General features: G+C 44.5%; 2 protein-coding genes across 2 annotated transcripts; both read right to left on the bottom strand.

Annotated features, from left to right (window-relative positions):
- Positions 1–34,326: 34,326 nt before the first annotated feature.
- On the bottom strand, positions 34,327–108,704 carry cdk12 (cyclin dependent kinase 12). Its single transcript, XM_048560600.2, has 14 exons — positions 107,096–108,704; positions 84,386–85,360; positions 78,095–78,271; positions 74,015–74,154; positions 72,718–72,888; positions 67,607–67,796; positions 67,292–67,348; positions 58,250–58,351; positions 55,157–55,234; positions 53,361–53,477; positions 47,452–47,583; positions 43,204–43,406; positions 38,901–39,446; positions 34,327–36,370 (listed from the first exon to the last, which is right to left on the bottom strand). The coding sequence occupies exons 1-14, from the start codon at positions 108,154–108,156 to the stop codon at positions 35,616–35,618; spliced, it is 4,704 nt and encodes a 1,567-aa protein (XP_048416557.1). The 5' UTR covers positions 108,157–108,704; the 3' UTR covers positions 34,327–35,615.
- A 5,357-nt stretch (positions 108,705–114,061) lies between these two features.
- Positions 114,062–132,708, bottom strand: ramp2 (receptor (G protein-coupled) activity modifying protein 2). The gene is made up of 4 exons (XM_048560801.2): positions 132,572–132,708; positions 129,951–130,106; positions 127,696–127,816; positions 114,062–120,086 (listed from the first exon to the last, which is right to left on the bottom strand). The coding sequence occupies exons 1-4, from the start codon at positions 132,633–132,635 to the stop codon at positions 119,822–119,824; spliced, it is 606 nt and encodes a 201-aa protein (XP_048416758.1). The 5' UTR covers positions 132,636–132,708; the 3' UTR covers positions 114,062–119,821.
- Between the last annotated feature and the right edge of the window lie 11,471 nt (positions 132,709–144,179).

Below are 144,179 nucleotides of genomic sequence, written 5' to 3'. Positions count from 1 at the left end.
AAGAGCAGGTCAGAAGCTGGGAATACTGAGGCGAACGACTCACTTCTTAATTCCCCAAAGCCTGTCCACCATCTACCAGACACAATTCAGGAATGTTATGGAATACTCCACACTTGCATGGATGGATACAACTCCAACAACACTCAAGAAGCTTAACACCATCCAGGACAAAGCAGCCCAATATATTCACACCACATTCACCACCTTCAACATTCACTCTCACTACCACCAATGCTCAGTAGCACCAATGTGTGCCATTTGCAAGATGCACCGCAGTAACTCACTAAGAGTCCTTCAACAGCACCTTCCAAATCTACCAACCTCAATCATCTAGAAGGACAAGGGTAGCAGTTATACAGGACTGCTCCCTCCAAGTTCCCCTGTGCGCCATTCAATGACTGGAAAATATGTTGCTGTCCTTCAGGATTGCTGGTTCCAGCTCTGGGACTCTGTCCTTCACATCATTCTCCACCAGGTAGACTGCAGTGGTTCAAGAAGGCAGCTCACCACCACCTTCTCAAAGGCAATTAGGTTTGGGCAAGAAATGTTGGCCGAGATACAACGTCCATGTCTCATGAATGAACAGAAAAAAGTATTCAGATATATTAATATGTGAAGAAAGCATTTTGAAAACTCAGCAACAGCCAATTAATTATGAACTATGCCTCTATGACTTTTGACTTAAAAGGTTTAAGGGCAAATCACTTTGTTTTGGAGAAAATGCCTTCTCAATCAGAAGCTGACAGCAAATGGGCACTTTCTGGCAGGTCACTGAGAAGATCTGCCTTCTGACGCAGTCAAGATCAGAGAGACAATACAGCTAAAGGCTGGAGATGCCATCCTTTCATTCAAGAACCTCTTCCCTCCCTGTTATAAATCATCACAGAACAAAAATATTAACCTACATTTTTCATGGCTAATATTTGAGAGTCAAATGGAAGGTGTAAGGACCCCTGGTCTCAGAACACATTACTGGGGCAATGGGGGCTTGGTAAATAGTTTGAGGGAATGAGCAGGAGATTGGGGGGGATAAGCAACAAGCTTGAGGATTGGGTGGGATGAAACTCCAGCTGTTTGAAATATTGTCGGAATGGTAAGCTTAAGTAGGGAAAATGCAGAATATTTTATTCGTGCCTGTTACAGGAGCATCCATCATTGGTTTTGTTGGATGGTGTGGTACTTAGGTTTTCCAACATCCTGTATGAAGCTTCAAAGCATGAGTTCATTAGTGATATTCCCAAAAGACTGTGAAAAATTAATTACATATTGTTAAAGATGAAGTGAGCATTCCCCTTCATTGCTAACATCACACTTAATTGATTCAAGATCCAAAATCAAACTCAAATCGTATTCAAATAATCAATAAACATGCAGTTACAAACCATTATTTGTCAATATTGAGCTATCATCCTTCTCACTGATCTGCTTCTTGAACATAATTATTCCCAGAAATAACTACAGGAATTCAGATCTGTACGTTAAAGATTTGATTTTCTAAGCTAATGGGTTTGCCTAAATTCAAGAAACTGGATGTTGTCCTGGATTATGAGTGAGGTTTTGATTTGGTTGGGTCCTATTAGAGGTCGACTGATTGACAGTGGACCCATATCTTCACAATCTGGTTATCTGAATATCTTCAGGTCCATATAATCCACATGATATAAAGAACCAGCTGAAGTCACTGGATCCAGCTAAGGCTATTGGGTCTGACAACCTTCCAACAATAGTCCTGACACTTGTGCTTGAGAACTTGCCGCTCCCCTAGCTAAGCTGTCCAGTATCACTACAATACTGATATCTACCGACAATATGGAATATTGCCCAGGTTATGTCCTGCACACAAAAAGTGAGACAAGCCCACCCCATCAGTCTCCTCTCAATCATCAGTAAAGTGGTGGAAGGTGTCAGTAACAGAGCTGTCAAGCAGCACCTGCTCAGCAATAACCTGCTCAGTGACACCCAGTTTGGGTTCTGCCAGGGTCACTCAGCTCCTGACCGCATCACAGCCTTGGTTCTTGGACAAATGAGCTGAATTCCGGAGGTGAGTGTGATAGGCCTTGATAACAAGGCTGCTTTCAACCGAGTGTGGTGTCAAGGAGCCCTGGCGAAACTGAAGCTAATGGGAATCAAGTGGAAAACTCTCCCGTGCTTGGAGTCATACTACCACAAAGGAAGATGGTTGTGGTTGATGGAGGTCAGTCATTCAGCTCCAGAACATCTCTGCAGGAGCTCCTCAGGGTATTGTTCTGGGTTCAACTATCTTCAGCTGCTTCATCAATGGCCTTCCTTCCATCATAAAGTCAGAGGTGGGGATGTTTACTGATGATTACACAATGTTCAGCACCATTTACGACTCCTCAGACACTGAAGCAGTCCGTGTTTAAATGAAGAGCAGCATCTTATGACCACAAAAACTGACGTCTAGACCCTAGGCCCGAAATGTCAGCTTTTGTGCTCCTAAGGTGCTGCTTGGCCTGCTGTATTCATCCAGCTCCACACTTTGTTGTCTCGGATTCTCTAGCATCTGCAGTTCCCACTATCTCTGATCACACGTTTTAATGAAACAAGGTTTGGACAACATCCAGGTATGAACCAACAAGTGGCAAGTAACATTCACACCTCACAAATGCCATCACCGATAAGTGACAATCTAACCACAACTCCTTGACATTCAATGGTGTTACCATCACTGGACTGGACTCACCATGTAAATACAGTGGCTACAAGAGCAGGTCAGAGGCTCGGAATGCTGCAGCAAATAACTCACATCCATAATCCCAAAATCTGTTCACAATCTACAAGGTACAAACCAGAGGTATGTTGGAATACTCCCCACTTATCCGGATGAGCTTGACACTATCCAGAACAAAGCAGCCTAGTACATTTGCACCCTACTCCACCTTTAAACTTTCACTCCCTCTACAACAAATGCTCACTAGCAGCAGTGTGTAACATCTACAAGATGCAATGCAGTAACTCACAAAGGCTTTTCTGAAAGCACCTTCAAAACCCGTGGCACTATTGTCCAAAAGGACATGGGCAGCAGATACATGGGAACACGATCCCTGCAAGTTCCCCTCCATGGTACTCACCATCCTGACTTGGAAATACATCACCGTCCTTCAGTGTAACTAGGTCAAAATCCTCAAACTCCCTCCCTGAGAGCATTGTCGATGCCCCTAAAATTCACACTGTGGCTGTTCAAGTGGCAGCTAACCATCACCTGCTCTAGGGGCAATTATGGAGGACCATAAATGCTGGTCCAGTCAGCGACACCCACATCCCATGAAAGAGTCAAAAAAATGTAATCACAGACTCTCCATCCATTGATTTCAGAAACATTTCCCACTGCCTTGGGAAAGCAACCAACATAGTCAAAGATCCTTTTTACCCCAGTTATACTGTCTTCAATCCTCTTCTGTTGGGTAGAAGATACAAACGTTTGAATACATGTATGAACAGATTCAAGAACAGCTTCTTCCCCACTATTATTAGACTTCTGCAGGGACCTCTCAAATGTTAATTCTGATCTCGCTCTCTGTACCTTCTCTGCAGCCATACCACTGTATCCTGCACTCTGTTCTGCAAGCCTGATGTACTTTGTATGGTACTAAAAGCCTGTCGGGCATACAAAACAACACATTTCACTGTAATTCTGTGACAACAACAAATCTATCAATCAATGTACATGAGCTATGAAAACCTTACGTGATGTGTTTCTCGTTTTTTTGCTGTGTATTGTATGTGTAGAGGAATTAACACTGAGACGCACACAGAGTATTTGATTCCATATGGGAGTGAATTGCTCCTTTTAATCGCTGGAATCTGTCGGCTGCACTGGGATTTGGAGTAACAGTGAGTGGCAGATAGAGTCATCGAAGATACTGCAGCATTGCAGCCAGTAGTGGTCCATCCTGGTCTATGGGAGAGACTAGGGTGTACATTTACTCACTGAGTTCAATGTTACTCTGCCAGAACTGGTCCAAAGCACATTTCCATGTTCCAGCCAGTCTGCCTGGTATGTTTTACGTGCAATCAAATTAAATTGATGCAACTGGCCAATAGGTGTAGGCTGTAAACCAGCTGTTCTATTTAGCAGTCTATTCATTGCCAGCAGGAAAAGCCCAGGTACTGAGAGATGGCAGGAGTTTTACTGCTCAGCAATGATTAGCCCTGGCGTTGAGGTCAAAGAAGTCTGACTTCAGTCAGGTCACATGGCAGTGGACTGGACTGAAAGGTTTTTGCAATTTTGGAACATTTCCTCAGCGTGTGATTCGGTTAAATTAGTTTGGAATTTAAAACATTTTCAAGATGCCTCATATCCCCAGATTCTGTCTCTTTAAGGCTGCAACACTTACAGCCATTTCCCACCAGAGCTTAGGAAGCACAGAACTGTGGGAAAAGCTGGGCGAGAGCCAGCTCCTGTCTCTAGGTAACAATAAACCGAGAGAGAAAAAGCAGCTGTTAACCAGCATTCCCCCCCAACCCCCAACCCTGTACCATCTGAGCCAGAGAACACACTCACATTCACACACTTACTCACACTCTCACATTTACACTTACATCACATTCACAGACACACACACACACACACTCTCACAGAAATGCGTACACACACACATACACATTCCAGATACCAGACGAGAAGGACTGATCTTGAGATTGAAGTCACATCTGACCAAGTGTGGCATTGAGGGGCCCGAGCAGTCACTGGGAATCTGGGGAGAACTCACTGCTATTTGGTGTCATACCTGGCACAAAGATACAGTTGTGGCCATTGGAGGTCAGTCATTTCAGCTCCAGGACATCTCTGCAGGACTTCCTCAGCATGATGTCTCTGGCCCAACCATTGTTAACTGCTTCATCAACAACCTTTCCCCCATCATAAGCTCAGAAGTGGGTTGTTCACTGATGAACCTTTTTTATTTGCTTATAATATGTATACATTGCTGGCTAGGCTTGCATTTATTGCCCAGTTCTAATTGATCAGGAGCACTTAATCATCATAAGAACATGAGACATAGGAGGAGGACATATATAGAGGAAGCAATGGTTTGTGGTATTATCGCTAGACTATTAATACAGAGACACCAGCTAATGTTCTGGGGGCCTGGGTTTGAATCCTGCCATGGCAGATTGTGGAATTTGAATTCAATGAAAATCTGGAATTAAGAGTCTAATGATGATCATGAAATTCATCTGGTTCACTAATGTACTTCAGGGAACAAAATCTGCTGTCCTTACCTGGTCGGGCCTACATGTGACTCCAGATCCACAACAATGTGATTGACACCTAACTGCCCTCTGAGCAACTAGGGATGGGCGATTAATTCTGGCCTAGCCAGCAATGACCACATCCTGTGAATGAGTGAAGAAAAGGATGAAGCTGCTCAACTATTCAAGTCCATCCCATGCTTCAGTAACACCATGGTTGATCTGCCCCACGCCTCAATTCTTCTTTCATTCCAGGCCCTCTAGACCTCAACTCCCTGATATTTTAAGAATCTATGTCCTTTTTAAACACTTCCAGTGATCTAGCCTCAAGACCAGTCTAGGAGTAAAGAATTCCAGACATTTGCTACCCTCGGGGAGAAGAAATTCATTTGAACCTTAAATGAGCGTTCCTTTATTCTGTAACTATATTCCCGAGTTTGAGATTCCACCACTAACAGAAACATTATCTAAACATCTACCCTATGAAGCCCACTGAGAATCTTTTATTTTTAATAAGATCACCCCTCTAAACTTATAAATAAAGGCCTAAATTGCTTAGCTTTACTTCATAAATTAACCCCTTCATCCCAGGTTTAGCCAAGGGAATGTCTTTTGAACTGTGCCCAATGCCAGTAAATCCTTTCTTAAATATGGCGACCAAACTGTTTACAGTACTCCAGGTGCAGCCTCATCAACACCCTGTATAGCTCTAAAAAAACTTACTTATTTTTCAAATTCAACCTCCGATAATAAAATCAAAAATTCTATTTGCCTTCTGAATGACTTGCTGCAGCTGCATGTTGCCTTTCTGCATTTGATGTACACAAACACCTAATCTCCTCTGTACTGCATATTTTTGTAGTCTCTCACCATTTAAATAATAACTTGCCATACCAAAGTTCATGACCTCATACTTTCCAACAGTAAGCTCCATCTACCAAGGTTTTACCCACTCACTCAACTCATTTACGTCTTCTTACATCTACCTCATATCCACGTCACAACATGTCCTCTCATCAATTTTTGTATCATCAGCAAATTTGAATGCATTACATTCTGCCCTGTCCTCCAGGTCAGTAAAATAAATAATAAATAATTGGCTGATCCTGTGGTGCTCCACTAATTATATCTTTTCAACCTGAAAAGTATCCATTAATTCCAAATCTGTCTCCTTTGTAATAACCAATTCACAATCAATATGAAGAGTTAACTCCCAATAATGTATGTCCCTATCTTGTGCCATAAAGTTTCACCTTACTGAATACCTTCTGAAAATCCAAGCGCACTCCATTTACTGATTCCCCTTTATCAACTCTGCTTTGTTATACCTTCAAAGAACTCTAGCAAATTTGTCAAATGTGATTTACCTTTCACAATCCCATGTTAACTCTGTTTGACCATGTTAATACTTTCTAAATATCCTGCCATTTCTTTCTTAATATTCATCCCTAGCATTTTCTCAATGACAAATGTTCAGCTAACTGGCCGATAGTTTCCAGGTTTCCATCTCCTTCCCTCTTGAACAGTTTTCTAATACACTGGAATTCTCATGGAATTCAGTGAATTCTGGAATATTTCAACTAATGCTTCTACTCCTTCTGCAGCCATTTTCTTTAAAACCCTTGGATGGAGACAATCAGGTCCTGGTGAACCATTTGCCTTTAATCCCATTAGTTTGTCAAATCCTTTGTCCCTTGCAATCCAGATTGTTATAAAATTTCTCCTCCCATCAGAAACTTGGTTGTCTGATATCTTTGACATTATTCTCATGTCTTCTTCCATGAAGCCTGATGAAAACTGTTGTTTTAAGCTGTGCCACTTTCCTGTTCTCCATTATTAATTCCTGAGTTGCATCCTTCAAGGAACTCACACTTACTTTAGTTTTTTTTTATAATCTTAGAATCTCTTAAAGTCACATGACATGGAAACTGATCCTTTGGTACAATTAGTCCATGCTGACATAATCCCAAACTAAACCAGTCCCACTGGTCTGCTCCTGGCCCATATGCTTCCAAACCTTTCCTATTCATGTATTTATCCAAATGACTTTTAAACGCTGTAATTGTACCCACATGCACCACTCCCTCAGGAAGCTCATTTCACACATGTACCACCCTCTGGTTTTTGTTTTTATTTTTCTCAATCCGTCCTTTTTATGACCAGAATAAAGCTTCCTGATTGTCTTGAAATATCTGCTTAAATATCTGCTACTATGGATCCAAAGACATTCCCTTAGTCTATTTTCCCACTTTCTCACTTTAGACAACACTTTCATCATATCTCTGTCATTGCCCTTATTTAAGCTGAGGTCATTGGTGTGACAGTCAAGCAGCTGTCCCTGAAACTGAATTTGAAATTCTACCATGTTATGATTGCTACTCCCTAGAGGATCCTCACTACAAGATCTCTCATTGTTCACAGTGTGGGATTATGTAATGTACTTTTCTAAGAGAAAATCCCTGATGCACTCTACAAACATATCTCCCATGTCACCCTTGCTCATGTAGTTTTGTCCGGTTACTCTGTAGTATAAAATCACCCATATGATTATAGTGGCTTTCTTACTTACATGCCTCCATTATTTGCTGATTTATACTTTGACCCAGAGTGAGGCAGCTCTTTGGGGACCTACAGATGACTCCCATCGACAACATCATTCACTTGCTATTCCTTATTTCCACCCAAAGTGATTTCATATCGTGATTGACTTTACCTACATTACTGCTCACTGCTGTATCGATTCTATCCTTTACTTGCAAAGTTACCCCACCCCCCCCCATTCCTTTTTACTTATTCATCTGGAACATCAAATACCCTTGAATATTAAGTTCTCTATAATAGCTATCAAGCCATATTCATTTGTTTCTATTTGTGGTGTCAAATAATCTATCCTGCTACAAATGCTGCCTGCATTCAGTAAAGAGCCCTAAATACTGGTGTTTTACAAGCATGACTTATTTGGGTTCTCATTTCTGCGACTCTCTTCTGCATATATTTTCTACCATTTTCTCTCCCATTTTGACTATCATTCTTCTCCTCACTAGCCTGCACCTCTTCTCTCTCATTTCTTTTACATTTATTGAAACTTTCCACACTAATTAGGTTAAAGCCTATTGGTTTAGCTCAGTTGGCTGGGCAGCTGGCTTGTAATGGAGAGTAGGGACTAACAGTGTCGGCTCAATTCCTGTATCTGGTGAGTTTACCTCCTTCTCCTCTTCACCTGAGGTTGGGTGTCCCGCAGGTTGAACCACCATCAGTTCTTTCTTTCTCTCACACATAAGAGGGCAGTTCTACATGTGGTAAGATTTTTGGAGTGGCACGGTGGCTCAGTGGTTAGCACTGCTGCCTCACGGCAATAGGGACCCAGGTTTGATTCTAGCCTCAAGCGACCGTCTGTGCAGAGCTTGCACATTCTCCCTGTGTCTGCATGGGTTTCCTCCTGCAGCCCGAAGATGTGCAGGTTAGGTGGATTAATGGATTTTATTGCCTTGTGTACCGAAGTACAGTGAAAAGCTTTGTTTACAAGTGGTACCGGCAGATCACAGCAAGCAAAGGACATACAGATCAAAAAGACTTAAAGGTGTACAGGTTGCATTACAGTTTACATTATTTGAGGCTGGAGTCTATTCAACAGTCTAATAATAGCATGAAAGAAGCTGCTCCTGAACCTGCTTGTGTATGTGTTCAGGCTTCTGTAGCTTCTGCCTGGTGAAAGAGCATGTAGGAGATCATTACTGGGGTGCAATGGGTCTTTGATGATGTTGGTCGCTTTCCCACAGCAGTGAGCCGTGTAAATAGAGTCCATGGGTGGAAGGTTGGCTTCCATGATGGTCTGGGCAGTGCACACCACCTTGTGTAATTTTTTCACTGTCCTGGGCAGAGCCATACCAGGCTGTTATGCACAAGAACATTATGCTTTCAATGGTGCATCTGTAGAAGTTGGTGAGGGATGTTATGGACATTTCCTGAGCTGCCTGAGGAAGAAGAGGCTTTGTTGCGCTTTCTTCACGGTTGCATTTATGTGGAAAGTCAGGACAGGCCATCGGTTATCATCACTCCAAGGACCTTGATTCCCTTCACCCGCTCAACCGCAGCTTCGTTGATGCAGATGGACCGTGTTCTCTTCCTTTCTTTCTGAAGTCAATGATCATTTCTTTAGTGTTGCCGACATTGACCATGCTAAATTGCCTGTGGTGTCCAAGGATGTGTAGGTTAGATGAATTAGCAATGGGAAATGCAGGGTTACAGAAATAAGTCAGAGGGATGTGAGAGGTCTGGGTGGGTTGATCTTCAGAAAGTTAGTTGGGCCAAATGACCTGTTTCCACACTGTAGGGAATCAATTCTGTTCTATTTACAACCCTAGTTACAGGATTTACCAGGACCTTGGTCCCAGAAAGGTTCAAATGAAGCTCAACCCAGCAGAAAACGCTGCTCTCCCCAATGGTGGTATCAGCACCTCATGAACCAGGACCCATTGCTCGCCACCAATCTTTAGGCCACGTATTTACCTCTCTATTTTAATTAACCTTCTGCCAATTTGAAGGAAATGGGGTTACCTTTCCTTTCAACAAAAACTCTTTAAATCTCTCATCTTCCCAACTCACCTCTCCTGCATTCACAGCAGTATTTATCTTCAGTGTCGCATTTGTCAAACCATAATTTGAACTTTAACCTTTTGTTTTTGAGTCCCTTTGTTGGACTCATTCTTACAAACAATACAAACCATGGACTTCCATCTCAATTTTCAGAATTTTGGATGAAAGTGCCTCAGTTATCTGAGCCATGACTCCCTCATCCACCCTCAGCACCTTCCTTTTTAGGTTAGATAGAACATAGAACATAGAACAGTACAGCACAGAACAGGCCCTTCAGCCCACAATGTTGTGCCAACCATTGATCTTCATGTATGCACCCTCAAATTTCTGTGACCATATATATGTCCAGCAGTCTCTTAAATGACCCCAATGACCTTGCTTCCACAACTGCTGCTGGCAACGCATTCCATGCTCTCACAACTCTCTGTGTAAAGAACTGGCCTCTGACATCCCCTCTATACTTTCCTCCAACCAGCTTAAAACTATGACCCCTCGTGCTAGACATTTCTGCCCTGGGAAATAGTCTCTGGCTATCAACTCTATCTATGCCTCTCATTATCTTGTATACCTCAAATAGGTCCCCTCTCCTCCTCCTTTTCTCCAATGAAAAGAGACCGAGCTCAGTCAACCTCTCTTCATAAGATAAGCCCTCCAGTCCAGGCAGCATCCTGGTAAACCTCCTCTGAACCCTCTCCAAAGCATCCACTTCTTTCCTATAATAGGGTGACCAGAACTGGATGCAGTATTCCAAGGGCGGTCTAACCAAAGTTTTATAGAGCTGCAACAAGATCTCACGACTCTTAAACTCAATCCCCCTGTTAATGAAAGCCAAAACACCATATGCTTTCTTAACAACCCTGTCCACTTGGGTGGCCATTTTAAGGGATCTATGTATCTGTACACCAAGATCCCTCTGTTCCTCCACGCTGCCAAGAATCCTATCCTTAATCCTGTACTCAGCTTTCAAATTCGACCTTCCAAAATGCATCACCTCGCATTTATCCAGGTTGAACTCCATCTGCCACCTCTCAGCCCATCTCTGCATCCTGTCAATGTCCCGCTGCAGCCTACAACAGCCCTCTATACTGTCAATGACACCTCCGACCTTTGTGTCGTCTGCAAACTTGCTGACCCATCCTTCAATCCCCTCATCCAAGTAATTGATAAAAATTACAAACAGTAGAGGCCCAAGGACAGAGCCCTGTGGAACACCACTCACCACTGACTTCCAGGCAGAATATTTTCCTTCTACTACCACTCGCTGTCTTCTGTTGGCCAGCCAATTCTGTATCCAAGCAGCTAAGTTCCCCTGTATCCCATTCCTCCTGACCTTCTGAATGAGCCTACCATGGGGAACCTTATCAAATGCCTTACTGAAGTCCATATACACCACATCCACAGCTCGACCCTCATCAACTTTTCTAGTCACATCCTCAAAAAACTCGATAAGGTTTGTGAGGCATGACCTGCCCCTCACAAAGCCGTGTTGACTGTATTTGATCAAGCCATGCTCTTCCAGATGGTCATAAATCCTATCCCTCAGAATCCTTTCTAACACCTTGCAGATGACAGACGTGAGACTTACTGGTCTGTAATTGCCGGAGATTTCCCGATTTCCTTTCTTGAAGAGAGGAATTACATTTGCCTCTCTCCAGTCCTCAGGTACGACTCCAGTGGAGAGCGAGGATGCAAAGATCTTCGCAAGTGACGAAGCAATTGCATTTCTCACTTCCCAAAGCAGCCGAGGACAAATCTGGTCCAGGCCTGGCGACTTGTCAATCTTAATGTTTGACAAAATTTTCAGCACATCAGCAGGTTGGAAAAGAATCCCGGTGCACGCTCAGCTGTCCCTTCTTTACCTTGGCTACTTGCCCCCCTTTTACTCTGTCACTTTCTATTCTTCCCAGGTTTATGGGGAAGATGGGAAAGACTGTTTAGTCTTTTTATGAATCAGCTCATAATCATGAGCCATTTCTGCTGCCTGTCTAGCTATTGTAACCCTCTGGTTTTCAACATGAGTCTGGAGCAATGTGTACAGTTGAGTCACAAAAATATTAGTATGCCGGCACAGCAAGTAATAAAAATGACAAATGAAAGGGGGGTGGCATACAATAGTGGGGAAGATTTTTTACAACTGGTTAAACTGTGCAGTGTACAGTGATCTTCTTTTTAGTTATGAAGGGATATATTTGCATCAGAAGCAGTTCAGACGGCTCGCTCAATTGATTTTTGGGATGAAGTTTGTCTCATACAGAAGGGTTAAGCAAGTAGGGTTTACACTCATTGGAGATTAGACGAATGAGAGATCTTCTTGAAACATAAGATTCTGAGGTTGATGGACGGGGTGGGCACTGACAGGATGTTTGCCCTCATGGAGGAATGTAGAATATTAGGCACAGTTTAAAAATGGAGGTTTCTCATTTGAGAGGGAAATGAAGAGAAGGACGTTCTCTCTCAGGAGGTTGACACTCCATAGAATTCTCTTCTCTGGAAAGCAAGTTGGCCGGTGAATACGTTCAAAACTGAGTTTGACACACATTGAGCCTTAAGGCTTAACAAGTGGCAGGTAATATTTGCAACACACAAGTGTTAGATGGTGACCATTTCCAATAATAGATCATTGGATACAACCATTGCCCCTTGACGTTGCCCCATCACTGAATTTCCCACTATCAATATCCTGGAGACCACTGATCAGAAACTGAACTGGACCCAGCCACATAGAAGCTATGGCTACAAGAGAAGGTTAAAGGCTAGGAATCTCGCAGCAAGTAACTCATCTTCTGACTCCCAAAGACCATACCCCATCTACAAGGCACAGGCCAGGACTATGACGGAATACTCCCCACTTGCCTGGATGGGTGCATCTCTAACAACACTCAGTAAGCGTAGCACCACTCAGCACAAAGCAGCCTATTTGATTTACATTACATTCCCAGCATCCACTTTCCCACTACCGACCAGCAGTAGCAGTGTACAGCATCTTCCAGATTTGCTGCAGAAACTTGCCAAAGATCCTCCAACGGCACCTTCCAAATCTAGCATCTCCAGCACGTGGAAGGCAGTAAATGTAACCGAACACCGTCACCTGCATGACCCCTTCCTTAACGCAGAATATTCTGATTTGAAAATAAGTCACTGTTTGTTCAGTGTCATTGAGTCAAAATCCAGGAGCAGCCTCTGTAACAGTATTGTGGGTGGCAGCCCCAAGGCTGCAGCAGCTCATCACTACGCTCTCAGGGGCAGTCAGGGATAGACAATAGATACTGGCCCAACCAGTGATGCCTGCATCTTTCAATGAATAAAAATTAACTCAATTATAAAATTGGTAGAAAGTGTACAAAGCAGCAAGATAAATAAAATGGTACAACTTTCAAAGGCATGGTAACAAGGCAAAACGGGTCTTTAGTTTCATTAATTGAGGTATAAAGACAGAATGAAGGAGGATATGTTTAGCCTTTGTAAAATCTGGTTTGGCCTCAGCTGGAATGTCCGATGTGGGGCACTGCACTTTCGAAAGGGATGTGAAGGCCTTGGAGAGGGTTGAGAGGAGGCTAACACGGATAAATCCAGGGATGAGAGAAATCATTTACATCGAGAAGTAGTGAGGCTGAAATTGTTCTCCTGAAAAGAGAGAAGGTGGAGGGAATATTTAATAGAATTGTTCAAAATTTTGTAGGATTTTGACAGAGTAAGCAAGGTGAACTGATTATCTGCGGTAAAACGGCCAGTAACCGGGGAACGCAGATTAAAGGCGATTGGCAAAGGAATGAGCGGAGGCCTGAGGAAACATTCTTTCATACCAGTTACTGACATCTGGAAGCTGCTTGAATGGCCGGTGAAAACAGGTTCACTAATAACTTTCAAAATGGGATTTGCATCAATATTTGCAGGTCACGAGTGTGGAGAAGGGACGAATCAGAAAATTATTTTGAACGGTCATAGTGGGCCACGAGGCCTTTTTATGTGCTGTAAGATTGCATGATTTATAAACCAGTGTTAACAGTCAGCTCTATCCCAACTCCTTCTGCACGAAACGTGTGAAGCCAAACATCTCTTAACAATTAAAATGGAGCACAAAACTGAATCGTCGTAAAAATAAATTACTAATCTCTTTTAGGGAAGAGATTTCCCTGACCCTGATTCAAATGTTACACTACTGGGCTTGGGTGTGATACTGGAATGTGAACCAATGTCAGTAAGGATAGAAGAGAGACAGAATGCTCAGTAGGTGAAGGGTTTATTTCTCATCACTCTGTATTCTTATTGGAGCAGACATTTCATCCTTTGCTGAAGAAAACTGAGAGATTCATCTCACCGTCACTGAATTCCAACCAAGCTGGTCTCAATCTGCAAAACTGAACAGGTTCCTCACACTGCACTGATCTGCACTAGTAAACACACAGAGACTGCAATGGGAATGAAGCCTTGGCTTTTCATCTTTGTGACACCCCATACCATCTCAGCACTGTGCCAATTGGCATGGACAACAAGCTACAACTCAAGTGTATGAGCCTACAGTTCTCAGTTTACAAGCCAGGAAGTGTGAGAGATCCAAAAATACAATGAGAATGTGTTAACCCATTCACAGGCGGGGAGCATTCCAGCTTTCTCTCACACAGTAGCAGGACATGAGCTGTCCAGGCTACACATGACACTTCTGATCATCTCTAATCTAGCATAAGATTCTGATTTATCACAGTGAGTAACTTACCTCCTGACTCCCCAAAGCCACTCCATCATCTACAAGGCACAAGTCAGGAGTGTGATGGAATACTCCCCACTTGCCTGGAGGGGTGCAGCTCCAACAACACTCAAGGAGCTGGACACCATCCAGGACAAAGCAGCCGCTTGATTGCTATTACATTCACAAACATTCATTCCCTCCACCACTGACGCTCAGTAACAACAGTACTATCTAAAAGATACACTTCAGACATTCACCAAGGTTCCTTTGACAGCACCTTCCAAACCCTTGACCACTTCTATCTAAAGGGATAAGGGCAGCAGTTACCACCCTCCTGCAAGCTCCCCTCCAAGTCACTCACCATTTATTCTAATCAATCATGGGATGAGGGCATTGGTACCCATCCTTAATTGCTCAGAGGGCAGTTATGAGTCAACTGCATTGCAGTGGGTCTGGAGTCACATGTAGGCCAGACCAGGTAACGATGGCAGTTTCCTTCCCTAAAGGACATTAGTGAACCAGATGGGTTTTTCCTGACAATCGACAATGGATTCATGGTCATCATTAGACTCTTAATTCAGATACTTATTGAATTCAATTACCACCATCTGCCGTGGCAGGATTCGAATCCATCCCCAGAACATTATGTAGGTCTCTGGATTAATAGCCTAGCGATAATTCCGCTAGGCCATCGCCTCCCCTTTCCTGATTTGGAAATATATTGCCATTTCTTCACTGCTGCTGGGTGAAAATCCTGGACCTCCCTCCCTAAAGGGCATTGAGGGTCACCATACAACACATGAACTGCAGTGGTTCAAGAAGGCAGCTCAACACTTCTTTCCCAAGAGCAGCTAGGGACAGGTAATAAATGCCGGTCCAGCCAGAGAGACCAACATTCCAAGTATGAATAAAATATAGCAATTTACATATTTACTAATTGGATACTCAATAAATAATTTTATTTGATACGTTTCAGTAATGATTCCCAAAGTAGTATTCAGACTGCTCCAAAGTTGAAGGGCTTAATCCATTCAGTTCTTTGGAATTGGGAGTCAATGAGTCTGATGAAAGAGCTAATGATGTTAACAGTTAAAGTTGGCAGTTTCAAAAGAATGAACCTAATGCAAAAGAAAAACCTTTCTGGGAGAATGTGACAGCAGACAGATAGCAGCATCAGCCATGATTAATGCATTTATTCAATCATGGGATGTGGGAGCTATTTGCTGGCTGCTATTTATTGCCCGTCCTTAACTGCCCTTGAGAAGGTGCGGGTGAGCTGCCTTCTTAAACTGCTGCAGTCTATGTGCTGTAGGTGGATCAGCAATGTCTGTTAGGGAGGGAATTCCAGGATATTGACATGGTGACACTGAAGAATGACGATATGTTTCCAGGTCAGGACGGTGAGTAGCTTGGAGGGAAACTTGCAGGGGGTGGTGTTCCCATCTACCTGCTGTCCTTGTCCTTCTCAATGGGTGGTTTGGAAGGTGCTGTTTTGACAGATCCTCGGGCACTTACAAAAAGATTCTTAACAGAGTTGAGAAGTACTCGTTGGTGCTGGTAATCCAGCGTTGTCATTTGTCCACTCTGACACAACCCTGTGGTGGTATCCATTTGTGAATTGTGAGCTGTAGCAAGTTCCATAAAAATGAACAGAGTTTATCCTGTGTGGCAAGCACCTAAACCATAATATTTTCCTTATTTGTTCACAGGAAGTAGATATCATTGGCTAAGCCAATATTTATTGCTGATGCCTTATTGGACCTGGAGAACATGATGTCCAAAGGGCATCATTGCAATATCCTTCCATTTCCAGGACAGACCCACCTGACATTTACCTACACTCCCACTATAACACTTGTGAGGCAGGGTAGAACCAGGATCAAACTGACAGTAAGATAATAAAACGTGAGGCTGGATGAACACAGCAGGCCCAGCAGCATCTCAGGAGCACAAAAGCTGACGTTTCCGGCCTAGACCCTTCATCAGAGAGGGGGATGGGGAGAGGGAACTGGAATAAATAGGGAGAGAGGGGGAGGCGGACCGAAGATGGAGAGAAAAGAAGATAGGTGGAGAGAGTATAGGTAGGGAGGTAGGGAGGGGATAGGTCAGTCCAGGGAAGACGGACAGGTCAAGGAGGTGGGATGAGGTTAGTAGGTAGATGGGGGTGCGGCTTGGGGTGGGAGGAAGGGATGGGTGAGAGGAAGAACAGGTTGGGGAGGCAGAGACAGGTTGGACTGGTTTTGAGATGCAGTGGGTGGAGGGGAAGAGCTGGGCTGGTTGTGTGGTGCAGTGGGGGGAGGGGACGAGCTGGGCTGGTTTTGGGATGCAGTGGGGGAAGGGGAGATTTTGAAACTGGTGAAGTCCACATTGATACCATTGGGCTGCAAGCGGAATATGAGTTGCTGTTCCTACAACCTTCGGGTGGCATCATTGTGGCACTGCAGGAGGCCCATGATGGACATGTCATCTAAAGAATGGGAGGGGGAGTGGAAATGGTTTGTGACTGGGAGGTGCAGTTGCTTATTGCGAACCAAGCGGAGGTGTTCTACAAAGCGGTCCCCAAGCCTCCGCTTGGTTTCCCCAATGTAGAGGAAGCCACACCAGGTACAATGGATGCAGTATACCACATTGTCAGATGTGCAGGTGAACCTCTGCTTAATATGGAAAGTCATCTTGGGGCCTGGGATAGGGGTGAGGGAGCAGGTGTGGGGGCAAGTGTAACATTTCCTGCCGTTGCAGGGGAAGGTGCCGGGTGTGGTGGGGTTGGAGTGGAGTGTGGAGCACACAAGGGAGTCGCGGAGAGAGTGGTCTCTCCGGAAAGCAGACAAGGGTGGGGATGGAAAAATATCTTGGGTGGTGGGGTCGGATTGTAGATGGCGGAAGTGTCGGAGGATGATGCGTTGTATCCGGAGGTTGGTGGGGTGGTGTGTGAGAACAAGGGGGATCCTCTTTGGGCGGTTGTGGCGGGGGCGGGGTGTGAGGGATGAGTTGCGGGAAATGTGGGAGACGCAGTCAAGGGTGTTCTTGACCACTGTGGGGGGAAAGTTGCGGTCCTTGAAGAACTTGGACATCTGGGATGTGCGGGAGTGGAATGCCTCATCCTGGGAGCAGATGCGGCGGAGACAGTGGAATTGGGAATGGGGATGGAATTTTTGCAGGAGGGTGGGTGGGAGGAGGTGTACTCTAGGTAGCTGTGGGAGTCGGTGGGCTTGAAATGGACATCAGTTACAAGCTGGTTGCCTGAGATGGAGACTGAGAGGTCCAGGAAGATGAGGCATGTGCTGGAGATGGCCCAGGTGAACTGAAGGTTGGGGTGGAAGGTGTTGGTGAAGTGGATGAACTGTTCAAGCTCCTCTGGGGAGCAAGAGGCGGTGCCGATACAGTCATCAATGTAACGGAGGAAGAGGTGGGGTTTGGGGCCTGTGTAGGTGCGGAAGAGGGACTGTTCCATGTAACCTACAAAGAGGCAGGCATAGCTGCGGCCCATGCGGGTGCCCATGGCCACCCCCTTTGTCTGTAGGAAGTGGAAAAGTTTGGGAATGTCAGTCTGAGAAGAGAAGATTTTGAAAGGAAAATTAGGAAGTCAGTTTAGTGCATCCATCCGTAGCATCTAACTGAACAAAACTCATCAGTGGCTTTCAGGTTCCTTCTCATCTGGATGATAGTGAGAGCTGTGGGGTGTATGAGCTAACTGACCACGGCACCCTGGTACATGGAGCATCTCAAGAAGGTGAAATAAGGAGGAATGTAATTCTAGTAAGGGACTGTATAATGAAGAAGAGCTAAATAAGAAACGGAATCTCCAAGGTCGTAATCTCTGCATTATTTCCTGGGCCATGTGTAATTTGGCATAGAGCAAATTAGGTTACAGAGATGAATGTAAGGCTCAAAGACTAGTGTTGGGGATTGAGGTCTGGTCATGGGGAAGTGGAATCAATCCCAGAGAAAGGGGAATCTGAATTCAAGGAACAATCTCCACCTGAACTGTTCTGGGGCCAGGATTCCTGCCAACTGGATATTTAGGGAAGTAGAGAGGTCATTAAACTAAATAGTGGGGCAAGGGATCAAATTCGGAAAGCTGTGGTAAATCAAAGCGTAGAGTCAAGGTCAAAATTAAAGTTATTAATATGGGAAATGATAAACAGGCTGTGACAGGAAGGCGTTGAGAATAGGAATCGAAGACTCAACCAAAAGAAAAGACTAGAATTTACAAAACAGTTAAAAAGATAAAACGAAAGTCCCTGTATCTGAATACAGACAGCATTTGAAACAAAATAGATAAAATGAGAGCACAATGCTGACAAATGAGGACAATACGACAGCTCTTACAAAGACAAGGCTACAGGATGATTTTGATTGGGACTTCAATTTTACAGGTTACATGGCATTTAGGAATAACTGGAAACCAGCAAAAGGTGGAGGTGTGACTTTGTTGGTTAATGATTGTGTTAATCACAATACAGGGTTGGGATGACATAATTTGGGAAACTAAGAGAAGGAAACAGTTTAGGTAGAAATTAGAAATGACAAAGGTGAGAAGTCACATGTGGGGATTATGAGCAGACCCCCTAACAGTAACCACATGGTCGGATGGGGCATAAAATAAAAAATAACAAGAGCTTTTCTAAAAGACACAGAGATAATTGTGAAAGATTTTAATCGGCATATCGACTCAGTAAGGTAAGGGTAGCCCAGATGACGAATTTGTAGAATGTTTCTTAGTACAGTGTATTCTAGAGATGAGGGAACAGGCTATACCAGAGCTAGAATTGTACAATGAGATAGATTTAATTAATGAACTCATAATGAAGGTGTCCTATGGTAGCGGTAACCATAATACAATTGAATTTGCGGGAGACAGAGATGGGACCAAGTTTGTATGTTTAAAATTATATTTTGGTAGTTATGTGGGTAGGAAAGGAGAGCTTGCTAAGGTGAACTGGCAGAATAGGTTAAGGATAAATCAATGGAAAAGCAGTGACAGACATTTAAGAGATATTTCAGAAAATGCAGCAAAGATACATTCCAACAAGAAAGAATAATTTAGGGTAAAGACCCACCCACCCATGGTTAACTATACATGTTTACAATAATACTAACCTGAAAGATAAAGGATGAAATTGTGCAAAGGCAGGAGGTAGATCAGGAGATTGGATAGAATATTTTAAAAAGGCAAAGAATGATCTACAAATTGATAAAGAGGGGAAAATTACAGCCTGAGGGAAAGCTATTCAGAAATGTAGAAACAGTGAGAGTTTTCTAAATACTTAGGGATGAGATAAGTTAACAGAATGAATGTTAAGAAAGAATATATAAAAAATTATTAAGCATTTATGGAAAACAAGATTGGAGAATTAATAATGGAAAATAAGGAAATGGCAGATGAATTGAACAAGTATTTTGTATCACTGCAAATGAAATATAAGTAACATTCCAGAGGCAGTGATAAATCAGGAAATTGAATGGAGGGAGGAGCTCAGGAGAACCACATACACCAGAGAAGTGATACTGAGTAGAACAGTTGGAGCGGTGGCTGTCAGATGCCCAGATTGTAATGTATGTCATCCTACTGTCACAAAAGAAATGGTTAGAGAGAAAGTTGTTGCATTGATTTTGATTTTCCAAGGCTCTGGACAAAGTTGACCTGCTGTTTTCCTCCTTTTCCTCAGATGGCTAACTAATGCAGGATGCCTCTCCAAATGAGACTCAGCACCTCAAGCATTGTTTCAGATTGCAAGTGATTTATTGGGTCGCCGTTGGGCTCAGCTGGTGACCTTCCATGATTAGAGGCAAGGTGTGATGAGCAGCGTCAGCCAAATTTGATGTTGGAATCCCTTTGATCTGAGATTTACTGTAAATCTGAAAAATCAATAACAGCTACAGAAATCATGGTGCCTGACTGAGAATTACTGAAACATTGATTCAGGGGATGTGTGAGTCTCTGGCTGGACCAGCATGATTTTCCTGTTTCCAGGTGCCCTTGAGAAGGTGGAAATGAACTGCCTTCTTTAATGTAGCAGCACATTTCATACAGGGACACCTTAGTGAGGGTGTTCCTGGATTATGACTGAGCTGCTCACTGAGAGAAAGATGTTTTTATGGCAGACCTCTAACTTAATGGAAGTCCTTGGAGTTGACAAATGCGCTGGAGTGATCTATGCCCTCTGGATTCAGGGAAAATGGGATTGCGTTCCAAGATGTCAGCTGATACCAGAACTCAACAGGAAAAGCAGACTGGGAAATCATTGGCTAACAAGCAATCCAGAGTAGACTTCACCTTTCATACAATCAGAAATATACGAGGAAGAACCTTTTAAATATCTAGTGCGAAAGGAGACTGAGGGGGAGGATGATGATATTGGACACCAGGCATCAGGAAGCTGGGATTGTTAGCAGCTGATATGCCAATTCCTGGAGCTTATAAAATAGCCTTTCCATTGGCTCCTGGAGCCTGTGCCTCACTGCAGGCTAACAGGACAGGAAGGGAGCGGATGAGGGAAGGAGAGAGATTGAGGGGGGTGGTGGATTCAAGAGGATTCATGGTCAGGATTTGGGGAGGTGACAACAGGAGCTGACAGATTTCTCTCTCAATTCTTTCTTACGTTGGCTGAAACAATACTTTGATTGATGGAAAACTCATGAAGGAACTGGACCCCACGGCCCAATCCCAACTCCAAATTCATCCCCTGTTCCTATTCTGCAAGCTCATTGTCTGTTACTCATCCCCAAAGGCCATTAATTAAAACCAGATCCAATTAAACGGCAGGTGAAGATGTGCTATTTCCGCTCCTTTCCTTGGCTCAGCTGTGAGAGTTTAGGCCTGAATCTGAGCCAAACCTCCTTCTCCAATCTGCTGCACCACACACTCTGGGTTTAGTTATTAAATTTCGTCAGCTGGGCCCCTCTTACTTGGAATCTGAGTGTCTCAGATACAGGAAGAATCAAAATCAAACAGTAAAGCAAACAGGAGAAAACTGGCTATCCATCTGGGTGAAGGGGAGCTGCCAACCTGGACAATGAATCCAGGCAGTGGATTTGGCCACTGAGCTTACAAACCAGAGCATGGTTAGATATTCAAAGAAATATTTTCAATCCATAGGAATTTGAATCTGAGAGAGCATGGACTTTCAGGGTCAGAGAAAGGGTGTCAGCATGATGCATAGCAGCTACACACCTCACTAAGGCACCAGCACAGAAATGAAGATTTAAAACAAACAATGGGAGAAAGATGGGAAAGGGCAAACTGGGGAGGTGAGGAAAGGAGAGGGAGGGGGAGAGGGACTGAAGAAACAGGAGGGAGAGGGAGAAAGGGAGATGAGATAGGAAGTGGAGAAAATGCTTTGAGCTGCTTCCATGGGTTTCCCTAACGCCATTGTTACAAGGGCAAGCTCCCCCAGTCTGTACAGTTACAGACAGGATACCTGAAACCATTCAGCTCCTGTGTGAAAAGGCATGAACTAGTTCCCTTCCTTTATTCAGCCCCTCCCTCAGTTGGTTAAAACTAAATTAATTTTAAATGGATCTCTTTCCCTGTCATATCTTTCTTCCAGACCCAAGTGAACTTATTCTTTCAAGGAGCCCAATTTATTGAATTAGCAGAAAGAGAGAGTTTATTAATTATGAAACATGAGAAGTGGTATCACACAGAGTACAAAAAAGAGGTGGGTCCATAAGGTAAACAGATCTGTCCCTGCACTGTCTGTGAAGAACAGGCAGCTAAACCATGCAGCTGCGTTGATGCTGGTATCGTTGACATTGGCCAGAGGCAGCAGTTTGTTATTCACTTTCTTCACTTGCTGTGCAGGGGTGTTTAAATGACTATTCCAAGCTCTGTGACACTCTCGGCACACTAGTCCACACACTAAGATATCAGGCCATGAACACACACTGACTTAAGTCACAGTCTGTTTTTCAACTCTTGTTGTATATTCCTGAAAAACACAAATAATCTACAAGATGTGTATGAGAAGTGAGACAGTCCTCCTTACCGACTCATAGGGGACATGGTGACATGCAGCGATGCCACTGGGCTAGTAATCCAGAATCCTAGGCTAGTATTCTGGAGACATGAACTGAATCCAACTACAGCAGATGGTGAAATTTGAATTCAATAAAAAATCTTGTAATGTAAGGGGTGTGATGAGAAATACCAAAGCCAGTTGTTGGAAGTTAAATGAGAGACTGATTTCAGTCACAGGAATGTCTAAAGAATATTCAGAAAAGGAACCATCAAGAAAGCAATAGGTATTAAAATTGTATTGGGAGCACATTCTCTTAGAATGATAATTCTTGTCTGAATAGCGACAAAAAGAATCAGATCAATGGATGTTCCGAATATTTTATCTCGAAAAGGAGGGATTCTCTTATGCTTCCCTTATAAATCAAGGAAACAAACTGATAAGGATATTAAGAGTCACTGGAGTATGTATGTCACTGATGCTGATTGATGATATTATCAGGGTTAATAAAGAAGAAAATATTAATTGCAGGAATTCATGGACATTATAAACCAGTTGCATGATACAAAGCTGTATTGAAGAGTGACTCGGTAAATGAAGAAGTTAAAATAGGAGCAGTGAAACAAATTCCTCTTGAAGGCATTGATATTATTTTAGGAAATTATCTGATAGGTTCAAGAATATTGGCTTCACCAAGGCTGGCGGAGCAATCAGGGCTCATAAAATAACCTGAAAGGTTACAGCAGGGACGTCCTGAATTGTTTCCTGACTCGGTTGTGACTAGATCTCAGGACCACAAAATTAGACATGAAAGGAATCTTTCTCTGGAGAACCACTAACAGTACTGCAGACAGAGTAAAAAATCAGTGAGTGCATCATGTTAACGTATTAAGGAGATAATATGACAGGAACAATGGCTAGGAGGAAAAGGTACTTACAGCATTAAAAGAAGAAGGGAGTGAAATATCAGAACAATTGGAAAATGACTCAAAAATTTAGAATTCTAAAGTTAACTGTCCACAATAATACAGGGATGCTTAAAATGTTAGAAGCATCATGTTTTACCTTCCATGATACAAGTTGACTTATGAAGGCTATTACAGAATTATAAGCCAATCTACAAAATCAGGCCAGGAGGACCATCTGTTCACAATGTTAATGAAGGGGATACGTCACCTATAAGACAGCATTCTTACAGACCTAATCCAGAGAGATTAGTTCAGGTGACGGAAGAGATTAAGTTCATGACAGACAATTATATTGATATTATTGAACTGAATCAAAGTAGCTGGAGCTCACCTTCTGTAATGGTGCCAAACTGAAAAGATCACAAATGTTCTGTATTGACTGTCACAAAGTCAATGTCATAGCAAACACAAACTCATATCCTATTCTAATGTTGGAGGATTGCATTGAATGAATTGGATACACACTATTTGTCATAAAATTGACTTTCTAAAAGGATATGGGCAAGTTGTGTTAGAACATAAGAACATAAGAACTAGGAGCAGGAGTAGGCCATTTGGCCTTCCAAGCCTGCACCACCATTCAATAAGATCCTGGCTGATCTCTTTGTGGACTCAGATCCACTTACCTGTGCTCTCACCGTGTCCCTTAATTCCTTTATTGTTCAAAAAATATCTACCTTAGCTTTAAAAACGTTTACTGAAGTAGCATCAATTACTTCACTGGGCAAGGAATTCCATAGATTAACAACCCTCTGGGTGAAGAAGTTCCTTCTCAATTCAGTCCTAAATCTGCTTCCTCTAATCTTGAGGCTATGCCTTTTTGTCCTAGCTTCACCTGCCAGAGGAAACATCCTCTCTACATCTATCTTATCTATTTCCTTCATAATTTTATATGTTTCTAGAAGATACTCCCTCAATCTTCTGAATTCTGATGAATATAGTCCCAATCTACTCAGTCTCTCCTCATAAGCCAACCCCCTCAACTCCGGAATCAACCTGGTGAACCTCTTTTGCACCGCACACCACCCCCCCACCCAGTGCCAGTACATCCTTCCTCAAGTAAGGAGACCAAAGCTGCACACAATACTCAAGGCGTGGCCTTACCAGCGCCTTGTACAGCTGCAACATAACCTCTCTGCTTTTAAACTCAATCCTTTTAACAAGGAAGGACAAAATTCCATTTGCCTTCCTAATTACTTGTTGTACCTACAGACCAACCTTCTGTGATTCATGCACAAGGACACCCGGGTCCCTCTGCATAGCAGCATGCTGCAACTTTTTACCATTCAAGTAATAACCCATACCAAAATGTATGACTTTATATTTATTTACATTGTATTCCATCTGCCAGACCTTTGCCCACCCACTCAATGTATCTATGTTCCTCTGCAAAGTTTCACAGACCTCTGCACACTTTGCTCTGCCACTCATGTTAGTGTCATCTGCAAACTTTGACACCCTACACATGGTCCCCAACTTCAAATCATTGAGATAAATTATAAATAATTGCAGTCCCAACACCGATCCCGGAGGCACACCACTAGCCACTGATTGCCAGTCAGAATAGCACTCATTTATCCCCACTCTTTGCTTTCTGTTAGTCAATCAATCCTCTATCCATGCTAATACTTTACCCCTAATGCCATGCATCCTTACCTTATGCAGCAGCCTCTTGTGCAGCACCTTGTCAAAGGCTTTTTGGAAATCTAGGTACACCACATCCACTGGGTCCCCATTGTCCACCTGGCTCGTAATGTCTTCATAGAATTCTAAAAGATTTGTCAAGCATGACCTGCTCTTCATGAACCCATGCTGTGTCTGCCTGAGGGACAATTTCTATCGAGATCCCTTGCTATTTCTTCCTTGACTCAAGCATCTTGCCCACCACAGATGTTAAGCTAACCAGTCTATAATTCCCCATGCTTTGTCTCCCTCCCCTTTTAAACAGTGGCGTCACATTTGCTGTTTTCCAATCTGCTGGGACTGCCCCAGAGTCCAGCAAATTTTGGAAAATTACCGCCAGTGCACCTGCTTTTCCTTCTGCCATCTCTTTTAGTACCCTGGGATACATTTCATCAGGGCTAACAGACTTATCAATCCTTAGCTCTATTAACTTGCCCAACACTGCCTCTTCCATAATAATGATTGTTTCCAGGTCCTCACCTACTTTTGTCTCTTTGTCAATTACTGGCATGTTATTAGAGTCCTCCACTGTGAAGACCAATGCAAAATACCTGTTCAATGCCTCAGCCATTTCATTATATCCCATAAAAAAATTCCCCTTCTGATCCTCTAAAGGGCCAATGTTTACTTTAGCCACTCTTTTTCATTTTATATATTTATAGAAACCTTTGCTAACTGTCTTTCTATTTTGTGCTAGGTTTTTCTCATGTTCTATCTTGCTTTTCTTTATAGCTCTTTTTGTGGCTTTCTGTTGACCTTTAAAGTTTTCCCAATCTTCTAATTTCTTGCTGTTTTTGGCCACTTTGTATGCCTTCTCTTTCAATTTGATAGACTCCCTTATTTCCTTAGAGACCCATGTCAGATTACCCCTTTTCTTACAGTCCTTCCTTTTCATTGGAATATACTTTTGCTGAGCTCTTTGAAAAATTGTTTTAAAAGCCCTCCACTGCTCGTCAACTGTCCCACCATAAAATCTGTTCCAGTCAACGTTAACAAAGTCCTCCCTCATTCTATTGTAGTCCCCCTTGTTCAAGCACAGGGCCCTGGTATTGGATTTTATCTTCACACTCCATCTGTATGCTAAATTCAACCATACTGTGATCACTCCTTCCAAGAGGTTCCCTAACTATGAGGTCATTAATTATTCCTGTCTCATTACACAGGACCAGATCTAGGATAGCTTGCTCCCTCATCGGTTCCATTATATACTGTTCCAGAAAACTATCACAGATACACTCAATGAATTCCTCCTCAAGGCTACCCTGACCGAGCTGGTTTGATCAATCTACATGTAGATTAAAATCCCCCATGATAATTGCCGTACCATTTTTACAGGCATTAGTTATTTCTTTGTTTCTTGCCCGCCCCAATGTGATGTTATTATTTGGTGGCCTGTAGACTACACGTATCAGTGACTTTTTCCTCTTAAAATTTCTAATTTCCACCCAAATGGATTCAACATCATTCTCCATAGAACCTATATCATCTCTCACAACCGCCCTGATGTCGTCCTTGAATATCAGAGCTACACCACCTCCCTTACCTTCCTGTCTGTCCTTCTGAATAGTCTGGTACCCCTGGATATTTAACGTCCAGTTGTGACCATCCTGTAACCATGTCTCCAAATGGCTACCAAATCATATTCATTCGCAATGATTTGTGCCGTTAACTCATCAACCTTATTTCGAATGCTATGAGCATTCAGGTAATGAGGAGCATTAGTTTGCTTTCTATTTAAAAAGATTAAGCACTTTCTTTTCTGTTTAAGAGGGAGAAAAGCTCATAGCTTGGAAGAGTTTAGTTTTTTTATCAATTCACAGAGGTTCTGGTAGAAGTTAGATATGTGAAACCATCTGTCCTGAAAAAAAAACACACACAAACAGTTGAGAACTGTTAGGAAAAATGCTACCTTAGTGTAAGGATTTCATTTTGAAAGAACCAGACCAGAAGTGTTTGGTTAGAATCCTGAAGAGTTATTTAAAATGGAGAAAGTCTCTGCTCAGTTGTGTGACAAATCACAGAAGAGGCCAACAAACACACAAGACTACGAAAAGTGGATAGGTTAAACCCATAGAAACAAAACAGAAGTGAATCTTCTCTGAGTTTCAATACTACAAGGAGAAATCAGATTGCATTTTTATTGTGTGTTTCAAAATCTTTCATGTTGTGTTATATGTAAATAGATTGGTTTATTCTATTTTATCTTTTCTTGTAATAAAAAAAACTGCTGTTTTATTGTTAGTACTGAAGCCTAAGTTGTGTTTTACTTAAAGACCACCTTAAAAGATATGTTATCTCTGGAAGGCAGATTTCAGTCTGGCATGACTTTTCCAGTCATTATATCAGCTGGGATCATAATAATTGGAATTTTAAAGAAGCTAGGCTAATGCTGACAATGTATCCATTGTTGATTATCATAAAAATCTATCTGGTTCACTGCCGTCTTCTACAGAATGAAATCTGCCATCCCTTCCTGGTCTGGCCTACATGAGACTCCAGACCCACAGCAATATGGTTGGTTGTTAGCTGCATCCTGGGTAAATAGGGATGGGCAATAAATGCCAGTCCAGCCAGCAACACTCGCAGCCCATGAATGAATGTATAATAAAAGGCCATTGTTATCTTTTCCTGTCACATTCCTCACTCTGTTTGAGGCTTCCCTGACACTATACAGGGGTGACATTCCATGGGCCTCACATGGAGCTTTACCAGGCAGCAACTGAATTTACATCTGCAGTCACGTTTTGGTTAATTCCTTTTTAAATGAACACATTTTGGTGTTGAATGGTGACAAAGTTTGGAACCAAAATTGTCTTCGTGATAGGGCACTGTGGGTGGTGACAGAGTTTGTTGTTTGGCAGGAGGCCAGAGCCCAGTAGTGTAGGACAGGGATCAGCGCTCGGACCCTTATTGTTCATGATATTGATGAATGATGTAGATCAGAATGTAGGGAGGAGGATGATAAGCAGGTTTCTAGATGACACAAAGACAGATCAGATGGTTGACCTAAGGAAGGTCTTAGGTTCCAGGATGGTATAGATGGGTTGATCAAATGGGCAGAGTAGTGGTATATGGAATTTAACTCTGATAAGTGTGAGGTGATGCATTTTGGAAGAAGTATCAAGACAAGGGAGCACTCAATGAAAGGCAGGACACTAAGAAGCTTACAGGAACAGAAAGATCTTAAGAGTTTTTGCCCACGAATTCCTGAAGTTTGCAAGACAGTCAATAAGGTAATTATGAAGGAATACCAGATGTCTGGATTTATCAGTCACAGCATAAAGTATATGAGCAGGAAGGTTATGTTGCAATGTTACAGGACTTTGTCTAGGCCACAGCTGGAGCGTGTGTGCAGTTCTGGTTATTTCACTGTAGGAAGGATGTGATTGCACTGGAGAAGATGCTGAGGAGATTCACCAGGATGTTGCCTGGGATGGAGCAGTTTATCTATGAACAGAGGCTGGGTTAGCTTGGGTTATTTTCCTTAGGGCACAAACTGAGAGGGGACTTGATTGAGGTACCAGATGATGGGGGCAGGGACAGAGTGGATAGAAAGCAGCTGCTACCCTTAGTTGAATGGTCAATAACAAGGGGCAAAATTTTAAGGTGAAAGGCAGAAGGTTTGGAAGGGATTCAAGGAAAAGAATTTTCACTCAGATTGTGTTGGGGGTCTAAAATGCACTGCCTGAGAACCCTCTGAAGCTTTAAAAAGTATGTGAACGAACACTTTAAATGTCACAACATACGAGGCTATGGCTTTACTGTGGGCAAGTGGGACTACTGTAGATTTGGAGTAGTTTGGTTGGTGCAGACCTAATGGGCCTCTCCTGTACTGCATAATTCTATGAAAGGAAATCTGCCTTCCTTACCCAATCTGGGCTGCATGTAACTCCCGTCTTGCACCAACCTGGATGACTCTGAGCTGCCCACTGAGATCCTCAGTTATATCAAACCTGTTACCAACAATTCATTAACAAGGAGGAAATGAGACCAGGTCATGGGCAATAAGTCCCATCGCCAGTGACACTCAGAGACCAAGACTGAATTAAAACAGATGCTGACTCAGGCTGGGGACAGTCACGTGGAATTGGGGTCACGACATGAAAGGCTTCCTGGGTACATGAATATGTTCTTCAGAGAATCTACACGCACACACACAGAGACTCAGATTCACAGACACACACAGTGACAAACAGACACACAAACACACTGTCCCTCACACATACAGGTAAGTCACAGACACACACATACTCATGAGTCACACAGATACAAACACATAACACAGACACTCTGTCAGGCAGTCACTCACCCTCTTTCTCTCACAGTCAGACTCTCAGATCTTTCACAGCCGCCACCAACTCTCAAACAGGTATTCACTCTCACACAGTCTCTCACCTGGGGAGGTGATGATGTGGGTATGTGGTTACTGGTACAATAATCCAGAGACTGGGTAATGGCCTGGGAATCCAGGTTCAAATCCTATAAATTTAATTTTAAAATTCTGGAATTAAAAGTTTAATGATGACAACTGAACTATCTTTTGTCATAAAAGCCCATCAAGGTCACTAATATCCTTAGAGATGTATAATGCCAGCCTCATTTGGTCTGACCTATGTGTAACTCCTTAACCACAACAATGTGGTCAACTCAACCTCCCTCAGAAATAAGTGACAAAGCGCTCAGTTGTATCAAAGCCATAACAAAGTTAGATGGAAGTCATGAAACTGGTCAAACCACCTGCTATCAACCCACGCACTGGGAACGACAGTAGCAAACACAAGCCTATCAACCCTGCAAAGCATTCCTATGAACATTTGAGGCTTAGTGCCAAATCTAGGAGAGCTATCTCACAGACTAGTCAAGTGTCAAGATGACTGAGTCATACTGTCAAAATCATACTTTACAGACAATGTCTCAGACACCATCATTGCCATCCCTGGAGACATCCGGTCACCGCAGCAGCGTAGATCCACCATCGGCGGTAACCTTGGCTAATGGATTAGTGCTCCTCCACTTTGATCACTACTGGGAGGAAGCAATGAGTGTGAAATGGGCACAGCATATATTCTGATGGGGAGACCGAAATGACCACCATCAAGTTTGGCTCAGACACAGATAGTTGAGTTCTAAAGGACATAGTTGCTATTCTAGGTCTGTTGCAGATGGTGAGGGAACCAACAAGAGGGAAAAAAAAACATACTTAACCTAATCTGCCTGCCACAGGTGCAACTGTCCATGACAATTTTGCTTGGAATGGCCACCGCATAGTCCTTGTGGAGGCAATGTTCTGTTTTAATATGACAAACATCTTCCATTGTATTATGTGGCACCATCACCATGCTAAGTGGTATACATTTTGAACAGATGGTCCATTAATGGCAACAGAATCATCCTCCAACATAAACGATGACGGTTGCAGTTGTTGGAGGTCAGTCACCTCAGCTCTAGGACGTCTGTGCAGGAGTTCCTCCAGGTAATGTCTTCTGCGCGACCTTGTTGAGCTGCCTCATCAATAATCTTCCCTCCATCATAAAATCAGAAGTGGGATGTTCACTGATGATCGCACAATATTCAGCACCATTCATGACTCCTCAGATACTGAAGCAGTCAAGTGTCCAAATGCGGCAAGATCTGGGCAATAGCCAGGCTTTGGCTAAAAAGTGGCAAGTAACAAGTGTCAGGTAATGGCCATCTCCAACCGGATAATCTAACCATCACACAATGACATCAGTGCTATTACAATCACTGTCCTAACAATCAACATCGTTGGGCTACCATTGACCAGAAACTAGCCCTATAAATACTGTGGTTGCAGTAATAGATCAGAAGCCAGGAATCCTGCAGTTATCAACTGAACCTCCTCACTTCCCAAAGTCTGTCCACCATCTAGAAGGACAAGGACAGCAGATACATGGGAGCACCACAACCTTCAAGTTCCCTCCAAGCCACTCACTATCTTGATTTGAAAATGTGTGATCATTTCTTCAGCATTGCTGGGTCAAAATCCTGAAACTAGGCAGGGTCTACCTACAGGATATGGACCGCAGCGGTTCAAGAAGGCAGCTCACACCTCCTCCTCACAGGCAAATTCACATCTCATGAAAGAATTATAAAATAACACCGATTCACACAGAGAAGAACACATACATACCCAATTTCTCACTCGCTGTAAATAACACACAGACTCTCTACATCATCAGGCTCCCGTCCATGCAAATTTCTGCACCAGTGAATCCCCTCGACCAACAATCCAATGAAGCATAGAATCTTGCAGAAAACTGATTTGTGAAACCTTCAGGATCTAATGGTCCTGTTTGCACATTACCAAGGGAGTTAAACTCCAAATTACTACCTGTGCAACGCTTCCCATCTGACACATTTCATATCTTAACAAGCCTTTGTGAAAACATAATAAAATGTGAGGCTGGATGAACACAGCAGGCCAAGCAGCATCTCAGGAGCACAAAAGCTGACGTTTCGGGCCTAGACCCTTCATCAGAGAGGGGGATGGGGGGAGGGAACTGGAATAAATAGGGAGAGAGGGGGAGGCGGACCGAAGATGGAGAGTAAAGAAGATAGGTGGAGAGGGTGTAGGTGGGGAGGTAGGGAGGGGATAGGTCCCCTCCCTACCTCCCCACCTACACCCTCTCCACCTATCTTCTTTACTCTCCATCTTCGGTCCGCCTCCCCCTCTCTCCCTATTTATTCCAGTTCCCTCCCCCCATCCCCCTCTCTGATGAAGGGTCTAGGCCCGAAACGTCAGCTTTTGTGCTCCTGAGATGCTGCTTGGCCTGCTGTGTTCATCCAGCCTCACATTTTATTATCTTGGAATCTCCAGCATCTGCAGTTCCCATTATCTTTGTGAAAACATAAATCTGTTTGTCATGTTTCACTGTTTGCGCCTCTAGTTACTTATTACCCAACAAATGCTCATTTTATTTTCATAAGTTTAACATTTAATTTCATACACTCTATTTTATGCTGAGCCTTTACTGGGAACGTTCTCATATTGGTGCAAGTGGAAAAGGTAAATTCCCAGGAAAGGTACGTTGAGGAACTTGCGCCATTTAGCTGATTGCAGCCAACACTGCCCTCTGCTGTTCACACACTGTTGAGTTCTTCTTTAACCAGCTGTTAACGAAATTTTATACTGATGCCTGGATCTGGACTAAGGGAGTTCCTGCTTCAGGTTAGTGTCATCCTGCAAATTGCTCACTCAATGTTCACTCTCACTCCTAACTGTCTGTGCAAGCTTGTCTCAGATGAAAAGCAAAACTATCCTGTAACTTTATACGAGGTTCAACAGTACCTGTCACAGAAAGAAAGATTAAAGTTTAGACTGACGGACCCTAACAAAATCATAGAACCTTAAAATCCCATTGCCCACTCTCCCATGGCCGTGTTAATGCAAAACTAATTTGCCCGCATCTTTTCTGTACTGTCCTTGTCACTTTGTGTCCCACAGCAGAGCTTTATGTACAGGTGATTGGTTATCCATAGCTTTGTGCAAATAGCATAGTGACACAACTCGGAAACAGCCCCTTTGTGTCAACTCGTCTATGCCAAACAAGTATCCCAAACTTAACCAGTTCCATTTGCCTGTCCTTGGTCCATATCCCTCCACAGCTTTCCCATTCTTGCACCCATCCTGTTAAATGGTGTAATTGGAACCACCTCTATCACTTCCTGTGGGAGCTCATTTCATAGATGCACCACCCTCTGTGTGAAAATGTTGCCCTGCTACAAAAGAACATATTCTGAAATGCAATATTCACCGCACCCCCACTCTCCCAGGCAACCTCCACACACTGATATATCCGCTGCCCATCAACTTCTCTTTCACCTGGCATTTGGGCACCCACTCCTCCCTATTCCAGTCTTTCAGATTCAAATTGGTCTCAATGTCAACCCTTTTTCTCTTTCCACAGATGATGCCAGACCTGCTGAACTTTTCCAGTGTATGCTGTTTAATGCCCCCTTCTCTTACTGGCTGCCCCACAAGCTGATGAAAGGCATTCAAAACATTTTGAGTGCTGACAGTTCAGGAAAACAACCAAAATTAGTGCATGGTCAGAATGTGAGGTGCGGCTGTTGGTAGCAGCTGATATTGATTGCATTGCTGGATGTAGGCAAGGCCAGTGATAAAACATCAAATCACCAGAAGGTTACAAAAAGATAATTAAACAGACATATCTTTCTTTTACTGATTCCTAAGAAATTTGAAACAAGTCATTATTTCCAGGTCCAACACTGTCTCCCTGCCAGAAAACATAATCGGTTGTTGCAAAAACCCATCTGATTCAGTACTGTCCCTTAAAGAGAGAAATCAGCTGTCCCTAATTGGTCATGCGAACCCAGACCCACAGCTACAAACTATTACTGATGGGTAACAAATACCAGCTCAGCTAGTGACACCCACATGACATAAAAAATAAACCCAGCGACCACCTACACCCAACCCAAACCCAAGCAGGGCCAGGGCGACACTGTTCCTCATGGGAAAGATAAATAATTGTGATGGCACAGTGGCTCAGAGATCAGCACTGCTGACTCACGGCACCAGAGACTCAGGTTTGATTCCACTCTCAGGCAACCGTCTGTGTGGAGTTTGCACGTTCTCCCTGTGTCTGCGTGAGTTTCCTCCAGTTTCCTCCCACAGTCCAAAGATGTGCAGTTTAGGTGGATTGGCCATGTTAAATTGCCCATAGGGTGTGCAGGCTAGGCGGAATAGCCATGGGAAATGCAGGGATTGAGGTATGGGGTGGGAGGTGATGTGCATGGGTCTGAGTGGGATGCCCTTTGGAGAGTGGGTGTGGACTTGACAGGCTGAATGGTCTGCTTCAACACTGTGGAGGATTCTATAATGAACAGCCATTTTTCCAGTTAGAGCCAGGAAGCAAACAGCCTTGTAATGGCCCAACTGTTCAGATCTTAGATTGATCATCCCAGTCCCACAGACTGACCAATCCAGACCACAGACTGTCACAGATTAACAATTCCTGATCACAGTGACCAGGTCAGACCATAGACTGACCGCAAAGATCCCATTCAAGAGTCAAGAGTGTGATTCATGCTTTTTCCTCAGTCTGATTTTTATCAATGCCAAAGGTTCACTGCTCAATATTTCCAAGAGTTGAGTTGATGTCAACTTAGGAATTGAAAATAGGCGAAGCAGAGTTTGCTCTTAATGACAGAAGCAGACAACAGGTACCCCAAGAGAATCAGTCAGCAGCTGGATTTATTATTTTTTTATTAAAGTAAAATTTACTAAAAGCTGAAAAAAATTCAGTAACCTCATCCTCAGAACAATAATTTGTTACTATAGCAACTAAACCATGTCTTGATGTGAAGCTCACCCAGACAGATGATGTTAAAGGGTAGCTACTACACGGAAATGCCACATCACTCTAAATGTGCAAGTCCCAGGGAGATCCCCACAAGCTTCCCATTGCTGTCACCACAAGGCCAGTGACATTCTGTGCAGAGGCTACCCACAGGGAGCTGGTGGCGAAGGGCTATGGACAGCTCATGCAATTCAAGTCACACAAGAGATGGTCCAACACAAAATCCACAGCTTGAAAGCACAGAGAGATTGGAAATGAAAGATAATTCTCACTACATTTAGGATTATGTGGCAATTTAGCAGAAAGTGAAATGGTAAAATATTTTTTAAAAAGTGAATAAAGAACTTAGGAAAAACAATGATGGGACCAGGAGCTGAATCCATGAGAAGAATGGAGATCAATCAGAAAGAACGGAAGGATTACTGAGTGACACCGATTGGGAAGTGCAGCAACACCTGGGTCATTGACTGAATCTGCTCAAAGGTAAAGGAATTCACACCTTAAGCCAGGTGAGAACATTGTTCAGGTTTAATTGCAGCTTTGCTGAGATGCTTGTAACTTAGAAAATAACACAACATAAAGTGGCTTCACTGAGGCTCAGGTACAGAGAAATGAGGAGGAAATGGTCCGGGCTTTGAAACCTTTATAATAAACAGATGATACAAGCCAGCCTGCCAAGCAGATTCCAGTGTACTTCTCTGACAGTAGGCTTGTCAATAATCTTTCCACTTTAGGGATTACTCTACATATTATACTTTGGGCTTTATTTTAAGCCCATTGCAATTCCACAGACTTCCCACAACCCGTTTTGTTGCATCGTGACATGCCAACATGGCTAGAGAATTGTTCCCTCTTATAGTTTCCTTTCAATATTGTCCTATAGTCTTCAAAGACTTCAAATGTTTGCAAATTGATTATATAGATCATGGGGAACCTCCCCAACAGTGTAATGTTACAGTGAAAGATTCCTCACCCTAACATAAAGGGCCTCCAGTTCACACACTGCAGATGGCTTCTTATGAGCCAAATCATCCCCTGTGGTCAGTCCTCACCCTGCCAGCAATGGATGTGGGCGAGTGGATTTCTTCAACCCTGTCAAAGGTGATCACAGTCGCTTCTCTTCACGGATATGATAGTAACACAGCATTAAAGGTGAGCCCCAACGTTAGTATGGTACACCCCTTCCTCTGCCACCTCTGGTAGGTATTCTGCCATGTACCCTGTTATACCCTGAGCCCCGTGATGGTGCATTCCAGCTCAGTCCAGTCATGGTGCTGCTGGGCACAGCACTTCCCGGCATTGGGCTGCTGTAGCTGTAGTTTGGTGGTTTGGCGTCTGCAGACATACTTGTGCTATTGTTACCTTCTGTACCAGTTACCAGAGCTGGTAGAGTAACCCTGGTAAAGTTAAACCGGTGATCCTGATCTGCTGTAAACTGCATCGCACCCATGTCCTGGTACGTAGTGGACTCTCCAAATTCACTCAGTGAACTGGACAATGTCCTGGATTGGGTCAGCTGTTTGGAAGTGCTGGCACACATGGCAGATTTGCTGTCCAGTAGTGTGTGCCCAGTCATCTCTGAGTCTCTCCTCTCACTTGTACTGACGTTATTCCTGAACCCGTCTGTACCATAGCTGTTAGTTAAATGTGAGCTGCCATATTCCGGCACTCTGTTAAGTCTGTCGTTCTCCTGTGAGTCCTCTTTGTTCAGCAACTGCAGCAAAGCAGCTTTCACTCCTGCATTCGGGTCCTTGGTAGAGGGGCTTCCTCGAAGATTAATTCGACAATCGGTATCACCCAAGGTGGGTGGGGGGCCAGGAGGCTCTGGTGGTCGCTGGTCTGGAGGAAGAATTCGAGTTTGACTTACTGCAGGAGGTGGCGCAGGAACTTTTAAATCCAGCTTAGTGAGGGCAGCACCATCTAGATAAAAAATACAAGGTAGCAATTACTGCCATATTAATGCTCCTCATTGGCCTTTTATTTTAAACCATCTCTCACTACAAATATATAAAAAGGAGGAACAGTAATAGCATTTGGCCTCTCAAGCCTGCTCTTCCTTTCAATAAGATCATGGCTAAACTGTTTGTGTTCTGAATTCCATTCTCCCAACCACCCCAACTAACCCTAGACTTGCTAATAAGATTCTATCTACTTCTGTCTTAAAAATATTCAATGACCTCCAGCCATTTTCTGAGCTCTAAAGTCATAACATCAGAGAAAAATGTTCCCCTCATCTCCGTCCTGAAAGGACAGCCACTAAATTTAAACTGTGATCGACTTCCATGGTCACTGGACCAATACACCAGCCAATACCCGTCATTCACACCTCAATTCATGGGTAAAGACAGGTTAATTAACTGCAGGAATCATCACAGTTTAGCAAAAGCCTCTCCTGACTTGCCCATTCTGACTTGCCCATCTTCAGAGTGAAGGGACAGCGATAAGATGTGACGGGCACGGACAGCTCAGATTTAGTGTTAAAAACACTGAAATGGAACCTTTTATGCTTAAAAACAGATTACACTGGCCAGGAAGCAGCAAGGCTGAAGGTTCCCCTACAGAGGACATTAAAAGCACCACCTCAAGTGAAGATGGGCATAAAGAAATAATGGAAATTATTTCTATATGGCAACAGCAAGGCATCTACAACCTGAAATATAACAGAAAATGTATATAACTCAGTAGGGAATACAGTTTGAGACGTGGTCCAGTTTGGGATGCATGCTGCAGGAAGGATGATTAGTGTAGATTAAAGAGGATGCTGTCAGGTTCAGGAGTTCTAAATTGAAGACAGACTTGTGAAAATGGGACTTGGTCATTAGGACATAGGATTAGAACATGACTTGATAGAGACATTTAATCAAATGACATTATGGGATAGAGGAAGTTAAAAAGAGTGTTTCACTGGTTGAAAATTAGGGAAAGGAGTAGAAATACAAAGTTAGAGTGAGGGACTTGGGATGGACAAGAGACAAAGGTATGAGACTGTGAAACATGCAACTGAAGTGACTAATGAAAAAGTGTCAACAGAATAAATGGGTGGCTGAAGGAATGGAAATGAATGCATGTTGTATCAGGGTAGAAAAATGGGATTAGGATGCTGCTTGTGGAAGAGACTGAGTTGGATAGACTTAATGCTTCCATATGCAAACCTCTGCACATTTCTCCCCTGCATTAAACTTGATCCCATGAAATCTACTGAGAGCTTGTTCTCACTGTGGTTGAAATTATTAAAGACAGCCCAAAGATTGAAGCAGGAACATTCTATCATTTAGCTCAAGTACACTGGAACTGCCACAGCTTCTTTATTACTGATTGCTAGTGCCTAGTAATCGAAATTCTGGATCCCCTCCCTAATATCATTCTGGGGGTACCTAGACTAAATGGACTGCAGCAATTCAAGAACTCCCACCTTCTTGAAGCAACTAGCGATTGACAATAAATACTGGCCCAGCCAACAAAGCTCATGCCCCTTGAACAAATATAAAAGTTAAATTCGAATCTTGTGGCACTACTACAAACCATAGCAGCAACTTTACAGACTCTAATCCGTTGATAAGGAATTATGACAAACATGGAACAAGCAGGCGTTAGGAAAAGGTGCAGGGTATGCTGTTGTTTACTGTTATAACGGGCTGATACATTAGGCTGTTTACCAGTAGAGTGTGCCATCAATCAGAACGGTAACCCAGAGGCTGCATGGCCTCCTGTGTCTGTGCCGCCCCTCGAAAGGCAACATCCACCTTCCTGCCTTCACCCTCCAGTCCACCAGCTTTCTTCCTTTTCAAATAATCATTCCATTCCCTCTTGGCTGCCTTGAATAAACTTACCTCCAACACTCCTGGTAGTGCATTTCAAATTCCAACAGTTGCTGCATGAAAAAAGTTGTTGCCATCGCCTCTGTTACCAATTACCTAAAATCTAAGCCCTCTGGTTCTTCATCCTTCCACCAATGCAAACAGTTTCTCTCTTGTTACTTTGTCTAGACCTCTCATGATTTTGAATATCTCTATTCCAGGCAGGATTTTCATAACTTGTCCAGTTTGTCTGTGCAACTGAAGTTCCTTGTCCCTGGCACTATACTCATGAAGCTTTCTGCATTCTCAAAAGCCTTCACATCCTTTGTAAAGTCTGGTAACCTCTATTAATAAAGTGTAGGAGGGTACTGTCTGCTTTATTAAACACTCTCAACTTATCCTGCCCACCTTCGATAAATTATGCACAAATACATACAGGTCCTCTGTTCCAACACCCCCTTTAAAACCACACCCTTTGTATTCTACTCAGTCTCAACATTCCTTCTACCAAAATTAATCACATCTCTGTATTAAACTTCATCTGCCATTTATCTGCCCATTCCACAAGCAAGATTCACCAGTGGAGAAAGATGAGCTACATAATTTGTGAAGTAACAAAGCGATGAGAAACACTGATAGAGAATGATAATTACCTGCAGCGTCAGTACTGATAGTGGGAGTTTGCAGCTGCTGTGGTCCATCACTTGCTTTGATGCCATTGGTTTCTTCAGGCACTGTAGCGGGTTCCTGAGATTTAACCAGCTGACTAAGTAAAACAGTCAACAAGTTCTGTGTGTCACTCTGGGTGTCAGCCTCCTGAGATACGGACTGAGATGGCTGGGTGGATGTCACCTGTGGTAGGGCAGCAAGGACCTGTGGAAGGGGAGCTGATATCGGTGTTAAGGGTGTTGCTGCAGATGGAGCTGGTGCTGCTGTTGGAGGAGGCTGGGTGGATGGTATAGAGGGAGAAGTATGTTGGGGTACTACGGGAAGCTGAGCATCCTGCTGCTGACTGGTAGCTTCAGCCAGAGCCACCAGTGATTGACTAAGGACGTTCCACTGCTGCTGTGTCTCTGGGTTAGTACTGACGTTCAATGCTTGTGCCAGCTGGGTGAGGCTGAGGTTAGTCTGTGTCTGCAGCAGGTTCAGCAGCACTGCTAACTCATTCTGGTTTAATTGTTGTGCTGCGTCTCTGATGCCTACAGAAAACAAAGTGAAAGGTTCAAAACTCTCACTGATCACAAGTTACATTTGTCAGACTTTACCATCACTACCAACACTTTTAAAACAAGCTGTATTCTGTTTAGTGACGTGCAATAGATATTGCAGTTAATCCTATTTTGATGGAGTAATTAATAACTGATAAACAGGCTTTATTAATGAGTCATGGAATCTCAATGCTCATTTTCACAAAGCTTATGCTATTTTGTGAAATGGTAAGGTAAATGATTATTAAGAGAGTTTTAGTTCCTTGGTTGCTGAATCATAATCAATGCTTGTGAAATGAATACAGGTTTGGGAATTAACTGTGTGAAAATCATTTCAACTTAGGTGAGTGCATGAACTAAAATTCATCCGTCAATAATTTTCAAATGGATTTCGCTGATTTGCCATTTCTATCCCTATCAATACGAACAGTCGCTATCAAAGAAAATAAAAACATAAATCAGCTTACGATTTTCTCACTTGAACGGCCCATAACTCTAAGCCTCTTTAGGCATACCCAACAGCTAACATTCCCACTCAGCTCTGTATCTTCAGCAAATTTAGATACATTATCTTTGTTCTCTTCACATAATTTCCAATTTATTAATATAGATGGCCAATAGCTGAGATCCAAAACATTGATGCCTGTACCACCCCATCAGTTACAGCTGGCTAACTTGAACTGCCCTATTCACCCTTACTCTCAATGGCTATCATTTAATCAATCTTCTTTCCATATTAATATATTAAACAGTAACCTCAACTAAATCAGCCCTTATTTTAGGTATTATCTTTTTATGAGGCACCTTACAAAATTCTTTTTGGAAATCTAAACTTAGTACAACCACTGCCTCCCCTTTATATATTATAGTCTACACATGTTATAATTCGCCAAGCCCAAATTTAGGATGGAAACTGTCTATGGAAACACCACAGAAATGCTGCTGGACATCAAGACATGTATTCACATTCAGGTAAAAATATTGGCTTATGAGTTTACATTGTTAGAAAATAATTTAATGATTAATCAGTTAGAAACACAGAAATGTAGAAGAATTTGGAGCAGCTTAAAAATCACATGACACCAGGTTATAGTCCAACAGGTTTATTTAAAAACACTAGCTTGCAGAGTGTTGCTCCTTCCTTAGGTATGGTGAGAGCGGTGGTATCAGGACACAGAATTTATAAGTAAAAGATCAAAGGATCATACAACTGATGCGAATGTACGGAATAAACCTAAAATGGCTGGCTGACTCCCTCCTGCTAAATCTTTAATCAGTTAGAAAGGAAAAGCAGGTTTCAACTGATTAAAATGCAATTCCCAAAATTTCCTTACCTCGAAATAACCAAAGGTTTTCCACAAGGCCTCATACCTAAAATGCATTATCTGATCCAAGATGTCACATCCTATATACACTGATAAAACCTTTCACTTATTCTGTGTCCTGATACCCCTTTCTCACTACGCCTGAGGAAGGAGCGACCCTCTGAAAGCTAGCGTTTTCAAATAAACGTTTTGGACTATAACTTGGTGTCATGTGATTTTTGACCTTGTCCAACCCAGTCCAACACTAGCACTTCCACAACACAATTAGGAGCAGAAGCAGGCCATTAGCCTTGGAGCTCGCGCTGCCATTCAATATGATCATGGCTGATCATCCAGCTCAATAGGTGGGAGGATGGAAAAGCACAGCAGGTCAGACAGCATCCAAGGAGCAAGAACATTAATGTTTTGGGGGTTGAAACTATTCAGTCCTGATGAAGGGTTTCGATCCAAAACGTTGACCTTCCAGCTCCACGGATGCTGTCTGACCTGCTGTGCTTTTCCTGCCTCACACCTATAGACCCTGGTTTTCAGCATTTGCAGTCCTTATTGTCTCCTGGTCGTCCACCTGGTCCCGTGTTCTCGCCTAACCCTTTTGATTCTGTTAGCCCTAAGAACAATACTTAACTCCTTTTTGAAAACATTCAATGTGCTGGCTTCAACCACATTCTGCGGCAGTGAACTTCACAGGCTCCGCGCTCTGAGTTAAGAGATTTCTTCTCATCTCAGTCCTAAATAGCCTACCCTGTATTCTCAGTCTATGACCCCTAGTTCCAGATTTCACAGTCATTGGGAACATCCTTCCTGCATCTACCCTATTAGATTTGTTTAGATTTCTAGGAGATCCGTCTCCATTCTTCAGAGTTCAGTGAATATAGTCCGAACTGATCCAATCTCTCTTGATACATCAGTCCTGCCATCGCATGATTCAAGTCTGGTGGAGCTTTGTGGCACTCCCACTATAGCCAGAACATCCCTCCAAGCAATACGGCATGTGTGGTTTCACTAAGGCCAACTAACAAGTGCAGCGAGAGATACTTGCTCCTGTACTCAAATCCTTTCGCTATGAAGGCCAACATTCCCTTTGCCTTCTTTACCGCCTACTGCACCTACATGCTTACTTTCAGTGATAGTAGGAATTGCAGGTGCTGCAGAATCTGAGATAACAAGGTGGAGAGCTGGATGAACACAGCAGGCCAAGCAGAATCAGAGGAGCAGGAAAGCTGACGTTTCGGACCTATTTTTCTGAAGAAGGGTCGAGGCCCGAAACATCAGCTTTCTTGCTCCTCTGATGCTGCTTGGCCTGTTGTGTTCATCCAGCTCCACACCTTGTTATCTCTGCTTACTTTCAGTGACTGGTGTACAAGGATGCCCAGATTGCGTTATAAACAAAAACTGAAATCGCTAGAGAAACTCAGCAGGTCAGGCAGCATCTGTGGAGAGAAAATAAAGTTAAAATTCAAGTCCAGTCTTTCTTCAGGAAAGGTCTTGTTGCTCCTCCCACTTTCTCAATCCATCGGCATTCAGATAATGGCATTCAGTTAAAAATCAAGCAAGTCTGACTTCAAAATAAGAACTGACTTTCATCTGGTGTTTTGTTTCTATTACCCCCGCACCCTCTGGCTTTGCTTCACCTTAATATGATGTATGGTTACATTGCTCTGTATGGAACACCACAGGACATTACTATAACATAGTATAGGGTGGTACGGTGGCTCAGTGGTTAGCACTGCAGCCTCACAGCGTTAGGGACCCGGGTTCAATTCCACCCTCAGGCAACTGTCTGTGTGGAGTTTGCACATTCTTCTCGTGTCTGCGTGGGTTTCCTCTGGGTGCTCCGGTTTCCTCTCACAGTCCAAAGATGTGCAGGCTCGGTGGATTGGTCATGCTAAATTACCTGTAGTGGTCAGAGGTATGTAGATTAGGTGGGTTATTGGGGGATGGGTCTGGGTGGGATGCTCCAATGGTCAGTGTGGACTTGTTGGGCCGAAGGGCCTGTTTCCACGCTGTAGGGATTCTAGTATTCTATGAACATTAGTTACAGTAGGAACCTGTAGGGATAACAAGCATAACATAAGCTAACTAGAAAACATTCCGGGAGGAGCAGTAGGTTCTAAAAGCACTACAAAATCTTTGTAATTGTCGATTTCAACCTGTTCTGAAACCATAATGTAATCAATGGAGCATTAGTGTAGCAGTTTCAGAGAAATTTTGCAAACTGTTCTGTAAGAACATTTGTACTGAATGATAGAGAGAGATCCAGCAACAGAATAGTTGGTACGACAGCTGGACTTTGCTATCAATTTGATAGAACACAAAACTTATCAAACATAATCACATATTCCCAGAAATAGATACTAAAATCTCCCATTTATTCTGAGTAATCTGACCCACAACCATGGTCATTTTCACTCAGACAGACTCACCGCCCACATCTGTGATGCTGCTCTGTGGTTTACTCTGTCCCAACGGAACAGTCTGTGGAGTGCTGTTCCTACTTTCATCAGTGCTGATCACGGTTTCCTTACGAGCAGTCTTCTGCAAAGGCGGGTCTTCAACAATTCCTGCTTGTTTCTGTCGTCGACGCTTTTTACTCCAGAGCTCGTGGCAGTCCTGCCAGTGAGGAAGGCTGAGAAGGAAAATTATATGAAGTACACGTGATAAACAACTGGAGTGAAATTCTGCAGCTGTTCAAAATCTGAAACGGTACTTTCCATTTTTATGTGAAGTAGCAAATATAACCTGTATTCAAAAAGAGACAGAGGCAGAAAAGTGGAAACTATAGGCCAGTTAGCTTAATGTCTGTTGTGGGCAAGGTGTTAGAGTTGATCCTCAAAGAGATTATAGATTCACATTCAAGATAATCGAGAAAAGTCAGCATGGTTTTATGAAACGGATATCGCTTTAAACCAGTCTATTGGAATTGTTGAAGGAGTAAACACTCTGGAAAATGCACTATACCTGTATTTCTGAAGCAATTATAGAGAGTACAGGGTCAACATGTTCCAATAAAGGAATGGGGTAAGATCATGAAATCCTTTGAACTCTGGACATCAAGGGATATCCAGCATTGGATTAAGAGAAAAAGGTCGGCTTATGTCAGATACTAAGGGCTCAAAACAGCTGAACCAAGAGGGAGTTTAAAAGGAGATTAGGAGAACTAAATGGGGACATGAAAGGATACTGCCAAGCAAAATAAAGTAAAATCCTAAGTTGTTTTACAGGTACATTAAGGGTAAAAGGATAACTAGGGAAACAAGAGAACTCATTAACAACCACAGTGATAATTTATGCGTGCAACCAGAAAATGTACGTACGGTTCTAAGTGAATACTTTGAGTTGGTGTTCACTAGTGAGAGGGTCAAATGGTATGGGAACTGAAATCAGGGAGAAGACCTTGAAACAAAGAAATTAGCATAGCCAAAGAGGAGGTTCTGAGCGGTGAGGCTGCCTAAAAGCAGATAAATCTCCAGGGCTAGATGAAATGTATCTCAGGTTATTGACTTAGGCAAGGAAAGAAATAGCAGGGGTTCTGACAATAATTTCCAATTCCTCTGTGGCCACAGGAGAAGTACCAGAGGACTGGAGAACAGCCAATGTGGTACCGTTGTTCAAAATGGGAGCAAGGGAAAAATCAAGAAACTTTAGGATCGTCAGCATAACCTAGGGAAACTATTAGAAGCTATTCTGTGCAACAGAATTAATCCATACGTGGACAGGTAGGGTTAATCAAGTACAGTTGGTTTGCTTTTGTTAAGGGGAGTATTGTCTGACCACCTTAATTGAATTTTTCAAAGAGATGCCCAAGTGTGTAGGACAGGGTAAAGCTTTTGATATGGTCTATGTGGACTTCAGCAAGGCTTTTGGTCAGTAGTGACAAACTGATAAATAAGGTAAGAGCCCATAGGATCCAGGAAAATCTGGAAAATTGGATGAGTGCCATGAAGTAAAGGGTGATGGCTGACATGTGCTTTTCCAACTGTAAGTTGGTCCAGTAAGATACTAAGGAGTCAGTGTTGGGCCCCTTTCCATTTCTGATTTATATAAATGACTCCGACTTGAATGTAGGAGGGTTGATTAATGAGTTCGCAGATAATACAAAAATAGGTGGGATGGTCAATAGTGAGCAGAATAGTCTTAGATTACAGGAGGATACAGACAGGCTGATCAAATGGAATTCAATTTGGATAAGGGTGAAGTGATGCACTTAGGCAAGACAAGCAAGTCAAGGGAATGAACATGAAAGGGAGAACCCTGGGAAGTACCAAGGATCAGGAGGACCTTGGTGTGTACATACACCAATCCGTTAAGGTATCAGGACAGGTGGGTAACGTGGTCAAGAAGGCATATGGTATGTTTGCCTTTATTAGCCGAGGCAAGCTTAAAATTAGGGAGGTTATGCTCAGTCTCAAATATTGGTTAAGCTACAGCTAGAATACTGTGAGCAGTTCCAGAATTCGCATTTTGAAGGGATGTGATAGCACTGGAGAGGTAACAGAGGAGATTTACCAGGATGTTGCCTAGGCTGGAGTGTTTCAGTTATAAAGAAAGATTGGGTAGATTAGGGATGCTTTCCTGAGATCAAAGGATACTGAAAGGGGTTATGATTGAGCTGTGTAAAATTATAAGGGGCAAAGACAAGGTAGACAAGAAGAAACATTTCCCCTTGATGGAGGGATCAATGGCCAAGGGGTAGAGGTTTAAAATAAGGGGCAGAATGTTTACAGGGGGTGTGAGGAATAATATTTTTACCCAGTGGGAGGCTGGAATCTAAAACTTACAGCCTGCCTGGGTGTGAGTCGCAAAACCCCTCATTACTCATATTTAACTAAGGCGTTTGATAAGGTTCCCCATGGTAGGCTCATGCAGAAAGTAAGGAGGCATGGGACAGGGGGAAATGTGGTAGATTGGATTCAGAACTGGCTGACCCTTAGAAGGCAAAGAGTAGTAGTGGACGGAAAATATTCAACATGGTGGTCAGTTATGAGTGGTGTACCACAAGGATCTGTTCTGGGTTCTCTTCTATTTGTGATTTTTGTAAATGATTTGAATGTAGGAGTGGAAGGGTGTATTAGTAAGTTCACGGACGATACGAAGGTGGTTCGAGTTGTGGATAGTGCAGAGGGCTGTTCTAGGTTACAAAGGGACATTGATAGGATGCAGAGCTGGGCTGAGAAGTGGCAGATGGAGTTTAATCCTGAAAAATGTGAGGTGAATCATTTTGGAACAACAAATTTGAAAGCAGAATACAGGGTTAACGGAAAGAATATTGGCAGTGTGGAGGAGCAGTTCCCTGAAAGCTGCCACCCAGGTGGATAGAGTTGCTAAGGCGGCGTATGGTGTGTTAGCTTTCATTAATTGAGGGATTGAGTTCAAGAGCCGTGAAGTTATGCTCCAGCTAAACAAAAGCCTGGTTCGGCCACATCTAGAGTATTGTGTCCAGTTCTGGTCACCTCATTACAGGAAAGATGAGGAAGCATTGGAAAAGGTGCAGAGGAGATTTACCAGGATGTTGCCTGGAATGGAGGGAAGGTGTTACGAGGAAAGAAGAGACACCTAGGGCTTTTCTCTTTAGAACAACGGAGGATGAGAGGTGACTTGACTGAGGTGTACAAAACGATTAGAGGAATACATAGAGTGTACAGCTAGGGACTTTTTCCTAGGGTGGGGGTGACTTTAACGAGGGGACGTACTTTTAAAGTGAGTGGAGGTAGATATAGGGGAGACATCAGAGGTAGGTTCTTTACTCGGGGCGTGGAATGCATTGCTGGAGAGGGTAGTGGAATTGGCCTCATTAGGGGCATTTAAGCAGCTATGAGATAGGCATACGGATGATAGCATAAGGTAGGGGTAGAGGCTAGGTAGACCTTAGGTTTCGGCACAACATCGTGGGCCAAAGGGCCTGTACTGTTCTATGTTCTAACATTTAGAAGTATTTAGATGTACACTTGCAATTCCAAGGCATACAAGTCTATGGGCCAAGTGCTACAAAATGGTTAGGTGGCTGTTTTCAATCAGTGCGGACATGATGGGCCGACAGGCCCTTTTCTTTTCTGTAGACCTCCATGACTCTATTCTGTCCATGTTACAATGTTGCCCTTGCACACTTCAATTTTACACAACAACCTTTCTGTGGAACCTTGTCAAAACGCCTTCTGGAAATCAAGTGGGTTCCCTACTGCAGTTCTGATCAAGCATACTACGACCTAACCTTGCATATCCGTAAACACATCTAAGATTTCCAGGAGCAGCCCCAGTCCAAGAGTGACGGCCATGGAGCACATTCTGCAACTGTGGCGGCCCAGTCACCAAGGACTAGAACTTTCATCACAGAAATTTATATTGTACAATGTATATTATACGCTGATATATACGAGGCAAAGTTTAATAACTGTATGCTGGAAATCACTATACTGCTTTATTGTTTGTTTCTACTGGCACCTAGGGTTATGCTAATATTCAAACATTTAAACGTTGCTATATTGGAAATAATGTGCAAAGTACTATCTTTGAATACTGGATTCAAGTATATAGAAATTACAAATTAAACACTTTAGGCAGAAGAAAAAATAAGAGAACATAAACACAACGTGAAAACTTTAAGAGAAAATGACATAAAATACCACCATTCCAAGTCTCTCAAATACAGATTAGCTGATGGCACTGACACTTACTCAGGAGGAGGCATTTTCGTGGGGTCCACATTTTTCAAGAAATCACTCTGCAGGGTCTGCTCAGCAGTGCAACGTTTGCTGGGGTCAAGGGTCAACATATGATCGAGCAAATCCAGAGCAGGGACAGGAATACTGTAGAAACAGTAAATATCCACATTCTTACATCAGAAACAGCAACTGGGTTCAACTCTACTAACCCAGGGATACTGGGTCCATATCAAAGTCTCGAGAGCACATGGCTTAAACTGAAAGATACAAGGAAGGCACAGCAAAACATAAAAAAGAAACATGTTATGTTCATCACCACCTTTCTGAAGACGATTACTGAAGTGCAATCAATACTGGCCTAGCCTGCAACACCCTCACTCCATGCATGAATAAAAGAAAATCCGCTGCCTAAGTGATAACAGCCATAAGGTAACACCTAGAATTAAAGTATCTGCTGCCACATAAACAAATCTAGCCAGTGTTCTAACCACTAACTGCAAGCATCACTGTCCACTCAGAAACCAGACAATTTAAAAATCCATATTTAGCACGGTGTACACTAAACATGTTTAAGTTTGATTTATTCTGCGTGCATTTCAGTGATGACTTCTCGTTATTGCCGAAGCCATCCTTTTCGCTCATACATCTGCCTGCTCAGACTGCCATCTCAACAGTTTGATGTAGCCCAGCTGCCAATTGTGTATTTACTCCCAGGACAGGTCCAGCAAAGGGTGAGATACGGCATAAAGCTCCTTCTACACTATTCCCATCAAACACCCCCACGGCAGCTGCAGCACAATGTTAGATACCAAATAATAGTACTGGGCTAATGGTAAGATTCTTGGTAGTGTAGATGAGCAGAGAGATCTCGGTGTCATGTACACAGATCCTTGAAAGTTGCCACCCAGGTTGACAGGGCTGTTAAGAAGCCATACAGTGTTTTAGCTTTTATTAATAGAGGGATCGAGTTCCGGAACCAAGAGGTTATGCTGCAGCTGTACAAAACTCTGGTGCGGCCACACTTAGAGTATTGCGTACAGTTCTGATCACCGCATTATAAGAAGGATGTGGAAGCTTTGGAAAGGGTGCAGAGGAGATTTACTAGGATGTTGCCTGGTATGGAGGGAAGGTCTTACGAGGAAAGGCTGAGGGACCTGTGGCTGTTTTTGTTAGAGAGAAGAAGGCTGAGAGGTGACTTAATTGAGACATATAAAATAATCAGAGGGTTCGATAGGGTGGATAGGGAGACCCTTTTTCATAGGATGGTGACAGCGAGCACGAGGGGGCATAGCTTTAAATTAAGGGGTGAAAGATATAGGACAGATGTCAGAGGTAGTTTCTTTACTCAGAGTAGTAAGGGAATGGAACGCTTTGCCTGCAACGGTAGATTCGCCAACCCTAAGTACATTTAAGTCGCCATTGGACAAGCATATGGATGTACATGGAATAGTGTAGGTTAGATGGTCTTCAGGTTGGTATGACAGGTTGGCACAACATCGAAGGCCGAACGACCCGTACTGTGCTGTAATGTTCTATGTAATACTAAATTATGTTGGAATAATAGTACAGTAGTGTAAAGTGCAGAGAATGGAAGAGTTTTTGTAGAGATAGTAGGAACTGCAGATGCTGGAGAATCTGAGATAACAAAGTGTAGAGCTGGATGAACACAGCAGGACAAGCAGCATTAGAGGAGCAGGAAGGCTGACATTTCGGGTGTGGACCGAAATGACCCTCGGTTTAAAGTTACCCTCGGTCATCTGAGTACTGAAGAAGAGTCCAGACACGAACCATCAGCTTTCCTGCTCCTCTGATGCTGCTTGGCTTGCTGTGTTCATTCAGCTCTACACCTTGTTATCTAAGAGATTTTGTAGTATGTCCAGAATTTTTGATCAATATGTTTCTGGTGCACTGAAGGTGGTGGCATTGCAGGATTCAGTTCTAGGAAATGAGGTGGACCAAGTGTCAGGACAGGAACATTTAGGGATAGTAATCATTACACCTTAAGCTTGAGGTTGGCTATGGAAAAGGGGGGAAAAAAAGCGACTGCAGTAAAAATGATCAACTTGCAGAGGGCCAATTTCAGTGGAATGAGAATCAGGCCTGGGCAAGCAAAAATCAAAAACTTGCAAATGAAACTGGAGCAAAGTCTTTAAAGAGGAGAAAACTCTTATAAAATGCAGCAGGGGGGAGATCCACAAAGCTATAACTTCCTGCCTGAGAAATCAGTACTCGGGTGAAGTAGAAAAACGGCATGTATGATAGATGTCAGGTTTATGATGCAAGTGAGAACCAGACTGAATACAGAATGTTCAGAGGGAAAGTGAGAAAGAATGTAAGACAGAGTATGAGAAGAGACAGGGAAGCTCAAAGCCTTCTTTAGGCATATGAACATAAATAAGAAAAGGATAAATGGGGGTGGGGGAGGTTAGTGATCAAAATAGTAGAGTTAGGCATGGAAACCAGGGGCAAAGTTGAGAGTCGAAATGGAAACTTTGCTTCTACCTTCAGCAAGGCTGGAAACCAGAAGACCACAGTGCTGCTCTCTCAGTACTCAGCTGACTGAAGGCAACTTTAACCCAAGTTTCATTATGCTTCAGGTGAGGGGCAAAGTTGAGTAGGTGCGCCTTTTGTGGTAACCTACCACCAAAGACATACTGAAACAAAGGAGGCAGTTGAGAAACCGGACGGACCAAAAATTAATAAGAAGGTCGTGTTAGAAAGGCTAATTGTACTTAAAAGTCACCAGGAGTGGATGAAAGCTGTTGAGAGATGTAAGTGAGGAAATTGCACAGCATTTGCCATATTCCTCCAATTCTCTTTGGAAACTGGGGTGGTGGCAGAACACCAGTAAATTGCAAATGTTGCATCCATTTTTTCAATAAGGATGTAAAATTAAAGCCTGCAATTACAGGCCAATCAGTTTAACTTTGTGGAGGAAACAGAAATATTTTTAAAATGATAATCCTGACAACAGTAAGTTATATGAACAAAAGTGGACTAATTAAAGAAATCCAGCAAAAGAATTATAAAAGACAAACTGTGTTAAAATAATTTGAATTTTATAATGAAATAACAGATGGCTGATGAAGGTAATGCATTTGTTATCATGTACAAGTACTCCCAAAATGCATCAATTTGGTGCCACAGAGGACATATGAGTTACAAAGACACAAGTTGGCTAAGTGATAGGAAAGAGGTAGCAACAGTGAACAGCTGCTTTTCTGAATAGTCACATGTACATGGGGTTTCATTGGGATCAGGGCTAAGATTTCAGCCAAGGGCCCTTGTGGGATAGTGGGAGCAAATCAGGCTCGAGGTCAGGTGGCTGTGTGATACTTCAGCAAGGCGTCTGAAAATATTCCACATGGTAGACTGGCTAGCAAAGTTAGGTCACATGGAATCCAGGGAGAGCTAGCCATTTGGATTCAAAATTGGCTTGAAGGTAGGAAGCGGAAGGTGGGGTAGAGGGTTGCTTTTCAGAATTGAGGCCTGTGGCCAAAAGTGTGTTGCAAAGATCAGTGCTGGGTCCACTGCTTTTTATCATTTATATAAATAATTTGGACGTGAATATATTGACTGATTGATTTATTTATTGTCAAATGTACCGAAATACGGTGAAAAGAATAGTTAGCAAGTTTGCAGATGATACCAAAATTGGAGGTGTAGTGTTCAGTGAAGAATGTCATCTCACAGTACAATAGGATTTTGATCAGATGGGCCAATGGGCTGAGGATTCGCAGGTGGAGTTTAATTTAGATAAATGTGAAGTGCTGCATTTTGGTAAGGCAAATCTGGGCAGGACTTATACACTTAATGGTAGGGTCCTGGGGAGTGTTGCCAAATAAAGAGATCTCGGGGTGCAGGTTCATAATTCATTGAAAGTGGAGTCACAGGTAGACAGTGTGGTGAAGAACTTGCCTTTATTGGTCACTGCATTGAGTGCAGTAGTCGAGATGTCATGAGTGACTGTATAGGACAAGGGTTAGGCTACCTTTGGAATACTGCATTCAATTCTGGTCTCTCTGCTACAGGAAAGATGTTTTTAAACTTGAAATGGTTCAGAAAATACTGACAAAAATGTTGCCAAGGTTGGAGGGTTTAAACTATATGGAGAGGCTGAATAGACTGAGACTACTTTCCCGGAACATCAGACACTACGGGGTGACCTTACAGAGGCTTATCAAATCATGAAGGGCCTGGATAGGGTGAATAGCCACGGTCTTCTTCCCAGGGTAGGGGAATCCAAAACTAGACGGCATAGGTTTAAGGTGAGAGGGGCAAGATTTTAAAGGGACAACTTGTTCACGCAAGGGTCGTGCGTGTATGGAATGTGTTGGCAAATTGGACTAAATTAACTTAGGATATCAAATTGGCATGGACAGCTTGGACCAAAGGGTCTGTTTTCATGCTGTAGAACTCTATGACTCGATATGTTAATGACCAAGACTGGGTGTAAAGGACACAACTTGAAAACTTTGTTTATGACACGAAATTTAGAAGAATTGTAAACTGTTGGGAGAATAGTGATAAAGGTCAAGTGGACATGGAAAGGTTGGTAGAATGGGCAAGCATTTGTCAGACGAAACATAATGCTGAGAAGAGGGAAGTGATACATTTTAAATGTGAAATAAGCCAAGATAATATAAAATAAAAGGAACAATTCTAAAGGAAGTTAATGGACCAAAAGACCTGGGAGAATACGTTTACAAATCATTGAAGGTGGAAGGGCAGGTGGAAAAGTGATTAAGGTAGGTATAAGGGATCTGGATATTTATAAATTGAGGCATGGGGCAAAAAAACCCACAAGGAACTTATACTCAACATTAAAAATACAATGACTTTGTAACAGGTGGTATATTGTATCCAATTTTTGGCACACACTTGAGAAAACTCATGAAGGCATTAGAAAGAGTGGAGAAAAGATTTACAAGAATGGTTCCAGGGATGAAGGACTTCAGTTACATAAATAGATTGGAAAAATTGGGATTGCTCCCCTTGGAGATAACAGAAAGAAGACTTGCTGCAATGTTCAAAATCACAAAGAGTCTAGGCAGAACAGATGGAGCAAATATGTTCCACCGGCAAAAGCGCCGAGAACCAAAGGGTGCTAGTTTAAAGTGAATGTCAAAAGGAAAATGAGGAAAACTGTTTTACTCAATCAGTGGTTAGGATCTAGTTTGCACTACCTCAGTGTCTGGTGGAAGGAGATTCAATTGTGCATTTCAAGAAGGAATTTGAGAAGCACATGAAGAGAAAATCTTTGCTGGGCCTTTGGAAAAGGTTGGAGAATGAGACTAGCTCAGTTGCTCTTGCAGAGACCTGATACAAACAGGGTGGGCCAAATGGCCGTCTAAACTGCTGTAAACATACTGTAATTCTATGATTCTTCAATAAAGGATAAAGTTTTCTTTCACACAGTCTCCATCAAACACTCCCAGTAGAGGTGCTGCAATGAGTTAGATACAGATTAAAGCACCATGTATAGTACCTTCATCAAACACGCCCAGGACAGATAATAACACAAGGTTAGATATCGAGTCATAGTGTGGAGCTGGAGGAACACAGCAGGTCAGGCAGCCTCAGACGAGCATGAAAGCTGACGTTTCGGTTCTGGGCCCTTCTTCAGAAATGTCCAGACCTGAAACTTCAGCTTTCCTGCTCCTGGGATGCTGCCCGGCCTGCTGTGTTCCTCCAGATCCACAATGTGCTATCTGTGACTCCTGAATGGGCAGTTCTTTCTACATCTAGAGATAGTGTCATGCTCCCTTTACTCTATCCCCATCAAACACACCCAGGACAGGGATAACATGACATTAGAGTGAAGAGCTCCCTCTATACTGTCCTTTTAAGAACTCCAAAGAACAGGTTGGAATCTATTGCAATGACCTCCTGCTGTCACACTGACTGTTGTTGAAGCTTACAAGGAAAACTCTTCACGAAGCCGTCTCCGATACTGCTTCTTCGGTTTCATCGTGTGAAAATATGGCAGCTTAATGACATCAGGCCAAGCAGCAGGACAAGGGCTGCCACATAGTCGACTGAGAAAACAAAAGCACATTGCAGAGTTATCATCTTCAATCATAAAAAAACACAATGAAACCTTTCACAAATTATTCATTCTTTTAACAATACCAGACATGACCAATGTCTATTGGACAAACATGCCCAACTGGACTTGACTGAGGAAATCAACTGAAATTGTCCAACTGTCCGAGTACAAATGTCACGTGCATGAGCTCCCCAAAGAATAATCACAACAAGAAACTACATTAGTCACAGGATGCGTTGTTACACAATTTGCAAGTATATAAAAAGGAGAGCAACTAAAATAAATACTGGTCCTTCAGAAGCAGAGACAGGAGAAATTAGCATGGAGAATGAGTGAATGGTACAGATACTGAATGAGTATGTTGTGTCATCTTCAGAGTAGAAGATATAACTTACATCCACAAATAGTGAGTTTAATAAGCCTGATTGATGTCAGTCACTGTGAAATTGCTGGAGCCTCTTAAGGAAGTCCTGACAATGCACTTAAAATAAATTACAGTAATTTCTGACCAAGTCAACATTGTTTTATGAAAAGGCTATCTGGTTTGATAAACTTAATAGATGTTTTTGAGAAGTACTAGTAAGGCAGATAAAAGAGATTCAGTAGATGCAATACAATTGCATTTCTAAAAGAGATTCAATAAGATACCACACAAATACACAAGATAACAGCTCAGGTAGTTATGGGTAATATATTCGCTTGGATATGGGAGTGATAATGGACCGGAAATAAATTGTTTCTACAAGCGTGGCATATACAAATTAGCAGGCTGTGACCACTGGATGTCACAAGGATCAGTTCTGGGCTGTCATCATTTGGAATTATGTTAGTTACATAGACGAAAAGATGGAGAGTAATTTATCTATGGTTGCTGATGATATAAAGCAAGTTAGGATCTATGAAGTTGTGAAATTCAGCAAAAATTGACAAGATTGGCCTCTATGATGAGAGCTGAATTAATCAGATCAATGTTCTCTGGGGTTTAGAAGAATGAGGTGATTTCATTGAAGTGTACAAGATTCTGAAGGGGCTTCTAACAGCCCTTAACAGCTTCTGGCACTGAAAGATTATTTGGAATAAGATGCTGATCATTTAGGATGAGATGAGAAATTATTTCACTGAAAGGGATTTGAATCTTTGGAACTCTCTCCTTCAAAGGCCTATGGATGGTCTATCATTGCATATTTAGACAGACGTGTGGTTCCTCAGGGAATCAGGAGACATGGAGAGCATTCGGGGAAGTGGAGGTGAAGATAATGTTTAGCCTTGATTGTATTAATTGACAGAGCAGGTTTGATAGGTCAAATGGTCTACTCCATTTCTTATGGTCTAATGTTATATAGCTGTGCACTACCAGTGTCGGTAGGGCAAGTGTCACTCATTGTGTGACCACACATATCATAGCCCGATCAAGATTATGGCACAGATAGGGCAGAAGTCCACCTTATGTGTGTACAAATGCACTAAGAGCTGTCTCTTTTAAAGAAAAAGATAGATTGTTGGGTGGACCACCGCTCAAATTTTCAGTTGCCACTTCAAGCAACAGTTGGGATATTGTCAAAATTATTGATTAAATTGGGACAACCCAATGCAATGCATAGAGTTAGCAATGGTTAACTGTAAAAAGATTATTAACCACCATTAGAACTTTATAAATTCACCTCCTACCTGATTAGCTCAAGTTGTGCCAGCTCCTGATTGGCCTGAAAGATTGGTTTTTTAGTGAAGAGTTCCCCCAGAATACACCTGCAGGCAGACAAGAGTTAACAAGCTAATCACATGCAGGACTCCGCCTCACTGCAATCAGACTGTTTCAGCAACAGAACTAGGCCTTTGTAGCTACCAATAGCTACAACTTATTGTGGAATTTCTTTATAACAAGAGGAAGTCTCCTTATCATTGTGGAATTTCACTTTGTGCCAAACCTTTGATACAACAAAAGCAGGAAATGAGATTGACCTCACTCTTCATGTAAAGACAGCATCATTTTATGCTGAGCCCTCACCTGTAACCCAACTTGGTTGGGTTAAATGATCTGTGATTCTCCCATTTTTCATCCTTATGCTTCTTTTACAAATGTTTGTTTCTGCCCCAACCCTCTCGTATGTCTTACTTTTACAGTTCTTCCTCCTAGCATCAGTCACTTGTTATATAACATCTATTCTCTGATAGGAGCTCATTCATCCAAGCCTCTCAATCTCCCCTCCTTTTACAGTATTTCTTATCCTTCATGATAATCTGCATCAAATCTCAGGCCCTTCTGCATTTAAATAGCAAAACAGTTATCACAGCTTTCCAATTTTGATTTGAAGTCTTATGAAGTAAAGGGCAGCATAAAATTGAAAAAGTAAAATTAAAAGGAAGAGCTTACAAAAATGCAATAAACAGCACAGACCCTGCTGAATGGGAAAGATACAAAGACCAGCAATGGGCCATAAAGCAGCTTACATGTGTTACCAAAGGGATTATGAAATGAAACTTGCAAGAGACAGCAAAGTCAATAAGAAGAAAATGTATAGCTGTGCGAAGGGGAAGTGGTTGATCAGGAACATTGGAGATAGCAAGCACTGAAGATGCCAGAGTCTAATTAATAGTGTGGAGCTGGAGGAACACAGCAAGTCAGGCAGCATTAGAGGAGTAGGAAAGTCGACAATTCGGGTTTACACTTTTCATCAGGACTCATGAAGGGTTTAAACCCAAAATGTCGACTTTTCCGCTCTCTGATGCTGCCTGACCTGCTGTGTTCCTCCAGCTCCAGCAATGTTGGCCAATTAAAGACTATAAGTGGGAATATTATCAATGGCTCTGGGGAAATGGCAGATACACCGATAATTACTTTGCCTCAATATTTATAGTAGAAAAGGAGGATAATTTGCCAAAGTCTCAAGGTAAGTAATAGTGCATCGGGGACAGGGACTGAATAAAATTAACATAAGTTAAAATATCAACAGTGAGGAAATTAATGGAGCTAAAGAATGGCAAATGTCCTGGACCTAATGGTTTCCATTTGAGGGTGATAGGGGAACACATTGTAGATGCCCCAAATATAATCTTTCAGAATAAAAAAACAAGAACTGCAGATGCCATAAATCAGAACAAAAATAGGAGTTTCCAGAAAAGCTCAGCAGGTCCAGCAGCATCTGTGAAGAAAAATCAGAGATAACGTTTCAGGTGAGGTCACCAGACATGAAATGTCAGCTGTGGTTTGTCTTCACAGATGCTGCCAGACCTGCTGAGCCTTTCCAACAACTTCTGTTTATGTATAATCTTTCAGAGTTCCCTAATTACAGTAGCCATCCCTTTGGGAATGGAAAACTGTAGATGTCACTTCATTTTTTAAGAAGGGTGAGAGGAAAACCAAGGAATGATACATTAGTAGCCTAACATTTGTGGCAGGAAAATTGTTGGAGTCATAGTCAAAAATAGGGTAACTGAAAACATTGAACATTTTCAGTTAATCAGGGAAAGCCAGCATGGATTCATGGCAGCTGCAGGCATGACAAACCTCGTTGAATTTTTTGAACAGGTAATTAAGGTAATGGACAGGGGAAAGTCTATAGATGTTTGTTTATATGGACTTCCAGAAGGCATCTGATAAAGTCCCACAGACACTAATTGACACCATTAACTAAGGTAGAAGCCCTGGAATTGAAGGCAATTACTGACATGGTCAGAAACAAGTTGAGAGGCAGAAGACAGAGAGTAGGTAGATTCCCAAATTAGCAGTATGTGATCAGTAGTGTTCCACAACCACCTGTGTTAGAACATCAATTATTCACATTATTTATTAACAACTTCGAAAATGGCATAGAAGGTTGTTTATCTAAATCTGCTGATGACAATGTTAGGTGGCATTATAGACTACGCAGATGAAAGCATAAAAGCGGTATTGATAGATTAGGTGAATGGGCAGAACTGTGTCAGATGGAATTCAATGTAAACTGGTGTGAGGTTATCCATTTTGGACCAAAAGATGCTGGATCAGTGTCCTTTCTAGATGGTTTTAAATACAGTGGATATCTGAAGATATTTGGGGGTTCCGGTACACAGATCTTTAAAATCCATGAACAAGTACAGAAAATAATCAAGAAAGCTGATGGTATACTGGCCGTTATATCGAGAGGACTGGAGTATAGCGACACAGTTATACAAAACCACGGTTAGACCCACTTGAAGTACTGTGAGCAGATCTGGGCTTCATACCTTAGGAAGGATAGAATAACCTTGGAGAGGTACAAGATAGGTTTACAACAGGGGTAAAGTTGTGAGGAGAAATTATACAAATTAGGCTGTTTTCTCTAGAGTTCAGAAGAATAATAGGTAATCTGATCAAAGTCATCAAGGTACTAACAGGACAAGGAAAAGTTGATAATGATAAACTTTTTCCACTGATTGGGGATTTTAGAACTAGGGGGCGTAGTCTCACAATTAAGGCCAAAACTTTCAGCAGCAATGTTAGGAAGCGCTTCAACATACAAAAGGTCGTAGGTGTTTGGAATCAGCTGTCAATTTAAAATCTGAAGTAGATATTTTTTGTTCTGTAAAGGTATTAAGGAACATGGGCCAAAGGCAGGTATAAGGAGTGAGACCACAGGTCAATCATGATCTCATTGAACGGTAAAACAGGCTTGAGGGCTGAATGGCCTACTCTTGTTCCTATGTTCCTTTCTAAACAACAAACTGAAATATTCTGAACAAAAACAATTAATATTTTTGTGCCAGTACATGTTTAATCCTCAGTACCACAAACATTCCACTTACCCACAGCTCCAAACATCAATGGCTGGTGAGTATCTTTCTTCCCCCAGCAGCAGCTCTGGTGGACGATACCAGAGTGTGATGACTTTGTTAGTGTATGGACGGCTAGGAAACAAAGTGGAGCGTGTCACTGAACAGCAAGCAAGTTCTACATTAATGCCGACGCCAGAATGTTCAAAGCACAAAAAGACCACTGTGCAATGGTCATCACCAGAAATGGATTATAATTGAGCACAACCAGGACATAATCAAGTGTAACCTGAGTGCAAACTGAATGTAACTGGAGTACTGTGCTATCCGGGAGCTATGGGGGGGTGTATTAGTCTCCTCCACTAAATGCTCCAGTCAGGCGTTTTAGTGGCAAAATTCAGGTGGCAGGCAAGAACCCTGGATTTCGCAGTTTTAACATGGAGAAGTTTTAATTTCTAACAGACTCAGAGTATTTGCTGTTTCTCATGAAGTTTCGCTGAGTGCCTCACCGCAAGGTTACTCCTTGAGCCTGCATTGCTCCTTTGCTGGCAGACATTCCATACTGTTTCCCTGTGGAGTGTGCGCGGTTTGGAATGAAGCAGGTGTTACAGTAAATCTGCCTGAATCAATCCCAATGTTTAGTTCAGTGTACAGCAATTATCACACCCTATTCTATGTCATCGGCAGAGGCCCAGATCCTAACTTTAGCTTTATGTCCTTCAAAGAAGAAGCAAAGGTTTTTCTCCACACAACTTCAAGCAGAAATGTGGTGCTAGTGAGGTAAGAACAGGAGGATATGGCAGATGAATGCTTGGGTGAAGAATTGGTGCAGGGGACAGGGATTCAAACTCCTAGATCACTGGGGTCTCTTCTGGGGCAGAGGTGACCTGGTCAAGAGAGGCAGGTTGCACCGAAACTGAAGGGGGACCAATATCCTGGCAGGCAGATTTACTAGTGCTACAAAGGAGGGTTTAAACTAGATTGGCAGGCGGGTGAGATCCTCAACAGCACGGAAGCAAGTGCAAGGCTGGAAGGATATATAGTATCAAAAATAGCAAGTTGAAGAGACAGGTCAATCTGGAATAGAATAGGGAGCGAGGAATGCCTGTTGGATTAAACTGCACTTATTTCAGTGCAAGAAGGCTGACAGGTAAGGCCAATGAACTCAGGGTGTGGTTATGTATGTGGGATTGGGACATTATAGCCATTACAGAAATGTGGCTAAGGGAGGGACAGGACTGGTAGCTTAATGTGCCAGGGTACAGGTACTTTAAGCCAGACAGAAGCGGAGGAAAGAGGGGATGGGGAGTTGCATTTTTGATTAAAGGGAGTATCACAGCAGTAGTCAGAGATGAAATAACTGACAGATCATCTAGTGAGGCTCTATGGCAGGAGCTTAGAAATAAAAAGGGAATGGTAATGTTATTAGGGCTGTACTATGGGCCCCCAAATAGTCAATGAGAATTAGAGGAACAAATATGCAGGGAGACTGGGGAGACTTGCAGGAGCAATAGGGTTGTCATAGTAGGGGATTTTAATTGTCCTAATATAGACTGGGACTGCCATAATGTTCAGGGCTCAGATGGAGTGGAATTTGTTAAGGGTGTTCGGGAAAGTTTCCTCAAGCAGAACAGAGGGTCCTACTTGGGAAGTGGCAAAACACGAGCTACTCTTGGGAAATAGGGAAGAACAGGTGACTGAGGTGAGAATGGGGGAGCACTTTGAGATTAGTGACCATAGTTCGATCAATTTTAAAATAGTTACAGAGAGGGACAAAACTGGTCCACAGGTTTAAATTCTAAACTGGGGCAAGACGAATTTTGATGGAATTAGACAGGAGCTTGTAGGGGTTGACTGGAGTAGTTGTTTGCAGGCAAAGGGACGTCTGGCAAGTGGGAGGCCTTTAAAAGTGTGATAGCTAGAGTTCAAGGACTACATGCTCCTGTGAGGATGAAGGACAAGGCTGGCACATGTAGGGAACCCTGGATGACAAGAGATTTAAGGTTTTGACCAGGGAAAAAAAGAGGCATGGCTCAGGTACAGGCTGCTGAGATCAAGAAAACTACTGGAGGTATACAGCGGATACAGGAGTTTACTGAAGGAGGAAATCAGGAGGGTGAAAAGTGGGCACGAGATAGCTTTGACTGAGAAGATTAGGGTGAAACCAGACAGATTATTTAAGTCTATTAAAGGAAAAAGAATTACTAGAGAAAATAAGACCCCTCAAGGACCAAAGTGGATTTGTATGTGTGGAGGAGATATGTGGAACTGCAGGAGATTGGTGAGGTCCTCAATGAATATTTCTTCTCTGTGTTAACCATGGAGAAAGACAAGACGACTTGGAAACTTGGGGAAGTTAGTGGCGATATCTTGGGGACAGTCCCTATCACAGTAGAGGCAGCTTTGAACATATAAGAATGTATGAAGATGGATAAATCTCTTGGTCCTGACCAGATATATCCAAGAACTCTGCAACAGGCTAGAGAAGAAATTGCGGGGGCCCTGGCTGACATATTTGCATTATCGTTAGCCATGGGTGAAGCCCCAGAAGACTGGAGGGTAAAGAACAAGGTGCCCTTGTACAAAAACGGCTGCAAAGAAAAACCTGGGAACTATAAACCAGTAAGCCTAACATCCATGGTAGGTAAGTTACTTGAGAAAGTTCTGAGGGATAGGATGTACATGCATTTGGAAAGACAGATTTGATGAGGAGTAGTCAGCATGGCTTTGAGTGTAGGAGATCATGCGACACAAATTTGTTAAGAGTTCTTTGATGAAGTGACCACGAGGTTAACGACAGCAGGATGGCAGGCGTAATCGATATGGATCTCAGTAAGGCCTTTGATAAGGTTCCACATGGTAGGCTGCCCTACAAGGTTAGATAGCATGGAAATCTGGAACAGATGGCAAACTGGATACACAACTGGCTTGAGGGTAGGAAGCAGAGAGTAATAGTGGAAGGAATGCTTGTCTGACTGGAGGCCTGTGACTAGTGGTGTGCCTCAGGGATCGGTGCTGGGCCCTCTGCTGTTTGTTATTTATATCAATGATTTTGATGAAAATGTACAAGGCATGTTTGATAAGTTTGCAAATGACACTAAAATGGGCAGTGTCTTGGACAGTGAGGAAGATTATCACAAATTGCAGCAGGATCTTGATCAGCTGGGGAAATGGACCTAGAAAAGACAAATGGACTTGAATATAGATACTGAGGTGTTCCATTTTGGATAGTCAAATCAAGGTAGGAGTTTCATGCTGAATGGTAGGGCCTTAAGGAGTGAAGTGAAACAGAGGGACCTTGGAGATCAGGTGCATGGTTCTCTGAAAGTGGATTCACAGGTAGACAGTGCAGTAAAGGAGGCTTTTGACACAGTGGCCTTCATTAGTCAGGGCACTGAGTATAGAAATTGGGAAGTTATGTTGCAGTTGTGCAGGATGTTAGTGGAGTCACACTTGGAATTTTGTGTCCAGTTTTTGTCACCTTGCAATAGAAAGGATATTATTAAACTTCAAACAGTGTAAAAGAAATTTACAAGGATGCTGCCAGGAGTCAAGGAACTGAACACAGAACATTACAGCACAGTACAGGCCCTTCGGCCCTCGATGTTGTGCCGACCTGTCATACCAACCTGAAGACCATCTAACCTACACTATTCCATGTACGTCCATATGCTTGTCCAATGATGACTTAAATGCACTTAAAGTTGGCGAATCTACTACCGTTGCAGGCAAAGTGTTCCATTCCCTTACTACTCTCTGAGTAAAGAAACTACCTCTGACATCTGTCCTATATCTTTCACCACTCAATTTAAAGCTACGCCCCCTCGTGCTCGCCATCACCATCCTATGAAAAAGGCTCTCCCTATCCACCCTATCTAACCCTCTGATTATTTTATATGTCTCAATTAAGTCACGTCTCAACCTTCTTCTAACGAAAACAGCCTCAGGTCCCTCAGCCTTTCCTCGTAAGAGCTTCCCTCCATACCAGGCAACATCCTAGTAAATCTCCTCTGCACCCTTTCCAAAGCTTCCACATCCTTCTTATAACGCGGTGATCAGAACTGTACGCAATACTCCAAGTGTGGCCGCACCAGAGTTTTGTACAGCTGCAGCATAACCTCTTGGTTCCGGAACTCGATCCCTCTATTAATAAAAGCTAAAACACTGTATGCCTTCTTAACAGCCCTGTCAACCTGGGTGGCAACTTTCAAGGATCTGTGTACATGGACACTGAGATCTCTCTGCTCATCTACACTACCAAGAATCTTACCATTAGCCCAGTACTTTGCCTTTCAGTTACTCCTACCAAAGTACATCACCTCACACTTGTCTGCATTAAACTCCATTTGCCACCTCTCAGCCCAGCTCTGCAGCTTATCTATGTCTCTCTGCAACCTACAGCATCCTTCATCACTATCCACAACTCCACCGACCTTAGTGTCGTCTGCAAATTTACTAACCCATCCTTCTACGCCCTCATCCAGGTCATTTATAAAAATGACAAACAGCAGTGGACCCAGCACCGACCCTTGCGGTACACCACTAGTAACTGGTCTCCAGGATGAATATTTCCCATCAACTACCACCCTCTGTCTTCTTTCAGCAAGCCAATTTCCAATCCAAACTGCTTTATCTCCCACAATCCCATTCCTCCGCATTTTGTACAATAGCCTATGGTGGGGAACCTTATCGAACGCCTTGCTGAAATCCATATACATCACATCAACCGGTTTACTCTCATCTACCTGTGTGGTCACCTTCTCAAAGAACTCAATAAGGTTTGTGAGGCATGACCTACCCTTCACAAAACCGTGCTGACTATCCCTAATCAATTTATTTTTTTCTAGATGATTATAAATCCTATCCCTTATAACCTTTTCCAACACTTTACCAACAACTGAGGTAAGGCTCAATGGTCTATAATTACTGGGTTGTCTCTACTCCCCTTCTTGAACAGGGGAGCCACATTTGCTCTCCTCCAGTCGTCTGGCACTATTCCTGTAGACAATGACGAGTTAAAGATCAATGCCAAAGGCTCGGCAATCTCTTCCCTGGCTTCCCAGAGGATCCTAGGATAAATCCCATCCGGCCCAGGGGACTTATCTATCTTCACACTCTGTAGGATTTCTAATACCTCTTCCTTGTGAACCTCAATCCCACCTAGTCTAGTAGCCTGTATCTCAGTATTCTCCTCAACAACATTGTCGTTTTCTAGAGTGAATATTGTCGAAAAATATTCATTTAGCACTTCCCCTATCTCCTCTGACTCCACACACAACTTTGCACCACTATCCTTGATTGGGCCTAATCTTACTTTCGTCATTCTTTTATTCCTTAAATACCTATAGAAAGCCTTAGGGTTTACCCTGATCCTAACCGCCATTAACTTCTCATGTCTCCTCCTGGCTCTTCTGAACTCTCTCTTTAGGTCTTTCCTGGCTACCTTGTAGCCCTCAAGCGCCCTAACAGCCTTCACATCTCATCCTAACATAAGCCTTCTTCTTCCTCTTGACCACAGATTCCACTTCCTTCGTAAACCACGGCTCCCGGGCTCTACAGCTTCCTCCCTGCCTGACAGGAACATACTTATCTAGGACACACAGGAGCTTTTCCTTGAATAGGCTCCACATTTCTAATGTGTCCATCCCCTGCAGTTTCCTTCCCCATCCTCTGTTCCCTAAATCTTGCCTAATCTCATCGTAATTGCCTTTCCCCCAGCCATAACTCTTGCCCAGTGGTATACACCTATCCCTTTCCATCACTAAAGTAAACATAACAGAATTATGATCGCTATCACCAAAGTGCTCACCTACTTCCAAATCTAACACCTGGCCGGGGTCATTATCCGATATCAAATCTAATGTGGCTTCGCCCCTTGTTGGCCTATCTACATACTGTGTCAGGAAGCCCTCCTGCACACACTGGACAAAAACTGACCCATCTATAGTACTCAAACTTAGTGTTCCCAGTCAATATTTGGAAAGTTGAAGTCCCCCATGACAACTACCCTGTCTCTCTCACTCCTATCGAGAATCATCTTTGCTATCCCTTCCTCTACTATTTGGAGGCCTATAGAAAACTCCCAACAGGGTGACATCTCCTTTCCTGTTTCTAACCTCAGCCCATACTACCTCAGCTGACGAGTCCCCAAACATCCTTTCTGCAACTGTAATATTGTCCTTGACCAACAATGCCACACCTCCCCCTCTGTTCTTACTGAAACATCTAAATCCCGGAACCTGCAACAACCATTCCTGTCCCTGCTCTATCCACGTCTCCGAAATGGCCACAACATCGAAGTCCCAGGTACTAACCCACGCTGCAAGTTCACCCACCTTATTCCGGACGCTCCTGGCATTGAAGTAGACACACTTCAAACCAACTTCTTGCTTGCCGGTGCCATCTTGCGTCCCTGAAAGTTTATTTCAGACCTCCCTACTCTCAACCTTTTCTATACTCCAACTCCAATTTTGGTTCCCATCCCCCTGCTGAATTAGTTTTGAGTTATAGGGAGAGATTCGTTAAGACAGGGCTTTTCTCTTTAGAGCATAGAAGACGGAGAAGGGGATCATATAGAAGCATATAAGATCATGAGAGGTCTGGATATGGTGAACGCATTCAATCTTTTCCCCAGCGTTTGGAATTGAGGACTACTGAACATTAGTTTAAGCTAAGAGGGAAAAGAATAAATAGGAACATGAAGAACAACATTTTTACACAGAGGGTGATATACTTATGGAATGAGTTGCCAGAGGAAGTGCTTGAGGTGGGTACATTAACAACATTTAAAAGGCATTTGGACAAATACATGGATAAGAAAGGTTTAGAAGGATATGGGTCAAGTCCAGGGAAATGGGGTTAGCGTGGTTGAACATTTTGGGCAGCAGGGACCAGTTGGGGTCAAAGGGCCTGTCTCTGTGCTTTAGGATTCTCTGACTCATAAATGATACAAGGAACCATGGAAAAAAATTTTCCAAAATCCAAGTTTTCTGTTCGTTCATGTAGGTGTCACTGGCCATGCCAGCACTCTGGCGAAGATGGCGATGAGTCATAATCTTAAACTGCTGTGGTCCTTTTGTTGGGACACCACAGTGCTGTCAGGAAAAGAGTTTCAAGATTTTGAAACTGTGAAAGAATAGCAAATATTCTTCCGAGTCAGGATGGTGAGTGCTTTGGAGGGGAATGTGCAGGTGATGCTGTTCCCATGTATCTGCTTCCCTTGTCCTCCTAATGGCGAAGGCTGCAGGTATGGAAAGACAGCAGGGTGTACCATAAATAAGATGCAATGCAAGAACTCACCAAAGCTCCTTTGATAGCACCTCCTCAACTCTCTCTCTAACAGTGAGCCAATACCAAATGGGTTGCAGCAGTTTCTGATGGCAATTTACCATCACATTGTCAAGGATAATTAGGGACAGGCAATGGATGCCAGCCCCATTCAGTGATGCCCATATTCCCTGATGAATAAAAAACATCCTGTGTCCTCCAATACTAACAACCAGAGATCCACATATTTGTCCCTAGTCTCTCATAAACCATGATTCCACAATTTTTTTTAATTATTCATTTATGGGATGTGGGCATTGCTGACAGGCAAAAAATACTGGCCCAGTCATTAGTTGCCCTTAAAAGGTGGTGATGAGCTGCCTTCTTGAACCATAGCAGTTCATGTGCTGTAGCTGATCCACAATACCATTAGGGGAGAGAATTCCAGGATTTTGATCCAGTGACGGTGAAGGAATAGTGATACATTTCCAAGACAGGCTGATGAGTAGATTGGAAGGAAACTTGCAGGTGGTGCTATATCCAGGTAGCTGTTGCCCTAGTCCTTCTAGGTGGAAGTGGTCATGGGCTTGGAAGGTGCTGTCTTTGGTGAATTGCTGCAGTACATCTTGTAGATAGTATGCACTGCTGCTTCTGAACATTGGTAGAGGGAGTGAATGCTTGTGGATGTGGTGCCAATCAAGTGGACTGCTTTGTCCTGGATAGTGTCAAGCTTCCTGAGAGTTGTTGGAGCTGCACCCTTCTAAGCAAGTGTGGAGCATTCCACCATACCCATGACTTTTGCCTTATAGATGGTGGACAGGCTCAGGGAGCCAGCAGGTGAGCTATTAGCCACAGCATTTCTAACCTTTGACCTGCCACTGTGGATATGCGGCAAGTCCAACTGAGTTTCTGGTCAATGGTAACCCCAAGGATATCGATAGTGGAGGATTCAGTGATGGTAACGCCACTGAAAGTAAAGGGACGATGGTTACGTTGTCTCTTATTAGAGATGGTCATTGCCTGGCATTTGTGTGGCGTGAATGTTACTTGTCACTTGTCAGCCCAAGTCTGGCATCTGAACATGGACTACTTCAGTCCCAATGAATCAAAAATGCACAATGTTCGACAGCAATCACGATCAAGCATCCCCATTCTAACCTTATAATGGAGGGAAGGTCATTGCTAAAGCGGCTGAAGATGGTTTGGCCTTAGGACACTAACCTGTGGAGCTCCTGCAGAGATGTCCTGGAGCTGAGATAACTGATCTCCAACAACGTCAGAAGGCAGACGACACCAGGTTGTAGGCTAACAGGATTATTTGAAATTGTAAGCTTTTGAAATGTTGTCCCTTCACCTGACGAAGGGAGAACACTCTGAAAGCTTGTGACTTCAAATAAACCTACTGGACTATAACCTGGTGTCATCTGACTGCTGACCTTGTCCACCCCAGTCCAATACCTGCAATTCCACATCATGACCTCCAACAACCACATCCATTTTCTTATGGGTCACGTAGAGAGTTTGCCCTCAATACCCACTGATTCTAGTTTTGCCAGGAATCCTTGTTCCCACACTGGGTCAAATGCAGTCTTGATGTCAAGGGCTGTCACTCTCGCCTCAGCTCCAGAATTCAGCTCTTCAATCTATGTTTGAACCAAGGCCGGATTGAGATCAGGAGCTAGGTGGCCCTGGCAGAACCTAAACTGGGCATCACTGAGCAGGTTATTGTTGAACAGCTGCAGCTTGATAGTTCCCTTAACTGGGAATGTACATACACTGAGCGAGTATTATGCCATTGCTGAAACATACCTCTCTTCCGAGTTGTACAATCGTGCCAAACCAAAATCCGCCAACTTGATCTGTCCACTGGATAAAAGGAACAACCAGTGAGACAGCAGTTCCACACAAAATCTCTCCAATAAACAAAACCACCATCCTAAACTAACCATCCCACCCCAGAATAACCATCCCGGATGAAGTAAACAATGAAGTAAAAAGTAAACAAGATAGTTGCAAGTTCCCACACTTAACCTCTCACCACCACCACCAATATAAAACTTTCCCACCGATCAACATCCTGCTACTAACACAACGCCACCCTCTATTTTCTCCTCATGTACCTACCTGTTGTTGAGGAGAATGTTGGAGCACTTAATGTCACGATGCAGAAAGTTCTTTTTATGACAGTAATCTAGTCCATCCATCAATTGCCGCATGAAGGATTTGATGTGGTCATCAGTGAAATGCACCAGCCCCGACTCCAATAAACCCATCAAATCGTGATCCATGTATTCAAAGACCAGGTAGAAAGCTCCTGATAGATATGTTTTGGAGACAACACAAGCAAGAAAATGGTTGAATATGGTTGAAAAGAAAATTAATTGTTAGCTTGGCTCAGTTGGAATCACTCATTCGTATAGGTCCATTATTAAAGACTTCATTATCATCCCCTGTCTTGACACCATGATCTAAGTTAACACCACAACGCAGTACTAAGAATTCCTATTCTGGCTAGTGTCAATTGTTCAGATCACAACAGTATCCCTCAGCTCAGCTACATACTGAGTCACTGACTATAACAAACCAGGGGTTCTCCCAGTATTGCCTTAATGCCATCAGAAATGGAACTCACTCTTTTCATGCCGATGGTGGAGTTCTTCAGTTGCAACAAAAAGGAGATATTTTGGGTTAAGTAGTCACAAATCTGGGGACGAGGTAAACGGCCCCTCATTTCCACCTGTTAGATTTAATGGGGCATTGTAGACCGAACTCTGTGTGCGTGTGTGTGTGTGTGTGTGTGTGTGTGTGTGTGTGTGTGTGTGTGTGTCTGTGCGCGCGCGCGTGTGGTACAGTGTACTGACAGCCCACTTAAATATGGCCAGATCATCCAAGCAACCACTGAGATGTTGAGGTGGGATTTTCATCCCTCAGAAACACAACTCCTGATAGCTGTCAGTGGGCCAGGGCAACCCTCCAATGTCACAATGATGCCACCTGCAAACTGGAGCACCTCATATTCCACATCGACAGCCAAAGCCTGCTGGCTTAAACATGGATTTCACCAGTTTTAAAATCTTCCCATCCACGTCCAACCTTCCTTCTCATTCCTGCCTCCTTGGCCTGACACAACCTATCCACCTTATCTCCTACCTATCTGACCCTCACTGGCCAATCCCCACCACTTGTCCCTGCACTCACCTATCATCATCCCACCTACCTGCTCCAGCCCAAGCCCTCTCCTCTCTATTTATTTCTGAGCTCCCTTCCCCCCCCACTCACCATTCCTGATGAGGGGTTCTAACTTGAAATGTCAACTTTCTTGCTCCTCTGATGCTGTCTGGCCTGCTGTGTTCCTCCAGCTCCACAACGTGTTATGGTTGGCTACTTTGCTGGGGTACTCTTGCTGGTGGGGTTGAATTCTGGAAGTGGCTGGATGAGGGTCTTAAGTGGCATTCACTTTTAACAAAGATTTTCTCTCCCTTTCATGGAAAAACTTGGTGGACTTTGCGGGGCTTGTACTATTATATGGATGGTGCTTCATTTATTTTCATATGAGTACATTTTTACAATACTGGAAAGTCTTTAGCAATTAAGTTTAAAATTAAGAACATTATAATTATTTTATTATTTGACAGGATATTTATGACAAATATAATTGAGCACCTCACAGATTTGGACAATATCCAGGCTCGAGCTGACAAGTGGCAAGTGACTTTCGCACCACACAAATGCCAGGCTATGACCATCACCAATAAGAGATAATCTAACCACCATCCCTTGACATTCAACAGTGTTACTGTCACTGAATCCCAGACTATCAACATCCTAGGGGTTATCATTGACCAGAAACTTGACTGGACTCACCACGTAAACACAGTGGCTACAAGAGCAAGTCAGAGGCTAGGAAGGCTATGGCAAGTAACTCAGCTCCTAACTCCGCAAAGCCTGTCCATCTAAAAGACACGAGCCAAGAGTGTATGAGTGTAGCCCCAACAACATTCAAGAAGGTTGACACCATCCAGGTCAAAGCAGCCCGCTTGATTGGTATCACATCCATAAGTTTCAGCTCCCTCCATCACTGACGGTCAGTAACAGCAGTGTCTACTATCTACAAGATTCACTGCAGAAATTCATCAAAGGTCCTCAAACAGCGCCTTCCAAAACCACAACCACTTCCATCTAGAAGGACAAGGGCAGCAGACATATGGGAACACCATCACCTCCAAGCCACTCACCATCCTGACTCGAAAATATATTGCCGTTTCTTCGCTGTTGCTGGGTCAAAGTCCTGGAACTCCATCCCTAATGGCATTGTGAGTCAACCTATAACATGTGGACTGCAGTGGATGAAGAAGGCAGCTTACTACCACCTTCTCCAGAGCACCTGCGGATGGGCAATAAATGCTGGCCAGGCAGCGATACACCACATCCCACAAATGAATAGAAAAAAAAACACAGCAGTATTTTCTTTGCATGATTCGATCATACTGTAGCCTTTGGCAAAGATGTGACATTTAAAATAAGCTTCAATGTGATTAAGATAATTCATTAGAAGACTGTGGAACAAACAATCTGATGGGAAAACAATGTGATCAGAGTGTAGTCAATAACCCTGTAAGAAGATATGGATGTGTTAAGATACAAGACCATCAAAACCATGATAATGGCTGTAAGCTGGAGCGCCAGCACAAATTGATCATTATCGAGATCAGTTGAAGTGTAAGTGAACTGCTGACTGGTTTTGTTTATTTCTCTTTTGAAATTGATTACCAAGTCATCTTTTTGATAGCATTTCCATTCAGGTGATTACAATTGGAAATTATTAAAGTTTAGCTCATCACATCTTTTTGAAGTATCTTGAACATCACAAATAATTCTGTGATGAATGTAACATTATATGTTACATTGCAACCTTTATAAAATTACTGTTGAAAAAATAGCTTTTTGCTATTTTATGTTATTGTGAGGTTGTTGAAGAATAAAAGGATGTTCTTTCTTGCCTGCTTCCTTCAATAAATTTGAATTTTGATCTCTTTTGGCATATTACTATACTAGCAATGCAAAAGTAAACATGTAGTCAAATGTAAAATGACAAAGTCCTGTATCTTTTGTCTTCATTAATAACCAGCTATACTGTTTACAAGCTGCCATGACTGCTTTTCACAACCCACAAATACATTGGGCCCAGGTCCCCACAGTCCGGGCACTATTGGCAAGTTCTTTCACAGTCATAGGCTCAAAAAACACTGTCACTGCTCCAACAGATCACATACTTTTCAAAGAAGTTGTAACGGATCAGCATAAGTGGCCTTAAATAGAAAGCATCATAAATGATCAAAACTGGAAATTTAATACAAGTGGGAATGTGGTGCAGCTCCTATTAGAAAGAGCTGCACCTTTTTGCTACCACAACTAGATATACAAGAAGGCTAATTGGATATTCAAAGCTATGCCTTTCAAGAAGATCATAATACAGGTTAGCATTCCACTGGCCTTCTCAACGAATTGCTGTACTTGAATACTAACTTCTACCGACTTGTGCACTAGAATACCTAGGTGTTTCTACTTCTGGAAATTCTGCATTTGCTCTCCATTTAAATTATACTCTGCTTTTTAGAGTCATAGTCATAGAGATGTACAGCATGGAAACAAATTCTTCCAGTCCAACTCCTCCATGCCGACCAGATTTCCTAAATTAATTATCCCATTTGCCAGCACTTGGTCCATGTCCCTTTAAACCCTTCCTAGTTATGTACCTGTCTAGATACCTTTTAAATATTGTAAATTTTAAATATTGTAATTGTACCAGTCTTCACCACTTCATCTGTAGCTTCTTCCATTCCCTAGATTTCTATAACCTCCTTAATGACCGATTCGAATTCTTCACTACAGCAGACATCAAGTTAATGGTGTACAGCTTCCTTCCTCCCTTCCGAAACAGAAGGGCTCTATTTGCTCCTTTTCAATATGGTACATGCAAATATTTAATCTACCTATGAATTAACTTAAGAAATTAATTATAAAACTGAAATGATAAGATTGGTCAATTAAGTAAAGACTGATTAAATAAATAAATTAAGTTATCAATGAATGACAGTGCAGGGAATTGGCCTTAACAGCAGCACATGGATGTTCACAGACAGCTCTGCAATCCTGGACATCCACACCTACGGTAAGTCACTACGTCTCAAACAACTTCAGTTCAAAGCTGGAATGCGAGGGCAAACAATTCAGGATATTAGAGAGGGGTAGGGTTACTGAACAGTATGATCCACAGCTCAGGTACAGCCCTTCATTTTGGTGGCGTTAAAGGTCTGTTTGTGGTCGAGGACAGAACAGTATGACTGCATATTAAGTGATAACATGCAATGCTGGAGGAGACTCAACCTTTGTCATTATCCAACAGACGAAAGGTTCTTGCTGTCTATGTGAGTGAGAGTAAAGTCAGCAGGGTGGATGAGCAAACTGTACACAACGTCATGATACATGAGGCAATTCAATTTGGGATCAAAAAGATGCCATGATAATGAACATTAGGTTAAGGATTAAGGTTAGTAGGTTAAGGATTTTTCCTTGCACCTGGGGAAAACTATGAAATAGGAGGGAAGAATTCAAGAGATCCTATCCATGTAATAACCAAAAACATAAACAGAAGCAAGAACAAAATTCTATTGAGGGCACCTGAGGAGCTACAACCCAAATTAAAATAGAAGCACAATGATAATGATCCACGCTCTGCATTTCTAGAACAGGAGTCACTCAGACCTTTGTGAATCTTTAGAATTCTCTTTTGTTTGTTAAAAAAAATCAAGGAAAAGTGGGCTTTGGTCAAGCACGATCTTATAAAATGAAGGAACAGGATCTGAGAATCAGATAATGCTGATGCTGTAAATCAGGAACAAAAACAGAAGTTGTTGGAAAAGCTCAGCAGGTCAGGCAGTATCTGCAATTTAAAAAAAATCAGAGTTAACATTTTGGGTCCAGGGTTCTGAGGGTCACATTAACTCTGACCTTTTGTTCACAGATGCTGCCAGACCTGCTGAGTGTTTCCAGCAACTTCTGTTTTTCCCAAGAATCAGATGACCTAATCCTCCTAATTCTTATATTTAAGCTAAAGAGTAAGAAATTGGGTTAACTGCATTGCAAGTGATTAAGAAATAAAAAACCAATAATCAATATTTTTTGGTTACATGCGTATCCTTTGAAGTATCAGTCCGTGTTCATCTCTATCATACCTTTATCTTTTTTGAAGTCCAGTGCATCTTGTTTGTCAGTCACAATTTCCTTCATGTTGACCACGCTGGTATGGTTGAGCTGACGAAGGATCTTGATCTCTCGAATGGCCGTGATGGGAAATCCCTCCTTTTCATTATCCAACCGTACTTTTTTAAGGGCAACCATCTCACCTACCAGAAAAGAAAGTTTCCATTATCTGACTAGCAAGAATAATCTTTAATGTCGTGCTTGCCAACCTTTTACCCACTGTGACCCCATTTTGAAGTCTGGAGATTGTTGCTACTCTTAAGTGACAACACAGTGGTCAATTTAGCACAGGTGTATCATATTGAAGAAGAATACAGTGAATCACAAATAAATTAGATCAGAAATGGCTGACAGGTGATTTAATTGAGGTGTACAAAACAATGAGGTGTTAGGATGGAGTGAACATGAAGAATTGTTTCCCATGGGATTGGAATAGGCAGCTGATTTATTCAGCCAACACAGACATGATGAGATGAAAGGCTATTCTGTGCTCTAACTGTACTGTGGTTCAAACAGGCACATAATTATAACATCAGTTGTAAATGCCTGGTTAATTGTACTCTTATGTTCGTTCATATCAATTTTAAGAGAAAGAGAAGCAGGAAGTGGATATCAACAGTCTGACCACATTCAGATAAGGAGAGGGCTATTGTGGCATTGTGATAGTGTCCCTACCTCTCAACCTAGAAGCCCAAGTTCAAGTCTCACCTGCTCCAGAGGTGGGTCCTTATATCTCTGAACAAAGCAATTAAAAAAGAAACAATTTTTGTAAAGAGCCTCTGTGACACGAGGAGGTATGAGTGGGGCAAGATTGAGGAAGCCAAAAAGCTCTCTCTACAAAAAAAATACAAAGTGTTGCCTCAATTTCAATCCCACTGACTGCTGAGAACGTATTAACGTCGGCTCCAATGCAAATATGTCTATAGATGCAGTGGGAGCCAACTTCCTATTTCCAGACATGGAGTGAGGTAGTCACAAGCACCAACTTCCTGTCCCAGTGCAGTGGCATGAGGTGCAGATGTTCCACAAAAAGTAATCGCAGAAATATAGACTGGATGACTCTGAATTACGCATCAGGCTTGCAGCAACAAGCAACTGGCCATGAATAGCATAAATGATTGTATTACCAATGAGATATTATTTCCTACCAGCAAACACAAAAAACTAAATCTCAAATCTTGGAATATTGAAATCAAAACATGCCCATGAAACATAATGCTCTGTGACTCCAGGTAGTGAAAAAGTTCTGGTTTTTGAAGCATCAATTACCTGTGTCCTTATCCTTAGCTTTGTAAACTTGCCCATATGTTCCTTCGCCAGTGATTCCAATTATGTCGAATTTATCCACACATCGCTTGCCCCAGTCACTCTCAGTCTCCTTTTTCTCACCATAGCGAGGACAACAGATCCTTTAAAAAAAGTTAAACGTGTGAGAGGCAACAGAATCTAACCAAGCCTTCGCATGAAAGCTATACGTTCAACATTATTCCCACTGCATTTCAGGATACGCTGTTTGTTTTCACAAGGTCACAATCCCATACACACTGACTCCCAAAAGGATATGAGTCCCACACACACGCTCACTCTCACTGGGAACAATTCTACTCACACTATCACACAGGAGGGTACAGCGCCACACACACGGACTCTCACTGGGGTAGAGCCGCGCACACGCTGACCCTCACTGGGGTAACACCACGCACACACTGACTCGCACTGGAATACAGTCCCACACACACAATGACTGTCACTGGAGTACGGCTGCGCACGCACTGACTCTCACTGCAGTACAACCCGCACGCACTGACTCTCACCGGGGTAACACCACGCATGCACTGACGCTCACTGGAGAACGGCCATGCAGGCACTCTCACTGGGGTACGGCCACGCACGCACTGACTCTCACTGGAGTACGGCCGCGCACTCACGGACTCTCATTGGACTACAGCCGCGCACGCACTGACTCTCACTGGGGTAACACCACGCACACACTGACTCTCACTGGGGTATGGCCGCGCACGCACTGACTCTCATTGGGGTATGGCCGCGCACGCACTGACTCTCACTGGGGTATGGCCGCGCACGCACTGACTCTCACTGGGGTACGGCCGTGCAATCACTGATTCTCACTGGAGTACGGCAGCACAAGCACGGACTCTCACTGGAGTACAGCCGCACATGCACTGACTCTCACTGGGGTACGGCCACGCACGCACTGACTCTCACTGGGGTCCGGCCACGTACGCGCTGACTCTCACTGGGGTCCGGCCACGCATGCACGGACTCTCACTGGAGTACAGCCGCACATGCACTGACTCTCACTGGGGTACGGCCACGCACGCGCTGACTCTCACTGGGGTCCGGCCACGCATGCACTGACTCTCACTGGGATACAGTCCCACACACACTGACTCTCACTGGGATACAGTCCCACACACACTGACTTTCACTGGGATACAGTGCCACACACACTGACTCTCACTGGGATACAGTGCCACACACACCGACTCTCACTGGGATACAGTGCCACACACACTGACTCTCACTGGGATACAGTCCAACACACACTGACTCTCACTGGGGTATGGCCACGCACACACTGACTCTCACTGGGGTACGGCCACGCACGCACTGACTCTCACTAGGGTCCGGCCACGTACGCGCTGACTCTCACTGGGGTCCGGCCACGCACGCACTGACTCTCACTGGGATACAGTCCCACACACACTGACTCTCACTGGGATACAGTCCCACACTCACTGACTTTCACTGGGATACAGTGCCACACACACTGACTCTCACTGGGATACAGTGCCACACACACTGACTCTCACTGGGGAACGGCCACGCACGTACTGACTCTCACTGGGGTACGGCCACACACACACTGACTCTCACTGGGATACAGTCCCACACTCACTGACTTTCACTGGGATACAGTGCCACACTCACTGACTTTCACTGGGATACAGTGCCACACACACTGACTCTCACTGGGATACAGTGCCACACATACTGACTCTCACTGGGGTACGGCCACACACACACTGACTCTAACTGGGGTACGGCCACGCACGCACTGACTCTCACTGGGGTACAGCCATGCACGCACTGACTCTCACTGGGGTCTGGCCACGCACGCACTGACTCTCACTGGGATACAGAGCCACACACACTGACTCTCACTGGGAAACAGTCCCACACACACTGACTCTCACTGGGATACAGTCCCACACACACTGACTCTCACTGGGATACAGTGCCACACGCACTGACTCTCACTGGGATACAGTGCCACACACACTGACTCTCACTGGGGTACGACTGCGCACGCACTGACTCTCACTGGGGTATGGCTGCGCACGCACTGATTCTCACTGGGGCAACACCACGCACACACTGACTCTCACTGGGGTATGGCCGCGCACGTACTGACTCTCACTGGTTAACGGCCGCGCACGCACTGACTCTCACTGGGGTACGACCGCGCACGCACCGACTCTCACTGGAGTACGGCCCCGCACGAACCGACTCTCACTGGGGTACGGACCCGCACGCACTGACTCTCACTGGAGTACAGCCCCGCACGCACTGACTCTCACTGGGGTCCGGCCACGCACGCACTGACTCTCACTGGGATACAGAGCCACACATACTGACTCTCACTGGGATACAGTGCCACACGCACTGACTCTCACTGGGATACAGTGCCACACGCACTGACTCTCACTGGGATACAGTGCCACACGCACTGACTCTCACTGGGTAACGGCCGCGCACGCACTGACTCTCACTGGGGTACGGCCCCGCACGCACCGACTCTCACTGGGGCAACACCACGCACACACTGACTCTCACTGGGGTATGGCCGCGCACGTACTGACTCTCACTGGTTAACGGCCGCGCACGCACTGACTCTCACTGGGGTACGGCCCCGCACGCACCGACTCTCACTGGGGTACAGTCCCACACGCACTGACTCTCACTGGGATACAGTCCCACACACACTGACTCTCACTGGGATACAGTCCCGCACGCACTGACTCTCACTGGGGTACAGCCCCGCACGCACTGACTCTCACTGGGGTACGGCCACGCATGCACTGACTCTCACTGGGGTACGGCTGCGCACGCACTGACTCTCACTGGAGTATGGCCGCACATGCACTGACTCTCACTGGGGTACGGCCCCGCACGCACTGACTCTCACTGTGGCACGGCCCCGCACGCACTGACTCTCACTGGAGTACAGCCCCGCACGCACTGACTCTCACTGGAGTACAGCCCCGCACGCACTGACTCTCACTGGAGTACGGCCGCGCACGCACTGACTCTCACTGGAGTACAGCCGCGCACGCACTGACTCTCACTGGAGTACGGCCGCGCATGCACTGACTCTCACTGGGTACAGCCCCGCACGCACTGAGTCTCACTGATATACAGACCCACATGCACTGACTCTCACTGATATACAGCCCCGCACGCACTGACTCTCACTGGAGTACAGCCACGCACGCACTGACTCTCACTGGAGTACAGCCCCGCACGCACTGACTCTCACTGGAGTACAGCCACGCACGCACTGACTCTCACTGGAGTACAGCCCCGCACGCACTGACTCTCACTGGAGTACGGCCGCGCACGCACTGACTCTCACTGGAGTACAGCCGCGCACGCACTGACTCTCACTGGAGTACAGCCGCGCATGCACTGACTCTCACTGGAGTACAGCCGCGCACGCACTGACTCTCACTGGAGTACAGCCGCGCATGCACTGACTCTCACTGGAGTACAGCCGCGCACGCACTGACTCTCACTGGAGTACAGCCGCGCATGCACTGACTCTCACTGGGTACAGCCCCGCACGCACTGAGTCTCACTGATATACAGACCCACATGCACTGACTCTCACTGATATACAGGCCCGCACACACTGACTCTCACTCGGTGGCAGGACCAGTGATTTTCAAGGCCAGACCCTGGAGGTTGTAACGAGGATATTCAAGACACACTGCAAAGTATTTGAACTGTTTTCTGCAGTTGGACGATGCAGAAGTAAGGATGTAGATGTGACATTTCTCCAATCATACAGCGTTTCTGAAATCCTCTCCTTGCAACCTGCCTCCAATAATTTTGCTAGGTGCTACACAGATTAGGCCAGTATCACAGTTGGATTTACGGCAACAGCCTCCATGTCATAGTGACCTTCATGACTGAACCCAAAAGAATCCAACTGTTGGCTGCTCAAGCAATAAATTCTCGAGCTTCCCTTCAGTAAACACAGTAGACATTAAGGCCATGTTTAACTGAGATATTTAACCAAATTGTTAGTTTCTCCAACATTCTTACTTGGGCCTTTTTTTAAGGATCGGTTGAGATGGAGGTGGTGTCTTCTGCTCTGGCGAAGCTGGAGGTGAGGGATCTGTTCCAGGAAGTTCCGGTGGGAGTGGGAGGTCTGCTAGTAAATGCCGTGTTCTTTGGTCTCTGTCTTTCTTGGTAGATTTTACAGGTTGGATCTCCTTCGGACTGAAACAGAAACAGTATTATAGCAGCGAAAACCATGGTGGGTTGGCGATGGGAAGGCAGCAACAAGGTACCAAAGAGATTGTGGAGGGTCAGGTGTTGCTAAGGGTGTTTCAGAGAGTGCCTTTCACCCTTTGGGCTGCTGCTGCCTCATTAAATGCGGTAATCCTTGACAAGGAAAAGTAATTTTAAAAAATGTTTTGGATCATTTGTGATCACCTTGCATGATGGTTGAACAAAGGAAAACACATTAACTTTCATTCATTGTACTATTAAAAAAAAATCTCAAAACATACAAGCAATAGCATCTTATTACTATAACAAAGAATTCCTAAATCGTTTCAGATAATCAATGGTACCCTTGGACCTTGTTCTCTGTAATAAACCCAGGCTCTCTGTCTCTGCTTGTGTTAATCTACCCCTCTGTTTCTGTTACACAGAAAACAGGGCCAGAAGTCAGTCATTTGGCCCCTCAAGACTACTTCACCTTTCAACAGATGATGACTGATCATCACCTCAATGCAATCTTCCTGCACTTTTCCCAGATCCCTTGATTTTTTTTGGTATCTAAGAATTTATTAATCTTTGTCTTGAACATTCTCAATGACTGAGCCATCACAATATTCTAAGACAGACTTCCCAAAGATTCACCACCTCTGAATGAAGAAATTCCTGTTCGGCTCAGTCTGAAACGGTCCCTTGGTACTGGATCCAAGAAAGGCAAACCTCCTTCCTTCATTATCCTGTACAACGTGGAAAGAATTCTAACTTTCATTCGTCTAAAGTCTAGAGACAGTACAGGTCCAGTCACTTCAATCTCTCCTGATAAAACAATCCTACCATTGCAGGGATTAGTTTGATGAACCTTTGTTGCAGTCCCTCTAGGGCACGTGTATCCTTTGTTAGTAATGAGACCAAAACTGCAGACAGAATTCTGCAAAAATTCTCACCAAGACTCTGTACAGCTGCAACAAGACAACTTTACTCCCGTACTCAACTCCTCTAGAAATAAAGCTTGACATTCTATTTGCTTTCCTAATTGTTTGTTGTAACTGCATGTTAGCTTTCAGTGACTCATAATCAAGAGCACATGCAGTTTATCTCCTTTGGCTTGTCATACGCAGTTTTTCTTAGCCTGTATTATGTTGTCTTTTCTTCTAAGTTACAGCATCCACTTGGGGCATTTGCTCCACCTACAAGTCCTGACAATGCACATTGGTCTGAAAGTGCAAAGCACCACTGCAAAGAAGGTCAAAAATCACGTGACACCAGGTTATAATCCAATTTATTTGAAAATGCAAGCTTTCAGGGCTCAGTCCTTTCTCAGGTATGGTGTAAGAGAGAGGCTATAAGACATGAAATTTTTAAGTGGGAAGGTAACAACTCTAAAATTGGCCACCTCTTGTTGAATGCTTAATCTGTTAGGTAGGAGACTACTGAGCGAAATGCAAAATCCAGCTGTCTTTCAAGGCATTATCCTGAGAGAATTACAGATATTATCAATATATACAGGAGGTGACTTCTCAGGTCAGACAAAGCATTTTAGGTGTGGAGTCTTGCTTAGAATCAAAGTTGCAAACTGGGGTCAGGTTTTTTTTAAGCGAAACAGAGTGTGTCTGCAACCACACAAACATCTTGGATGAAATTACTCGTGTGTGTGTGTCAGTGATTTTGTGTTGTAATGTATCTCAAAGTCCACCTTGGAGGACGCATACCCAAAGATTGGAGGCTAAATGTCCTTGATTCTTTAAGTTTTCCCCCAATGAGAAGGAACACCCCCTGTCCGGTGATCATTGTGCGGTGTCCACTCATCCGTTGTCATAGCATCTGCATGGTCTCGCCAATGTACCATGTCTCCAGGCATCCACGCCAGTAACATATGAGATAGACCACAATGTCTGGAGGGTAGTGTTCCCACACGTGACGCTATTGTCCATGGCGATGATCTGACATGTCTTGCAGAGGTTCCAATAACAGGTTTGCGTGGTGTTGTGGTTGTATTGTGCTGAAGGCTGAGTAATTTGCTGCTCAGAGGAGAGGGAATGCCCTCATTAGAATGGGATACGATGCTCAACTCATCGGTCTCCATTTCTATCATGCAACAGCAAAAAGACCTCCCCATAAGATACAACCCATCTGATACACTTCATCATCCAGTACTTCCCCAGAGCAGAGAAACTACACCATGTTTTTCGCAGCCTTCAACACATTATTGATGACGAGCATCTTGCCAAGATCTTCCCTACGCCTCCTCTTCTTGCCTTCAAACAACATTAAACCTTAAACACACCATTGTTCACAGCAAACTACCCAGCCTTCAGGACGACATCAACCACAACACTATACAATCCAGTCATGGCAACCTCTGCATGACGTGTCAGATTATTGCCATGGACACTACCATCATATGCGGGAACACCATCCATCACATAAACAGCAGACACTCATGTGACTCGGTCAATGTTGTCTACCTCATATGCTGCAGGCATGGATGCCCTGAGACATGGTATATTGGTGAGACCATGCAGATGCTATGACAACAGATGAATGGACACCGCGCATGGAGGGCCAAAGGGCCTGTTCCTGTGCTATAATTTTCTTTGTTTTTGGTCTTTGATCACCAGACAGGTGTGTTTCCTCCCACTGGGGGAACACTTCAAGGATCAAGGACATTTAGCCTCCAATCTTCAGGTATGCATCCTCCAAGGTGGGCTTCGAGATACGTTACAGCGCAATATCACTGAGCAGAGGCTGGTTGCCAAATTCCATACCCATGAGGATGACCTCAATTGTGATCTTGGGTTCATGTCGCATTACAGGTGACCCCACCACACATAATATATTCCCTCATATTCACAGGCGCGCGCGCACACACACTCACTTTCGCAGACCTCTCTCACTCTCTCTCACTGACACACACACACCCTCTCTCAAGAGTGTGCACGCATGCGCAAATGCATACACTCACTCACTCTCTTTCTCACACACACACATACACACACGAATAATTTCATCCAAGATGTTTGTGTGGTTGCAGATACATTGTTTTGCTCAAAAAAAAATCTGACCCCAGTTTAAAACAAAGATTCTAAACAAGACCCCACACCTAAAATGCTTTGTCTGACCTGAGAAGTCATCTCCTGTATACATTGATAAAGCTTTTAATTATCTCAGGACAATGCCTTGAAAGACAACTGGATTTTGAATTTCAATTAATAGTCCCTTGCTAACTGATTAAACATTCAACAAGAGGTGGCCAGTTTTAATGTTGTTACTTTTTCACTTATAAATTCTGTGTCTCACAGCCTCTCTCTCTCTCTCTCACACTACACCTGCGGAAGGAGCTGAGGTCTGAAAACTCACATTTTCAAACAAACCTGTGGGATTATAAGGCGCCGCCTCTTGCTCCCCAGAGGAGCTCGAACAGTCATCCACTTCACAAACACCTTCCACCCCAACCTCAAGTTCACCTGGGCCATCTCCAACACATCCCTCACCTTCCTGGACCTCTCAGTCTCCATCTCAGGCAACCAGCTTGTAACTGATGTCCATTTCAAGCCCACTGACTCCCACAGCTACCTAGAATACACCTCCTCCCACCCACCCACCTACAAAAATTCCATCCCCTATTCCCAACTCCTCTGCCTCCGCCACATCTGCTCCCACGATGAGGCATTCCACTCCCGCACATCCCACATGTCCAAGTTCTTCAAGGACCGCAAATTTCCCCCCACAGTGGTCGAGAACGCCCTTGACCACGTCTCCCGCATTTCCCGCAACACATCCCTCACACCCCACCCCCATCACAACCGCCCAAAGAGGATCCCCTCATTCTCACACACCACGCCACCAACCTCCGGATACAACGTATCATCCTCCGACACTTCTGTCATCTACAATCCGACCCCACCTCCCAAGATATTTTTCCATCCCCACCCCTGTCTGCTTTCCAGAGAGACCACTCTCTCCGTGACTCCCTTGTTCGCTCCACACTCCCCTCCAACCCCACCACACCCGGCACCTTCCCCTGCAACCGCAGGAAGTGCTACACTTGCCCCCACACCTCCTCCCTCACCCCATCCCAGGCCCCAAGATGACTTTCCACATTAAGCAGAGGTTCACCTGCTCATCTGCCAAAGTGGTATACTGTATCCATTGTACCTGGTGTGGCTTCCTCTACATTGGGGAAACCAAGCAGAGGCTTGGAGACCGCTTTGCAGAACACCTCCGCTCCGTTCGCAATAAACAACTGCACCTCCCAGTCGCGAACCATTTCAACTCCCCCTCCCATTCTTTAGATGACATGTCCATCATGGGCCTCCTGCAGTGCCACAATGATGCCACCCGAAGGTTGTAGGAACAGCAACTCATATTCCGCTTGGGAACCCTGCAGCCCAGCTTCAAAATCTCCCCTTCCCCCACCACATCCCAAAACCAGCCCAGTTCTTCCCCTCTCCCCACTGCATCACACAACCAGCCCAGCTCTTCCCCTCCCCCCACTGTATCCCAAAACTAGCCCAGCCTGTCTCTGCCTCCCTAACCTGTTCTTCCTCTCACCCATCCCTTCCTCCCACCCCAAGCCGCACCTCCATCTCCTACCTACTAACCTCATCCCACCTCCCTGACCTGTCCGTCTTCCCTGGACTGAACTATCCCCTCCCTACCTCCCCACCTATACTCTCCTCTCCACCTATCTTCTTTTCTCTCCATCTTCGGTCCGCCTCCCCCTCTCTCCCTATTTATTCCAGTTCCCTCTCCCCATCCCCCTCTCTGATGAAGGGTCTAGGCCCGAAACGTCAGCTTTTGTGCTCTTGAGATGCTGCTTGGTCTGATGTGTTCATCCAGCCTCACACTTTATTATCTTGGATTCTCCAGCATCTGCAGTTCCCATTATCTCGGATTATAATCTGGTGTCTTGTGATTTCTGACCTTGTCACCCTAGTCCAACACTGACATCTCCACATCGCAGCTGTGAACAAGTACAAAGAGCAACTGATCACAGCTACACGCAATCACTTTCTGCATTTATGTACTATTAAACATGAATAAAAGCGTAATTGTGCCCTCCAACAAATCTGGTGCTGTTTTGATATATAGTTTTTATATATCCATTTCCCTTAAGAACTCAGGGTTTTATTTGCAAAGTTAAATCCTCCTTTCATAAACACACAAGCAATTTTAGGACCAATGGATACATCCTTTCCCGATGGACAGATGATTTCTGCTCTCTCATATCTCAGTATGCAATCAGTTGTGGCCATTTGCTGTCTGCTCTGGACCTGTTTGCTGATTTCAGATTGCTCATTATAAACTAACTGGCCAGTCTACTGGGTTCATGTTGATAAATACCTTACTCTTCCTAGAAATACTTCTAAGGCAGCAAGTGGATGAATCACAAATTAATTTAGTATTTCAGGTCTAGGTCAGAGGTGTATCTTCCACATTAGGTCAATTTGTAACAAAAACAGAAATTGCTGGAAAGGTTCAGCAGGTCTGGGAGCATGTATGGAGAGAAATCACAGTTAATGTTTTAGGTCTAGTGAACCTTCCTCAGAACTCAGGTCGTCATTTGTGGTGTACTTTGAGACAACTCAAAGTGCACTGGAGCATCTCACAAGTGTTGACTAGTTCCTCAGGTGAGGCTAGGTCATAGTGGAGACCAATCAATGCCACATTAGCAGTGCAACCATCCTGACCAAGCTTCAAATGATTACAATGAAGTTTTGACCTGATGAGGAGACAAAGCAAATATAAACCTGCATAACCACAGAATTATCTTTGTAATTTTAATCTGGAATGATCAGTGTTTGTGAGATCCTTCACAAGGGTGATACAGAAGCTATGCACTATACCAGATGTGTGTCCAGGTCATTGCTGAACTGTGTGCATCTTAATCTTGGAGTGCAGGTCCATTCCTGAATTGCGTATAGATCATCCTGAAGCTTTCTTTTTCTCCCAGAAGATAACATATTTTTGCAATTCTGATGACAGACACAGAGTGGGGAACTACCTTGGAATGCAGGTCCATTCCAGATGACAGCATTCAATATTTTAGAACAAAAACCACTTCTTGATCTGACTCTGGTAGGAACACTTAATCTAACACAGATTTCTTACCTTTCTATATCATCTTCCCCAGGAAGGAGTGGAGGCAATGGCAGTGGTGGTAATGTTGAAGTCAGTAAGGGCATTACTGAGTTCATCATGGGTGGCATGGGGAGTGTACTGCTCAACACCGTGGTCCTTGATGACAGCTGCTGAGGGATGGTTGGTGCGTGGGTCAAGACTGGTACAGTCATCGATATTGGTGGCAATGGTAACGGCAACGGTACTGGGAGCTGTGGTAGGTGCACTGTGGTTGTTGGTGGTGGTGGTTCAATTGAAATCTCTGGAGGAGGCTGAGACTGTTGCAGAGTCACTAGTGGTAGGGGAGGTGGCGGCTGTACTGGGGCTGGAGGCAATGTTACAGGAGGAGATGGTGGAGGTAATGGTGGTGGAGCAGAACCTGAAGGAGGAAGTGGAGGTTTATCCAAATTGCTTTCATTTGGTAAAGGCGGCAGACTCTTCTCTTTTGGCATTTCCACTTCACATTTCACCACTGGCGATTTAGACTCTTTTACTGACAATGCCAATGGGGAGAGTACTGGGCTATTCTCTGGTAATTCAGTCTTTATTTTTATCTCTGGGATTTTCTCCTCAGCAACATCTTCCTCTATCTTCACAATCACTGCATTTGAGGTTTCAATAGGTGAAGGTGGCTTCTCACTCCTTACTATTTTAGTCAATTTTTTTATATCTTTAAGTGGTGTCGCAGAGGCTGTGCTGCCGGAACCAGCACTGTGAGCGCTTGTTTTACAAACAGTTCCAAGTGAACCTTTTAAATCTTTTGAGTCTTTTGTGCTGGACTTGGCAGCCACAGCAGCTCTTGCCCTTTTGGTTTTGCTCAGCTCAGCACCAAGGCTTGATTTGAGGGTAAACCGGCTTGGTGAAATACTTGAATGTCGGCTTCGTGATCGGGATTGCCTGTGTTTACTGCGTGATCGCGAATGTCTCGAGTACACTGGGCTCCGGCTCCTTGACTTTGCTGACCTCCTGTGAAGAGAAGCGTGTTCAATTAAAACACAAATAATTGCAATAACGTGTCAAATGACAAGTGAAAACTGAAAAATGCACTTGTACAAGGACATATTCTCTAGGCAGTAAGTAGTGTATACATTCAGTCACCCCTATTCATCAGGTCCAATTCCACACAATTCTCTTGAACAGTAAGGTGCAGGTATTTGTGCTTTCCACTCTCAGTGATGTGCTGCTTCAACATTAACACAATGCAAGGTTACTGAAATTGTTTGAATCTTAGCATTATCAACACAGCCCACTGGTCTTCATATGTACAGCTCAGGACTCCACAACAAATGCACTGAGATAAACCATTCCAGGCATGACTAACTCTCCCCATTATTAACTGCGCCATCCACAGTGTTAACCCTACCATGATTAACACCCTCCACTCCCTCCCAAATGGCATGATTTAGTGTGTCAAACCAGCAATGTTCAGCAGGCTGGACATGTCTGTTTTCTATCCAACCCGAGTGATGTGGCCACTGTCTGCTTTGAGATTTAGGATTTTTCAATATATCTGTGATTATGTGCTAGTATTTATATCTATACACAACAATTTCAGATTTCACTCGCTATCCCAACAGTTCTTTCTCTGTCTTGATGCTGTCTGCTACTTATATATCCTATATGGTTATACTCACAGCTATCTGCCTGTGTGTGAAATCACTGCATTTTCTCAGTCCATACTCTAACCAGAATATCTGCAACACCATTGCACTTACAACTCTTCCTTAGCCCTTGATAATTCTCTCACTTCCCCTCTTCTGCTGCTTTTTCATCTTGTCATATTTTCTTCCAGAGTTCCCACAACAATGATCCTGAGAAATGCAGTGACAGCAAATACACCAGTGCAGCAACAATCTCCTCTCCATCATCAGCAAAGTAATAGAGGGGGTTGTCAAGGGTGCTTTCAAACAGAACTTACACAGAAGTAACCAGCTCAATGATGCTCAGTTTGACTTCCACTACAACCACTCAGCTTTTGACCTCAATTCAATTTTGGTCTAAACATGGACAAAAGAGCTGAACTCCAGACGTGGGGTTAGAGTAACTCCACTTGACATCAAGATTGCATCTGACCAAGGGCAAGGAGCCCTGGCAACACTAGAGTCAATGACAATCAAGAGAAAATTCCTTGAGTTTGGAAGAATGCCTGGCATATAGGAAAATGGTTGTGACTATTGGAAGTCAGCCATCCAAATTCAGATACATTTCTGAAGCAACTCGTTAGCGCAGAGTCTGAGGTCAACCATTTTCAACTGCTTCATCAATGACTTTACCAGCATCATAAGTTCAAAAGTGAAGGTGTTTGCCAATGATTACACAACACAGCACCATTTGACTCTTTCAGCATCTCAAGAGTTGCAATGTCCAAATGCGTGAAGACCTGGACAATATCCAGGCTCGGAGTGATAAGTGACAAGTGACATTCATGCCACACAAGTGCATGGCAATGACGTTCTGTGATGACAGAATCCAACCATCGCCCTTGATCCTCAATGGCATTACCATCACTGAATCCTGAAGTGACTAGGAATTCAGCAGTGAGTACATAAAACCAAAGTGCTAGAGAAAGTCAGCGGGTCTGGCAGCATCTGTGGAGAGAGAGAGTTAATTTTTGAGTCCAATATGACATTTCTTCAGAACCTAAGGGGGCTGGAAATCGATAACTTTTATGCTGTTGACAAATGGGAAGGAGGTGTGAGTAGAACAATTGAGGCTGCCATGAGCAAAGGAGAACACGACCATCTGCAAGTTCTTTGCCAAGCCACACACCATCCTGGCTTGGAAATTTATCACTAGTTTCTTCCCTGTCACTGGGTTAAAATCCATCTCTGGAACTCAATTCCTAACAACATTGCAGGTGGGCGCATAGCACGTCAACAACATCTGGTCAAAAAAGCGGCTAACCAACACCTTTTCAAGGGCAATTGGGGATGGGGCCCAGCCAGAGATGCCTGAATTTTGTGAATGAATAAAACAAAAAGATGAGGGATGAAGATCCTGAAAGGAATTGACAACACAGATGTGGAACAGCTGTCTCCTCTTTGTGGTTGAGTCTAGAATTAGGGGGCACTATTTTAAAATTCAGAGTCACCCTTAAAGAACAAAGATGAGGAGAATTTATTTCTCTCAAAGGGCTGTGCAACTTTGGAACTCTCTGCCTCAGAAGGCAATGGGGGCAGGTCAGTAAATATTTTTAAATGAGAGATTGATTGATTTACCTACCTAACAAGAGGCAGTGATTATCAGACAGAACAGGAATGTGGAATTTATTATACAAACATATTAGCCATATGTCAGTGAATGGCAGACTAGGCTGGACTCAACAATTCGAATAGTTGCCTTCTGTCCTATTTAGCATTTTCATATAACTTCCTGATCCAAGGAATCAGTTGGGAGAATCTTCTCTGAATTGCAGCTGACAGATTTATATGCATTCCTAAATAAGGAGTCCAAAACTCATGCAGTATTCCATAATCAATGTTTAATACAACTGTAGCAAACAGCCCTAAGGGCAAGTTGATGATGGTTAGATGGATTGACTATGCTAACTTGCCCATAGTGTCCGAGTAGGAAATGCAGGGGCAGGATAGGGGGTGGGTCTGGATGGAATGCTGTTCAGAAGGTCGGTGTGGGCTTGATGGACCAAATGGTTTGCTTCCACACTGTAGGCATTCTATGATTCTGCAACACTTTCTAAATACACTAAGAGAAGAGAAAAAGATTAGTGTAGGCAAATGTGGATCCCTTGCAGTCAGAACCAGGATAAGTTACAATGGGGAACAAAAAGATAGCAGACTGATTAAATACATACTTTGGTTTTATTTTCACAGAGCAAAACACAAATAATGTCCCAAAAATGTTGCTGTCTGCAGGTTCTAGCGAATGGAAGGAATTAGTAGGAAGGAAGTGTTGGGGAAATTGAAGGAATCAAAGCCAATAAATTCATCAGGCCTGATAACTTATATTTTTAAAAAATTCACTCATTGGAGCAAGGGCATTGCTGGCTAACTAGTATTCATTTCCTGTCCCTAGTTGCCCTTGAATAGGTGGTAGTGAGCTGCCTTCTTTTACCGGAACCTTTGTGCTGTAGTTGACCCTCAATGCCCTTAGGGAGGAAATTCCAGGTGAGTGGCTTGGAGGAGAATTTGCAGGTGTGGTGTTCCCATGTATATGCTGCCCTTGTCCTTCTAGATGGAAGTGGTCATGAGTTTTGAAGGTGCTGTCAAAAGATCTTTGGTGAATTTTTGCAGTACACCTTGTAGATGTACTGGTGGAGGACATGAATGATAGTGGGTGTGGTCCCAGTCAGGTGGGCTGCTTTGCCCTGGCATGGGGTCAAGCTTCTTCATCCTTGTTGCAACTGCACCATCGAAGCAACTAGGGAATATTCCATTACACTCTTGACTTGTGCACTGTAGATGGCGGACAGGCTTTGGGCAGTCAGGGGGTGGTTACTCACTGCAGTATTCCCAGCCTCTGACTTGCTCTTGTAGCCAGTGTTTATGTGGTGAATCCAGCTGAGTTTCTGGTAAATCCAGGATATTATAGTAGGGGAATTCAGTGATGGTAACCTCATTGAATGTCAAGGGGCAGATGTTAGAATGTCTTTTACATAGAACAGTGCAGGAACAGGCCCTTTGGCCCATTATGTCTGTTCCAACGGCGATGCCATTCTAAACTAATCCCATCTGCCTGCACGTGGTCTGTATCACTCTATTTCCTGCCTGCTCACGTGACTTTTAAATGCCTTCTAAAATTTGCTACTGCATCTGCTTCTATCACCTCTCCTGACTGCATGTTCCAGGTAACCACCACCTTCTGTGAATAAACCTTTTCTTGCGCATCTCCACCTTAAACCTACATCCCCTAGTATTTTACACTTTCCTCCTTGTAAAAAGACTCCAACTATCCACCTCATCCATGCCTCCCATAATTTTATATATTTCTAAGAACATAAATACAAAATAGCAGTTAAAGATTCTAAAGCAGTTAAATGAAGTTAATGGCTTATAAGGAGTCTGAAACAAGTGGTAAGCCTGAAGAACTGGAGCAATTTAGAATGTAGCAAAGAAGGATGAAGAAATTAACAAAGAGCATGAAATGAGAATATGAACTAAAATGAGGAACATACATAAAGATACACTGTCAAAATTTTTGAAAAGGTAAAAATTTGGCGAGACAATTACGATGGAAGCTAAAGATGTACAGCGGAGACCAGACAAGTGGCAGAGAAATAAAAGATACTTTGAGACTGTGCTCAAGGAAGATTATACAAAATATCATCCAGAAGTACCAGCTGACCAAGGGACTTGTCAAACTGAGGAACTAAATGAGTTAGTATTAATAAAGAGATAGTACTTGAAAAGCTAACTGGACATTACATTGATAATTCCCTGTGTGATGATACTATGGCTTTATTGAGGTGTATTTTGTCATTTCTTTTGGATAAAAAGTTTTAAGGAAGAGGTGATGAGCTATCTATTTGAATTCAAGAAAGTAAATAGCTCATGAGGCCTTTTTTTTAAAAAGTTGGAACAATAGAAGCAGCTTGGATGGGAGGGGTCAACCTCCCACAGAAGCAGGACTTCAAGTTTTAGGTTTCAGTAGCAGTTACGGAAGTTGTTCTTCCTCTCTCTGTTACGGCTAAAAGCAGGAAGTATCCTTCCTGCTGCTAGAACTGCATGTTAGACAATCTATTTCACTGGATTTGCCTTTGCCAAGGACGTGTTTATGGGATGTTACTATATTGGAACAGCTCCTGTTCAGTCGTAAATAATCTAGTATTATGAAGTTTTCCAACAGAGTTAAGTTACTTCAACTTCTACCTTATTTTGTTGCCTTTTAACAACAGTGTATGAACAAAATATGTTTAACTTCAAGACTGGTGTAGTTTGATCAATCAAACTGCATCCGGAATGCAACACCAGGCACTTGTCTTTAAAATAAGAAAAAGTTAGGGTCTGGGCTATCTTCTTAATATATACTAAGTGGGTTTAGTCTGGTACATAACACCTGGACCAGATAAACTTCATTACAGAATGTTGAAGGATGTGGTTAGTGAGATACTGATATATTGCTGGTTATCTTTAACAATTCTATAGATTCTGGAAACATTCCTGTGGACTGGAAAGTAGCAAGTGTAAAACTACAATTTCAGAAGAGAGGAAGAGAGGAAGTTAAGCCCTACAGAGCTGTTGACCTACTACCAATAGTCAGGAAAATATTAGACTCTAGTTTAGAGACATGGTAACTATACATTTAGGGAAAAAATGGTAAAATTAAGCAGAGTCAACATGGATTTACAAAAGAGAAATCAGGTTTGTCAAACCTTTTGAGGATACTACTTGCAGCATTGATAAAGGAGAACCAGTGGAAATGGAGCACTTAAATTTTCAGAAGGTTTTTTGAAAAGATCCAACCAGGAGGTTAGTAAATAAAATTAAGGCACGGGAAATTGCTGGAAATATACTATGGATGGAGACTGGTTAGCCACCAGAAAACAAAGAATAAGAATAACGTACTCATTCTAAAGATGGGTTGCCGATACTAGTCCACAAATGGTCACAATCTATATCAATGATTTGGATGTGCAAACTAACTGAATTATTTCCAAGTTTGCAGGTAGTACAAAGCTTTATGGGAATGAGAGTTGTCGGGTGGATGCACAGAGGCTTCAAGGAATTTTAGACAAGGTGAGTGAGAGGGAAAGGCCATGGCAGATGAATAATCATCTGGATTAGAGTGAAGTTATCCACTTTGGTAGGAGGAACTTAGGTGAAGATTATTTGTTTAATGGTGACAGGTTGAGAAGTGTTGATATCAAAAGGTACCTAAGTGCACTTGTTCATACGTTACTGAGAACTAGCCTGCAGATGTTGACAGCTATTCCAAAACAAACTGGTACATTAACCTTAACTGAACATAGATTGTGAGCATAGCAGCAAAGAGATCTTGCTTCAATTGCACAGCGTACAGGTGAGGATCTACACAGATCACTATGCCCTGTATTGGTCCCCCTCCCTAATGAAGGATGTATTTCTATTAAGGCAGTGCAGCAGAGCAGACTGCACAGACTAATTTCTGAAATGGCGAAGCTGCTCATGGACAAGAGATTCAGGAGGCCTATATTAGAGTCATAGAGTTGTACAGTGTGGAAACAGACCCTTTGATCTAACAGACCAGGATCCTAAATTAATCTAGACTCACTTGCCAGCATTTGGCCCATATCCCTCTAAACCCTTCCTATTCATGTATCCATCCAGATGCCTTTTAAGTGTTGTAATTGTAGCAGCCTCCACCACTTCCTCTGGCAGCTCATTCCATAAGTGCACCACCCTCTGTGTGAAAAAGTTGCCCCTTAGGTCCTTTTTAAATCTTTATCCTCTGATCTTAAACCTATGCCCTCTAGCTTTGGACTCCCATACATGGCAAAAATGATTTTGGCTATTCATATATCCATGATCCACATGATTTTATAAATCTCTATATAATGTCACCCCTCAGACTCCGATGCTCCATGGAAAAAAGCCCCAACCAATTCAGCCTCTCCCTGTAGCGCAAACCCTCCAAACCCGGCAACATCCTTTTAAATCTTTTCCCATCCTTTCAAATTTAACAACATCTTTCCTATGTCAGGGAGAATAGAACTGAACGCAGTATTTCAAAAGTAGCCTAACCAATGTCCTGTGCAGCGGCAGCATGATTTCCCAACTCCTGTACTCAATGCACTGCTCAATAAAAGCCAGTGTGCCAATTGCCTTCTTCACTATCCTTTCTACCTGCAACTCCACTTTCAAGGAACCATGAACCTATACCCCAAAGTCTCTTTGTTCAGCAACACTCCCCAGAAAACTACCATTTACCGTATAAGTCCTGCCCTGATTGCCTTATCAAAATGCAACACCTCAACTTCATCTAAACTAAACTACATATACTACGCCTCAGCCAATCGGACAATCTGATCAAGTTCCCACTGTATCCTGAAATAATCTTCTTCATTGTCCACTACACCACCAGTTTTGGCGTCATCTGAAAACTTACTAACTATTCCTCTCCAATGTTCACTTCCAACTCATTCATATAAATGATAAAAAGCAATGGACCCAGCACCAATCTTTGTGGTATACTGCTTGTCATAGGGCCCCAGTCTGAAAAACAACCCTCCACCATCAATATCTGGCTCCTACCTTCAAGCCAATTTGCATCCAAATGGCTAACACTCCCTGTATTCAATGTGATCTAACCTTGCTAATCGGTCTTCTATGCAGAATCTTGCTGAAGTCCATATAGACTACGTCCACCACTCTGCCATCATCAATCTTCTTTGTCACTTCTTCAAAAAACTCAATCAAGTTAGTGAGACAAGATTTCCCATGCACAAAATTATGTTGATGGTCCCTAATCAGTCCTTGCCTTTCCAAATACACGTAAATCCGGTCCCTCAGAATCCGGTCCAACAACATACCCACCACGGATGTCAGGTTCACCAGTCTATAGTTCCCTGGCTCTTTCTTACCACCTTTCTTTAATAATGGCACCACATTAGCCAACCTCCAGTCTTCCGGCACCTCCCTTGTGGCTACTGTTTATACAAATATGTCAGCAAGGGGGCCAGCAATCACTTCTCTAATTTCCCACAAAATTCTGGAATACACCTGTTAATGTTTCAGGGATTTAGTAACCTTTATGCATTTTAAGACATCCAGTATCACCTCCTCTTTAATATGGACACTTCTCAAGATATCACTATCTATTTCTCTAACTTCCATATCCTTCTCCACAGTAAATACTGACACTAAATACTCATTTCGTATCTCACCTATTTCCTGTGGTTCCACACAAAGGCAGCTTTGTTCATCTTTAAGCAGTCCTACTCTCTCCCTACTCTTTTGCCCTTAATATATCTGTACAATTTCTTTGGATTCTCCTTAACCTTATTTGCCAAAGCGGTCTCGTGTCCCCTTTCTGCCCTCCTGATTTCCCTCTTAAGTATACTCCTACTGCCCTTACACTCCTCTAGTGATTCACTCGAACCCAGCCATCTATACCTGCCTTCTCCCTTTTCTCATCATCCAGCTCTTAGCCCAATGGCAGTCCCAGTCCAAGTTTGGAAAGTTAAAATTCCCTACCATTACAACCCTATTATGATTACAGACATTTGAGTTCTCCATATAAAATTATTTCTCAATTTTCCGCTAATTATTGAGGGGCCTATACAACAATCCAAATAAAGTATCATGCCCTTTTTATTTCTCATTTCCACCCAAATCACTTCACTGGACATTGTCTCAGGAACATCCTCCCTAAGTACAGAGTAATGTTATCATTAATGAAAAACACAACTCCCCTTCCTCTCTTGCCTCTCTTTCTATGGGTTCTATACCCTGGACATTAGGCCGTCAGTCCTGTCCTTCCTTGAGCTACGTTTCTGCAATAGCTTTGCTATCCCAGTCCCATGTTCCCAAACATGCCCCAAGCTCATCGGTCTTACCTGTCAGGCCTCTTGCATCGAAATAAATGCAATTTAATTGATCAATCCTACCTCATTCCCAGCCTTGACTATTTGACTTGCTTCTCTTCTCAAATTTGCCAGCCTCAAACATATCTCTTTTCTCACTATCTCTTTGGTTCCTCCCCTTACTTGTTTAAAGCCTCCCAAGTAGCGCTAGCAAAATCTCCTCGCCAGAATACTGGTCATTTTCCAATTCAGCTGCAAGCCATCCATCTTAAGCAGGTCACTTCTACGCCTACAAAAATGTGAATCCCTGCCTCCTGCACCTCAGGCATGCATTCATCTACCCTATCCTCCTATTTCTACTCTCATTAGCACACTGCACCAAGAGTAATCCAGATATCACCACCCTTGAGGACCTACTTTTTAACCTCCTGCCTAATTTCCTTTACCCTCCATTCAGAACCTCGTCTGCTTCTCCTCCCACGTTGTTGGTATCAATATGCACAACAACCTCCTGCTGGTTACTCTACCCTTTGAGAATATTCTGCACCTTCTCCGAGATATCCATTATCCTGGCACAGAGGAGGTAACACACCATTCTGATGTTTTGCTGTTGACCTCAGAAACGCCTGTCTGTGCCCCTGACTAGAGAGGTTGTTTGAAAGCTGACATACCCCTCATTACAGTACAGCCAGTTTTGGTACCAGAAACCTGGCCATCAGTGCTATATTTCTCTGGGAGGCTATCCATTCCTATATTATCCAGAAAAGCATTTTTGTTTCGGATGGGGATAGCCACAGGACACTGCTGCACAACCTGCCTACCTGTCCTAACTATCCTAGCAGTAGCCCATCTACTTGACTGTATCAGTGATAATGGGAACTGCAGATGCTGGAGAATCCAAGATAATAAAATGTGAGGCTGGATGAACACAGCAGGCCAAGCAGCATCACAGGAGCACAAAAGCTGACGTTTCGGGCCTAGACCCTTCATCAGAGAGCTCTCTGATGAAGGGTCTAGGCCCGAAACGTCTGCTTTTGTGCTCCTGTGATGCTGCTTGGCCTGCTGTGTTCATCCAGCCTCACATTTTATTATGAATGTTTTATAAACATTTGCATGATTTTCTGGCTCTTATTATTCAGTGCCACTTCAGAGTTTCACGGACATTTTTAAATGCAGACTCCAGGTGATGTTTCCCACTTTGCTCTAGTTCCAGAAGAGTTACTTCAAATTGTGAAGATCCTGGTGAGAGGGTAATGAACTGGCTTTCCTTTGGTTATTGCCACAACAAAGTTATTTTAAAACTAGATCTCTTCCCTTGTGATACCTTTCGAGCAGACCCAAATTAACTTACATTTTAAAAGGAACCCATTTAACCAGGCTGCTTTGAGTTAACGAAGAGTGACTTTGTTAAACATGAGAAGATTTAGTAATACAACACACATGCACAGATTAAAAAATGAGGTGAGTGAAAAAAGAAAAATGTTAAAGAAAAATGACAGCTATTTGGATTAGCTTTTGAATTGTTCACGCAGAGCTGATAGTTGAATTTTGTGGCCAGTGCAGTGGAGATTGGAGCATTTGTTGTTGGTTGAAAAGTTGATTTCAAACTTGTTAGTTTTGCAGGATGCTTGAGATGCTGGGACTCTGATTCCTTTTCACTGTGACTGAATTTCAGCATTCAGGATGAGAGTCCTTCTATTGTTTTGTTTCCTTTTATCCATCTTAATAACAAGCTGGCTACTAGCACTCGATAAATGCAGGAGCAGATTGAGACGATAACCTAGTGGTATTATCACTGGACGGTTAATCCAAAGACTTGGGGAATGTTCTGGGGACCTGGTTTCAAAATCCTGCCATGGCAGATGGTGGAAGTTGAATGCAATAAAAATCTGGAATTATGAGCCTAATGATGAACCCACTGCTGATTGTCAGAAAAACCCATCTGGTTTGCTAATGTCCTTTAGGGAAGGAAACAGTCATCCTTACCTGGTGTGGCCCTACATGAGACTCCATACCCACAGTAATGTGGTTGATTCTTAACTGCCCTGTGGGCAGTTAAAGATGGGTAATAAATGCTGCCTGGCCAGCAATGCCCACACTCCCATGAATGAATAAAAAAAAATCAGCCCACTGAGTCCTCTGTCCCATTTATTAGATTAAGGTTGGTCATCTATTTCAATACCATTTTCCTTTGCAGTCTCCATAATCATTGATTTCTGTCTTGAACATATTCTATGATTGAGTATCCACAGCTCTCTGGCCTAGAGAATTCCAAAGATTCACCACCTTGTGGGTGAAGAAATTCTTCCTCATTTCAGTCTTAATTGGTTTACCTCTTATTCTGAGATTAGTTTCCCTGGTTTTAGGTTTGCCAGCCAGGGAAACATCCTTGATGACATGTCCATCATGGGCCTCCTGCACTGCCACAATGATGCCACCCGAAGGTTGCAGGAACAGCAACTCATATTCCGCCTGGGAACCCTGCAGCCATATGGTATCAATGTGGACTTCACCAGTTTCAAAATCTCCCCTTCCCCCACTGCATCCCTAAACCAGCCCAGTTCATCCCCTCCCCCCACTGCACCACACAACCAGCCCAGCCCTTCCCCCCCACCCACTGCATCCCAAAACCAGTCCAACCTGTCTCTGCCTCCCTAACCGGTTCTTCCTCTCACCCATCCCTTCCTCCCACCCCAAGCCGCACCCCCAGCTACCTACTAACCTCATCCCACCTCCTTGACCTGTCCGTCTTCCCTGGACTGACCTATCCCCTCCCTACCTCCCCACCTACACCCTCTCCACCTATCTTCTTTACTCTCCATCTTCGGTCCGCCTCCCCCTCTCTCCCTATTTATTCCAGTTCCCTCCCCCCATCCCCCTCTCTGATGAAGGGTCCAGGCCCGAAACGTCAGCTTTTGTGCTCCTGAGATGCTGCTTGGCCTGCTGTGTTCATCCAGCCTCACATTTTATTATCAGGGAAACATCCTAACTGTATCCACCCTTCACCCTCTGCAATTCCCTTCAGTTTCAATGAAGTTATCTTTCATCATTATTTTCATCATTCATCAACAAATTCAAGAGAGTTGTGGGGGGACGGCAGAGGTGAGTATTGTGGCCATCACAAGGAGAAGGTGTTAATGGTGATCTTTCAGGAATCACTGCAGTCAGGGAACTTCCCAGAAGACTGGAAAATTGCTAATGTAACCCACACCCCCCTCACCCCACAGTTTAAGAAGGGAGTAAGGCAAAAGACAGGAAATCACAGGCCAATTGGCCTGACCTCTGTTGTGGTAAGATTTTACAGCCCATTGTGAAGGGTGAGATTTCTGAATACTCGGAAGTGCTTGGTAAAATAGGGCAAAGTCGGCATCGTTTCATCAAGGGGAGATTATTCCTGTGTAAACTGTTAGAGTTCTTTGAGCAAGTAACAAGCAGGTTAGACCAAGGAGAGCCAATGGATATCATCTACCTGGACTTCCAGAAGTCCTTTAATAAGGTGCCATACAGGAGGCTGCTGAGTAAGGTAAGGACCTGTGGTTTTAGAGGTAAGGTGCTGACATGGATAGAAGATTGGCTACTTGGCTGAAAGCAGAGAGTGGGTTTAAGAGGGTCTTTCTCAGGACGGAAGCCGGTGACTAGTGGTGTTCCGCAAGCGTCAGTGTTGGGACCACAGCTTTTCACTTTGTACATTAATGATCCAGATGAAGGAACTGTGGGCATTCTGGCTAAGTCTGCAGATGATCCAAAGATAGATGGAGGGTCAGGTAGTATTGAGGAGGCTGGGGGAGGCTGTAGAAAGATTTAGACACATTAGGAGAGTGGGCAAAGAAGTCGCCGATGGAATACAACATGGGAAAGTGTGAGGTCATGCACTACAGTAGGAAGAATAGAGGCATAGAGTATTTTCTAAATGGGGAGATAATTCGGAAATCTGTGCAAAGGGACTTTGGAGTTCTAGTCCCAGATCTTCTTCAGGTAAACTTGTGAGTTGAGTCGGTAGTTAGGAAGGCAAATACAATGTTGGCATTTATTTCAAGGGGACTTGAATATAAAAGCAGGGATGTACTTCTGAAGCTTTATAAAACTTTGGTCAGATCACATTTAGAGTATTGTGAGTGATTTTGGGCCCCATACCCCAGGAAAGATGTACTGGCCCTGGAGTCCAGAGGAGGTTCACGAGAATGATCCCAAGAATGAAACACTTAATATGTGAGGAACATTTGAGGTCTCTGGGTCTATATGCAATGGAGTATAGAAGGATGAAGGGGGATCTAATTGAAAATTACAGAATACTGGAAAGAGTGGACATCAGGAAGATGTTTCCATTGGCAGCAGAAAGTATGACCCCAGGGCATAGCCATAGTATGAAGTGATGACCTTTTAGAACAGAAATATGGAGAAACTTCTTCAGCTAGAGAGTGATGATTCTGTGGAATTCACTGCCACAGAGGACTGTGGAGGCCAGGTCATTGAGTATATTTAAGACAAAGATAAGTAGGTTCTTGATAATCACTGGGGAGAAAACAGAAGAACGGGGTTGAAAAACATATCGGCCATGATTGAATGTCAGAGCTGAATGGCTGAATTTCTCTTCCTGTGTCCTACGGCCTTATTACCTAAAAGCTGCAGAATACAGACCTAGTCTCCTTATTTTCTCCTCAAAACAATCCCACCATTATCTAAACTTCTGTTTCCCTGTATGGCAAGTGGTTTCTCTCCTCCTCCTCCTCCTCCTCCCCCCCCACAAAAAAAACTTTAGGGAATATTTGAGATGAAGATGTTATACAGTTGCAGCAAGACACCTTTGTTTGTTTACTCAAAACCCCTTGTGATGAAGGCCAATACACTATTTACCTTCCTAATTGCTTGCTGCAACTACATACAGCTTTCAGTGACACCCAGCCTTTCCAATTTCACACCACTTAAGAAATATTCTGCATTTCTGCTGAGGAATGCAGGATAAGGGGGTAGATCATTCAGTCCCAAGAACTTGCTGCCACCATTCTAGATCATCTACCTTAATGTCATATTTTCATAGTATCCCTTGCTTGATGCCATTATTAACCAGAAATATATTAATCTCTGTCTCTTAATTACTTGATGACTAAGTTTCCAGCAGCATCTCAGGAGCACAAAAGCTGACGTTTCGGGCCTAGACCCTTCATCAGAGAGGGGGATGGGGAGAGGGAACTGGAATAAATAGGGAGAGAGGGGGAGGCGGACCGAAGATGGAGAGATGGGTGGTGCATGTATGGAAGTGTAGCATTTCCTGCGGTTGCAGGGGAAGGTGCTGGGTGTGGTGGGGTTGGAGGGCAGTGTGGAGCGAACAAGGGTGTCACGGAGAGAGTGGTCTCTCCGGAAAGCAGACAGGGGTGGGGATGGAAAAATGTCTTGGGTGGTGGGGTCGGATTGTAGATGGCGGAAGTGTCGGAGGATGATGCGTTGTATCCGGAGGTTGGTGGGGTGGTGTGTGAGAACGAGGGGGATCCTCTTAGGGCGGTTGTGGCGGGGGCGGGGTGTGAGGGATGTGTTGCAGGAAATGCGGGAGACGTGGTCAAGGGCGTTCTCGATCACTGTGGGGGGAAAGTTGCGGTCCTTGAAGAACTTGGACATCTGGGATGTGCGGGAGGGGAATGCCTCATCCTGGGAGCAGATGCGGCGGAGGCGGAGGAATTGGGAATAGGGGATGGAATTTTTGCAGGAGGGTGGGTGGGAGGTGTATTCTAGGTAGCTGTGGGAGTCGGTGGGCTTGAAATGGACATCAGTTACAAGCTGGTTGCCTGAGACGGAGACTGAGAGGTCCAGGAAGGTGAGGGATGTGCTGGAGATGGCCCAGGTGAACTGAAGGTTGGGGTGGAAGGTGTTGGTGAAGTGGATGAACTGTTCGAGCTCCTCTGGAGAGCAAGAGGCGGCGCCGATACAGTCATCAATGTACCGGAGGAAGAGGTTGGGTTTGGGGCCTGTGTAGGTGCAGAAGACAGACTGTTCAACGTAACCTTCAAAGAGGCAGGCATAGCTGGGGCCCATGCGGGTGCCCATGGCCTCCCCCTTTAGTGGCAGTTCCCACTATCTCTTTATAAAACATTGGTTTGGCTTCAGCTGGAGAATTCTGTCCAATTCTGGCTGCCACTCTTTCGAAAGGATGTCAACGTCTTCATGAGGGTGCAGAGGAGATTTAATAGAATGGTGTAGTGCATGTGGACAGACTGGAAAAGCTGAGATCATTCTTCTCTGAAAAGAGATGCTTCAGAGGGGAGTTAACAGATGCGTTCAAAATCATGAAAAATTCTGATAAAGTAAAAAGTGTCTTCAGTGACAGTAGGATCAGTGACAAGAAGTTCGATTTTCACATACTCAATCGGATCTAGAATGCTTAAGTTCTGAACATGAGTGATTGGACCCGAAATGTTAACTCTGTTTTCTCTCCACCGATGATGCCAGACCTATTGAATTTTTCAAGAAATTTCAGCTCAAGAATTGGATGAATACAAACAGAAGAAAATTTACAAGGTTTTCAAGAAAGTGTAGGGGTATGGGACAAATAGGATAACTTTACTGTGGTCTGTCATTCCAAGATGATGCAACACAGGAGGCTGGTAGGAAGTGGAGGAGGAAATCTTTGGAATTGGCAAGTCTGAAAATCGCCAAGGTGTAGATGAGAACCTCAGCAGCAAATGAGCTGAGGTAGGGGTGGAAAATATGATCACACAGAGGTGTGATGGAGAGGAAGTGGTATTAAATGTTCAACGCAATATGAAAAAAAGTGTGGTTGCAAACAGTCTGGATCAGCATTAGACAGCAACCAGGGGAAGGATGGAGTTGGTGGTCAGGACTACAGAACATTGAAAAATAAAGTGTTATCCTCAAAAGTGTCCATATTACAGAACAGTAGGTACTGAACATCTTAATACACATAAAGATGGATAAATCCCCAAGACCTGATCAGGTGTATCCAAGAATTTTGTGGGAACTTTGCTGGGTCCCTTGCTGAGAGCGAAAGCCACAGGTGAGGTGACAGAGACTGGAGGATGGCTAATGTGGTCCCAATATTTAAGAAAGATGATAAGGAAAGCTAGGGAGCTATAGACCAGTGAGCTTGACATCAGCGAAGTTGAAGTGGGAAATCATGTCTCACTAATTTGATTGCGTTTACTGAAGAAATGACAAAAAAGATTGATGAAGGCAGAGTGGTAGACATTGCCTATATGGATTTCAGCAAGGCATTTGACAGCGTACCACATGGTAGACTGGTTAGCAAGGTTAGATCACAGTGAATCCAGGAGGAGCTAGCCAACTGGATATCAAATTGGCTTGAAGGTAGGAGACAGAGGGTGGAGGGTTGCTTTTCAGAATGGAAGCCTGTGACTAGCGGTGTGATGTAAGGTTTGGTGCTGGGTCCACTGCTTTTCATCAATTATATAAATGAATGTCGGAGGTAATGGTATGTAAGTTTTCAGATGACACCAAAATTGTGGCATAATGGACAGTGAAAAAAGTCATCTCAGAGCACAATAGCAGCTTGATCATTTTGGGCCAATGGGCCATGAAGTGGCAGATGGAAGTTAAATTAAATAAATGTGAAATGTTGAATTTTGGTGATGCAAATCAGGACAGGACTTATAGACTTAATGATAGGGCCCTGGGGAGTGTTGCCGAACAAAGAGACCTTGGGGTGCAGGTTCATTTTTCCTTGAAAATGGAACTGCAGGTAGACATGGTGGCAAAGAAGCTGTTTGGTACGCTTGCCTTCATTGGTCAGTGCATGGAGTATAGGAGTTGGGATGTCATGTTGCAGCTGTACAGGACATTGGTGAGATCACGTTTGGAATACTGTGTTCAATTTTCCTTAAATATGAAAGGGTTCAGAAAAGATTTACAAGGATGTTGCTGGTATTGGAGGGTTTGAGGTGTAGGAGAGGCTGAATAGTTCTGGGCTTTTTCCCCTGGAGTGTTGGAGGCTGAGGGGTGACCTTACAGAGGTTTATAAAATCATGAGTAGCATGGACAAGATGAATAGCCAAGGTCTCTTCCCAGCGTAGGGTTGAACAAAGCATAGGTATTTTTCACTGAGGGTGGTGCATGTATGGAAGGAGCTGCCAGAGGAAGTAGTGGAGGCTGGTACAATTACAGCATTTAAAAAGCATCTGGATTGGTATGTGATTATGAAGAGTTAGAGGGATATGGGCCAAATGCTGGCAAACAGGACTAGATCAGTTTAGGATACCTGGTTGGTATGAAGGAATTGGATCAAAGGGTCTGTTTCCATGCTGCATAACTCTGTGACTCCCGGACTGTATGCAATGGTTCAGTCTTTCCATGTAATATTGCACTTTTACACTTAATCTTCAGCCTGTCTGAGTGTTTGACTCCTCCCAAATTTACATCCACCTTTTCCAGTTCACCATCCTGCTATCTATCACAAAGTCACAAATGACATTCGGTGTGACTGTCACAAGGGTAAGTCATGTTTTCTCATTGTTCTCAACCTACCTGCAGCTTTTGCCATGATGACATATCATCCTTGTCCCAACACTTTTTGACTGTTGTCCAGCTGGCTGGAACTGTTCTCACCTCATTCCTTTCATATCTAACTGCTAGCAAGTTGAGAATCACTGGCAATGTTTCGCTTCCTGTTCTTGCTTTATTATCAATCAGGAACTGTTCTCTTTTTCTCACCCATAATTTGTCCCTGGGTGACACAATCTGAAATTAAAATATCAGTATTCACACTTACACTGTCAGTACCACACTGACATCACCATCTCCCCTATGGTTCTCAACTAAACTGCTTGAATACCATTCATTGACTGGAAGAGCAAAAATTAATCCTCTACCTAAATACTGGGAAGATCAAAGCCATTGTCCTCACTCCCTGTTACAAACTTTAACTTTATCCCTGTCAACTGTATGATGCTGAACCAATAATTTGCAACCAGGTGTCAAAACTGAACCCTTGAGGTCAGTTTCTAATTACATACTCATGTCATCACTAACTACCTCCATGACATTAACTTGTTCTCCCCTTCCTCTGGTCATTTGCTGCAGATGCCATCATTCAATCGTTTGTCACCTTTAGATTTGACAAATACTTTCCTGCTCAACATCCCCCTATCCACTCTCCATAAATCGGAGATCATTCAAATTTCTAATGCACATCTTGACGTACACTGAGGCTTGTTCATCCATCAACCTGTCTTCACTGACTGACAAAGGGATCTTTTTTTGCAAAACTCCCCTAAGGCCTCATTTCTACCATTTTACAAATTCCCTTCCAGCCCCACAATCCCTCAACCTTTATGAATCTATAATTCTGGTCTCGAGTATCCCGAATTTTGATCGCTCTATGATGGCCAAGCCTTACTGCATAGATGCACACAGCTGAAACTCATTCCCCAAGCTCTCGTGACTCTTTCTTCCTTAAGATGCTTAACACTTCTCTCTTTCACCAACCTTTGGCCACCATTTTAAATATGCCTTATGAGATTCAGTATAAATACCCCTTCCTAACACCTCTACAAAACATTTCGGGGTATTTTGTTATATTAAAGACGGATAAATATTACTATTAATCACAGTACATTTCTGCTCATTGAGTAAAAAATGTCAGGCAAACTGAAGAAAGTGATGGGGTCCAGGCCATCCCTCAACAAAGGCTGAAAAATCTGCCTAAAAAGTTGACCATCAGATTTCAATCACAAGGACTGCAGTTACCATGTTGCTGGGTAATGGGTCAGTTTCATTAAACAATTTTGATATGTTCCAAAACCCACACCACCAAACCCCAGTAGGTAACAATCCCGCAGCTCCATTCACTCATCTACCCATCATATCCCTCGACCCCACTAACATCTTTTAAACCCACTTTCTTCCCAAATCCCGAAACTGTACTCACATACCTTTACCCCATATACTTCAAAATCTTTCTCCAGAAACACTCAGTGTTGTCTGAGATCAGTTCAGTTACACAAGACTTCTTTGGCTGAAAGAACTTCTCAAATTCTTTCTCACTCTTCCCTTCCCCAGATTAATGTATCCCTTAGATTTCAACCTTGCTCACACCAAAGTTTGTTAGAGCAGTTTCTTCATGACGTCAATGACACCATCTCAAAATCTCTGCTCAGTAGTCAGCACTGCTGCCTCACAACACCAGGGCCCTGGGTTCGATTCTGCTCTCATACAACTATCTGTGTGAAGTTTGCACATTCTCTCCGTGTCTGCGTGGGTTTCCTCTGGGTGCTCTGGTTTCCTCCCACAGTCCAAAGATATGCAAGCTAGGTGGATTGGCCATGCTAAATTACCCATAGTGTCCAGGGGTGTGTAGATTAGGTGGGTTATAGCGGAATGGGTCTGGGTGGGATGCTCTGAGGATCAGTGTACACTTTTTGGGCCGAAGGGCCTATTTCCACACTGTAGGGATTCTATAAAAATTATCCTAATTTCCTGAACCCTTCTCAGAACCAATATCCAGAATCATCTGCTCATGGACATTGCTCAAGTTAAAAGAATGGCACCCCTTTTGAACAGCCTGTACAAAATGAACAAATTAATCAGCTTTCCTGAGACAGAAAGCTGGCCAAAATGGTGAATGTGTGGTCATGCTCCAAACTAATGGCTTGGATGGAGGGATAGAAAGTACTATAGACAAATTTGCAGAAGACATTAAGATGGGTGAGAATGGAAATTGGAATAAAGAAGCAATGCATATGGTATTGGCCAAGAATTGGCAGATAAAGTTTAGTTGGTAAGTGAGAGGTTGTCCATTTTTGTTGGAAGAAAAGAAAGGTAAATTATTGTCTACATGAAGAAAAACTTCACAGTGCTTCTGTACAGAGGGATTTGGGTCTCCTTGCACATAAATTACAAAAAACTAATATGCAGCAAGTAAATAAGGAAGGCAAATGGAATTTTAGCATTTATTGTTAAAGGAATAGAGTAAAAATGTAGAGAAGTGTTGCTGCAACTGTACAAGGCATTAGTGACACCGTACCCGGAACACAGAAAACAGTTCTCATCCCCTTATTCGAGCAGGGGTGTAGTTCATTGGAGGCAGTTCAGAGGAAATTCATTAGATTGATTCCATAGAAGTGAGGTTTGTCTTTTACGAAGAGAGATTGAGCAGTTTAGGTCAGTACACTCTCTGGAGTTTAAAAGAATGGGAGGAAGTCTAATTGAGGTTTATAAGATGCCAAAGGGGATTGACAAAAGTCACAGAGAGGATATTTTCCCATATAGGGCAATCTAGAACAAGTCACTGTTTTCGGGTAAAGGATAACAAATTTAAAACAGAGATGAGGAAAAAATACTTCCCTCAAAGGGTTGTGAATCTGTGGAATTCACTAACCCAAAGTGTGGTAAATACCAGGACACTGAGTAAATTTAAGGAGGAAATAGATCCTTATTTAGTAATGGGTTAAAGGACTCTGGGGAGTAGACAGCAAAGTGGAGCTAAGGCCAAGATGAAATCAGCCATGATCATACTGAACGGTGGAGCAGGCTCAAGGAGCTGAACTGCCCACTCCCTACTGCTAGTTCTCATGTTCTAAAGCAGACCATCCCCGATATTATCAATCAGAGCTGGAGGGTAATCCCTCCAGAGCCCAGAAACAAGCCAAATAAGCAGTGTTCATGGACCCACTCATCTGTGACGCATATCCATCAGTCAGAAACTGGGGCAATCTTGGAGGATGAAGGAGAGCAACAAAGGATGATCAGTCATCAGTGAACCAGGCCAAAGGATAAGTTCAACTTTGGTTTCAATCTCACTTCAGTTTGAACCACAATTTGGCATTTAGTAGGCTTGCCTTTATTGGTCAGTGCATTGAGTATAGAATTGGGAGGTCACGTTATGACTGTACAGGACATCGGTTAGGCCACTTTGGAATACTGCATTCAGATCTGCTTTCCCTGCTACAGGAAGAATGTTGTGACACTCAAAAAGGGTTCAGAAAAGATTTACAAGGATGTTTCAGAGCTAATAGGAACTGCAGTTGGTGGAGAACCTGAGATAACAAGGTGTAGAGCTGGATGAACACTGCAGGCCAAGCAGTGTCATAGGAACAGGAAACAGGAGCAGATTTCTGAAGAAGGGTCTAGGCCTGAAACGTCAGCTTTCCTGCTCCTCTGATGCCAATGTCTTCATTTCAATGTTTACAATCAAGATTTTTACCTCCAGCAGCATTTACCCTCATTCTGCTCTTTGCTAAAGCCTGTATTCACTTCCAGGTAAATTGGTTCATACTGACAGCCTCAACACTTGTTATTTGTACACAGGTTTGTGATATTACAGAAAGTGCTTGTAAATACAGGTGTCAGGTGACTAAATGAGTATCTGGGGAGTGTGGTGTCCTTTGCAGCATCCACAAGAACTGAAGCAATTAAGAGAAAAGGCATAACTGGCTAAGTTATAGCTTAACATCATTGCTCGGTTGGGTAGTGACCCCTCACCTGTAGGACCCTCATGATGTACTGGGGCCTTGTCGTGTACACAATCTGTGCGGAACTCCCCATCATGTATGGAACCCTGCCACTTCCCCTTGTGAATATTTAGGCCTAGCCCACGGAAACGTGGAGGTGACAATAGCTGAAGTGTGCCCATACTCTGGCTCGATTCCTGGCATTCACACAGCTGATCATTAGCACTGGGCTGCAGAAGGATCTCATCATGTAAGCCTTCACCACACTGTTTTCACCAGGGCCCCTTACATTCCAACTTTGCTCTCCAATTTGGATCATTTCTCAGAATAGCTCCTTCTGTAAACTCCAGCACTCAGCCTTACAGCCAACAGTTATTCAGGCATTTCCCATATCCTCCTGCTGCCAGATTTGGAACAGTCCGAGGAGCAGAGGGTCATTATGAACCTGATGTCAGAGCCACTCAAACTGTCTGAACAAAACTAAATCATTCAACACTTTCCCTAAAATAAATCCTTAATTCACTATCAACTTCCCACCACCTCAAGTTGCCCCTGTCTTATTAAAGTGAACAGAAACTGCTGCCTCCAAGTAGCAAGTCTGAAGCAAGACTCAGAACTAGGCCTGAAAGCTGCCATTCAGGAAGTGCTGTGCTGTCTCATTCCCTGGTTGTGACCTATTGGCTAAGGGGGCTTAAAGTTGTCAAATACCCCTTCTCTGACTCCCAACCCTCTCATACTATAAACAGATAAAACATTTCACACAGCAATACACTAATATGAGCTCACAGTACTGTTTTGCACCTTAAGAAATAAGTAAAGTTTAAACTGTACCTGGCCAATGGGCTCTGACTGAACGACCGCCTGGTGCTGTATGGGCTTACTGAGCGTCTCCTGCTGTATGGACTTGGCGACCTTCCACTGTAGTCATACGAGCTGCTGTGTCTGTCGTAGCTGGGGGATCGATGCCTGCTGTAGGGGCTTGAAGACCGTTGTCTCCTGCCGTAAGGACTTGGTGATCTCATGTTATAACCACTTTGGTAGGCTGTGGGCTCCCTGGAACCATAATAGGGGGGGCTGGCCGATTGTTTCCGGCTGGAATCACCAGGACTTCGCCAGTAACCATCATAATTACTAGAAGTCCGTGACCTATAAACAGGACTGGCATCATATCCTTTGCCATATGGCCCAATGGGGCTGTCTTCCCTATTTGGACTTGAAGAATGCTTGCGTCTTGGGCTCCCACTTTTCTTTTTTGGACTGGGAGACGTTCGATAGCCTCGTGGTGTCTCCTTATTTTTCTTTTGACTCTTAGTTCTTTCCTTGTGTGTTGACCGCTCCTCTTTCTTTGCTCTCTCTTTGTACGATTTAGCAGATTTTGACTCCTTGCTGCTGTGCTTTGAGAGAGGCGACGTTCGCTCTTTCTTCCCACTGTCTTCATCCTCCATCACCTGCCTTTTGGAAGAAGTCCTTTCTCTGCTACTCCTGGACTTGCCAGATTCTGGCCTTCTCCCTCGATCTTTAACCCGTTCAGCCTCCTTCATCTTATGGTGCTCCTTAACCCGTTTGTGTGTGTGATGGTGGTGATGTTTGTGAACTTTGACCGCTTTGTCTGAACTCACCCGGTCCTCTTTCTCTCTCCGTTCGGAACGGACGGTGACCTCGGAGAAAGTGTCCGATTCCGAGCTGATGTCATCGTACTCGACCAAAGACTTCACCTTGGTGAGTGGTGTCTGTGTGGCCGCCCCCGGCGAGTCCCTGCTGTGCTTGGTTCGGTGTCGCTTGTGCCTGGACGCTGCTTTGCGCCGCTCTCTGCCGCTGCTGGGGCCAGGCTGCAGGGAGCCCAGGCCACTGCTTCCATCCGCCTTAGTCCCGGCTCTCTCCGAGCCCGGCATCCCACAAAAAAAACAAGAAAATTAAAGTGAAAGTGTGCTGAAGGCGGCCCTGATCCTGATCGTCTGTCTGAACATTCACCCCAAATGTTCCTTTTCTTCCATAATCTTTACTCTGCTGGGCTGCCACTGACAGCAACTTCAGGTCTTTACTTTAAGGCACAAGAACTGGGGCTTGGATTTTCTTGGCAATGTTTTGGCTCCTGAAGATAGTTTTTACAGGATAGACGCCGTTTCCAAACATTAAAAACTTATTTTATTTCGTTTTGAGTTCAGTTGGAGTCCAGAATATTGGATTAGCGAACGTAAAAAACTTGTATCTGGTATCTAAGTTTTTATCAGTAATATCGCTTTGATTCACAGCAAATGGCTCTATCAGCGTGTTTATAAGACATTCTGCAACAAGGTTAGAAACCCTTGAGCCTGCTCTGGCCGATACTCAGGCCGATGGAGGCGGATTACTGGCAGCAGCCTGCCCTCAGCTTTGAAAACACCGACGCCATTGCGGCTTCAGTATCGCTTCGCCGGAAACTCAGAACCTCCAGAGGTCAAACATCTACTTCCGGACCGCCCACTTCTCTCACCAAACCGCAAGAGGGCGCGCTGTGTTGCTGTAGTACCCCTTCTGGACACTGTGTGGCGCAGTGAGCGATGGCAGTAACTCCTCCTGGACACAGGAGGGCGCTCTGCGTGGTTGTAGTGGCCCCTCGTGAGCGCGAGCGGTATACAGTGGGGCTGCAGTACCTCTTTCCTAACTCGTGGTGGCGCTCTACTTCCCCATGTGTACTGGAGGGCGCTGTCCACTGTAATGTCACGATTTGGCCGATTGGCGGCGGTGTAATTACTGCAGGAATATGTTAAATTTTTCTCTAAACTTTTCTGGATGAATGCAATGTCCCTGAGGCCCATTGGGGCAGCAGTTTAGATATAAATACCATCACTGCTGCTTCAAATTATAATTGCAAAACCAATAACAGGAAATGCACGAGGAGGTCAAGCAACAATGTTTATTTATAATCAGAATTGCAGGAGGCCGTTTGCCCCATTATAACCACACGTGCTCTCTGACATTTTAAAAACCAAAAGAACTGCAGATGCTGTCAATCAGGAACAAAAACAGAAGTTGCTGGAAAAGCTCAGCAGGTCTGGCAGCACCTGTGAAGAAAAAGCCTGAGTTAAAGTTTCAGGTCCAGCGACACTTCCTGGGAACATTCTTCTCAGAATGGGCCTGCTGTGTTCATCCAGCCTCACATTTTATTATCTTGGATTCTCCAGCATCTGCAGTTACCATTACCACATTCTTCTCAGAACTTCTGTTTGCAATGGTCACTGGACCTGAGATGTTAACTTTGATTTTATCTTCACAGGTGATGCTGGACCTGCTGAGCTTTTCCACAGATAATAAAATGTGAGGCTGGATGAACACAGCAGGCCAAGCAGCATCTCAGGAGCATAAAAGCCGACGTTTTCGGCCTAGACCCTTCATCAGAGAAGGGGATGGGGAGAGGGAACTGGAATAAATAGGGAGAGAGGGGGAGGCGGACCAAAGATGGAGAGAAAAGAAGATAGGTGGAGAGGAGAGTATAGGTGGGGAGGTAGGGAGGGGATAGGTCAGTCCAGGGAAGACGGACAGGTCAAGGGGGTGGGTTAGTAGGTAGGAGATGGAGGTGCGGCTTGAGGTGGGAGGAAGGGATGGGTGAGAGGAAGAACCGGTTAGGGAGGCAGAGACAGGTTGGAATGGTTTTGGGATGCAGTGGATGGGGGGGAAGAGCTGGGCTGGTTGTGTGGTGCAGTGGGGGGAGGGGACGAACTGGGCTGGTTTAGGAATGCAGTAGGGGAAGGGGAGATTATGAAACTGGTGAAGTCCACATTGATACCATATGGCTGCAGGGTTCCCAGGCGGAATATGAGTTGCTGTTCCTGCAACCTTCGGGTGGCATCGTTGTGGCACTGTAAGAGGCCCAGGATGGACATGTCGTCTGAAGAATGGGAGGGGGAGTGGAAATGGTTTGCGACTGGGAGGTGCAGTTGTTTATTGCAAACCGAGTGGAGGTGTTCTGCAAAGCGGTCCCCAAGCCTCCGCTTGGTTTCCCCAATGTAGAGGAAGCCACACCGGGTACAATGGATACAGTATATCACATTGGCAGATGTGCAGGTGAACCTCTGCTTAATGTGGAATGTCATCTTGGGGCCTGGGATAGGGGTGAGGGAGGAGGTGTGGGGGCAAGTGTAGCATTTCCTGCGGTTGCAGGGGAAGGTGCCGGGTGTGGTGGGGTTGGAGGGCAGTGTGGAGCGAACAAGGGAGTCACGGAGAGAGTGGTCTCTCCGGAAAGCAGACAGGGGAGGGGATGGAAAAATGTCTCGGGTGGTGGGGTTGGATTGTAGATGGCGGAAGTGTCGGAGGATGATGCGTTGTATCCGGAGGTATTCCACAGCTTCAGTTTTTGTCTCTGACATTTTAACTGAGTTCTCGTGTCCGTGTCCCTGTGTATTGTTTCTGTGGAAATTGAGAGCCTGAATTGAACCTGCCTCAACGCATCACATTTTGAAGCTGTTGCTGTGAGAGGTATTGTTTCGTTGCCTCACAAGATGTCTCTTTACTGTTTGTAACCTCTTTTTCTTGATTATTTTATGAGTGGAAACTGTTTGTCCTAATCCGTTCTGTTCAGATGCTCTGTTCACCACTGCCACTTCAGACACCTCCTCAACCAGGGCTCTGTCGTCAATCCGACAGCTGCACACCATAAGCTGACCAACGCCCCAGCCTGGCATGAAGTAGACAGGGTCTAAGTTTAAGAACAGTTTAAGAGCAACAAGGTTACTAGAGTAGATGATATCCTGACTGAGACATTGAGGTGTAGAAGCAAAACGATCCTGCTGCTGCCTTCAGGCCCTTTCTACCTTATCCACAAGGAGGAGAGCACCCTGGGAGAGCTCCACAATGCCACAGTCATGAGTATTTTCATGAAAGGAAACAGTCTGACTGTGGTAACCACAGGGGAATCTCCCTGCTCCCGCCTGTTGGAAAAGTCATCGCCAACATCCACCTCAACCACCTCCTCCCTGTGACTGAGAAGCTCCTCCCAGAATTGCAGCGTGGCTTTTGGCCACGGAGGAGCAGAACAGATGTGATTTTCCCATGCACCAGCTGAAGGAGAAATGCAGAGAAAAGAACCTATCCTGCACGTGGCCCTCTGACCTTACAAAGACCTTTGACACTGTCAGTCAGGAAGCATATGGAGCGCCCTTCTCTGCTTTGGTTGCACCATGAAGTCACCATCCTTCAGCTGCTTCACGACAATCTGGAAGCCATGGTAATGACAAATGGCTCTACTTCCAACCCATTCCCCATTCAGACCAATGTGTGTCATCACCCCAGCACTGTCCCCGATCTGTCTCGCTGCAATGCTTCACCTGACCACCAACAAACTCCCTGCTGACATGGAGCTAACCTACAGAAGTAGCGGGAAGTTATTTCACCTCCACCACCTGCAAACAAAAACCAAAGCCACAGCCCACCCAGTGGCACTGAGCTGCACTATGTGGATGGTGCGTGTGTATGCACAGTGTATGTACTCCAGCACCGTGACGGGGGCATACGGGGTCTCACCCCAAAACATCCACAAGACAAAGGTCCTTCATCAACCAGGCCTGGCAATATGGAGCAAACCCCTGATCATCAAGTCCACAGGGAAGCCTGAGAGAACACTGACCCTTTCCAATATCTCGGGAATGTCCTGTCAGCCAAAGCAGCGACTGATGCAGTGACCCAGCACCACCTGCAGTGTGTTATTGCAGCCTTTGACCACCTGAGAAAAAGGTGTTCGAGAACAACAACATCAGATCCAACACCGAGATCATGGTATACAGAGCTGTGCTAGATCCCACCCTCCTACATGATATACAGATCTGTGGTGGATTCTGCCCTTCTACATGGCTCTGAGACATGGACTGTCTATAGCAGACACCTCAAGGCACTGGCACAATACCATCTACACTACCAGTGCAAGATGTTGTGAATCTGCTGGGAAGAAAGATGCAGCAACCCAGCATCATTGACCAGGCCAACATCACCAGCCTCGAACCACAGACCACCCTTGATCAGCTCCATTGGTCTGGGCATGTTGTCTGCATGATCGACATGCAACTCCCCAAACAGGTGCTCTACTCCCAGTTTCAAAACAATGAGTGAGTCCCAGGTGGACAGAGGAAGTGCTTCGGTGACAGTCTCAAGGCCTCACTGGCAAAGTGTGGCGTTCCTGCAGATGCCTGGGAATCACTGGTCCAAGATGGCCTAAAGTGGAGGAGGACCATCTGGGAAGGCATTGAGCACCTTGAGAGTTGATGTTAGGAAAAAGCAGAAACAGTGTAAGGAGCACGCCAATGTCCCGCGACCACCTTCTGCCCCAAGTGTAACGGAGCCTGCGGTAGCCACATCGGCCTGTACAGCAACATTTGGACTCACCCTGAGAGTGGGACAGAGCCATCCTCGTCAGCGAGAGACCATGGTGATAATCACTACAGCCAATCCATTTCCAATAGTCCCCACCATTGGTGACTTTTCTTTCTCCCAGGCTGACCATTACCCAATCAGAAAATTATTTGAAAGTTTTGATAATTTCTATCAAATTTCCTCTCAGCCTTCGTCGCTCCCAAAGTATCCTCATCACTGACTTATTCTTGTGAACAACATACCCTCGAAGCCTCATGGCTGTATCCCCACTCAGAGGTTCTGTATAAACTAATCACTGCCAGCACATCGGTTTCCACTTCCAGAAGTAGCATAGAACCTGGGAAAGTCCAGGAACATTTCTTGTAAACCCTTCGACATGCTGCCCCAATGTATTTCCATCCCTCTGAAAGTGTGATGCCCAGAACTGTAGACCACATTGTAGCTGAGGTCCAACCAGTGTTCTACAAAAAATGAGCATAAATTCCCAGCTGTTCTACTGTATGATGCTATCAATAAAACCAAGAATACAGCGTGCTTTATTATCAGCTCTCCATTAGTCCTGCAAGCTTTAATGATTTGTGCAAGGACACGTCTGGGCCTCTCCTCCACACAGTTTAGAAGAGACCACTCTATTTTAAACTGTCTCTCCATGTCCTTTCTACGAAAATACATCACCTCACACTTCTCCGCATTAAACATCATCTGCCAACTATCTGCACCATGGTGTCAATGTCCTTTTGGAGTTCCACACTGTCATCCTCGCAGTTTACAGTTCTTCCAAGTTTTGTGTCATCTGCAAACTTTGAAGTTGCCCCTACATAGTAAGATCTAAATCACTAATATATATCAGGAAAAGCAAGGAACTCAATACTGAGATAATAGGAACTGCAGATGCTGGAGAATCTGAGATAACGAAGTGTGGACCTGGATGAACACAGCAGGCCAAGCAATATCTTAGGAGGATGCTGCTTGGCCTGCTGGTCTCAATACTGACCCCACTACAGACCTTCCTCTAGCCCAGAAATGTCCATTAACCATTACTCTCTGTTTCCTGTTGCAAAGCCAATTTTGTATTCTCATTGCCACTGTCCCTTTTATTTCAAATGTATTTCATAAGCCTGTTGTGTGGCACTGCATCAAGGGCCTTCTGGAAATTCATGTACACCACATGAACAGTGTTACTCTCATCAAGACTTTCTGTTGCCTCTTCAAAAAAAACTCCAGCAATTCAGTTAAATACTTTACCCCTTAACAAATCCATGCTGATTCTTCCCAACAAACCCACAGCGATCACCAAAAACATCCAGGATTTTTACGAAATGAGGAAAAATAGAAGGAGCAGAGAAAAGGAGACACAGCATGGCCCATGAACAAGCCTCATCAAAGAGAAAATTAATACAAATGAAAAACACAAACAGAGGCCAGAAACATCTGAAAAAAATCAAACTGAGGAAATTTGACATTTCATTCTGGATCTTTAATCAGAGCTGGTATTAACGAGTGGGGAAGGGAGAGAGACTTATACAACAGTGTCTCACCATCATTTGGAGTATTAAATCCCCACAGTGTGAAAATGGGCCATTCAGCCCATCAATCCTCCAGCCCTAGCCCCCTTTCCCATTTCCCTGTATTTCCCATGGCTAATCCACACTAACATGCATATTTTTAGGCTGTGGGAGGAAACTGGAGCCCCCAGAGGAAACCCACCCAGACACAGGGAGAACATGCAAACTGCACACAGACAGTCACCGGAGGCTGGAATCAAACCCCGGTCCCTGGTGCTGTGAGGCTGCAGTGCTTACCACTGAGCCACTGTACTGCCTATTGAACCCAATGAACCCAACGCAAAGTTAGGCACAGGCACACGTGTACACACACAGATATACGTAGACAGGCAAGCACATAAATAGAAACACATCAGAGGTAACATAGAGTAGAGCTGGATGAACACAGCACACCAGGCAGCATCAGTGGAGCAGGAAAGCTGACGTTTTGGATTAGGACCCTTCTTCAGAAATTCTTAATTGGCTGCCTGCCCTGCTGTGCTCCTCCAGCTCCAAGTTGTGTTATCTTTAACTACAGCTTCAGCAGTTCTCACTATCTCCAATGGAAACACACCTGGTGTGCTTTATATGAAAAGCAGGACAAATCCAACCCGACCAATTACTGCCCCATCAGCCTCCTCTCGATCATCAGTAAAGTGTTGGAAGGTGTCATCAATAGTATCATCAAGCAGCACCTGCTCTGAAATAGCCTGCTCAGTGACGCCCAGTTTGGGTTCCACCAGAGCCACTCTGCTCCTGACCTCATTACAGCCTTGGTTCAAACATGGACAAAAGAGCTGAATTCCAGAGGTGAGGAGAGAGTGTCAGCCCTTTGACATCAAAGCTGCATTTGACCAAGTGTAGCATCAAGCAGTCCTAGCAAAACTGGAATCAATGGGTATCGGGGGCAAACAAATATGGCTTTGTGAGGAGCAGGTCATACCTCACAAGCTTTATTGAATTCTTTGAAGATGTGACAAAACACATCAATGGAGGTAGAGTAGTGGACATGGGGTATATGAATTTTAGCAAGGCATTTGATAAGGTTCATTCAGAAAGTAAGGAGGCATGGGATTCAGGGATATTTGGCTGTCTGGATACAAAACTGGCTGTCCAATAGAAGACAGAGGGTGGTAGTAGAGGGAAAGTATTCAACCTGGAGCTTGGTGACCAGTGGTGTTCTGTAGGGATCTGTTCTGGGACCTCTGCTATTTGTGATCTTGATAAATGACTTGGATGAGGAAGTCTAAGGGTGGGCTGGTAAGTTTGCTGATGACATGAAGGTTGGTGAAGTTGTGGACAGCGTGAAGGGCTGTTGTAGGCTGCAATGGGACATTGACAGGATGCAGAACTGGGCAAAGAAGTGGCAGATGGAATTCAACCAAGAAAATTGGGAAGTGATCAGAGATAATGGGAACTGCAGATGCTGGAGAATCCAAGATAATAAAGTGTGGAGCTGGATGAATACAGCGGGCCAAGCAGCATCTCAGGAGCACAAAAGCTGACGTTTCGGGCCTAGACCCTTCATCAAAAAAGGGGGATGGGGAGAGGGTTCTGGAATAAATAGGGAGAGAGGGGGAGGCGCCTCTCTCTCTGCCTTTCAATAGGATCGTGGCTGATCATCAAACTCAATCCCCCACTTTAACAACAAGTGCGATATCTACTACCTTCTTCAAAACACAATGTTGTGGTCTCAACCGTTTTCTGTGGCAGTGAATTCCATAGGCTTGCCCTTCTCTGGGTGAAGATATTTCTCCTCATCCCAGTCCTGAAACTTTACCCCAATCCTTAAACTACACGCAATATTCCTGGTGTGGCCTCATCAAGGTCCTGTATGACATAGAACATAGAACATTACAGCGCAATACAGGCCCTTTGGCCCTCAATGTTGTGCTGACCTGTGAAACCAATCTGAAGCCCATCTAACCTACACTATTCCATTATCATCCACATGTTTATGCAATGACTATTTAAATGCCCTTAAAGTTGGTGAATCTACTACCGTTGCTGGCAGGGCACTCCATTCCCTTACTACTGTCTGAGTAAAGAAACTTCCTCTGACATCTGTCCTACATCTATCACCCCTCAGTTTAAAGCTATGATCCCTCGTGCTAGCCATCACCAACTGCCCACCCTATCTAACCCTCTGATCATCTTATATGTTTCTATTAAGTCACCTCTTAACCTTCTTCTCTCTAACGAAAACAGCCTTAAGTTCCTCAGCCTTTCCTCATAAGACCTTCCCTCCATACCAGGCATCATCCTGGTAAATCTCCTCTGCACTCTTTCCAATGCTTCCACATCCTTCCTATAATGCGGTGACCAGAACTCTACGCAATACTCCAAGTGCGGCCGCACCAGAGTTTTGTACAGCTGCAACATGACCTCATGGCTCCGAAACTCAATCCCTCTACCAATAAAACCTAACACACCGTATGCTTTCTTAACAACCCCATCAACCTGGGTGGCAGCTTTCAGGGATCTATGCACATGGTCACCGCGATCTCTCTGCTCGTCCACACTACCAAGAATTTTACCATTAGCCCAGTACTCTGTATTCCTGTTACTCCTTCCAAAGTGAATCACCTCACACTTTTCTGCATTAAACTCCATTTGCCACCTCTCAGCCCAGCTCTGCAGCTTATCTACGTCCCGCTGTAACCTGCAACATCCTTCCACATTATCCACAACTCCACCGACTTTAGTGTCATCCGCAAATTTACTAACCCATCCTTCTATGCCCTAATCCAGGTCATTTATGGAAATGACAAACAGCAGTAGCCCCAAAACAGACCCTTGCGGTACACCACTAGTAACTGAACTCCAGGATGAACGTTTCCCATCAACCACCACCCTCTGTCTTCTTACAGCAAACCAATTTCTGATCCAAACCACTAAATCACCCTCAATCCCATGACTCCGTATTTTCTGCAATAGCCTACCATGGGGATCCTTATCAAGTGCTTTACTGAAATTCATATACACCACATCAACCACTTTACCCTCATCCACTTGTTTGGTCACCTTCTCAAAGAACTCAATGAAGTTTGTAAGGCATGACCTTCCCTTCACAAAACTGTGTTGACTATCCCTAATCAAATTATTCCTTTCTAGATGATTATAAATTCTATCTCTTATAACCTTTTCCAACACTTTACCAACAACTGAGGTAAGGCTCACTGGTCTATAGTTACCAGGGTTGTCTCTACTCCCCTTCTTGAACAAGGGGACAACATTTGCTATCCTCCAGTCTTCTGGCACTATTCCTGTAGACAATGATGACATAAAGATCAAAGTCAAAGGCTCTGCAATCTCCTCCCATGCTTCCCAGAGAATCCTAAGATAAATCCCATTCAGCCCAGGGGACTTATCTATTTTCACGCTTTCCAGAATTGCTAATACCTCCTCCTTATGACCCACAATACCATCTAGTCTAATAGCCTGTATCTCAGTATTCTCCTTGACAACATTGTCTTTTTCCTGTGTGAATACTGATGAAAAATATTCATTTAGCACCTCTCCTATCTCTTTGGACTCCACGCAAAACTCCCCACTACTGCCCTTGACTGGCCCTAATCTTACTCTAGTCATTCTTTTATTCCTGACATACTTATAGAAAGCTTTATGGTCTTCCTTGATCCTACCTGCCAAAGACTTCTCATGTTCCCTCCTGGCTCTTCTTAGCTCTCTCTTTAGGTTCTTCCTGGCTACTTTGTAACTCTCAAGCGTTCTAACTGAGCCTTCACACCTCATCTTTACATAAACCTCTTTCTTCCTCTTGACAAGAGATTCAACTTCTTTAGGAAACCACGGTTCCCTCGCTTGACCACTTCCTCCCTGCCTGACAGGTACATACGTATCAAGGACACTCAGTAGATGTTCTTTGAACAAGCTCCACATTTCAATTGTGCCCAGCCCCTCAGTTTCCTTCCCCACCCTATGCATCTTAAATCTTGCCTAATCGCCTCATAACATCCTTGTTCCTGAACTTGAATCCTCTCAATATGAAGAGCAACATCTAGTTTAGCTTCCTTACTGCCCGCTGCACCTGGTAAAGTGAGGTACACTATAGAATATTTATGCTACCTCGCTCATGCCATAGGGAACTGAAACCTTGACTAGGATTGGATTTAGAAATGTGTCGTGCTCCTATCACATCCACTGCCAGCACTTCCACAATCTGAGCAGTACAGTGGATCTGTTCAAATTCTCATCACAGAAGGTCAGGAAAAAAGTAGCTCAGCATTTGGGGAAAGTTCTCATTTATTCTTTTGTGAAGAAAGTCAGCAGATCCACTGCTGACTGAAGAATAAAGATCCACTTCTCAAGAGATTCCCAGCAACAACATCAACATCCTTGAATTCACATACATCTTTAATTAAAAACCTAAGACCGAGACACAAAACAAGACAAAGATCCAAAGAATGGGACATTTGGAAAGGCACCCGCTTCTCGATCGAAAAGAAGGAGGTGACGGAGGTGGAGAGATCAGTTAGATTCAGGGGAGCTTTCCAACTTTCAGGATTAAATGGAATAAGGAACAAAGTGCAGGGAGGTGAACCAAAGAAAACTCGCCCAAACAAAGGCTTTTGTCTTAAGGAGGATAGTTTTGGCTTTAGGGTAACCGGAGGTGGCAGAGAAGGGAAGATAATGGAGAGATTTAAACACAATTTGAGAACTTTAAATATAAAGTATTAAAGGCCCAAGAGCCTGTTAAGCTTAAATCAACCAACAGAGGCAAGATAGATAAATGGGGCTTGGTGTGACTGTGCAGAGAGTTGGCTGAAGTTAGGTTTATAGAGAATGGACAACATGAGTCTGGCCAGAAACATACTGGAATGGTCATCAGGTCTTGAGGGAACAAAGGCCTTTGATGAGGATGAGCAGAAGTCGTGGTGGAGGCCAGTGACATGAAGGTGGTGCAAATAGCCATTTACAGCGATGGAGTTAATGTGTGATCAGGAGGCTCAGAGGCAGACAGGGCCGTGGTGGGAGGAGGTGTTCAGCTGAGAAGGTGGTTGGGGGAGAGTTGGAGTTGGTGATCAGGTCACAGAGTTTAGGGCAGTGAGGGACCAAAGTCGATGAATTCGACATTTTCAATATTGAATGAGACAAGATTACAGTTGATCGAAGAATGAACATTGGATAAAGAGTATGAAGTTGAGAGAATGATGGTGACATCAAGCTGGCTGTTGAGATGATAAATTGTGATCCAAGTCAGCGGTGAACATTTCCCAAAATCAGGTTGCGCAGAAGGTGATTTTTTTTTTCTTTATTAATTCATTGAACAAGCATGTCACTGGCCAGGCAGCAGTTATTGTCCATCCCTAATTGCCCAGAGGGTAGTTAAGAGTCAACCTCATTGCTGTGGGTCTGGAGTCACATGTAGGCCAGACCAGGTAAGGATGGCAGGTTTCTTCCCGAAGGGACATTAGTGAACCAGATGGGTTTTTTTCTGACAATCGACAATGGATTCACAGTCATGATTAGACTGTTAATTCCAGAGTATTACCAAAATGCTGCAGAGAGTTTGAGGGAATGGAAGAATAAACTAATGGAGCAGAGAAATGTGCCAGAACAGTCATCACAACGGGAAATATTTACAGGAAATAGGAAATCAGGAGTTCAGGGCGAAGCAAACTATAAGAAGGGTTACATGTAATGTCTGCATCTACTTTTTGGCATTAGACTCAATGTTTTTGTTGCACCAGACGACCAGTGTTACAATGATGGGTATGATGCTGATTGGAACCGTAATGAGACCCAGCACTATGTTTTCAGGAGGATCACTCAGAGTGGGAACCTCCTCCACGAAGCAATCCTTAAAGTAATGATTGTGCATCAGGATTAATAACTTTTCACCAGCTTCATTTGGCCAATAGGATCCATAAAACTCCATTATAAATTCCGAGCACTCTGTTAAGGTATTATAAAAGCTGAAGGAGAAAGAGAAGAGATTAGTGCATAAGCCAGCATTCCCCATTACCCTGCTGAATAAACACTGACCCTGTACAGTTACACAGCGAGTGACCCTTACCCTGAATAAACACTGACCCTGTACAGTTACACAGCGAGTGACCCTTACCCTGAATAAACACTGACCCTGTACAGTTACACAGCGAGTGACCCTTACCCTGAATAAACACTGACCCTGTACAGTTACAGTGAGTGACCCTTACCCTGAATAAACACTGACCCTGTACAGTTACACAGTGAGTGACCCTTACCCTGAATAAACACTGACCCTGTACAGTTACACAGTGAGTGACCCTTACCCCGAATAAACACTGACCCTGTACAGTTACACAGCGAGTGACCCTTACCCCGAATAAACACTGACCCTGTACAGTTACACAGTGAGTGTCCCTTACCCTGAATAAACACTGACCCTGTACAGTTACACAGTGAGTGACCCTTACCCTGAATAAACACTGACCCTGTACAGTTACACAGTGAGTGACCCTTACCCTGAATAAACACTGACCCTGTACAGTTACACAGTGAGTGACCCTTACCCTGAATAAACACTGACCCTGTACAGTTACACAGTGAGTGACCCTTACCCTGAATAAACACTGACCCTGTACAGTTACACAGTGAGTGACCCTTACCCTGAATAAACACTGACCCTGTACAGTTACACAGTGAGTGTCCCTTACCCTGAATAAACACTGACCCTGTACAATTACACAGCGAGTGACCCTTACCCTGAATAAACACTGACCCTGTGCAGTTACACAGTGAGTGACCCTTACCCCGAATAAACACTGACCCTGTACAGTTACACAGCGAGTGACCCTTACCCTGCTGAATAAACACTGACCCTGTACAGTTACACACTGAGTGGCCCTTACCCTGAATAAACACTGACCCTGTACAGTTACACAGCGAGTGACCCTTACCCTGAACAAACACTGACCCTGTACAGTTACACAGTGAGTGACCCTTACCCTGAATAAACACTGACCCTGTACAGTTACACAGCGAGTGACCCTTACCCTGAATAAACACTGACCCTGTACAGTTACACAGCGAGTGACCCTTACCCAGAATAAACACTGACCCTGTACAGTTACACAGCGAGTGACACTTACCCTGAATAAACACTGACCCTGTACAGTTACACAGCGAGTGACCCTTACCCTGAATAAACACTGACCCTGTACAGTTACACAGTGAGTGACCCTTACCCTGAATAAACACTGACCCTGTACAGTTACACAGCGAGTGACCCTTACACTGAATAAACACTGACCCTGTACAGTTACACAGCGAGTGACCCTTACCCTGAATAAACACTGACCCTGTACAGTTACACAGCGAGTGACCCTTACACTGAATAAACACTGACCCTGTACAGTTACACAGCGAGTGACCCTTACCCTGAATAAACACTGACCCTGTACAGTTACACAGCGAGTGACCCTTACCCTGAATAAACACTGACCCTGTACAGTTACACAGCGAGTGACCCTTACCCTGAATAAACACTGACCCTGTACAGTTACACACTGAGTGACTCTTACCCTGAATAAACACTGACCCTGTACAGTTACACAGTGAGTGACCCTTACCCTGAATAAACACTGACCCTGTACAGTTACACACTGAGTGACCCTTACCCTGAATAAACACTGACCCTGTACAGTTACACAGTGAGTGACCCTTACCCTGAATAAACACTGACCCTGTACAGTTACACAGCGAGTGACCCTTACCCTGAATAAACACTGACCCTGTACAGTTACACAGCGAGTGACCCTTACCCTGAATAAACACTGACCCTGTACAGTTACACACTGAGTGACCCTTACCCTGAATAAACACTGACCCTGTACAGTTACACAGTGAGTGACCCTTACCCTGAATAAACACTGACCCTGTACAGTTACACACTGAGTGACCCTTACCCTGAATAAACACTGACCCTGTACAGTTACACAGCGAGTGACCCTTACCCTGAATAAACACTGACCCTGTACAGTTACACAGTGAGTGACCCTTACCCTGAATAAACACTGACTCTGTACAGTTACACAGCGAGTGACCCTTACCCTGAATAAACACTGACCCTGTACAGTTACACAGCGAGTGACCCTTACCCTGAATAAACACTGACCCTGTACAGTTACACACTGAGTGACCCTTACCCTGAATAAACACTGACCCTGTACAGTTACACAGCGAGTGACCCTTACCCTGAATAAACACTGACCCTGTACAGTTACACAGCGAGTGACCCTTACCCTGAATAAACACTGACCCTGTACAGTTACACAGCGAGTGACCCTTACCCTGAATAAACACTGACCCTGTACAGTTACACAGTGAGTGACCCTTACCCCGAATAAACACTGACCCTGTACAGTTACACAGTGAGTGACCCTTACCCTGAATAAACACTGACCCTGTACAGTTACACAGTGAGTGACCCTTACCCTGAATAAACACTGACCCTGTACAGTTACACAGCGAGTGACCCTTACCCTGAATAAACACTGACCCTGTACAGTTACACACTGAGTGACCCTTACCCTGAATAAACACTGACCCTGTACAGTTACACAGCGAGTGACACTTACCCTGAATAAACACTGACCCTGTACAGTTACACAGTGAGTGACCCTTACCCTGAATAAACACTGACCCTGTACAGTTACACAGCGAGTGACCCTTACCCTGAATAAACACTGACCCTGTACAGTTACACAGCGAGTGACCCTTACCCTGCTGAATAAACACTGACCCTGTACAGTTACACAGTGAGTGACACTTACCCTGAATAAACACTGACCCTGTACAGTTACACAGTGAGTGACCCTTACCCTGAATAAACACTGACCCTGTACAGTTACACAGTGAGTGACCCTTACCCTGAATAAACACTGACCCTGTACAGTTACACAGTGAGTGACCCTTACCCTGAATAAACACTGACCCTGTACAGTTACACAGTGAGTGACCCTTACCCTGAATAAACACTGACCCTGTACAGTTACACAGTGAGTGACCCTTACCCTGAATAAACACTGACTCTGTACAGTTACACAGCGAGTGACCCTTACCCTGAATAAACACTGACCCTGTACAGTTACACAGTGAGTGACCCTTACCCTGAATAAACACTGACCCTGTACAGTTACACAGCGAGTGACCCTTACCCTGAATAAACACTGACCCTGTACAGTTACACAGTGAGTGACCCTTTCCCTGAATAAACACTGACCCTCCACAGTTACACAGCGAGTGACCCTTACCCTGAATAAACACTGACCCTCCACAGTTACACACTGAGTGACCCTTACCCTGAATAAACACTGACCCTGTACAGTTACACAGTGAGTGACCCTTACCCTGAATAAACACTGACCCTGTACAGTTACACACTGAGTGACCCTTACCCTGAATAAACACTGACCCTGTACAGTTACACACTGAGTGACCCTTACCCTGAATAAACACTGACCCTGTACAGTTACACAGTGAGTGACCCTTTCCCTGAATAAACACTGACCCTGTACAGTTACACAGCGAGTGACCCTTACCCTGAATAAACACTGACCCTGTACAGTTACACAGTGAGTGACCCTTTCCCTGAATAAACACTGACCCTGTACAGTTACACAGCGAGTGACCCTTACCCTGAATAAACACTGACCCTGTACAGTTACACAGTGAGTGACCTTACCCTGAATAAACACTGACCCTGTACAGTTACACACTGAGTGACCCTTACCCTGAATAAACACTGACCCTGTACAGTTACACAGTGAGTGACCCTTACCCTGAATAAACACTGACCCTGTACAGTTACACACTGAGTGACCCTTACCCTGAATAAACACTGACCCTGTACAGTTACACAGTGAGTGACCCTTACCCTGAATAAACACTGACCCTGTACAGTTACACAGCGAGTGACCCTTACCCAGAATAAACACTGACCCTGTACAGTTACACAGTGAGTGACCCTTACCCTGAATAAACACTGACCCTGTACAGTTACACAGCGAGTGACCCTTACCCTGAATAAACACTGACCCTCCACAGTTACACAGTGAGTGACCCTTACCCTGAATAAACACTGACCCTGTACAGTTACACACTGAGTGACCCTTACCCTGAATAAACACTGACCCTGTACAGTTACACAGCGAGTGACCCTTACCCTGAATAAACACTGACCCTGTACAGTTACACAGTGAGTGACCCTTACCCTGAATAAACACTGACTCTGTACAGTTACACAGCGAGTGACCCTTACCCTGAATAAACACTGACCCTGTACAGTTACACAGCGAGTGACCCTTACCCTGAATAAACACTGACCCTGTACAGTTACACACTGAGTGACCCTTACCCTGAATAAACACTGACCCTGTACAGTTACACAGCGAGTGACCCTTACCCTGAATAAACACTGACCCTGTACAGTTACACAGCGAGTGACCCTTACCCTGAATAAACACTGACCCTGTACAGTTACACAGCGAGTGACCCTTACCCTGAATAAACACTGACCCTGTACAGTTACACAGTGAGTGACCCTTACCCCGAATAAACACTGACCCTGTACAGTTACACAGTGAGTGACCCTTACCCTGAATAAACACTGACCCTGTACAGTTACACAGTGAGTGACCCTTACCCTGAATAAACACTGACCCTGTACAGTTACACAGCGAGTGACCCTTACCCTGAATAAACACTGACCCTGTACAGTTACACACTGAGTGACCCTTACCCTGAATAAACACTGACCCTGTACAGTTACACAGCGAGTGACACTTACCCTGAATAAACACTGACCCTGTACAGTTACACAGTGAGTGACCCTTACCCTGAATAAACACTGACCCTGTACAGTTACACAGCGAGTGACCCTTACCCTGAATAAACACTGACCCTGTACAGTTACACAGCGAGTGACCCTTACCCTGCTGAATAAACACTGACCCTGTACAGTTACACAGTGAGTGACACTTACCCTGAATAAACACTGACCCTGTACAGTTACACAGTGAGTGACCCTTACCCTGAATAAACACTGACCCTGTACAGTTACACAGTGAGTGACCCTTACCCTGAATAAACACTGACCCTGTACAGTTACACAGTGAGTGACCCTTACCCTGAATAAACACTGACCCTGTACAGTTACACAGTGAGTGACCCTTACCCTGAATAAACACTGACCCTGTACAGTTACACAGTGAGTGACCCTTACCCTGAATAAACACTGACTCTGTACAGTTACACAGCGAGTGACCCTTACCCTGAATAAACACTGACCCTGTACAGTTACACAGTGAGTGACCCTTACCCTGAATAAACACTGACCCTGTACAGTTACACAGCGAGTGACCCTTACCCTGAATAAACACTGACCCTGTACAGTTACACAGTGAGTGACCCTTTCCCTGAATAAACACTGACCCTCCACAGTTACACAGCGAGTGACCCTTACCCTGAATAAACACTGACCCTCCACAGTTACACACTGAGTGACCCTTACCCTGAATAAACACTGACCCTGTACAGTTACACAGTGAGTGACCCTTACCCTGAATAAACACTGACCCTGTACAGTTACACACTGAGTGACCCTTACCCTGAATAAACACTGACCCTGTACAGTTACACACTGAGTGACCCTTACCCTGAATAAACACTGACCCTGTACAGTTACACAGTGAGTGACCCTTTCCCTGAATAAACACTGACCCTGTACAGTTACACAGCGAGTGACCCTTACCCTGAATAAACACTGACCCTGTACAGTTACACAGTGAGTGACCCTTTCCCTGAATAAACACTGACCCTGTACAGTTACACAGCGAGTGACCCTTACCCTGAATAAACACTGACCCTGTACAGTTACACAGTGAGTGACCTTACCCTGAATAAACACTGACCCTGTACAGTTACACACTGAGTGACCCTTACCCTGAATAAACACTGACCCTGTACAGTTACACAGTGAGTGACCCTTACCCTGAATAAACACTGACCCTGTACAGTTACACACTGAGTGACCCTTACCCTGAATAAACACTGACCCTGTACAGTTACACAGTGAGTGACCCTTACCCTGAATAAACACTGACCCTGTACAGTTACACAGCGAGTGACCCTTACCCAGAATAAACACTGACCCTGTACAGTTACACAGCGAGTGACCCTTACCCTGAATAAACACTGACCCTGTACAGTTACACAGTGAGTGACCCTTACCCTGAATAAACACTGACCCTGTACAGTTACACAGCGAGTGACCCTTACCCTGAATAAACACTGACCCTCCACAGTTACACAGTGAGTGACCCTTACCCTGAATAAACACTGACCCTGTACAGTTACACAGCGAGTGACCCTTACCCTGAATAAACACTGACCCTGTACAGTTACACAGTGAGTGACCCTTACCCTGAATAAACACTGACCCTGTACAGTTACACAGTGAGTGACCCTTACCCTGAATAAACACTGACCCTGTACAGTTACACAGTGAGTGACCCTTACCCTGAATAAACACTGACCCTGTACAGTTACACAGCGAGTGACCCTTACCCTGAATAAACACTGACCCTGTACAGTTACACAGCGAGTGACCCTTACCCTGAATAAACACTGACCCTGTACAGTTACACAGCGAGTGACCCTTACACTGAATAAACACTGACCCTGTACAGTTACACAGTGAGTGACCCTTACCCTGCTGAATAAACACTGACCCTGTACAGTTACACAGTGAGTGACCCTTACCCTGAATAAACACTGACCCTGTGCAGTTACACAGCGAGTGACCCTTACCCTGAATAAACACTGACCCTGTACAGTTACACAGCGAGTGACCCTTACCCTGAATAAACACTGACCCTCCACAGTTACACAGCGAGTGACCCTTACCCTGAATAAACACTGACCCTGTACAGTTACACAGCGAGTGACCCTTACCCTGAATAAACACTGACCCTGTACAGTTACACAGCGAGTGACCCTTACCCTGAATAAACACTGACCCTGTACAGTTACACAGCGAGTGACCCTTACCCTGAATAAACACTGACCCTCCACAGTTACACAGCGAGTGACCCTTACCCTGAATAAACACTGACCCTGTACAGTTACACAGCGAGTGACCCTTACACTGAATAAACACTGACCCTGTACAGTTACACAGTGAGTGACCCTTACCCTGAATAAACACTGACCCTGTACAGTTACACAGCGAGTGACCCTTACACTGAATAAACACTGACCCTGTACAGTTACACAGTGAGTGACCCTTACCCTGCTGAATAAACACTGACCCTGTACAGTTACACAGTGAGTGACCCTTACCCTGATTAAACACTGACCCTGTACAGTTACACAGCAAGTGACCCTTACCCTGAATAAACACTGACCCTGTACAGTTACACAGCGAGTGACCATTACCCTGAATAAACACTGACCCAGGATCAATGACACAGTTACACTGTGAGTGTATTAGGTAATGTGTAGTTTGATATCATATGTTACTTTAGTTTCCTCTTTACTCACCTAGCAATTGCTCTCCAGCTACACCACTGCTGTTGCCCAGTGTTCTGAATGTTGTTTTCAAAGGCTTTGCCACAGTATTTGTAACTCTCGTTGAACAGAAATTCCATGTTGTTGCCTAGGACTTGAATAAACAAATGGATATTACAGCTATTACAGCTCAGTGGGTCCTGAGAAAATAAAACCCTAAGCCTAACCCTTTCCTTCAGGAAATCCAGTGAACTGAGAGAGGGAAATATAACTGATTCACAATCTGACAGTGTGGAATGTGAGAGAGAGGCTGTTTTTTAAGCTATTGTGACCATATTTCCTGATTCAAATGTTTTCTTATGCCCTTCACAACCTCTGTCAGGAGAGACTGAGGTTTAATCTCCACCTACCTGACACCTCACCGCTCTCTTGACAATGGTTTCCATTACATCCATGTCTATTACCACCCCAAAGGACAAGGGCAGCTGTGTTCATATCCGAGAACTCCCTTGCTGACAGCACTGTCAGTATGCAAAACCCCAATAACAGAACCTGTTTAAAGAGGCAGCTCACCACCACCATCACATGGGTCATTTGGGACGAGCAATTAATATTTGCCCAGCAAGTGACGCCATGTCCTACGAACAAATAACAAGAATTTAAGTGATTGTCAGTCCTTTGTTCTCCAGGAGAAGATTATCTGTTCAGAGCGCTTGCTCCTTGAGCTGATTGGGGAACCATTAGGTAAAGAATGAAATCTGTCTGAAGATGATGAGGATGCTGTGAACTGAATGTCAGTGGAGCAGATGGAATGAGCTCCGAGGGACTGAAGAGGGTTTGTGAGGAGGTTGTGTACGAAGTCACCACAGCTTCTCACAATTGATCAGTGTGGGGCCACTCATGGCAAATGGCAGAAAGGGACACACAAATAGAAAACACATCCATCCACTGATTAGGTTCCAACTGAAATCACAAATCATTGGAGACAGTAGTGATGTCAGTAAGTGAATGACAATGATCAGAATTGAACAACATAGATTTGTTTCGAGCAAGTCAACTTGAACCAACCTGACAAAATATTGAAGAGGAATTGAAAGTAAAGAAAGGGAAAATCAGTTGCAGTGGAATTTATTGATATCAAAGAATATTAAAAGAAAGTTAGTTTCAGCTGTTTTAAAACATATGTCTGACTTAAAATTTAGACTTCCTTGTAACAGCCGATATTATTGTACGAAAGGAGTTCTGCGCTGTCAGAGGCCCCTCTGGAAGCAGATACTGAAACTCGACTTAGTCTTTTTATTCAAACATAGGGCTTGGGCATCACCAACTCGATCCCTGGGCTATTTCAGGGGGAGTTAATCACATTACTGTGGGTCTTGTGTCACACATAGAGCCAGGCCAGGTAAGGAGGGCACTTACCTTCCCTGAGGACTAAGTCAACCAGATGGGTTTTAAACAGCAAGTCATTTAATCAGCATTTTTAATTCCAGGTTTTAATCAATGGTGGGCTTTGAACCCATAACTACAGAACATTATCCCAACATTGTGGATTACTCACTGATTGACATCATCACTGTGAGTGCTGGGATAATCTATAACAGATTTGAAGCAATAACCAGCATCTTTCATCTGTTTCATTAATATTAATCCTTTCACCAAAATTCTAAAGTAAATTTAGAGACCATATTTCTCTCATGTTTGTGGGCTCTTGTGTTGATTGCAGGCATTACGGTGAAATTATCTGTTTAGAATCAAAGATCACAGGAGCCAAGGAAACAGTTTCAGCTGAAGCAAATACTTTCCTCCCTCTTTGGGACAGCACTGTAATGGGGGCTCAGTGATTCGCATCTGCTTCCTCACAGCACCAGAGGCCTGGGTTCGTTCCCACACTCAGGTGACTGTGTGGAGTTTGCACATTCTCCCTGTGTCTGTGTGGGTTTTCACTAGGTGCTCAGGTTACCTCCCACAGTCCAAAGATGTGCGGGGTAGGTGGATTGGTCATGCTAATTTGCCACAGTGTCCAGTGCAGGCTAGGTGGCTATCCTTGGGAAATGCAGGTTTACAGGGATAGACTGGGACTGGATGGGATGCTCTTTGAAGGATCAGTGTGGGCTCAATGGGCTGAATGGCCTGCTTCCACACTTAGGGATTCTATGATTCTTCTTTGTCAGTTGCACTGCCAGAGAATGATGTAACTGCCCTGTCTTGTTAGAGTGAATGTTTCCAGTTGCAGGAAGTTAAGTGCAGGAAATGTTTGGTTCCAGTAGCTGATGTCACACGCGACTCACCCTCTCGACTATGGTTTCCCTGCTCTGCGTAATCCATTGTGGATCCTGGCTTCGGTTCAAGACTGGGGCGAGATCCTGGTGTTAAAGTGGAGCCTGGCTCCTTGGTTGGTGTAATTTGGTACAGGTTAGTGTTGCTGGTCATTCCTCCAGCGAAAGCTGAGAATATAAGGAGAGGTATCACTTTTAAATGTTCACTCATAGCATTTTAACTATAATTAAACAGTAAAAGTCTAAAATACTATTACAATGATGTCAAACAAAAATGCATTGTTTCATTTCCATCAGTGGTTCAAAAATGGAATCATAGCCACCTTGAGTAAGGAGGTCTGGAAGGTAGTGATCGGGGAAGGAGCAGCACGTGGCAGGAGTAATGATAGAACAGTGAGGCTGACTGCTGGAGTTAGACAGAGAACATGGGTCAGCAAGAAAGACAGCCAATGCCTGTCCGTCCTCCATGGACTGACCTATCCCCTCCCCACCCATACTCTCCTCTCCACCTATCGTCTCCTCTATCCATCTTCGGTCCGCCTCCCCCCTCTCCCTATTTATTTCAGAACCCTCTCCCCATTCCCCTCTCTGATGAAGGGTCTAGACCCCGAAACGTCAGCATTTGTGCTCCTGAGATGCTGCTTGGTCTGCTGTGTTCATCCAGCTTCACACTTTGTTATCTCGGATTCTCCAGCATCTGCAGTTCCCATTATCTCCCATCATTTACTGCACTTGTTGCTTTGTTCAAACTCCATGAATTTTAAACCACAGCCCACCATGGACCTGAGACTCACATTGCTGCTGTATGCTGAGCAGCTGAAATGGATGTGATATGATGGGTGATATAAGAAGGAGGGATCACAGGGTCTGGGAGGGCTGGGTGGAGTATGTTTAGGTGGGAGAGGCGTTTAAGGGGATGTATGCGATCACAGTGGGGCGATCACACCCAGGCCAATGTTGATTGAGGTTGGGGTTCCTGAGAGAGAATCAAATGAAAATATCAGCAGTTTTCTGAAAACAGGAAATGTTGTTTTACTTTGGAAACTGCCCTAAGTCCTTGTCAATTCATTAAAAGCAACTTCCTGTTCCTGCTGCAGTTTCAGAGTGGTTGACCCTCAGACAATGTTGGAATATTGCTCACTGCTCTGACCCAATCAGGAACTTTTCTTCGCAGTGCAACCAGGAACCTCACTGCCTGGACAGAATTCATCCATCAAATGGAAATGTAACTCTGAACTTCTGAAATTTGAAAATGTCTTGTTGAATATTTTCCTTGTGAGATTCCAACACCATCTTTTTCTCATCCTGGGATGTCACATTCCCAACTCTTTCAGATTCCTGTTGGTGAGCTCAGCATTCACTCCAAACAGTTTAGAACCTCCAACTGAGCTTAATCTCCCATTCTGTCCCTTTGCCCATGTTGCTGTCTGTTTATCCTTCTGGCTGTCTCTCTACCTGACTACCCATTCTCCGTCAGTCCCACCGTCCATCTATCCCTTTGTCTTTCAATGTTTCCTCCTTCAGCTTTTAATCGAATACAGTTTATATCAAATTCAGATTTTATCATTTTCTCCACTCTTAAAGGAATTCCTCTGTTTCAAAACTCAAAGAGCTGAGGTTTCTATTTTATCTCAAACATGTCTCTTCCCAGACAATCTTAACTCCTTAAAGATGTCCTCTGACAGATAAACACAGCACCCCAAAATAAACACAGCACCTCCCAGGTAAACACATTAGCAGATAAATGCAGCACCCCCAGATAAACACAACACATGCAGATAAACACAGCACTCCTAGATAAACATAGCACTCCCGTACAAGCACAGCACGTCCAGATAAACACGGCACCTCCAGATAAACACAGCACCCCTTGATAATCACAGCATTCCCAGATAAACACAGCACCCCCAGATAAACACAGCATCTGCAGATAAACACAGCACCCCCAAATAAACACAGAACTCCCATACAAGCACAGCAGCCCTAGACAACCACAGCACACCCATATAAACACAGCTACCCCAGATAAACACAGTATCCCTAGATAAACAGAAAATTATGCAGAATTGCAAAAAGTTGTGTATGTCGGGTTGTGAATGACAGAATCTAAACATTCCTTTTGGAAAAAATAAAACAAAATTCAAGCAGAAGCTCAAGCAGAAGGCAGTTGGACCAAGAATCCCAAAGTATAAGAAGTTCCTCTCTGTGTTTGTACTTAATATTTTGAATTTCATTTAATTATTCCCCTTATTGTCTAATATACCCACAGTGATTTCCCTGTTAAATATTTATTCAAAATCCTTTGCAAGTTATTCTTGCACCATCATTCTGTGCAGCATGTACTGGACACAGAGCCAGTGTGAGGTACTCATGGGGAAATCCCTGCTTCTTTCTAAAACAGGGAAACCATGAGCAGATCAGGAGGAAGCTCCCTGGGATCCTGATCACAAGGGAACAAATCGACTGGAACTGAAATCTGCATCATTAGAACACAAGGCTGGTCTAAAGTGGTGAAGATACCAGTAACAGATGTGAACGCTATCTACCTGTCAGCCCCCAAAGTCCCATATCTACATGAAAACATTTGATACGCCTCGTTTGCTGAAGGCAGATTTGGTTATTCACGTACTTACTCGGTACCAGCAGAAGAGCCAGAATCAGTTTACTGTAGGCAATGGTATAAACACAGGGCACCATGGCTGTGATCTCTCCTGTCACTGACTGAGTAACGAATTTAAAACAAACTCAATCACAGATCTGAGAACAGGAAACAGCAGGCGTGTTGCTGTCTGGCAAGAGGAGAATGATCATTAACTGATAATGTTCCCATTGCACCGCCCCTGTAAGATTCCCTCCAAACTCCTCACCGTCCTCACTTGAAAATATATCGCTGTTGCCTCATTGTCATGGGTCAGAATCCTGGAATTGTCCCCCTGATGGCTTTGTGGGTAAACCTACAGCACAGGGTCTGCAGCAGTTTAAGAAGGCACCTCATCACCACCTTCTCAAGGGGCAACGAGGGACAGGCAATAAATGCTGGCCAGCCAGCAAACCCTACATTTCATGAATCTTAAAAAAAGTTCACGCCCAAAAGAAGAAAGACTTAATTGACACATTTGAAGAATCCTTTCTCTGAGAGTACTCTCTGATGCCCTTAGTCAATGTTTATCCCTCAACTGCATTGCTAAAACTAAAGGCTTCGTAATACTAGCCCAAGGTGTTGGAAGCCATATGTTCATGTGGATAAAGGATAGAGTGAGGATTTGCCACAACTATACTAGACACTGGTCAGACCCCAGCTAGAATATTCTGAACAGTTTCGGGCCCTTTATTAAGGAAAATTGTACTGTGCCTGTAGGTAGTACAGAGAAGGTTCAGTAGACTAATGCTGGGTATGGAGGAACAGTCTCATGGAGAGGGTTGAATAGGTTAGGCACGTACTCAAAGGAGTTTACAAGAAAGACAGGTGGCTCTTTTGAAACATGTAAGATTCTTAGGGGGACTTGACAGGGTAGCTGAGGAAATGTTGTTTCTCCCTTTGGGAGAGCTGAAGACCCAAAGCCATTGTCTCAGAAGTAGGTGTTACTTATTTAAGACAGAGATGAGGAGAATTTCTTCTCTCAGAAAAGAGTGATTCTGTGGAATTCCTAACTTCAGAGGGCTGTTGAGGCTGGGTCAATAAATATATTAACCTGAGAAACATGTCAAGTACAAGCAGGAGTAGGCCATTCAGCCCTCAGGCCCACACCACCATTCAATATGATCATGGCTAATTACCCAACTCAATAACCTGTTCCCACTTTCCTCCCTATCCCTTGATCCCTTTAGCCCCACGTCCTGTATCCAACTCCTCTTCAAATCATACAATGTGTTGGCTTTGACTGCTTTCCATGTAAGTGAATTCCATTGGCTCACCACTCTCTGGGTGAAGCTATCTCAGTGTTAAATGGCTGATCCTGTTTGCTGAGACTGTGACCCCCTGGTTCTGGACTCTGCCACTGTCAGGAATATCCTTTCTGTATCTATCCTGCCTAGTTCTGTTAGAATTGTATAACTTTCTATGAGATCTAACCCCATCCCCGAACACCAGTGAATATAATCTTATTTGATTTAATCACTCTCAATATTTCAGTCTCGCCATTGCAGGAATTAGTCGGTAAATCTTTGTTGCACACCTTCCATAGCCAGAACATCCTTCCTCCGATAAGGAGACCAAAACTACACATAATATTCCAGGTCACCACAGCCCTGTATAACTGCAGCAAGACTGCTTCTGTACTTGAATCCTGTCACTGTGATGGCCATCATACCTATTGCCTTCTTCTCTGCCTGAGGGCTCCATACTTGCTTATTTTCAGTGACTTGTGTAACAAGGGTACCCAGGATTCATTGTACATCCCCCTCTCCCAATTTACAGCCATTCAGGTAATAATTTTCCTTCCTGTTTTTGCTCCCAAAGTGGAGCACTTAATCTTTATCCACATTATATTGCATCTGCCTCGCATTCGACCACTCCCTCAACATGTCCAAACATCCAAGGATGATATAGCCAGGTTTTTAATCAGGAAGGGGAATCAAGGGTGATGGGGAAAGGGCAGGAAACTGGAGATGGGGATTATCAGATCAGTCACAATCTTTTCAAATGGCAGAACAGACTTGATGAGCTGAACGGCCTACTTCAAATCTTTTGGTTTTTGTTTTGGGCCTGGCCATTTCTGTCTCAATGCCAATGGGATCTTGCTGTGACTAAGTGCCAGTTTTGTTACACAGAGAACACAGAATACAGAGAAGTACAGCACAGTACAGGCCCTTCGGCCCACAATGTTGTGCCGTGGAATAATCCTAATCTAGAAATAAAATAACCTATCCTACATTCCCCTCAATTCACTGCTGTCCATGTGCATGTCCGGCAGTCGCTTAAATGTCACTAATGACTCTGCTTCCACAACTACCGCTGGCAAAGTATTCCATGCGTTTAAAACTCTCTGGGTGAAGAACCTCCCTCTGACGTCTCCTCTATACCTTCCTCCTAACACCTTAAAACTATGACCCCTCGTGGCAGTCAATCCTGCCCTGGGGAAAAGTCTCTGGCTATCGACTCTATCCATGCCTCTCATTACCTTGTACACCTCGATCAGGTCACCTCTCTTCCCCCTTCTCTCCAGAGAGAAAAGTCCGAGCTCAGTCAACCTCTCCTCGTAAGACAAGCCCTCCAGTTCAGGCAGCATCCTGGTAAACCTCCTTTGCAACCTCTCCAAAGCCTCCACATTTTTCCTATAATAGGGTGACCAGAACTGGACACAATATTCCAAGTGTGGTCTCACCAGGGTTTTGTAGAGCTGCAGCATAACCTCACAGCTCTTAAACTCGATCCCCCTGTTAATGAAAGCCAAAACACCATATGCTTTCTTAACAACCTTATCCAGTTGGTTGGCAGCTTTGAGGGAGCTATGCACTTGAACACCAAGATCCCACTGTTCCTCCACACTGCCGAGAACCCTGCCTTTAATCCTATATTCAGCATTTAAGTTCGACCTTCCAAAATGCATCACTTCGCATTTATCCTGGTTGAACTCCATCTGCCATTTCTTAGCCCAGCTCTGCATTCTGTCAATGTCTCGCTGAAGCCTGCAATAGCCCTCAATACTATCAACAGCACCTCCAACCTTTGTGTCATCAGCAAACATACTAACCCGCCCCTCAGCCTTCTCATCCAAGTCATTTATAAAAACTACAAAGAGCAGAGGCCCAAGAACAGAGCCCTATACTTACCATCTACAACTACTCTCTGCCTTCTGTCAGCCAACCAATTCTGAATCCAGACAGCCAAATCACCCTGTATCCCATACCTCCTGACTTTATGAATGAGCCTGCCGTGGAGAACCTTATCAAATGCCTTGCTGAAGTCCATCCACTGCTTGACCCTCGCCAACCTGTCTCATGACTTCCTCAAAGAACTCAGTAAGATTTGTAAGGCATGACCTGCCCCTCACAAAGCCATGCTGACTCCCGGAATGCACTTCCTGTGCTCCCAATGTTGCCCCAGGCTATCCCAGTTCCACTCCCAGTGCTATCCCAGCTCCGCTGCCTGTGCTCCCAATGCATTCCCAATGCTATCCCAGCTCCACCTCCTGTGATCCCAATGCTGTACCATAGTCCTGTTGTACCAAGATCTGGTTAAACCTAGATCTTCATTAATCCCAGATCTCCATTAATCCCAGAACCCTGCTAAACCCAGGCCCTTTTAAACCCAGATCCCCATTAATCCCACATCCCCATTCATCCCAGATCCCCACTAAACCCAGTAACCTGTTAACCCCAGATCCCTGCTAAACCCAGTGCCTTGTTAATCCCAGATCCCCATTAAACCCACTGCTCTGTTAAACCCAGATCCCCGCTAAAGCCAGTAACCTGTTAAACCCAGATCTCCAACACATCTGTAATTCCAAAATCCAGGGCTCCAATCAACCTTTGCAGTCAATAAGCCTTGGAATAGACTGAATAAAATAAGCTGTTGTTTCCTTCACCACATTTTAAGTAATGCACAAGGACAGTACATTCATTCACTCATGGGGTGTGAGTATCATTGACCAGGCCAGCCCTCACTGCCCATCCCTAGTGCCCTAAGAAAGTGGTAGTTTCGTCTGTTATTGACTTCATGACGAGATTGAATGCTGAGAGGGCATGAAGGTGCATAAGATTCCCTATGTGTTGAAATGAAGACTGAAGGGTGGGATTGGAGAAGGGAGAGAGGAACATGCAGGAATCAAAAAGAGGATAGCTCAGAGAGTGGGAAGGGGAGGGAGATGGGGAGGGGGATTGAGGGGGATGGAGAAGAGGAGGCAGATGGGGAGGAGGAGGGAGATGAGGAGAGGGAGGGACTTGGGGAAGGATTTGGGGCAGATGGGGAGAGGGAGGGAGATGGGGAGGGGGTTTGGAGGAGATAGGGAGGAGGAGGGAGATGGGGAGAGGGAGGGACTTGGGGAAGGATTTGGGGCAGATGGGGAGAGGGAGGGAGATGGGGAGGGGGTTTGGGGAAATGGGGAAGGGGAGGCAGATGGGGAGGAGGAGGGAGATGAGGAGGAAGAGGGAGATGGGGAGGAGGAGGAAGATGGGGAGAGGGAGGGAGATGGGGAGTGGGATTGAGGGAGATGGAGAAGAGGAGGCAGACGGGGAGGGGTTTGGGGCAGATGGGGAGAGGGAGGGAGATGGGGAGGGTGATTGGAGGAGATAGGGAGGAGGAGGGAGATGGGGAGAGGGAGGGAGATGGGGAGGGGTTTGGGGCAGATGGGGAGAGGGAGGGAGATGGGGAGGGGGATTGGAGGAGATAGGGAGGAGGAGGGAGATGGGGAGAGGGAGGCAGATGGGGAGGGGAATTGGGGGAGATGGGGAGGAGGAGGAAGCTGAGAGATGGGGAGGGGGAGGAACATGTGATTTGGAAAAGGAGAGGAAGATGGGAGATGGGGAGGGGAGGGAGCTGGGTGCAGGCAGTGGTGGGGATCAGTGGAGGGGGCTTGGGAGGGGGTGGGGAAGCCAGGGATTGGGGGAGATGATGTTGGGAGGATGATGTGGAGGAATGTAAAGAGCTATATGGGGATGAGGAGAGGAATGAGGGGTGATGGGGTTGGGAGAGGGATGGAGGAGGACGGGATTGGGAGGAGGAGGAGGACAGAATGGTGAGTAGGTCGAGGTTGGGATTGATGCAGAGAGGGAGGGATTAGGGAGGGGGAGAGGGAGCTAGAGAGGGGAAGGAGAGGGAGATGTGAAGGGAGATGGCTAGGTGGGGGGAGATGTGGAGGGGCAGGGAGTTGGTGTAGGGATGGGGGAAGGTGAAATGGGGATTTAGAGGTAGAGGGAGATGGAGAGGAGGTGGGGGAGGGGGATGAGGGGAAAGTGGAAGGGAGGGAGATAGAGAGGGGATGTGGATGGGGATGGAGATGAGAAGGGGGAGGGGAATGAGGGGAATCATGCTGGATGAAGGATAGGAGGGGAAGCAGGCTAGAGAGGTTGGTGTAACTCACGTTCTCACTTGGGGTTTTGTGAATGGCCCAGTATCAGAGAAAGTCTCTGAAACAAATTAGTTTCCTCTGTCAGTGCCATTATTCCCTGAGCAGATTCGTGTGACAATTTATGTCCAAATTAAGCAGCTTGGAGTGTCTCTGATGACAGTTAATTTTCTCAAAGTTGATAATGTTAATTTATCCACTCCTTATTGTTAACAAAAATCTAACTCTTCACCTTTATTGTGTTCAGCAGATAAATCTCTGGTAATTTTACTCCAGTTTCCGGTTGGTGTGGTCACTGAAATAACAGTTTAAACAAACAGGAAACAGCTTCCTGTTTCTGGGATGGAAGTGAGCCCTCTCCAGGGTTCACTCTAACTGATTAAAGGAATGGGCGGCTTTGTCAAAACCTGAAACAGAGATTTTCTCCACAACAATTCCACCTGCTGATATTGCAATCCCTTGTCTCGGGAGGAGGTCAGTTCACAAATATGCCCCACATCACTGATGGGCAGTGCATCACATCTGTGTACAAGGCAAAGCTGAGCATTTCAGCCAGAGGTGCCGAGGGTATCATCCATCCCAGCCTCCACCAGTGGTCCCAGCAGTACAGGTACCAGTCTACAGCCAGTTCAATTCATCCCACATTGTTACACTTAATGAGCTTAAAAGATTCTTAGGGTTTGAGAAGGTGGGCAAAACTTTGAGGGCCCGGAGATGGGAAAGCAGCGTAATGTGGCGGACTGATAGGGGCGCAGAAATGCCCTACTCCATGTAGACCTGAAATTGATTTGGGCTTATTAAACCTGGAATTCTGCAGGGCCGGCTGGCAGTGTTGCAATGCGTAGGGGACTGGGCTGCAGTGTTGCTGCATGTGAAGGACTGAGCTGCAGTGTTGCTGTGTGTGAGTGACTGAGCTGCAGTGTTGCTGTGTGTGAGTGACTGAGCTGCAGTGTTGCTGTGTGTGAGTGACTGAGCTGCAGTGTTGCTGTGTGTGAGGGACTGAGCTGCAGTAGTGCAGGATAATAAAATGTGAGGCTGGATGAACACAGCAGGCCAAGCAGCATCTCAGGAGCACAATGCAGTGTGTGAGGGACTGAGCTACAGCGTTGCCGTGTGTGAGGGACTGAGCTACAGCGTTGCCGTGTGTGAGGGACTGAGCTGCAGTGTTGCTGTGTGTGAGGGACTGAGCTGCAGTATTGTAGTGTGTGAGGGATTGAGCTACCGTGTTGCTGTGTGTGAGGGACTGGGCTACAGTGTTGCAGTGTGTGAGGGACTGAGCTGCAGTATTGCAGTGTGTGAGGGACTGAGCTGCAGTATTGTAGTGTGTGAGGGATTGAGCTACAGTGTTGCTGTGTGTGAGGGACTGGGCTACAGTGTTGCAGTGTGTGAGGGACTGAGCTGCAGTATTGTGGTGTGTGAGTGACTGAGCTGCAGTGTTTCAGTGTGTGAGGGACTGAGCTGCAGTGTTTCAGTGTGTGAGGGACTGAGCTGCAGTATTGTGGTGTGTGAGTGACTGAGCTGCAGTGTTTCAGTGTGTGAGGGACTGAGCTGCAGTGTTTCAGTGTGTGAGGGACTGAGCTGCAGTATTGTGGTGTGTGAGTGACTGAGCTGCAGTGTTTCAGTGTGTGAGGGACTGGGCTACAGTGTTGCAGTGTGTGAGGGACTGAGCTGCAGTATTGCAGTGTGTGAGGGACTGAGCTGCAGTATTGTAGTGTGTGAGGGATTGAGCTACAGTGTTGCTGTGTGTGAGGGACTGGGCTACAGTGTTGCAGTGTGTGAGGGACTGAGCTGCAGTATTGTGGTGTGTGAGTGACTGAGCTGCAGTGTTTCAGTGTGTGAGGGACTGAGCTGCAGTATTGCAGTGTGTGAGGGACTGAGCTGCAGTATTGTGGTGTGCGAGGGACTGAGCTGCAGTGTTGTTGCGTGTGAGGGACTGAGCTGCAGTGTTGCTGTGTGTGAGGGACTGAGCTGCAATGCAGGGTTATGTGTGTGTGTGTGTATGTGCGTGTCTGTGTGTGTGCATGTGTATGCATGCCTGTGTTTGTATGTGTGCTTGTGTGTGCATGTGCATGTGTGCAATGTGTGTGGTTGTATGTACGTGTGTCTCTGCATGTGCATACGTGTGGGAGTGTGCGTGTGTCTTTGTATGTGTGTGCGTGTGTCTGAGTGCTTGTGTGTGTGTATGTTTGTATGCAAGTATGTGTCCGTGTATGTGTGAGCATGTATATGTACGTGTGTGTTTGTGTGCGTGCGTGCATGTGTATGTGCATGTGTATGTATGTGTGCGCGCGTGTGGGGTTTGTGTGCTGTGTCAGTGCATGCATGTGCATGAATGCATGTGTGTGTGTGTGGGTCGGGGGGGAGGGTGCTAGGTTCCAGTGTTGCTCTGTGTGGGAGGGAGGGTACATGGGGTCGTTGCTGCTGAAATAACTCCACGAAGACTGATATCCGTCACCGAGTCACCCTTTATTTACAAGGGCATACTATATAGTACTGACTCAGCCAGCTTAGGGCCAGCTCCTACAGTGACCAGAACCCCTGATACTCCTGTTTATATCGGCCAGCCAGGGGTCCCTGATTGGCCAGGTTAACAGCCCCAATCAGGGAATTAATTTTCCATAAGGTCCACCTGGCTGACTTTGTTACAATCATTACATCCCTCCCTCTCCAAATCCAGGGGCATAGGCACATTCCTTTTCCTGCAGCTTTTCCTGGGGCATTTTTGTGCCAGGTCAAGTTCCTCTGCCCCTCACACACTGGTGGTGTGTACAGGGCCGTAACCTGCATCTTGTACCTGGAGTGTCTCGGCCGAAATTCTGCTTCTCCAGGCAGTAATGGTGTCAAGGCTGTGACATCTGTCATGTCTATCTTATCATCAGAGGTTTCTTGAGCACTAGTCTGAGGGCAAGAACCTATGGGTTCTGACAGCCTTACCAGATGTTCTGAGGGGTTGGGTGTGCTTTGCTCCTGGCCTGTTTGAAAGGTGGCAGCTTTCATGTGCTTGTTCACGACTGCCTCTCCGACTTAAACTTTGTGTGTTGGCAACCACTCCTGGCCACCAGGCATAACTTCTCACCAATACCTTCAGTTGGAAACCCCTGAATGACCCAGGTAGAGTTCAGTCAGTATCTGGCAGTGCCCCTTGCTCAGACCATTCAGTCTGGTTTCCCATAGTAATGTGCTGTTCTCCATGGTGATTTGGTCTCGCTGGATCCAGAAATGTTTGAGTTCTGGTTGTGATGATCTTTTTGTTTCCCCTATCACCAGCAGTTGTTTTAGTTTTGCCAGGACAGGATCTTCTCACGTCCACAGTCTGATAGTGTCAGCAGTGACTAGAAGGGATGGGAATGGGCTCTGCAGTGGCGGTACCACCAGTGGTGTATCTGCCAGTAGGAAATGGCTCAATACATTCACATTTACCACTGCCCACCTCCCCCCCAACCCCGTCTTTCAACTTGTCATCATACACACTCAGAATTCAACCTGAAGCTATGGGCAGCACAGCCTTGCCCTGTTTAAGTAGCCCTAGCAGGGGTTTGTGGTCTGTTACTGTTACAAATTTATATCCATAACGATATTGGTGGAACTTTCAACCAAACCTTCCTTTTCTATCTGGGCTGTCGTTGGTTAGCATCAGCCAAAGTCTGGGAAGCACATACCATTGGGTATTCCTATCTGCTGGGCCATCAGTGAGCCAACACTAATTAATATTGTACACAGAGGCATCACGTCAGCATCACATCTTGCTTGGGATCAGAGTGTGCCAAAACCTTAGATGACAATAGCTGCTTTTTCACTTCCCTGAAGGCTACATCTTGTTTCCATAGCTGACCCCTTTTCAATAGTAGATGTAAGGGTGCCAGGATGGAAGCCAGATTATGTGTAAATTTTCCGTAATAATTTTCCAACCCAAGGAAAGACCTAAGCTCTGGTACAGACTTGAGAGCTGGGGCATCTTTGATTGCCCTCACCTTACCCTCCAATGGATATAACCTGGTCTTGTCGACTCTGTGACCCAAGCAGGACCTATGCCCAAAACATCAGCTTTCCTGCTCCTCTGATGCTGCTTGGCCTGCTGTGTTCATCCAGCTCTACACCTTGTTATCTCAGATTCTCCAGCATCTGTAGTTCCTACTACCTCTATTAGAACTGGGAGACCATTTTAGTAGACGTTTGTTTTGATTGGTTCTGATTTGGATGTTGCTAAGCAATCTGACTGATCCAAACCAGAAGTAGGTGGACTTTCCAGGGTGTGCACTCTCCTGGAGACCAGCCAATAATTTCTATTAATCCATTAAGGTCTAGTGGGACTCTTTTTCTGTCTTGAGTCCACACATCAGCAGCAATTACAACGGCCTGCTGGCCTGGATCCTGAAGAAAATGTTAACCATTTGGCTGAGGCTTGGCTTTGTTTTGGGATTTTGCTGTGGACTGACCCAGAGTCCCCCTGTTCAGGATATGTCCTGAGTGAGACTACGCAATTTCCTTCACTCAAATGATGTTCCCCAAGCTCAGGTGGCCTGGCGAGGGTGTCCACTTCCATTGGAATATCCTGCAACTCGTGTGCTCCACTTGCTGCATTTTCCAATTATGAAGCCAGTTGTAGTGTCTGTTTGAAGTCTAGTTGGCCTTCAGCTAGTAGGTACTTGTGCATGGTTACATTGTTAATCCCACAGACCAATCGGTCTCTCAGCATCTCATTAAGGATTAAACCAAAGTCACATGCCCATGCCAATGATCTTAACCGAGTCAAAAATCCTGATACGGATTTTCCTGGTTCTCGAATTGCCAAGTGAACTAAAGCGTCTCAGAATTAGTGGAAACTTGAGATCATAATATTCCTTCGCTAAATCTATTAGCTCTTGAAAGTTTGCAGTATCTGGTACTTTGGGGAAAGTCTGGCCGCTAATAACTGAAAAAGTTGCAGGTCCACAAGCTGTCAGGAGAACAACTCGTTGCTTTTTATCTGCCCCAATGTCACTTGCCCAGAAAATAAAACATATTCTTTCCGCATACTGAGTCCAGTCTTCTGTGGCAGGATCGAACAAGTCAACCTTCCTGAATAATGGCATGATGCCAGAAATACTTACCCCAACTCAAAGATACCAATGTGAGTGAGTTTCTTCAGGAATGTATTTGTTGCTCTCATTGCCACTGAAATAATTACACAGAGGCCCATAGCCTGGCACTAAATCACTGCGTATTTACATGTGTATATGTTGGTCTAGTTTCCACAGTGCCAGCTCTCAGAGTGAACAGAAGCTCTGACCTGCCCCACTCTGAGTCAGTGCCTAGAACCATGAGACTCTAAATCTTGTGATTTTATTTTCAGCTCCCCCCCACACATTCCACTGACAGCAGCAGTGCACGTTTCTTCCCCACGTCACCCATGTGCAGTGACTCAGTAAACAGAGACCATCACGTAAGAACACTATTCCATATTTCCACCATCAGGAAATACCTTGTTTACATCTGCCAGCCAGGCCTCCTGACTGGCCCAGATGAACAGCCCCAATCAGGGAACTCCTATTCTATGAGGTCCAGTTGGCTGGCCTCACTGCAGTCTCTATGGGCTGGTTACAGCGTTACTGTGTGTGTGGGGTGGAGGGGGGCACGGTGCAGTGTTCAGGGGTGGGGGTGGGGGTACAGTGTGGGCTGGTGCAGTGTGACAGTGGTGGTGTGGAGTAGGGTTGGTGCAGGGAGGGGATGGTGCACAGTGGGGCTGGGGTGGTGCAGGTCTGGGGTGGGGGTGGGGGTGGGGGTGGGGGTGGTGTGGTGCTCGGTGAGGGTGGGGGTGGGGGTGGGGGTGGTGCACGGTGGGGGTGGGGGTGGGGGTGGGGGTGGGGGTGGTGCTCGGTGAGGGTGGGGGTGGGGGTGGTGCTCGGTGGGGGTGAGGGTGGGGGTGGGGGTGGGGGTGGTGCTCGGTGAGGGTGGGGGTAGGGGTGGTGCAGGTCTGGGGTGGGGGTGGGGGTGGTGCTCGGTGAGGGTGGGGGTAGGGGTGGTGCAGGTCTGGGGTGGGGGTGGGGGTGGTGCTCGGTGAGGGTGGGGGTGGGGGTGGGGGTGGTGCTCGGTGGGGGTGAGGGTGGGGGTGGGGGTGGTGCTCGGTGGGGGTGAGGGTGGGGGTGGGGGTGGTGCAGGTCTGGGGTGGGGGTGGGGGTGGTGCTCGGGTGGGGGTGGGGGTGGGGGTGGTGCAGGTCTGGGGTGGGGGTGGGGGTGGTGCTCGGGTGGGGGTGGG

Source organism: Stegostoma tigrinum, chromosome 31, assembly GCF_030684315.1.
Source record: "Stegostoma tigrinum isolate sSteTig4 chromosome 31, sSteTig4.hap1, whole genome shotgun sequence".
NCBI lineage: Eukaryota > Metazoa > Chordata > Chondrichthyes > Orectolobiformes > Stegostomatidae > Stegostoma > Stegostoma tigrinum.
Note: the sequence above shows the minus strand (reverse complement) of the source record. Positions and strands in the feature narration are given on the sequence as shown.

Excerpts from the sequence above, each read along its gene's own strand:
- cdk12 (XM_048560600.2), bottom strand. The coding sequence starts at position 108,156 with ATGCCGGGCTCGGAGAGAGCCGGGACTAAGGCGGATGGAAGCAGTGGC. Across the intron at positions 74,155-78,094 it reads ATCCTTAAAAAAAGGCCCAA|GATCTGTTGTCCTCGCTATG; the intron begins GTAAGAATGTTG and ends CTTTTTTTAAAG. Across the intron at positions 53,478-55,156 it reads GCACAACTTGAGCTAATCAG|TCGACTATGTGGCAGCCCTT; the intron begins GTAGGAGGTGAA and ends TTGTTTTCTCAG.
- ramp2 (XM_048560801.2), bottom strand. The coding sequence starts at position 132,635 with ATGGTGCCCTGTGTTTATACCATTGCCTACAGTAAACTGATTCTGGCT. Across the intron at positions 127,817-129,950 it reads GGGAAACCATAGTCGAGAGG|TCCTAGGCAACAACATGGAA; the intron begins GTGAGTCGCGTG and ends TGTTTATTCAAG. Across the intron at positions 120,087-127,695 it reads AGCTGGAGAGCAATTGCTAG|CTTTTATAATACCTTAACAG; the intron begins GTGAGTAAAGAG and ends TTTCTCCTTCAG.